Source organism: Malus domestica, chromosome 07, assembly GCF_042453785.1.
Source record: "Malus domestica chromosome 07, GDT2T_hap1".
In the NCBI taxonomy this organism is placed as follows: Eukaryota; Viridiplantae; Streptophyta; class Magnoliopsida; order Rosales; family Rosaceae; genus Malus; species Malus domestica.
Window position 1 is genome coordinate 12364184 of NC_091667.1, and position 143363 is coordinate 12507546.

Below are 143363 nucleotides of genomic sequence, written 5' to 3' on the forward strand. Positions count from 1 at the left end.
TCTTATCCCCTACTGGTCTTCTTACCGTTAGGGACTCTGTGATGAAGAATGATATGACCGCTGCGGTGGTGGCCAGGAACCTTCTCACTCCCAAAGATAAAAGACTACTTTCCAAACGGTCTGATGAGTTGGCTATTAAGGATTCTCTGGCTCTCATTGTTTAGTGTGCAGGTTCTGTGTCTAATATGGCCCAACGCCTATTTGCTCGAACCCGCCAAGTTGAACCATTAGCGGCTGAAGTGATAAGTCTCAAGCAAGAGATCAAAGGGCTCAAGCATGAGAATAAACAGTTGCATAGGCTCGCACATGACTATGCTACAAACATGAAGAGGAAGCTCGACCAGCTGCATGAATCTGATGGTCAGATTTTACTTGATCATCAGAGGTTTGTGGGTTTGTTCCAAAGGCATTTATTGTCTTCGTCTTATAGGGTTGTACCGCGTAATGAAACTCCAAATGATCAACCTTCGGTGCCTCCTCCTTCTGGGGTTCTGCCTAGTACTGAAGCTCCGAATAATCACCCTTTGGTGCCTCCTCTTTCTGGGGCTTTGCCGACTGTTGAGACTTCTCCTGAGCAACCTTTGTGAAGGCTCCCTTTTGTTTGTTTATTTTGATTCATGTATATGTACATATTTGTAACTTATCGGAGATATCAATAAACAAGCTTTGCTTCATTTCAACGTATTGTGTTAAATACACCAAGGCCTTCTTCACTAAGTTCTTTGAATTTTTCCTTTTGTTGAAGTTTGTATGTTGAAGCTTTGTGAGTGAAGCATGTAGGTTGAGGTAGTGCTCCCTTAATTTCCCGAGTGAGGAAAACTTCTCGTTTGGAGACTTGAAAAATCCAATTCACTGAGTGGTCGTGAGATTTCTGAGTATCAAGGTGCAGTAGCATATGGTAGAAGTCTCCCAAGTCTCCGATCGAGGGAGTTGACGAATGAGGCATTTCCTTTCTAAGTGGTAGCCCAAAACTCCTTCTTCATATATATTTGTTATGAAATTTGTTAGGCCGAAAGAAGAGGATGCCTAGGCAATTTTTTTTTTCAAATTTTTTTTATTTTTATTTTATTTTTTTCGAATTTTTGAATTTTTGAATTTTCAAAATTCCGAAAATATATATATATATTTAAAGCTTTGGTGTTGAAGCTTTGTAGGTGAAGCTTTGATGTTGAAGCTTTGTTAGGCACCATGAATTGATTTTGCTTCACACTATCTTGATCAAGATAGTGTGAAGCTTTTGTAGGTGAAGCTTTTGTGTTGAAGCTTTGTGGGTGAAGTTTTTGTGGGTGAAGCTTTTGTGGGTGAAGCTTTTGTGGGTCAAGCTTTTGTGGGTCAAGCTTTTGTGGGTGAAGTTTTTGTAGGTGAAGCTTTTGTGGGTGAAGCTTTTGCGGGTGAAGCTTTTGTGGGTGAAACTTTTGTGGGTGAAGCTTTTGTGGGTGAAGCTTTTACGGGTGAAGCTTTTACGGGTGAAGCTTTTGTGGGTGAAGCTTTTGTGGGTGAAGCTTTTATAGGTCAAGCTTTTACGGGTGAAGCTTTTATGGGTGAAGCTTTTGTAGGTGAAGCTTTTGTGGGTGAAGCTTTTGTGGGTGAAGCTTTTGTGTTGAAGCTTTGGAGTTGAAGCTTTGGAGTTGAAGCTTTTGTGGGTGAAGCTTTTGTGTTGAAGCTTTTGTGGGTGAAGCTTTTGTGTTGAAGCTTTAGTAGGTGAAACTTTGGAGTTGAAGCTTTGTAGGTGAAGCTTTGGAGTTGAAGCTTTTGTTGGGTACCATGAATTGATTTTGCTTCACACTATCTTGATCAAGATAGTGTGAAGCTTTTGAGAATTTGTAGTTATCCTCCATTGATGAAGCTTTTGTTGGTGAAGCTTTGGAGTTGAAGCTTTGTAGGTGAAGCTTTGGAGTTGAAGCTTTTGTTGGCACCATAAATTGGTTTTGCTTCACACTGTCTTGATCAAGAGTGTGTGAAGCTTTTGAGAATTGTGGTTGCCCTCCATTGATGAAGCTTTTGTTGGCACCATAAATTGGTTTTGCTTCACACTATCTTGATCAAGAGTGTGTGAAGCTTTTGAGAATTGTGGTTGCCCTCTATTGATGAAGCTCTTGTTGGCACCATAAATTGGTTTTGCTTCACACTGTCTTGATCAAGAGTGTGTGAAGCTTTTGAGAATTGTGGTTGAACTCCTTTGATGAAGCTCTTGTTGGCACCAGAAATTGGTTTTGCTTCACACTGTCTTGATCAAGAGTGTGTGAAGCTTTTGAGAATTGTGGTTGCCCTCTATTGATGAAGCTCTTGTTGGCACCATAAATTGGTTTTGCTTCACACTGTCTTGATCAAGAGTGTGTGAAGCTGTTGAAAATTGTGGTTGCTCTCCATTGATGAAGCTCTTGTTGGCACCATAAATTGGTTTTGCTTCACACTGTTTTGATCAAGAGTGTGTGAAGCTTTTAAGAATTGTGGTTGAACTCCTTTGATGAAGCTCTTGTTGGCACCATAAATTGGTTTTGCTTCACACTGTCTTGATCAAGAGTATATGAAGCTTTAGAGAATTGTGGTTGCCCTCCATTGATGAAGCTCTTGTTGGCACCATAAATTGGTTTTGCTTCACACTGGCTTAATCAAGAGTGTGTGAAACTTTCTATGAGTTGTAGTGTTTGCATTGTTACAGAGGGGAAATGTTTGAAGCAGATGCAAGAGAGCTGAATAGTTTGATCTTCGTATGCCATGCACTGAAGTTGTTGTTGGCTTGCAATAAGACTTTGTTGGTGACTATAACTTTTGTTGGGCATAAGTGCTCCCTTAGTTGAGTTGTCAAGCTTGAGGGTTTTTGATTATTTGTGAATGCTAGAAGTTCACATGTACAAGTTGTACCACTCGTCTTCTAGTAGGTGGACTGAATGGTGAGTTGCTTTCATCACTTGGTTGGTGGTACGAAGGTAAGTTCATTCTTCCCCTGGTTGGTGGCATGAATGGTAAGTTGCCAAATGATATTAGAGTACGGGTTGTACATTTAATCACCTGGTTGGTGGCATGAAGGAGAGTACAGGTTGTACATTTCATCACCTGGTTGGTGGCATAAAGGTGAGTTCCTTCTTCACCTGGTTGGTGGCATGAGTGGCAAGTTGCCAAATGATATTAGGGTACGGGTTGTACATTTCATCACCTGGTTGGTGGCATGAAAGAGAGTACGGGTTGTACATTTCATCACATGGTTGGTGGCATGAAGATGAGTTCATTCTTCACCTGGTTGGTGGCATGAGTGGCAAGTTGCCAAATAATATTAGAGTACGGGTTGTACATTTCATCACCTAGTTAGTGGCATGAAGGAGAGTACGGGTTGTACATTTCATCACCTGGTTGGTGGCATGAAGATAAGTTCCTTCTTCACATTTCATCACATGGTTAGTGAGAGTCAGGGCAAGGTGTCTAGGCACATTGTAGCAAGTGTCGAATGACACAAAATATGTTGAACCCTTTCAAAGCACATTTGACTTATGTATGAATGTGTTGGAATGTATGATTGAACGAATATACTGTGAAGCTGTTCGTTTATTTGTATAGCCTTGTTAACATATACTTAGACTTTGTTTCATGTTGGAAGCATTCATGTTGAAGCTTTGAACCCGAGTGTTTCATTGCTAGGAATGTAAGAGGATTATGATCAAGTTGTCTAAATCACCTCTTTATTGAATTCATGCCAAATAGTCTTCGTTACATAGGATGCCGAACAGCTGAAGCTTAACACTTGTACAATGTGAGTTTACTTGTAATAGTACTTCAAGTGATCAGCGTTCCATGGATGGCCAATGGTCTTGCCATCGGAGCTTCTAAGCTTGTAGGAGCCAGGGCGACTAATGCCAACAACTTCAAACGGTTCATCCTAGTTTGGACTAAGTGTTCATTCACTCGGGACTCTGTCGCAGAGTAATCTTTTCTTCAATACCCAGTCCCTCACTTTGAAAGAACGAGGTTTGACCCTTGAGTCATAGTAGTTGGAGATGCGCTGCTTGTGGGCGACATTCCTCAAGTGAGCCTGGTTTCTGTGTTCCTTGACTAGATCTAAGTTGAGGGTAAGTTATTTGTCATTTTCGCTTTGCATGTAGTTCTGGACTCGAAACGTTGCTTGCTCAAGCTCAATTGGGACAATTGACTCTGTACCAAAGGCAAGTGAGAATGGGTTTTCTCTTGTTGATGTCCGATACGAAGTACAGTATGACCATATAACTTGGGGTATAAATTCTGGCCAACAACCTTTAGCCTTGTCCAAGCTGGTTTTCAAATATCGCTTGATTATTTTGTTGATGGCTTCAACTTGTCCATTAGACTGGGGATGAGCTGGGGAGGCAAAACATAAGTTGATGTTGAACTTAGAGCAGAACATCCTGAACTTATTGTTGTCAAACTATCGCCCGTTGTCAGTGACTATCGCATTGGGAATGCCGAATCTGCAAATGATGTTCTTCCATACGAATTCTTCTATTTTTACCTCATTAATGGTTACCAAGGGTTCTATTTCGGCCCACTTTGTGAAGTAGTCAACTGCAACGATTGCATAGCGAACCTTGCCCTTCCTTGTAGGCATTGGGTCGATCAAATCAAGTCCCCATTGGGCGAAGGGTCAAGGGTTGATCATAAGAGTGAGCGGCTCGGGAGGGGAGTGAGGAATAGTTGCGTAGCGTTGACACTTATCACATGAGCGGGATATTCTAATGGCATCTTGGTGGAGTGTTGGCCAATAATATCCTTAGCAAAAAGCCTTGTGTGCTAAGGATCAAGATCCAAATTGATCTCCGCATACTCCTTCATGTATTTCCCAAAGGACAGTTTCTGCCTCTACGGGCGTAAGACATCTTAGGTATAGTAGGTTAAAACCCCGTTTGTAGAGTTAGTCATTAATGATCAAGTAACGGGTAACCTTGTATCGAATTTGCTTAGCTTGGACTTTGTCATTTGGAAGGGTGCCATGAGCAAGGAATCTATAAATCGGGGTAATCCAACTATCTCCTTGTTGTAAGTTGCACACTTCCGCAGCCATGGTGCTTGGTGCTGCCAATAATTCGATCTGAATTTTTCTCCCAATCTTGTCTTCCACCGCTGAGGTGAGGCGAGCCAAATCATCTGCATGACTGTTTTCCGCTCTAGGAATTTGAGTGATTTGGTAGTGGAAGTGCTTGAGCAACAATTGTGTTTATGCCAGATATGCTGCCATGAAGCTATCCTTAACATCAAAGTTGTTGGTGACTTGGTTAACCACCAATAGGGAGTCACTGAAGATATCAATTCGTTTAACCCCAAAGTGTTTGGCCAAACGTAAGCCGGCTAGGAGGGCTTCATATTCGGCCTCATTGTTCGACGCCTTAAATTTGAAACGAAGAGCATACTCCATCGCCACTTTGTCAGGGGTCGTAAGGACTAGTCCTGCTTCATAACCCTGTTGGTTGGACGAGCCATCAACATATAGACTCCGTGTTGGGGCTGTTGGTTCTATTTTCTGAGCTTCCAAGGGTAATGAAACCACTTCTTTAGGCGTAGAAACAATGTCAACAGGATATGTGAAGTCGACGATGAAGTCTGCCACTGTTTGGCCCTTCTTAGCTGGCTTTGGTTGGTAGGAGATGTCAAACTCACCCAATGCTATCGCCTATTTGATCATTCGCCCGAAAGTGTTAGAACTTTGAAGTATCTGTCGAAGAGGATGATTGGTAAACACGATGATGGAGTGTGCTTGGAAGTAAGGGCGAAGTTTTCGAGCAGACATGACCAATGCTAGAGCCAATTTCTCAATGTTGGAGTATCGTGTTTCCGCATCTTGTAAGGCCTTGCTAGCGTAGTAGACAGGCCATTCAACATTACCATCATTTCGAATAAGAACGGAACTTACTGCTGAAGCCGATACCGACAGATAGATAATGAGAGTGTTACCAACCTCAGGTTTGGAGAGCAAATGGGTTTTGCTCATGTAGTCTTTGAGGTTCTTGAATGCCTCAGTATATTCATCAGTCTATGTAATGTACTTCTTACTTCCCTTAAGTGCTTTGAAGAAAGGAGCACATCTGTCGGTGGCCTTAGAGATGAACCTAGTTAAGGCTGCCACCTTACCAGTAAGGCTCTGGATGTCTTTTGAAGTTACCGGTTCCTTCATGTCGAGGATTGCTTTGATATTCTCAGGATGAGCCTCAATGCCTCGTTGGCTTATCATGAAGCCTAAGAATTTGCTAGAGCCTACACCGAAGGTACATTTGTTGGGGTTCAACCTCATTCGATACCTATTCAGAATGGTGAAAGTTTCAGATAGGTTGGTGATATGTTGGTCAGCATGTTTGCTCTTGACTAACATATCATCAACGTAAACTTCCATGCTCTTCCCAATCCGTTCGGCGAACATTGAATTGACCAGTCTCTCATAAGTCGCTCCTGCATTCTTTAGGCCGAAGGGCATAACTTTATAGCAATATAGTCCCCTGTTAGTAGTGAAGGCTGTGTGTTCTTGGTCCGAAGGGTTTATGAGGATTTGGTTGTATCCTGAGTAAGTATCCATGAAGTTCAGGAGTTCAAACCCTGCCGTAGAGTCTATAAGTATGTCTATGAGAGGAAGAGGAAAACTATCATTCGGGCATCATTTGTTTATGTTGGTGTAATCGACACACATTCTCCATAAGACCTTTTGGAGCAGGAGACTTTCCTTGGTCGGATTCTTCTTAACAAGGATAACATTTGCTACCCACGTTGGATAATTGACTTCATGGACGAAGCCTATGCCTTTGAGTTTTTCAACTTCTGCCTTCATTGCCTCGTACCGTTCAACGTCATAAGATCTTCACTTCTGTCTCACTGGCTTGGTCTTAGGGTCAATACTTAAGCGATGACAGATTATATCGGGAGAGATGCCTGACATGTCCTCGTATGACCAGGCGAAGACCTCAATGTTCTCTTGCAAAAAAGAGATCAATGCCAACCGAATGGGTGGTGACAAAGTGGTACCAATTTTCACCATGCGATACGGATAATCTTTTGAGATAGAGACCTTTTCCAACTCTTCTCTTCAGCGGGTTGTGCTTGCTGGGTGAAAGAGTCATCTCGAGGATTGTCGGGTTGATTGTTGCCACTGTGAAGATCCAAGTTGGCTTCGTCTGGGCTGGTCTTTATAACTTGGTCATGTATAGAAAGGGTTTCATTGGGCACATGCAGGTGTTGTTGCTTGACCAAAGTGTTGTAACATGATCGTGCACTAAGTTGATCTCCTCTGATGTAACAATTGCCATAGGGGGTTGGAAATTTCGTCAACAACATATGTGTGGATACCATGGCCTTGAGATCATTGATGCCTGTGCGTTCGAAGATGACATTGTATGCAGGTTGGGCAATCAACCACCAAGAAGTTAGTGGTAATGGTAGCTGTGTAAGGGTCTGTACCAATGGTGAAAGGTAAGTGTATGCTCCCCAATGGTTGCACGATATCACCGGAGAAGCTTATCAGAGGGGAAATCGAGCAGTCGAGCAAGTGTTCAGCTACATTAAGTGCCCTGAAAGCTTCAGCAAACATGATATTGACCGAAGCCCTCGTGTCTACCAGGATTCGTCATACTTCAAAGTTGGCTATGTGAGCTTCCACAATCAGTGGGTCGTTGTGAGGGTAGATGATACCTCTTTCTTCCTCAGGGTAGAAACATATTGGATCCCAGTTAGGCTTTTGATACTTACCTTCCCTGATGTCTTCCACGTGAAACACTTGGTAACCAGACCTTAAAGCTCGTTCACTATTTTTCATGGCCTTGTTGGAAGATTTAGATATGGGTGTGCCACCATTTATGGAATATATCGCATTTACTTAGCGTTGGTTACGGTTACCCCTTAGAAGGTGAAGGAGGAATTGATCAATTTTTCCTTCATATGCCAAAGCTTCAATATGATCACGAAGGGTGATACACTTCTCGCCGTCATGGCCGTTATGCTCGTGGTAGCAGCAAAACGTGCCCGTGTTCTTCGTAGGCTTGTAATCCGGGTGCCTCGGCTTTGGCTTCGGTATCAACTGTGCTATGCTGGGGTAAATGGCCACACATGTGGTGTTCAAAGGTGTGTATGCCTCATACATCGGGGTAAGGGTTGTCCTGACACGTGTTTGACCCACTGTGTTGACTGTCTGGGGTCGGGGATTATCATGGCGATACCCTTGGTTATCGCGGTAGTGTTCTTTACTCATTTTACTAAAATGAGATTGGTGAACATGAAAATCTTTCCTTTTGCCCTAAGATTGATATGTCTGTTGACTTGGCAAAGTATTAAGTAAGGCAGGGGGAGGCACCACTGCCGTTTAGAGTCGAGGTCTTCTCATTTGGTTGGATTTGGCTTCTACTCCCTACTTTCTGATAAAGGGTGGTTATGGGGGGTTTCCCTTGATATGTCCTTGCCTCGGCAGAGGCATGGTTGTAAGCCTATGCCATCACCTCAGAGTAAGTCTTCCAAGTGTTGGCATTGATCATGTACTTGAAGAAACAATCACGTAGGCCTGCCATGAAGGCCTTGAGAGCGGTTTTGTCATCTGCCTCAGCATAGCGAGAATACTCATGGCTGAAACGACCAGCATACTCTCGTAGTGACTTGTCCGGCTTCTGATGAATAGTGTACAAGTCATCTGCAGAATGCAAGCGATCGGTCTGGAAGATGTGTTGAGAGACAAACCGTTTCCTCAGTTCCTCAAATGAGTCTACTATCTCAGGTGGAAGACGACAATACCAGTTTAGAGCTCCGCCAAAGAGGGTGAAGGGGAAGAGAAGACATCGCTCTTCGTCGGTGTGCATCCGATATGTCATGGTGGACTCAAAGAGGTTAAGGTGTTCAATTGGATCCTCCATTCCAGTATAGAGTTGTAAACCAAGCTTTTGCTTTATCTTCGCTTGAAGGGGGTTGATCGGATCATATTTATATATATTTTTACTTCGAATTCACTCGTCTTTTCTTAGTTAGTTCCTTATATTTTTGAGCTATTTACGTTATTTTTGTATTTATAGGATTTGTTATGCAAAGAAAATAAAAATAGAACAAGTGAAATTTTATGTAATAAATTCGTCAAAAGCAAATTTAAATTACAATATTGCTAACCCATTGTGACGCTAAATGATAAACCAATATTTAAACTATATATTTCATCCTTTTTCTTTTCTTGTCTAATTTAGTTGGAAGCTTTAAGTATTTATGATACTTTTGATATTTTGTGTTTGTAAGAGTAACATGATCGAAAGAACTTATTTTTCTGCTATGTGGGGCTGCTAGAAAATAAATGAAAATAAAAGGAAAGACAGCGAGAATCCAAGGGAAAGAAGTGTGGAAGCTGTGTTGCAGCTGGAGGTGAAGAAAAGAATAAAGAAAGAGAGCAGTGGGGGTCAGCCGAGAAGATAAGCAGAAGAGGCTGGCAGCGAGAGAAGAATGGAATAAAAAGATAGGTGGAAGGCTGAACGAGGAGGTGCGGATGGAACAAGAAATATATAAAAGAAATGGGCAGGAAAGGAGGGAACGTGAAAGGTGCGGAAGAACAGCTGCTTGGCAGCGTGGAAGAAAATAAAGAAAAGGAAAGCTGCCTCTTGCAGCAAGGCAGAGAGTAGCAGGTGAAAAGGAAGCTGCTTTGCAGCTGGACAAGGCGGGCAGAGGAGCTGCTTTGGCAGCTGGATAGGTCAGAAACAAGAAGAAAAAGAAAAGTCAAAAAGCTAGGGGGAGGGCTGCCTTTGGACAGCGTGATATAGAGGAGAGAGTGCAGAGGGAGAATGGACTGACGGGGAGAGCAGCACGGAGGAGGTCACAAGCTGCCTTTGGCAGCGTGACTGGCAGAACACGGAGACTTGCGGGGAGACTAGCGAGGAGCTGCTTTGCGCGAGAGGACAGAGAGAGAAGGCGGGAGCAGCGTGAGCCTCGGCAGGGGTTCAAAGAGCACGGACAGAAACAGAAGCAGCAAGCTTCTCCTCTTTCGGTTAAAACTTTCCAGCTTATGTTTTACTTTTGGTTAAATGTTATAATAATGTGTAACTAAATTAATTTTGGCTAGAGGTTAATTCAAAGCCATGAATATATTTGTAATATGAATTGATTACCTTCAGTTGTGATTTCTGAGTTGTGATTTAATTTGCTTAACTGCTTGATTGATAACTAATTTGTGTATGTCGATTAAGAGTGCACGCTTAATTTTCATGCATGAATTCGATGCTAGAATATAAGGGAGTTTCACCTAATCGTTATGAACTTATATTCACAAGTAGTGAAGGTTGCTAGTCACAATCACGTTAAGTAAATTCTTGGCATAAGTTTCATGCAAATCATAGTAACGAGTGCCTCGTCAATGCTTATGTTTTTCATAGAAGTTAATGATTCTTGCTTGTATCTCTATTATGCAATTCATGTAGGGAACTTGTAGGGAATGTTTTGGGTTGTTGTATGCAATCATCCAACCCAATAACTTGTGGAAAAACTGAGGGTTAATTAGTGCAATTCACGGTTAATTTGGGGCGTTGAGATTTACAATTTATTGAAAGAACAACTGAAAATCAATTTAGGTTGCATATGTGTCATGTGTGGAGAAGAACCCTCTAGCTAGTCTGTCACCTATTCTTTCACCTTAATTTCATGCTTTTGTCAATTCTGTAATTTATTTAAGTTTAATTTACTTTTCATCAAAACCAAACACCCCCCATTATTAAATTATATTATTTAGTTAGTTTTCATTGTTGTTAGTCTTTTAATTCAATTTCCGTCCATTTTAGTTCCCAGTGTCTAATTTGATTGTTTTCATTATTTTGAGTCATTCTAAGTGTGTTTCGAGTTATTAAGAGTTTTTAGCCTAGTTTTGTGTCCTTGAGTCTTGTTTAATATTTTTAAATTAATTTAGAATAGATTAGCAATCCCTCCTAATCCCCGGCCTAGAACGATACCCTACTTACATCTATACTACAATTGTCAAAAAGAGGGTTTAATTTGTGTGTTAACTTATTTTTCACATCAAATTTTGGCGCCGTTGCCGGGGATTAGCAACTTTGCTAATCCCTTTATTTTTGTTTTAATTTATATTTATATTGGTGTTTGTGTATTTTACTTTTGATATTTGATTTATTTTTCTTTCTTTGATTTTAGGTACAAATGGAGCGAGACATGGCACTTGCGACCATTCAAGCTCAATTGGCACAGCTCACTGCTCAATTGACTCATAATGCCGAACGGACCACAATGCCAAGTGTCCCTACATTTGATGTGCCCTATGGGCAAGGTTATCAAAGTCCTCAATTTTATGCAAATGAAGATGTTTGGGGATATCAAGGCCATAACCAATCGAGGGGCAACATTTTTTCCAACGCTTACAATTCAGATTGGAGAGGTAATTCAGATTATATGTGGGATGAACCTCAACAATTTCAACAAGGTGGATATTGGCAGCAAGACGAGTTCTATTCAAGACCTATGCAGCCACCACAGCATCCCCCACAACAATTCCAATCAAATCAAAGTATGCCCGTGAATTATAATGAAATTCTTGAAGGACTAATTTCTGTGATGCAGGGTTTACGAAAAGAAGAACAATTGCCGCCATCGGAAGAGTTTTATCAGTGGCCATATGAACAGTCACAGCCACCACAACAATCAACCCAATTCCATTCAGGTACATCCTTGGATAATGATACACTTAATAAATTACTCACCTCTTTGAATCAGGGAGTAGAAAATCAAAACCAGGAGATGCAAGATCGAGTCAAAAGAGTGGACGAATTGGAAATGCAAGTTGGGCAGATTGTGGAATTCATGGCACAGATTCGAGATCAAAGTGAACTTTCCAACTCAAACATTGCAAATTCAAAGGCAGAAAGTGAAATCGATGAAGCCATCACTTTGGAAGGTGACATGAAGGATGAAGCTGTCCCAGAACCATCCAAACACAGCCCGAACATGGATGAATTGCTGCTGCAAGCAGAAGAGGAGGAGGACGACCTGGGCAGTTTAGAAGAATTCTTGCTGCAAGCTCCTCAAATCCCTATGTCATCCAACTCAGGTGAGGAAGTTCTAAATTCACTTCATTCTAACATTAGTCCACCAAATGTCCTTTTTCCTTGCAGGTTTTTGATTCCAAATATCAAAGAGAGTGAAAAAGACATTGTGGAAGCTCTTCCAAAGGTGCAAAGTGATATCCTAATTCTTGGTGCACCAAAACAAGTTCCCGATATTATTGAAATGTTCAAAGAACCTTGCACACCAAGAAAAAGGATTCAAGAGAATGAAGTGGTTGAAGCATATCAAGAATACATCCAAGAGGCTGTGCATGAGACAATCAAGCCCAAAGCAGTTGAGTTTGATGACACGGGACAAGCCACAACCATCATAGTAAACCTGACCAAGTTCAAAGTCCCGGAAATGTTCACAGATGTGGTGTTTGTCATTGAGTTTGTGTCGGAAAAAGAAAATAAGCCATCTTCTCCAATTTTAATTTTAATTTATACTAACATGTTTCTTATTTTGATGATTCAGGCACCCACTCTTGAATTTAAACCATTTCCGAATCATTTCAAGTATCACCTCCCATTAAAAGATAAATTCCATGCTTTGGAGCCGAGGGGAGGTTAAAGGAAAGATTCGTCCGGCTAAAGACGTTAAATCAAGCGCTTCTTGGGAGGCAACCCAAGCATTCAACGAAGGGAGACTTTGGAATCGCTAACCAAATCAGATTTGAATTCTTACACCCTTATCTTTACTGCTTTCATTTTGTTTTGTTTAGTTAGTTGTGTTATTTGGTTGATTTCTGTGAGTTTGTGTTATTTAGTTTAAGTGTGGGGGAAGGTTAACCAAAGTCTTTTTACATTGATTTACATATTTTACATTGATTTAAAAAAAAAAATTAATTAAAAAAAATTAAAAAAAAAAACAAAAAAAAAAAAAAAAAAAACAAAACAAAACAAAACAAAACAAAACACACTTAAAAAAAAAAAATAGAAATAAACATTTTTTACAATGATGTGTAAACTAATAGCATTCATTGGTCAGGTGGTGCTTCAGTAGTCGGCGGAGCTTCAGCAGTCGGCGGGGCCACGGAAGGAGGAGGTATCGGAGGTTGATCAGTTGGAGCTTCACTACGCGGTACCGCCCCAGAAGACGAAGGAAGATGCGGTTGGAACAAACCCACAAACCTCCGATGATCAAGTAAAATTTGACCATCAGTGTCTTGCAGCTGGTCAATTTTCCTCTTCATGTTTGTGGCATAGTTGTGTGCAAGCTTGTGCAATTGTTTATTTTCATGCTTGAGTCCTCTAATCTCCTCTTTGAGACTCTGTATTTCAGCCACCAACGATTCAACGTGACGGGTTCGAGCAAATAGGCGTTGGGCCATGTTGGACACAGACCCCGCACACTGCACGCTAAGAGCCAGAGACTCCTTAACCGCCAATTCATCAGACCGTCTAGCGAGCAGTCTGTTATCTCTGGGGGTGACAAGGTTCCGGGCCACCACCGCAGCGGTCATGTCATTTTTCATCACCGAATCCCCAACGGTAAGGGGACCGGTAGGGGATATGAAGGATGGGCGCCATATGTTGTCTGTGAAGGCGGAGCTGCCTCTTCACCAATGTTCAAGTCAAAACGACGATCGGAAGGGCCAGACATTTTTCAGAGGTGGTGAAGAAAGAAGAGAGTCGGACTGATTAAGATTTTGGGAGTGCAAGAGGGAGTGTTTACAGGAGGGAGCTCAAATGTGTTGTGGAACAAAATTAACGCCTCTATAAAAAGAAGAAATCAAAGAGGCGTTCCTCAGAAATTGAAGAGGCGTCCTCTCGCAAATCGAAGAGTCGGGGCTCCGTTCTCAAACGCCTGATTCTTTTCTCAAAAGAGGAGTTTCCTTTCTCAAAAGCCGGATTCTTTTCTCAAAAGAGGCGTTTCATTTCTAAAAAAATGGGCTTGCTCAGAAACCACGAGCCGAACCCCGGAATTCAAAAAAAAAATCAATTTGTCCAGACGTGTCGTCACTCGTCACATGCAACGTGCAGCTTTGCGAAAATTACGGGCAGCTTTGTCAGAAAGCGCGTAATTTGTACTATTCATCCATCCACCGGCTGCCGACAATGAGTGAGAGAATAGTTCCGGTTGTGAAGAAAAGTCCCATAAGTATCTACCTTCGCCTTCCACAGCAAAGGCATACCCTCTCAGCACTTCTTCATCTCCGAGAATGCATTCCCAAAGAACCCTCTCGAGTCACTCTGTATTCCTCGTTCCCTGGGATACCCCTGCAAACAACCCATCCAGAGCAAAAGTATTTCATATCATAAAGGTTGAAAGCAAGAGTATCTCATATCATGCATTCTCCATGTCCTTTTCCTTGTCTTTGTTCTAACCTGCAGGACATGGAGAAATTGCTCTCGAGTACTCGTCTTCCACTGCTGATGTACTTCCAAAGAAGCTGCCACATCTACCTGAAGAACATATAAGGCAAGCGAAAATGATACCAGCAGCATGTGGAGACAACGTACAGAAGAAACAAGCAGAGAAGAATGCAGCTTGCACAATCATCCCAGCGGAAGGAGTCTGAGATGAAGAACAAGAGAAGCTGCCACATCTGCTTGGAGAACAAATAAGGAACTGCAACATTCCCAAAGAGCAAAGTTTCGCCGTACAATATCATCAAATCATCACTTGCAAGTAAAAAGCTAAGTGTCACCCAGTTCAAGAGGAAAGCTGTGGAAAGTCAACAAGCACGACCAATGATCACTTATTAGTTCTTTTCATTGTCTTTTATCGTGATTTTCAATTTTTCGTTTTCAATTTCTTAATTTACATTTTGCGTTACTTAACTAAATTATTTCTTTTCTTTGCAGGAACTTTTGGTTATTTCCACCCTTGAAGTTGATTGCAGACTTTTAGCTTGGGGGGGTCATCGCTTGGTTTTACTGCAAACTAGGGAAGTTTTCAGTCCAATTGCTTTATTTTGTTTCTTATTATTTATTTATTTTATTTTTATTTGCATTATAGTGTTTTCTGACATTAGGGACAATGTCCGGTTCAAGTTTGGGGGTAAAGGGTATAAAAAATGACCAAATTGAAATTTTTTGTACCTTCAACTATGAACGAGTTTTCATTTGTTTCCATGTTGTTGCTTTTTGTTTTCTTAATTAGTTTTGTTTTCTTTAAAAAATAAAAAATAAAAAATAAAAATAAAAAAAAATTAAAAAAAAAAAAAAAATCGGAAAATTTAAAAATCCAAAAATATTGTCTTGTTTCCCTTATTGTTTTGAATTAGATTTTTGTTAGTTTCCCGACCCAATGATATAATTGGATCAAATTTGAACCATGATCATCAAGAACTTAGTTAACATGTGTTTTGTGAAATTCCTAATTCTCTTGTTAGTTTTGTACATGTTTGATCATCTTTGAAAAACTAAATGCACATAGCCTTGTTAATGTGAAACTAAAGTATGACTTAAAGCTTCATATGTGAATTTAGTGACCATATACATCCTATGTGAGTTTTTGAGCCGATTGAAAGTGTGTGCATTTTTTTTCATACACTCCTATTATTTCATGTGTGATAAACTTATGTGAGATACATCTCTAGAACTTGCGTAACGATCTTTCGAAATGTTTGTCATTGATTGCATGAATTTGGAAATGATAGAGGCATTAGGTTTACCACTATGGCCCAAATAACCATGTTTCCCAAAGAAAAAATGATATCATTAGATTGCCAATTTGAGCCGTGTATGTTGAGCCTTTTATTTCTTATCACCAGATATGTCTACCCTTATACCTGAAACATTTTTCCTTACCCTTTCCAAGCAAGCTAGTGAGCAATGTGAGATTGTCTTATGAGAAATGTTTGTGAAGTACTTTGAAGGTGTTTGGCAAAAGAATAAGTGTGGGGGTATTTCATGTTTGTATTTAAGAAAAAAAAAAAAAAAAAAAGAGAAAAGAGAAGAAAAGAAAAAGAAAAAGAAAGATTGTATACAAATGAAATAAAAAGTTTTTAAAGTTTCAGTTTAAGGGTGTGGTTGGAGGTGCTAGAAGAATCGCTGGAAAGATTGAGTTCTTATAAATCTAAACAAAAGAATTGCTTGCAATGTAGCTTGGAACTTGTGTTTTCCTATTCTTTCATTTCAATAACCCTATCCCTAAGCCTCATTACATCCAATAAAAGTCCTCTTGATTTAAGTTTTGCAATTATGACTGTGGAGAAGTGATCTTTATGCAAGCTTATGGTAGAAATTTCACATTTGATTCTTTGAGCGAAACACATTAAAACTAAACACATGTGTGATTGAGTGCATATCTAGTGAGAAGGTCGCTAGTTTGCATATGATGATTTTAAAAATAAAAACTTGAAATTGCATTAGCATGGCTATCTCACACACTACACTTCAAGGATGATTCAAAGATTACTGCTAATATTTGAATAAGGAAGATGAACTTGGATTAGTTTGTTTGGTGCTAGCTATGGTTCTTGACGATTTGTTTTCTCGAATGAAATTCTATGAGGGTCACATAGGGGGAAACTAATGTTTTTCATGTTAGTACTTTTTCATGTTTTCTTTGTTTTGCTCGAGGACTAGCAAAAGCTAAGTATGGGGGTATTTGATCGGATCATATTTATATATATTTTTACTTCGAATTCACTCGTCTTTTCTTAGTTAGTTCCTTATATTTTTGAGCTATTTACGTTATTTTTGTATTTATAGGATTTGTTATGCAAAGAAAATAAAAATAGAACAAGTGAAATTTTATGTAATAAATTCGTCAAAAGCAAATTTAAATTACAATATTGCTAACCCATTGTGACGCTAAATGATAAACCAATATTTAAACTATATATTTCATCCTTTTTCTTTTCTTGTCTAATTTAGTTGGAAGCTTTAAGTATTTATGATACTTTTGATATTTTGTGTTTGTAAGAGTAACATGATCGAAAGAACTTATTTTTCTGCTATGTGGGGCTGCTAGAAAATAAATGAAAATAAAAGGAAAGACAGCGAGAATCCAAGGGAAAGAAGTGTGGAAGCTGTGTTGCAGCTGGAGGTGAAGAAAAGAATAAAGAAAGAGAGCAGTGGGGGTCAGCCGAGAAGATAAGCAGAAGAGGCTGGCAGCGAGAGAAGAATGGAATAAAAAGATAGGTGGAAGGCTGAACGAGGAGGTGCGGATGGAACAAGAAATATATAAAAGAAATGGGCAGGAAAGGAGGGAACGTGAAAGGTGCGGAAGAACAGCTGCTTGGCAGCGTGGAAGAAAATAAAGAAAAGGAAAGCTGCCTCTTGCAGCAAGGCAGAGAGTAGCAGGTGAAAAGGAAGCTGCTTTGCAGCTGGACAAGGCGGGCAGAGGAGCTGCTTTGGCAGCTGGATAGGTCAGAAACAAGAAGAAAAAGAAAAGTCAAAAAGCTAGGGGGAGGGCTGCCTTTGGACAGCGTGATATAGAGGAGAGAGTGCAGAGGGAGAATGGACTGACGGGGAGAGCAGCACGGAGGAGGTCACAAGCTGCCTTTGGCAGCGTGACTGGCAGAACACGGAGACTTGCGGGGAGACTAGCGAGGAGCTGCTTTGCGCGAGAGGACAGAGAGAGAAGGCGGGAGCAGCGTGAGCCTCGGCAGGGGTTCAAAGAGCACGGACAGAAACAGAAGCAGCAAGCTTCTCCTCTTTCGGTTAAAACTTTCCAGCTTATGTTTTACTTTTGGTTAAATGTTATAATAATGTGTAACTAAATTAATTTTGGCTAGAGGTTAATTCAAAGCCATGAATATATTTGTAATATGAATTGATTACCTTCAGTTGTGATTTCTGAGTTGTGATTTAATTTGCTTAACTGCTTGATTGATAACTAATTTGTGTATGTCGATTAAGAGTGCACGCTTAATTTTCATGCATGAATTCGATGCTAGAATATAAGGGAGTTTCACCTAATCGTTATGAACTTATATTCACAAGTAGTGAAGGTTGCTAGTCACAATCACGTTAAGTAAATTCTTGGCATAAGTTTCATGCAAATCATAGTAACGAGTGCCTCGTCAATGCTTATGTTTTTCATAGAAGTTAATGATTCTTGCTTGTATCTCTATTATGCAATTCATGTAGGGAACTTGTAGGGAATGTTTTGGGTTGTTGTATGCAATCATCCAACCCAATAACTTGTGGAAAAACTGAGGGTTAATTAGTGCAATTCACGGTTAATTTGGGGCGTTGAGATTTACAATTTATTGAAAGAACAACTGAAAATCAATTTAGGTTGCATATGTGTCATGTGTGGAGAAGAACCCTCTAGCTAGTCTGTCACCTATTCTTTCACCTTAATTTCATGCTTTTGTCAATTCTGTAATTTATTTAAGTTTAATTTACTTTTCATCAAAACCAAACACCCCCCATTATTAAATTATATTATTTAGTTAGTTTTCATTGTTGTTAGTCTTTTAATTCAATTTCCGTCCATTTTAGTTCCCAGTGTCTAATTTGATTGTTTTCATTATTTTGAGTCATTCTAAGTGTGTTTCGAGTTATTAAGAGTTTTTAGCCTAGTTTTGTGTCCTTGAGTCTTGTTTAATATTTTTAAATTAATTTAGAATAGATTAGCAATCCCTCCTAATCCCCGGCCTAGAACGATACCCTACTTACATCTATACTACAATTGTCAAAAAGAGGGTTTAATTTGTGTGTTAACTTATTTTTCACATCAGGGGTGTCAAGGATCCTCCTTGTGAGAAGGCCAGGCCTGGGTTGGTTCCAGTCAGGTATCTCGGCTTGACGTTCGGCTTTCAGCTTTTGAGAATTGTGGTGCCAACAAGAGCTTCATCAAAGGAGGGCAACCACAATTCTCAAAAGCTTCACACACTTTTGCTCAACAGTGTGGAAACAAAATTTGTATATGTTGTCTCTCCCACATTTTCAAATTTCTAGTTTCCCAAAAAAAAAAAAAAAAAAAAGGGAAATTCAACAAAAGCTTCAACTTCAAAGCATCACCAATAAAAGCTTCATCAATGGAGGAAAACTACAAATTCTCAAAAGCTTCACACTATCTTGATCAAGATAGTGTGAAGCAAAATCAATTCATGGTACCCAACAAAAGCTTTAACTTCAAAGCTTGACCCACAAAAGCTTGACCTACAAAGCTTCAACACAAAAGCTTCACCTACAAAAGCTTCACCTACAAAGCTTCAACTCCAAAGCTTCACCTACAAAAGCTTCAACACAAAAGCTTCACCTACAAAAGCTTGACCCACAAAAGCTTGACCTACAAAAGCTTCACCCACAAAAGCTTCACCTACAAAAGCTTGACTCACAAAAGCTTAACCCACAAAAGCTTGACTTACAAAAGCTTCACCCACAAAAGACAAAAGCATCACCTACAAAAGCTTGACCCACAAAAGCTTCACCTAAAAAAGCTTGACCCACAAAAGCTTCAACACAAAAGCTTCACCTACAAAAGCTTCACACTATTTGGATAAAGATAGTGTGAAGCAAAATCAATTCATGGTGCCCAACAAAGCTTCAACCTCAAAGCTTCACCTACAAAGCTTCAACACCAAAGCTTCATCTACAAAGCTTTAAAAATATATATATTTATTTTTTCGGAATTCAAAAATTCAAAAATTCAAAAAATCGAAAAATAAAATAAAATTTCGAAAAAAAGGCCTTATCTTCTTTGGGCCTAACAACTTTCATAACAAATATATATGAAGAAGGAGTTTTGGGCTACCACTTAGAAAGGAAATGCCTCATTTGTCAACTCTCTCGACCAGAGACTTGGGGGACTCCTACCATATGCTACTGCACCTTGATACTCGGAAGTCTCATGACCACTCAGTGACTTGGATTTTTCAAGTCTCCAAACGAGAAGTTTTTCTCACTCGGGAAATTAAGGGAGCACTACCTCAACCTACATGCTTCACTCACAAAGCTTCAACATATAAGCTTCAACAAAAGGAAAAATTCAAAGAACTTACTGAAGAAGGCCTTGGTGTATTTAACACAATACGTTGAAATGAAACAAAGACCTACTATAGGGTTTTGTATCGCACTTGACCAAGCCCGAAACCACAAGTAAGCTTCAAGTGAAATTGAGACATTACCTTGTGCATCTTCATCGGTTAAAGATACCACCCTTGGATGAAGGAAAAGTACTTTCAAAGAAGATGCCACATCTACGTATGAGACAGATAAGGAAAGTGAAAATGATACCACACTTCGATACTTAGAAGTTTCGTGATTACTCAATGGCTTGGATCTTGCAAGTCCCCAACCAAGGAGCTTCCCTCACTCAAGAACTTAGGGGAGCACTGTTTGTACCATACTTGACCAATCCCGAAACTATTGAGCACCGGTTAATGTTATACCGTCAAGGACCCAGAAGAGTTTCCCTCCAACCAGGAGGCCAATCACAGTGCGACACGTATCGACATCAGAAGCCAATTATAGTACGACACGTGTCAACATCAGAAGCCAATCACAACTCGATACGTGTTAATATCAGAATGAAACTAGAAACTCTCTTCTATAAATAGAGATCATTCTCTCACAATATTTCCTAATGTCATTTGTACTAAATCATTCACTTGTACTCACTAAAGGAAAGCTTGAACCTATGTACTTGTGTAAACCCTTCACAATTAATAAGAAGTCCTCTACTCCGTGGACGTAGCCAATCTGGGTGAACCACGTACATCTTGTGTTTGCTTCCCTATCTCTATCCATTTACATACTTATCCATACTAGTGACCCGAGCAATCTAGCGAAGGTCACAAATTTAATACCTTCTGTTGTACCAAAGTCCTCATTGATTTTGTGCATCAACAGACTTGTTTCAGACAAAAAGAAAGGGATGAAAATGCAACGTGTCATGTGCAAAAGCAATATGAAAACATTTAGGGATGAAAAACGCTCTTGGGGAAAACGCTGTTAGAAAGCCTATATGGGTTATCTTAAAGTGTCTGCCCAGGTTGTGTGAAAGCAATGAGAAGTTTTGACTAGACAGAACCACTAGACATAATGAACTGAAAATAATGTCATAAATTGCATATGTATGAACAAACCTTTGATGTAAGAAGTTAAACTCTTGAAGTGATATTTCCAGCAACATGATCCTAGAAAAGTAATTACACCATAAATCTAACTGAAGCTTGTGTGGTACAATTTACAACATTTGACAAGGGAAGCCAAACAATAACAACTAAACTTCACACTATGTTTTATGGGATTTTGTGAGATTTAATGGCTATCCAAATGGGGAAATAGGTTGGTATCATAACCTAGTTGAAATTTGTAGACATTAGAAGAAAATTCAGGTTTTTTAAAGGGACGACTCAACAACATGGACTAAATATGCGTTCAATCTTTAGGACGGTTTCTGGGCCATGTCTGTGTTGAGAGGGATTGGGTCAAGTATGGGTTAGGATGGTGGGGTTAGGGTGGGGCAGCGACCATGAGGTACTTGGGAAGGGATGATGTGCTGGAGTTTTGGGGAAGAACGGAGTATGCGGCACACATGAGGCCAAAGAAGATGGAGCAGGGTTAGACTCGAAATACTTAAGTTTCTGGGTAGCCGTCTTGGTAGCCAGAGCTCGAACGAGAAACCATGGCCAGACTTATCAACTCAACCTCGAGCTTGTCATGTTTGGCTGGATGATTCCTGTGGACTTTGCGATGGTAGGGAAGTGGACTTGGAATAACAAGGATAAATCTCCCAACATGGAGGATAAACGCATGGTGGAGAGGGATAAGGTTTAGTCGGGGAAGATGTGTTTTTTCTTTTCGTTTTAGGTCGATTGAAATTTCTAGGGAAAATAAGGTTTGGCTGAGGAAGATGGTGAAATTTTTAAAATAATTTACAATTTTTTATTTGCATTGTATTTATATAACAAATTTGATAGCCATGTCAGCAAATATATGCCATATACTTTTGCGTTATCATCACTTGTTCTCTCCCTTTTTCATTTTCACGCTACAACAACATCTAAGTCGTAGCTCTGCATCAACGATAATGCCACTCCAATCATTTTTGGGGTGTGGGTTTTTTTTTTCTGCCAACTCTAGGTCCAAGTGTGACGCTGAGGAACTGAAATACTCGATTATGTCGTGAAGAACTTGTAAAGTCTATTCTTAAGTGTTTGGCTTTCCTTGTCAAATATTGTATTTGTGTACCACATGTTCAATTTAGTTTTAGACTACATTATCTGATTATAGGTTACTGCTGATGGGATTAAACTTTCAAGGATGTGGCTTACTTTACTTCAAAAGGTTTGGTCATGTATGTGCATTTTCACGTCTATGTTCTAGGTGTATTCTGTTTAGTGTTGTTGTATAGTCAAAATTACTCATTGCTTTTCAGCTGGCTGTGCACGTAAATTAAGATCTGCCCACATAGGCTTCCTGACAGCTTTCTGCTGATGGTCAGATCTCAGCCCTTAATCTTTTCTGATCAATTTATAGTACAACAAATGTCATTGGTAGGTGAAAAACAAATTGATGTTTTTGGGATTAAGATCCCCTAGCTAGGGTTCTTGGTTTTTGGGTGTTCATAATTTATTTTAAAGATAGAGTGTGCCTTCAAAGCTTTAAGCTTGCCTCTTCTTCATTTATGGAACCCTAGCTACAAAACTAACTTCATGCTTTAAACACCCAATCATTGTATATTAGGGTTGCATTATTTTAAGGTTTTGCATTATGTTCTTGGTATGGTTTTAAACTTTAAATCCATTTTTAGACCAAGCTTTTGAATTCAAGTTAGATTCTTCCTTCAACTGTTTGACTGGAGAATCTGACTAATAGTTTGAATCCAGATTTTATATGCATATAATAACATCGTATCATTTTGTGATTTGAGTTGATCACAATGTCACAAGGTGATTAGCTCAAGAGGAGCTGCCACTTCGTGAAGATCGAAAGAGTCCATCTCGTGTAAGGTAAGGTTGCATAAAAGTAAAGTTGCTTCGTAGATAGGGATTTAGGAATTGAGCTTGTGTGATATTTGTATGAACCTTTGTTTACACTAGTGGATTTGACTCAGTGGAGAGTCCCCGATTTTTTAACCCAGAGGTGGGTTTTTCAGGCCAAAAACATCTCATGCAATTTATCATTTTTCAAGTTTACTTATCTTACTCTTTGTTTATGATATATATTCATCATTATTAACAAATAGATAAGTCTATGCAACTAAGATTATCAAAGTCAAAATGTGCACGGAACTGGATCTTAGTTAACTAGGAACACTTTAGCAAACTGAGCCTTGAATTGACTACTTCCACTGTGAGTAAACTAACATATCTGATCTTAGTTGATGAGTGTTTTTTACTAGTCAGACAAGCAGGTATATAGATTTTAAATTACAGGTTATTTCACCTGGTACCAATTTCAATTGGTATAAGAGTTTTGCTCTAGATATACATAGAGTGATCTCTGGGAGCTATTGGTAGTGGGTGGAATCTCACCATGGATCGTGATCGTGTTGTAGGATCTTGCAACTCTCCTCCATTCTTTGATGGTACAATTTATGCTACTTGGAACGAGAAGTTTCAAATCTTTCTTTGGGACTCAAGATCTTATTGCTATTGATTATCTCACCCTTGAGTGGAAAGCTCCATCAAGGTTAGTCAATGGAGAGTCTATGATAAAGCTAAAAGGTGAATGGACTCAAGGAGAAATTGCTTCGGCCATGGCTAATAGGAAAGCAAAGAATGCTATTGTTTCTACCATGTCGTCTAATCAGTTTGCTCATGTTACATATTGCACAGCTGCCAAGCAAGCTTGGGACAAACTCCGAATTCTTCATGAGGGTGATAAATGAGTGAGAGAACTAAAGCTCCATATGACTCTTTCAAAATTTGAGGATTTGAAAATGCTAAAGTCTGAAACCTTCTCCGCCTTCTATGAGAAAGTTGAAATGTTGACAAGCGAAGACTTGGGGTAAGGGAAACCTATTGATGAAACAACAGTGGTGATGATTTCGTGTTGAATGACAATGAGGAGATGACTTATGATGAGTTATGCTTTAAGTATGATACTTTCTTTGATGAGACTTGTGCTACAAAAGTGGAGGATTGAGCTGACCAAGAAAGTTGCTGAGCTGCAAAAAGAAAACAAGTCTCTTTGTCTAGTCATAACTAAACTGGATGAAAAGATTGTTTATCTTGAGGCACATATCGAGGAGCTGAATGAGAATGATTTTCATTACAATGACAAAAAAAGAAAAAGATGATACTATTGCTGCTCTTGAAGCTCAAGTTCAAAAATTGCTGGAATTTTAAAAAAACTTGATGAATCAAATTCATGTGTTGAAAGCAAATAATATTTTGTATTATAAGGCTAATCAGAAACAATTACTTGAGCTAAATGCGGCAAATGACAAGGTTATTCGTTTTACCATCAGGGTTGAAAAAATTGACAAAATGCTGAGTCTTGGGAAACTTCATGGTGGAAAAAGTGGCCTTGACTACTTACGGTTCAAGCTCAACGGGTACCAAATCAAGATTTGTGAGAGAATATTTTCCTATGGCACCTAAAGTCTATCCTAGCTCGAAGTCTAGATTTATTCCCACATGTCATCACTGTGGTGAATTGGGCCACATTCGTCCTAAGTGTAGGAAACTTCACTTTAGGAAGAATGATACTTTGAAGAATCAGGTAGATCGACTAGTCAATGAAGTCAACAGAATTGCTCAACTTGTGTAGTCATCCAATATGGAAAGTGTGAAGCCTCGTTCCAAATGGATTCAGAAAGTTTCCAACAGATGCCTTGTCGCTCAACGCTCTCTATGCCACCAAACCAAATGTATGGTATCTTGACAATGGGTGCTCTCGTCACATGTCTGGGGATAAAAATGTCTTCCTATCTCTTTCACCTTTCAATGGCGGTGACGTTGTTCCTGGTTTTCCTCAGCTCAAGAATGTTAGTTATGTAGAAAGGTTAAAGTCAAGTCTCACTAGCATTAGCCAATTATGTGATGAAGTGGCGGATGAAGTTTACTTCTCTAAGAAATGTTGTCAAATTATGGACGAACACAGAAAGAATATTCTGGTTCTTCCTAGATTTGGAGACAATTCTTACATTCTTGATGCTTCAAATGTTGGTGATTCCCCAAAATGCAACAATTGATGATGTTAATGTGTTGTGGCATAAAAGACTTGGTCATGTTAACTTAAAAAATCTTCAAATATTGTCTAATCGTGAGGCTGTTATATGCTTAGCTCATATTTCAGTTTCTGACTCCTATGTTTGTGGATCTTGTCAACTGGGAAAGCATACCAAAATGGCTCACAGAAGACTAAATGATATTGCTACTACCAAGCTTATACAATTAGTGCATATAGATATTGTTGGTCCAATTCAAACATTGTCTATTGAAAGGAATAAGTATATTCTAGTAATTATGGATGACTACTCCATATATACCTGGATGTGTTACTTAAGGGAAAATTTATATACTTTTCTACAATTCCTCAGCGTGTACAAAGTACTGCTAAATGAATCTCTGACCAATCGACCTTCTCTTGTCAGAATCAGAATTGATCATGGCATTGAATTTGAGAATGCTTTGTTTGATGAATTCACCTCAACCAATGGCATCAAACATGAATTTTCAGCTCCTACCATTCCTCAACAAAATGGGGTTATTGAAATGATATCGTGTTCTGATTGAGATGACTAGGGTGATGTTAAATTGCAAGAATCTGGCAAAATACTTTTGGGCCGAAGCCATGAATATTGCATGCTACATTTCAAATCGTGTGTTTCTCAGGCCAGGCACTAATGTGACTCCTTATGAACTCTAAAGAGGTAAAAAGACAATATTTAAGTATTTCCGAGTGTTTGCTATATTCTGAGAGATCGAGAACACCTAGCCACGTTTGATACTAACTGTGATGAAGGAATCTTCTTAGGGTACTCCAACAACAACAGGGCATATAAGGTCTATAACCTACGAATGAAAACCATCATAGAGTCCATGTTAAAGTTGATGAACTCTATTATTCCTCTTGCTCCTGATGCTGAAAATGTAAATTTCTTCTCTCCTCACACGAACTATAATAGTGGTACTTCTGGTCAGTTAGAAGAGCAGTAAAAAAGTGACATAGAAAGTCAATCTAGCTCAAATCAAGATTCTTGTATCATGTTTAAGGATAAGCCAAAGTGGGCCTAGGGTCATTGAGTTTAGGAAATTGTAGGTCCCGTTGACCAAGGCATTAGATCTCGAAGACAACTAGTTGAATAAGTTACAAATGTTTGCTTTGTCTCCCAGATTGTGCCTAAGAATTTTGAAGATGCCAATTGGGCTGGATGCATTGATGATCGAAATAGTACTTCTGGATGAGCTTTCTTTGTTGTGAACAATTTGGTTGCTTCACACAACAAAAAACAAAATTGTGTGTTGTTATCTACTGCCAAGGCAGAGTATGTGGCTACCGGGAGCTGTTGCACTCAATTAATGTGGATGATGCAAATGCTTAATGACTATGGTATCTCTCAATCCACATTTCTTATTTATTGTGACAATATGAGAGCTATTTGTACCATACTTGACCAATCCCGAAACTACTGAGCACTGGTCAACGCTATACCGTCAAGGACCCAGAAGAGTTTCCTTCCAACCAGGAGGCCAATCACAGCGCGACACGTGTCGACATCAGAAACCAATCAAGCGCGACACGTGTCAACATCAGAAGCCAATCACAACACGACACGTGTCAATGTTAGAATGAAACTAGAAACTCTCTTATATAAATAAAGATCATTCTCTCACAATATTTCTTAATGTCATTTGTACTAAATCATTCACTAGTACTCACAAAATGAGAGCTTGAACTTACGTACTTATGTAAACCCTTCACAATTAATGAGAACTCCTCTACTCCGTGGACGTAGCCAATCTGGGTAAACCACGTACATCTTGTGTTTGCTTCCCTGTCTCTATCCATTTACATACTTATCCACACTAGTGACCGGAGCAATCTAGCGAAGGTTACAAACTTAACACTTTCTGTTATACCAAAGTCCTCACTGATTTTGTGCATCAATATTTGGCGCCGTCTGTGGGAACGACACTTATTCCTACTCTCTTCAGCTTTACCAAGCTAGTTTCCACCATTCGTACACTCTTTTTTTACCAGGCATCCCTCTCCAACATAGGGAGCGAAGGAAGCCACATCACACAGAATGACACCCCTTTTGCACCTAGTGCGAAGCAACAAAAGAATGAAGGAAAGAAAGTTGCTCTTTAAGCTAAAGTCGATGAGCTAGAAGCTCAGAACAACAAGATAGCAATGAATAATGAGGTCTTCCAGGAGCAGTATGAGAAGCTCTTTGAGAAGTTCCACGAAACTAGGTGTACTCAAACACGCGAGCTCGTTGCCCTTGTGGACATTAACCATCATCTGGGTGCCCCCCAACACGGAGGGTCACCTCCCTTCGACATGGGTATCCCTGATGAGGAGCGAGTTAATCATCAAAACATTGATCAACATGAGACTTCTCTCAACCCAGATGCTTCGACCCGAAGTAGAAGAAGTGGAAGAAGACACCTCCTTGCATAAGGGTTGGAAGGATTGAAAGCCGTTTATCGTGACTGCCGAGATTTTCAGATCAATGACCCAATGGTTTCTGAAAGATTTGGTCCCCTTCCACGACCTAGGCCAGCTGCCAATCTAGGGAAAGAACGACAGGTCCCAGAGGAACATGAAGGTACAGGGGACTTTGAGGTATTCTGATAGACTTACCCTAGAAGTCAGTACGGCGAGTCCAAGAAAAAACCACACGCCTTTGCTCAAACTTTCCTACTTCCAAGAGGCGATGGAGACTTACGAAACAAAATTCCAATGGTACATGACTCCACTCAGGACCCCCTTATCCTACAGCTCATTGAGGAAGTAAACAAGTTGAAGGCCGAACGTCAGGCCGAGATACCTGACTGAAACCAACCCAGGCCTGGCTCTCTCACAAGAAGGATCCTCGACACCCCCTTCAAGCAAAGACAAAACAAAAGCTTGGTTTACAACTTTATACTGAAATAGAGGACCCAATTGACCACCTTAACCTCTTTGAGTCCACCATGGCATATCAGATGCACACCGACGAAGAGCGATGTCTTCTCTTCCCCTCCACCCTCTCTGGCGGAGCTCTAAACTGGTATTGCCGTCTTCCACTTGAGACAGTAGACTTATTTGAGGAATTGAGGAAACTGTTTGTCTCTCAACACATCTTCCAGACCGATCACTTGCATTCTGTAGATGACTTGTAAACTATTCGCCAGAAGCCGGACGAGTCACTACGAGAGTATGCCGGTCGCTTCAGTCATGAGTATTCTCGCTGCGCTGAGGCAGATGACAAGACTGCCCTCAAGGCCTTCACGGCAGGCCTACGTGATTGTTTCTTCAAGTACATGATCAATGCCAACACTTGGAAGACTTACTCTGAGGTGATGGCACAAGCTTACAACCACGCCTCCGCTGAAGCAAGGACATACCAAGGGAACCCCCATATGGTTAACCCCTATCAACAAATGGGAAGTGGAAGTCAAGTTCTACCAAGTAAGGAGATATTGGCCATTCAGACACCCATTGCATCATCTCATGCCTCATTTAGCTACTCGCTAAGTCACTAAACGTATCTGTCTCTTGGTAAGAGGAAAGATTTTTACTCTCAGCAAGCCCATTACAATAAGAGGGATAAAAGTTCGTATCAAGACAACCAGGGGTGAACGTACCATCGACTATTATGACTATGAGGCAAAGTTTCACTTTTTCAAAGTGGAGGACTAGGTACTGAAGGAAATGCTATTATAAGAAGGCATACACATTACAAATGTTTTGACTTTCAATCGCTTGAGATCTTTTGTCACATAAGCCATTCGGCAAATATTTAAAGAAGAGGGAATTCAGACAACTTCTTCTAAGTCTTTTGCGTTCCTAGCACTGGAACACTTAGTCTACGATGACCTACCCTTATACTCTAACTCAGAGCTTCAACATGCGTACTTTGACACAAAGTATATGATACTAAGTGTTACAACTAACATGGTTCACATATCAAAAGCATAGATCCCTTCATGCATAGCAAAACATTCATAAGCATCACTCATATCAATCAACATAAGCATTATACATTCCAACACATTCATCTATAAACATCATACATTCCAACACATTCATACATAAACATCATACATTCCAACACATCTATACATAAGCCAACTGTGCTTCGAAAGGGTTCAACATACTTTGTGTCTTCGACACTTGCTACAATGTGCCTCGACACCTTGCCCTTATTCTCACCAACCAGGTGATGAAATGTGAAGAATGAACTTATCTTCATGCCACCAACCAGGTGATGAAATGTACAACCCGTACTCTCCTTCATGCCACCAACCAGGTGATGAAATGTACAACCCGTATTTTAATATCATTTGGCAACTTGCCACTTATGCCACCAACCAGGTGAAGAAAAAACTCATCTTCATGCCACCGACTAGGTGATGAAATGTACAACTCGTACTTTCATTCATGCCACCAACCAGGTGATGAACTGCACAACCCATACTCTAATATCATTTGACAACTTGCCACTCATGCCACCAACCAGGTGAAGAAGGAACTCATCTTCGTGCTACCAACCAGGTGATGAAATGTACAACCCGTACTCTAATATCATTTGGCAACTTTCCACTCATGCCACCAACCAGGTGATGAAATGTACAACCAGTACTCTAATATCATTTGGCAACTTGCCACTCATGCTACCAACCAAGTGAAGAAGGAACTCATCTTCATGCCACCAACCAGGTGATGAAATGTACAATTCGTACTTTCCTTCATGCCACCAACTAGGTGATGAAATGTACAACCTATACTCTAATATCATTTGGCAACTTGCCATTCATGTCACCAACCAGGTGAAGAAGGAACTCATCATCGTGTCACCAACCAGGTAATGAAATGTGATGAAAGGTGATGAAGGAACTCACATTCGTACCACCAACCAAGTGATGAAAGTAACTCACCATTCATTCCACCTACCAGAAGACGAGTGGTACAACTTGTACATGTGAACTCCTAGCATTCACAAATAATAAAAAACCCTCAAGCTTGACAACTCAACTAGGGGAGCACTTATGCCCAACAAGAGTCATAGTTACCAACAAAGTCTTATTGCAAGCCAACAACAACTTCAATGCATGGCATACGAAGATCAAGCTATTTAGCCCTCTTGCATCTGCTTCAAATATTTCCCCTCTGTAACAATGCAAACACTACAACTCGTAGAAAGCTTCACACTCTTGATCAAGACAGTGTGAAGCAAAACCAATTTATGGTACCAACAAGAGCTTCATTAAAGAAGTTCAACCACAATTCTCAAAAGCTTCACACACTCTTGATCAAGATAGTGTGAAGCAAAACCAATTTATAGTGCCAACAAGAGGTTCATCAATGGAGGGCAACCACAATTCTCAAAAGCTTCACACACTCTTGATCAAGACAGTGTGAAGCAAAACCAATTTATGGTGCTAACAAGAGCTTCATCAATGGAGGGCAACCACAATTCTCAAAAGCTTCACACACTCTTGATCAAGACAGTGTGAAACAAAACCAATTTATGGTGCCAACAAAAGCTTCATCAAAGGAGTTCAACCACAATTCTCAAAAGCTTCACACACTCTTGATCAAGACAGTGTGAAGCAAAACCAATTTATGGTGCCAACAAGAGCTTCATCAATGGAGGGCAACCATAATTCTCATAAGCTTCACACATTTTTTATCAAGACAGTGTGAAGCAAAACCAATTTATGGTGCCAACAAAAGCTTCATCAAAGGAGTTCAACCACAATTCTCAAAAACTTCACACACTCTTGATCAAGACAGTGTGAAGCAAAACCAATTTATAGTGCCAACAAGAGCTTCATCAATGGAGAGCAACCACAATTCTCAAAAGCTTCACACACTCTTGATCAAGACAGTGTGAAGCAAAACCAATTTATGGTGCCAACAAAAGCTTTATCAATGCAGGGCAATTACAATTCTCAAACCTTCGAGGCAAATTCAAGATTGTTCGAAGCAAATTCAATTTATATGGTTCATCCAAACCTTCGACTACTACAAGTTGTGGCTTGCATCACAATCTCTTGCTCAACAGTGTGGAAGCAAAATTTGTATACGTTGTCTCTCCCACATTTTCAAATTTCTAGTTTCCCAAAAAAAAAAAAAAAAAAAAAAGGAAATTCAACAAAGCTTCATCAATGGAGGACAATTACAAATTCTCAAAAGCTTCACACTATCTTGATCAAGATAGTGTGAAGCAAAATTAATTCGTGGTACCCAACAAAGCTTCACCAACAAAAGCTTCATCAATAGAGGACAACTACAAATTCTCAAAAGCTTCACATTATCTTGATCAAGATAGTGTAAAGCAAAATGAATTCATGGTACCCAACAAAAACTTCAACTCCAAAGCTTCACCTACAAAGCTTCAACTCCAAAGCTTCACCTACAAAAGCTTCACCCACAATAGCTTCACCTACAAAAGCTTCACACACAATAGCTTCACCCACAATAGCTTCACCTACAAAAGCTTCACCCACAATAGCTTCACCAACAAAAGCTTCACCCATAAAAGCTTCACCCACCACAAAAGCTTCACCTACAAAAGCTTCACCCATAAAAGCTTCACCAACAAAAGCTTCACCTACCACAAAAGTTTCACCCACCACAAAAGCTTCACCCATAAAAGCTTCACTAACAAAAGCTTCACCCACAAAAACTTCCCCCACCATAAAAGCTTCACCCACAAAAGCTTCCCTCACCACAAAAGTTTCACCAACAAAAGCTTCACCCACCACAAAAGCTTCACCCACAAAAACTTCACCTACAAAGCTTTAACATAAAAGCTTCACCTACAAAAGCTTCACACTATCTTGATCAAGATAGTGTGAAGCAAAATCAATTCATGGTACCCAACAAAGTTTCAACCTCAAAGCTTCACCTACAAAACTTCACCTATAAAGCTTAATATATATATATATATATATATATATTTTTTGGAAATTCGAAAATTCAAAAATTTGAAAATTTGAAAATTAAAAAAAAAAATTGCCTAGGCCTTCTCTTCTTTGGGCCTAACAACTTTCATAACAAATATATATGAAAGAGGAGTTTTGGGCTACCACTTAGAAAGGAAAATGGTGAAGTTTTGTTACTTTGGAAACTTGGCTACTAACAAGACACCTCATTCGTCAACTCCCTTGACCGGAGACTTGGGGACTCCTACCATATGCTACTGCACCTTGATACTCGGAAGTCTCACGACCACTTGGATTTTTTTAAGTCTCCAATCGAGAAGTTTTCCTCACTCGGGAAATTAAGAGAGCACTACCTCAACCTACATGCTTCACTCACAAAGCTTCAACATACAAGATTCAACAAAAGGAAAAATTCAAAGAACTTAGTGAAGAAGGCCTTGGTGTATTTAACACAATACGTTGAAATGAAGCAAAGCTTGTTTATTGATATCTCCGATAAGTTACAAATATGTACATATACATGAATCAAAATAAACAAACAAGAGGGAGCATTCACAAAGGTTGCTCAGGAGAAGTTTTAGCAGTCGGCAGAGCCCCAGAAAGATAAGGCACCAGAGGGTGATTATTCGAAGCCTCAGTACTAGGCAGAACCCCAGAAGGAGAAGGCACCGAAGGTTGATCATTTGGAGCTTTATTATGCGGTACAGCCTCAGAAGACGAAGGCAATAAATGTCTTTGGAACAAACCCACAAACCTCTGATAATCAAGTAAAATCTGACCATCGGATTCCTGCAGCTGGTCGAGCTTCATCTTCATGTTTGTAGCATAGTCACGTGCTAGCCTGTGCAACTATTTATTCTCATGCTTGAGCCCTCTGATATTCTGTTTGAGACTTATCACTTCAACCGCCAATGATTCAACTTGGCGGGTTTGAGCAAATAGGCATTAGGCCATATTAGACACAGAACCTGCACACTGAACACTGAGAGCCAGAGAATCCTTAACAGCCAACTCATCAGACCGTTTGGAAAGTAGTCTGTTATCTTTGGGAGTGAGAAGGTTCCTAGCCACCACTGCAGCGGTTATATCATTCTTCATCACAGAGTCCCCAATGGTAAGAATACCAGTAGGGAATAAGAAGGATGGGCGCCATATATTGTCTTGAGAAGGCATAGCTACCTCTTCACCAAATTCAAGTCAAAATGACGGTCGGATGGGCCAGACATTCTCAGAAATGATGAAGGAGAAATGAGGTGCAATAAATCTCTGAAGTAAGGGGAAAATTCCTACAAGCAATAACTCTCTGAATGTACTTCTTGCACACAATTGGTGCCCTTATAAAAGAAAAGGCAACATGACCGTTGGTTCAAAAATCGAAGAGGCACCACTCTCCGGTTTCCGAAGAGGCACCACTTTCCACACACAATATCAGCTTCTCGGGTACCACAGATAACTTTGCCAAAGATATCTGACAAAGTTTAGACACATAAATTTTGAAGGTCCAGTTACCCTACTATTACCCACAAGGGTAAAGGAACAACACCACTACTTGATAACTAGAAAGTCCCAATGTGTGTCAACCTTTGTGCTCCGTGGCAAGGCAGACTGGCAAAAATGCCCAACCTTTACTCACATTCGAGAAAACACTCCCAACAAGATTGCTTGCTCAAAAATCGAAGAGGCACCGCTCTTCGAATTTTGAGAGCCAGATTCCCAACAGGATTACTTTCTCAAAAATCGAAGAAATGCTGCTCTCCGAATCTCAAGAATCAGACTCCCAACAGGATTGCTTTCTCAAAAATCGAAGAGGCACCGCTCTCCAAATCTCGAGAGCTAGACTCCCAATAGGAATACGTGCTCAAAAATCGAAGAGGCACCACCCTCCGAATCTTGAGAACCAGACTCCCAATAGGATTATTTTTTCAAAAATCGAAGAGACACTGCTCTCCGAATCTCAAGAGTTAGACTCCCAACAGGATTGCTTTCTCAAAAATCGAAGAGGCACCATTCTCTGAATCTCAAAAGCTAGATCCCCGACAGGATTGCTTGTTCGAAAACCGAAGAGGCATCACTCTCCGAACTTTGAGAGCCACATTTCCTTGGATAAAGCTTGTCTGCAATCTTCACACGCAACATCAGCTTTCCAGATACCACATACCACTTTTTCAAAGTGCTATGACAAAGTTAAAACACGTGAAGCTTGTAGCTCCCACTACATTGCTATGACCAAGAAGGGTAAATGAATAACACTACTACTTGTTGTTAGGGAGACTCCTATATATGTCGACCTCCATCCTCCACAGCCAGGCAGACCTACAAATAAAAAAAAATGCTCAACTTTTCTTCACATCCGAGATGGCACTCTCAGCAGAGTCTATCAAAATACTCAGCTTCTTTTCCTCCTGATAATACCTCTGCAAACAAGCCACACCAGAGCAAGAATATCTCATATCATCAGGGTTAAAGGCAAAAGTATCCCATATCATGTTTTTTCCCTATCTTTTCCTTTGGCCTTGTTCTTACCTGTAAGACAAGGAGAAAGTGAGCAATTAGTTAGTACTTGGAATCAAGCTTCTAGTCAGGAACTGACTGCCTGAAACCCCTTGCCTGATTACTTACCTGGCATTGCTCTCGAGTACTCATCTTCAACATCTTATGCTTCCAGAGAAGATACCACATCTGCCTGAGGAACAGATAGGGCAAGTGAGAAGGATACAAGAAAGCATGTGGAGACAAGCGTAACAGAACACGTGCCGATACATTCACTACTTTATCAATAGCAAAAGTATCTCATATCATCAGGGTCGAACGTACTCTAGATTTGATGGACTTGTTTTGACCCTTAAATTCTTGAGTCAGCCTTATACTCTGGAGGAAACCAGAAAACCCTCAAGCCTAGTTCAAGAATAAACCTGTGGAAAGTTACTTCTTCAAAAGAAAAAGTATCTCATATCATCTCTTTTCCATTTGCTTCTCTTTATCCTTGTTGCTATTTACGACATAAGGAGAAAGAGAACAATCAACCGGAAGCCGAAGTCAAACCTCCAATCCAGGTTGCTTGCTTGGAAGTTTGATTGCTTACCTTGTTTGTTACCTCCTTCGGCAAATCTCCAAGCTCGGCAACTTGGGGGACTCCTACTATAGGGTTTGTATCGCACTTGATCAAGCCTGAAACTACAAGTAAGTTTCAAGTGAAATTGATACATTACCTTGTGCATCTTCATCGGTTAAAGATACCACCCCTGGATGAAGGAAAAGTACTTCTAGAGAAGATGCCACATCTAGATATGAGACAGATAAGGCAAGTGAAAATGATACCACACTTCAGTACTCAGAAGTTTCATGATTACTCAATGGCTTGGATCTTGCAAGTCCCCAACTGAGGAGCTTCCCTCACTCGGGAACTTAGGGGAGCACTGTTTGTACCATACTTGACCAATCCCGAAACTACTGAGCACCGGTCAACGTTATACTGTCAAGGACCCAGAAGATTTTCCCTCTAACTGGAAGGCCAATCACAGCGCAACACGTGTCGACATCAGAAGCCAATCATAGCGCGACACGTGTCAACATCAGAAGCCAATCACAACATGACATGTTCAATGTCAGAATGAAACTAGAAACTCTCTTCTATAAATAGAGATCATTTCTTCATAATATTTCCTAATGTCATTTGTACTAAATCATTCACTAGTACTTACAAAAGGAGAGCTTAAACCTATGTACTTATGTAAACCCTTCACAATTAATGAGAACTCCTCTACTCTGTGGACGTAGCCAATCTGGGTGAACCACGTACATCTTGTGTTTGCTTTCCTGTCTCTATCTATTTACATACTTATCCACACTAGTGACAAGAGCAATCTAGCGAAGGTCACAAACATAACACTTTCTGTTGTACCAAAGTCCTCACTGATTTTGTGCATCAACAAGAGCTATTGATATTTCCAAGAACCCTGTCCAACATCCAAGAACCAAACATATTGATATAAGGCATCATTTCATTAGAGATCTTGTGGAAGGTAAAATTCTTACCTTAACCTTTGTGCCAACTAAAAAACAGATAGCTAACATATTTACTAAAGCCCTAGATAATCGAAGGTACGAGGATCTTCGATGGTTTATTGGTCTTTGTGATATGATTTGAATAGGTTGTATAGCCTTACTTCCAAGAGTTGAATATTTTGTCTAGTCTTTGTGCATGTTTTGTATAGACAATTATCTCATCAGATAACCTCTCGTTGCTCTTTGTATACATCTCTTATATGTCATGCATTGTTAGTAATATATGGATTAGCCTTGGATAATCTTTCATTGTGATGTCAAAGGTTCTCCCAATTCTCTCTTATGGCCCCTGAAAAATCATTTTTTTCAATCATCCAAATCTAGTGGTGTTTTGAATTTAATGTTGCTTTGGTCCTAATTGAGTGGTAGTGACTTTACTTACTCTACTTACTCTATAATCTGGACCATATGCCAATTCTCTTCTTTTTGTCCTCTCCCCAAATAAAAAAAATATATTATTTGATTTACTAGCATTTAAAAAATTTATTTAGAACAAGAGCTTAATGAATTTTATATTCTTTTTTTCTCCTCAATTTAAATACTACCTCCAAATAATACTCATAATCTGAATCCAATTCATTATTTAGTGAACGCAATAAAATTCATAATTATAATCCAATTCATTATTATAATTCTAATTATCTTTATTAATTAATGAAGCCTTCTTTGTCAATCAAAAGAGGATGAAAAGACAACTTAGTCTTCTATCACACAAAAAAAAGTGATGGGTAATAATGTAATTTTACATGTCCAAATTTTACTATTTTTTTATTGAAGCCTCACCTATAGATGATGTTAAAATATCTCTAATATTAAAAAAAAAAAAAAAACTTCCACTACCCCCATGTTCTCTCTCTCTCTCTCTCTCCTTCTCATTTTCTAAAAAAATGTGTTCATACACACAAAGTGTGTAGGCAAATACTAGTTATTTATTAACAACAGAGTCATCAATTTTATGTCGTGTATACTCGTAATCGAAATGGAAACTGAAAGCTTGATCTCGATTATGAATTATTATTGTATTTACTAATATATGTAGGAATAAACAGTGCATCATTTAAATTCCGTAGAGTTGAGAGCAAATTAGAAATGTAGCTAATATAACATCTAATATAATAAAATCTATCGTTTAATTAAAAAAAAAAAAAAAGGAGAAAAAGAAATGCATGTTTTTTTACCCATTATGGTTGAAGGCCCAGCCCACTCCTATGGAAGCCATTGACAAGCAAAAAACGAAAAGAGAAGGCTCTGGAATGCGTTAACCAAAAACCCCAAAATTTGAAAAACCTCTCAATCACATAGAGCAGCAGCACCACCAGAAGAGAGAGAAGAGAAGAAGAGGGAAAACAATGTCGGGATTTTCATCCGGATCCTCCGCCTCCTCCTCTTCCGCCCAATCCACTTCCCCTTTCTCTTTCTCCAACCCTCCTTCCTCCTTCTCATTCGGCCCTTCCGCCTCCCCATTCGGATCCTCTACACCTGCCACCACGTCCACCACCGGCTTCTCCATTGGATCCTCGGCCTTCGGCGCCTCCACTCCCTCTAACCCTTCCTCCTCCCCATCTCCATTCTCCTTCTCCCTCAACTCCACTTCCACTCCCTCCTCCTCCCTATTCGGATCCTCAAACCCTAGCTCCGCCACTACCCCTTCCTTCGGTTTCGCACCCACCACCACCACAACAACGTCTTCGGCTTCCGCCCCTTCTTTCGGATTCATACCCTCCTCTACCAACACCACAACCTCATCTGCCTCCGCTTCGTTTGGATTCTCATCCGCCGCCTCCGCTGCCGCCACCACCACAACCTCCTCTGCTTCCACTCCTTCTTTTGGATTCTCATCAGCCGCATCCTCTGGCCTTTCCCTGTTTGGCTCCTCGGCCTCAACGGCTTCAACTCCTCTGTTTGGTTCAACTCCGTCCCAATCCCTGTTTGGCTCGTCCTCATCGGCTCCCACCTCCACCGCCTCCGTCTCCCCTCTATTCGGAGCTCCTTCTTCCGCCACTTCATCCCCATTTGGAGCAACCTCATTTGCACCCAGCGCACCCACACCCCTGTTTGGAACCTCCTCCACTTCCGCTTCGCAGCTGTTTGGCACAGCGTCCTCTGCACCCAGCGCACCCTCGCCGCTGTTTGGCACAGCTTCCTCGTCCCAACCTTCATCCTCTGTAGCTCCAACGACCCAATCGTTCCAAAGCTTCTCCACTTCCTCTTCAGCCTTCACATTACCAACATCCTCCCCTCTTTTGAAACCCACAACCTCCACTCCTACCACCGCTGCTCCTCCATCAACAACCGCTTCCAGCTTCTCCTCCTTCGGAACGCCGGCTTCCTCCGCTTCACAATCCTCTTTCGGTTTCTCCACCAGTTTCTCCAATGCCGCCTCAAAACCAACCTCACAATCCTTCCCAACTCCCTCCGCTCCGTTTCTTTCTGCTCTCACGACCACAACCCCTTCTTCGACTCCAGCAACTAGCACTACAACCCAAGCCTCTTTCACTATGCCGTCTTTTGCTGTGAATCCTGCTACTTCTCAGGCTCCTAGCACCGCTGCAACAACGGCTCCAATGGCGGCCCCTGCGAGCTCGGCGGCCCCTGCGAGCTCAGCAGCTTCTTCCGGGGGCTCGCTTGTAAGCTCGTTCTCCTTCCAAACTGCTTCAGGAGCTACTGCTTCTTCTTCTGCTGGCTTTTTGTCTTTGACAAAAGGGTCTACACCAGCTCCATCGTCTCAAGCACAACCAAGCACTACCGTGCCTGCATTGGGTGAGTTTTCTCAACCTTCTTTTGTCACTTTTCAATTAATGTTGTATCAGAGCTTCTATTGTGGTTATTTGTCTTTAAATTGGCTAAGCATTTCGAATCAATATTAGGAGTATGGGTAGAACTTAGAAGAACACTGAATTGCTTTGCGGGATTATGTTGCAAATGGCTTTGAACTTTTGAGTTCATTGTTGTAGAGCATTTTGAGTTGTGATTGGTGCTTGAAATTGTAACTCCGTAGACAAGGCACGTGAAAAAGTGATTTTGAGAACCTCATTCTTGCTGAACCACAACTCATGTATGCTTAGCGCTCAAAAGCTTTAGTTACTTAGAAGGGTCCCGATAAATTGTAACCGTGCAAAAGTGCTATTCTGTAGGTGTCGGTACTTCAGCCCCTGTAACTGCTACGACAACCACTACAAGTACTGCTGCAACTCAGACATCAACATCACTTGTTGCAGCTTCTACTAGTGGGTATGCGTACTTGGCCTTGTTTTTAACTTTCATTTATTGTTTTTTAGTACATCTAAACTTTCTTGTACCGTATTTTCCCCGTACAACAAAGTTCAACTTCTTGGCGCATTATGCTTTACCTCCTTTGCTTTAACATTAATCTATTGTAATAGTTCATCTTATAAACAGTTTTTCTTTCCGCCCAACCACAAATTGGAAATAGAAAAAGGTTTTATGCAATATGCTCGGATCTTTAGAAATTATGGAGTTCTATCTGACTTGTGCTTTTCTGCCCTGCTTGTACTATAGGACAACTTCAAATGTCAACACTACAGTATCTACTGCACCAAAATTACCGTCTGAAATCACAGGGAAGACTGTGGAGGAGGTACTTTAAATGTTTGCCTTTTGTTTATAAGTAGTGTTGTTTATAACATGGCTATCTGACTGAGTTCCCACTTTAGTTATTTGCATATGTTTAGTTTTATGACTGAAAAATCTGGAAGATTCTACCAGTGCGGTGAAGGCAAATATTATGCCACACATGCATCATCTCACACTACAAACTCCTACTAGCTTAAACAAAGGGCAAGCTTTTCCTTGAATGGCTAGTCCTGATATTGAAAAGATATTAAGGAAAATCCTTTGTTTATGCAAAAAAAAATTTGAACCAACCCCGAACATATGCAATTGAATTTATCCTCCTCTGCATGTCGTGTTCATCATTATTATAATCATTCTTCAAATCCACTTTTGGGAGCAGCCTCTCCATAAATGGGGGTAAGGCTAGCCGACATTCACCTCTCCCAGACCCTGCGTAAAGCGGGAGCCTTGTGCACTGGGTACGACCTTTTTATTCTTCAAATCCACTTAAAAAGTGAGACATCTCTTTAAGGAAATACTTTTCAGAAGACCAGTTTCTCTACCCTACTCTATTATCAGTGTAACTCTATACTTTACAGGGTTAAATTCTTTCTGTTCTCTGAGATAATCTATTACATATGAAGTAAATTTTTTTTTTTCTTTTGGTTGAAGATCATCAAGGAGTGGAATGCTGAGCTTCAAGAGCGTACTGGAAAATTCCGAAAGCAGGCTAATGCAATAGCAGATTGGGACAAAAGGATTTTGCACAACCGTGATGTTCTTCTTAGGCTCGAGGTGATCTGTTTCCCAATATATTAGAAAATTTGGGTAGACTGGTTAACAGCTATATGATTTTCAGTTATGATACAATAGTAACTTCATTTAGTTGATATCCTTCAGTGAGCAGTATTTTTACTCATTGTGTTATTACTATTATCCTTATATGTAACATTGCACAATCAGAGTCTCATTTCCTTCTTTTTTTGTTTGAAGATAAAAAGACTACTTAGTTGTGTATCCCTTGGTTGGTTTCCCCATTTCTTCTTGTTCTACTATGGAGCTGTTTGATAATCATTTCATTTTTAGTTTTTAGTTCACTTTTTTGAAAACTGAATGTTGAAATCTTGTTTGGTAACTATTAAAAACTGAAAACCAAAAGATGAAAAATCAAGGCCAAATTTGAAAGCTCAGGGAATTAATTTTCAGCTTTCATTTTTTTTGAAAGTTGAAAATTGAAAGTAGTTACCAAACAAGATTTCAGTTTTCAAAAAAGTGAAAAGTAAAAACTGAAAGCAAAATGGTAATCAAACGGCCCCTATGCCTTTCTCTTTTGCTTTCTCTGCTGGTATTTTCATTGTTTAGTAACACTGTTCACATGAACTAATATGAATTTGTTCAATAGTTGCAATGATTAATAATAATGTTTGATTTGCATGTTAAAATTATTTAGATTGAAGTGGCGAAAGTGGTTGAAACCCAAGCTAACTTGGAGCGGCAACTAGAGTTAATTGAGACTCATCAGCAAGAGGTACTTTTGAATAGTGCACTAATTGGAATAGTCTTCAATATGTCAGTCATTGTATATAGCATATACTGATGCATCATAATTAATGTTTCCTTAATATATGAAGCTACTCTTTTATTCTTCTTCTAGGACCACTAGGCAATTGATCCCATAGATGTACACAACCAGGACTATATAAAACAATATTACACATTAACTAGATATCTTTGGGTTTGGGGTCGTCATTATTTTTAATTAAATATTCTCTTTTTAGTGTTTGAAGCCCTAAAGCGGATACTTAGAAACTTATTAGTTCAAACTAGTAGCAATGTTTTAAAAGGCGAAGGCGAAGTCAAGGCATCTCATGGATAGCCTCGCCTAGGTGATAGGCTTGAGGTGTGAGGCGATAGTCTCACGGTACCTAAATTTATTATAATACTTATAATATATAAAATATAATACTTTGTAAAACAATCAAGCAAGCATGCCAAGCAATCAAATATTTAGCTATTATCATTATTTCTCTAATTCACATAAAAAAAGTCATAATAAACTAATAGAACCTAAATTAGAAACATAAAATTAGCATGAATTTTATAAAAACCCTGCCCAAAACGGGCTTTTTTATTAAAGAAAAAAAATCAAACGCCCAGGTTGCCTTTGCGCCTGAGGCGATGGCCTAGGTGCCCGAGGTGAAGGCCTAGGCATTTAGGCTAGTGTATAGCCACTCCCACATGCCTCACCCCAAAAAGGGCCTAGGCGAGTTTTAAAACTAGTTTTTTAAAACACTGACTAGTAGTTTTAAAGAAATTTGTAGATGGTCCTTGTGACCTAAAGGTATTATGTTCCCCCCTTTATCCCCAAGAATAAACCCAGCTGTCAATGGATTACAGCAAATGAAAGCATATATGTATGGTAATGTTCCTTCCTTATTTTGTCTTGTTAGGTTGATAAGGCTTTGCAAAGCATGGAAGAAGAAGCTGAGCGTATATACAAGGATGAACGTGGATTGCTCCGTGATGATGAGGCTGCATCCACAAGAGATGCAATGTGAGTTTTTGTAATGTTGCTTTTGTTTTATTTTATCTGATGGAAAATTTTTAGGCTGCTTTATGCTATCTGTATTGGACCAGTTGTATATGTGCTTCTCTGTTCCAGTACTACTTTTGTCTGTTGCATTAGGCAATCTGTACATTTTGCTGTTACCATTCTTGGAATCAAGTTGCGAAGTATGCTCCTGCTCGAGTAAGTTTAGCGGCCTGATATGGACATAGGAAATAGATTGTTTGGGTGTGAACTAGCCAATTATTGTTTCTTTACTGGGATTAATCCGTTTATTGACAATCCTGTAAGAGGTTTTGTCTAGTCCTATTGGCATTATGGTGAAAAGTTAGTAGGATAACCATTTTGGCATGTTGATTGCTCTGTCACATAAGTGTATGCACATAGTACATACGCACGCAGACTACATTCTTTCTTCCTGTTTTCCTCCCTTTTGGGTCTTGCTCGCTTTTTGTAGTTTATAAGCATGCCACTGGTCCTGAATTTTTTTTTCTGTATGCACATATAAGGGTCCTCGGCTATTATTGTTATGGTTTCAATCACAGGTATGAGCAAGCTGAGTTTGTAGAGAGGGAACTAGAGCAGGTGACAGAACAGATCAAATCAATTATTCAGACCTTAAATGCCAACCAGGTAACTATTTCAGTTTAGTGTTATACTTATTAAGAATCTTTGACCGCATACGTTGATGATTATAATAATGTTTTCGTTTTGTTTAGGGAGGGGAACTTGATACAAATGATGGTATGGCTCCGTTAGATGTGGTTGTCCGAATCTTAAACAATCAGCTTAGCTCTTTAATGTGGATTGATGAAAAGGTTAGTATCTTTGTGCATGACTTTTTATAAGTTATTGTTGTTAGTATCTAAAGAGGGTGCACTGTGTCCTCGGTTTTATTAGTAACTAGGAGTAAGATACACGGTATGAAGAGTTTAAGATTATCCGACTCCCCTTTTTGTATGCATGGTCTTAATTTATGAGAATGCCCTTGGGATCCACAGTATACTTCGGTTTTATTAGTACCAATAGTAGATTCAACGTTTTCATCAAAATCTTTTGTACTGTTTGCTTGAAAAAAAATCCCCGTAATTTCTCTCATTATTTGATATTTCATCAGTATTTTGGTCCTGTGGGAGAAAACAACGTAATGATTACAACAATTGAAGTGTGCAGATAAATGTTTTTTTTTTAAAATATGTGTACTGTTTCATCTACATGCTTGAGATCCGGTTTCATTTTTAATGGCAACACTGACCTTCATCCAATCCATCAGGCCGAAGAATTCTCCTCGCGAATTCAGAAGCTCGCCAATGAAGGTCCTGCTGCAGATCGCGAATTAATGGCTCCAAAATACTGGATGTCGTGATCATTGGAATTGTAAACCACCTTCAATTCCCCCACACATCAGTTTCTAAGTTTAGTGTATGTTAAATACTCTTCGTGATAACCATTTGTGGTGCATAAATGTTCAGATATACAAATTTCTATCGACATTTTTGTGATGTTTACTTCTGTGTAATTGACTGCTCTATGAATCCACCATCGCACGGAAAAATCGTACGTGGCGGAAGCACCACCCCTGGGTGTTACCGATCACAAATATTAACACATGATGGCGATCGGTTTATTTTCTCCCTCAAAAGATAGTTTGCGACTTTATTCTCACAAAACAGTGTCTGAAGTAATGCATGTGCACGAATGAGAGCGAGTTATGATCGATGTGATTTGTACAAACATGTTTCCGGAGCAGATCCGGCGATCAAGCTCTGCGCAATCGTGTGACGACCACAATTAAGAGGATAACAACGGTGAGAAGCAACGAGGATCGAACTTTTTCTTCAAACTGATCCTTGTCGTTGGCCGTCGGGTTCTTTTCCTGCAGAGTCTCCGGCGGCAGAAATATATCAGTCACAAGTGACTGAAACTGCTCAATGAGCTCCATAACTTTTGCTCTTGTGATGTCCATAATCCACCTTATAACACGTTTAGCGAATTCTGGCTCTTGGTTTGAACTCTGAGGCAGCAGCCCTTCATTCCCACACACAGATAAATCTGTACAAATGTATATAAATTGGTAAAACTAAATTAGAAAGTTAAGCTAAATTTCAACTTAATTATCCTAAAACATGGTTAAGATGCTAACACACCAGGTAAATTGAGTTTAAGGTTGCCAGAAACGCATACCGGAGGAGGGAGGCTGTCGGAGCTTCTTAACCAACTCATTGTTGGTAACCGCATCCCATAGGGCTCTATCAGACGACAGGGAAAGCACCATCCTCTACACTCGAGTTCGATTTTTCAAGTAACATTGAAGGAAGAAAAATAACCCGAAAGTTAAAAATAAATAAATAAACCCTTAAAAAAGCAGAGTCGAATCACTTTTGGGATAAGCATTTAGTGGCAAAAACAAGGCAGCACCTTAACAGAAGGATCAGTTTGCAACGATTGGAAAGCATCGTAAACTTTTCTGTGTCCATAAGATAGCAACTTTCTTGTAACACAAGAATCTAATATCGGCTGAAGCCACTGCAACTCTGACTGAGACGAACTAGTTATTCCCTGCAGAAAACTGCTCAACAAGAAAACATGATCAGAAATATTCAATCGCTTACGCCTCGGTTTTTACATCCATTTCTTCATTCAACATTCGTTGAATTTAGCGAGTTATTGGTTCCAACGCAAATCCTTAACACCAAAAGAGACCATAGTATTAGTTCGTTTTGATATAATTAATAAGATAGTTCCTGAACCCAATTTGCTCTCCCATCTTTTTCATTAACAAGAAATTTCCCTAAAAGCTTCATCGGTTTACCAAAACATGAAGTTAAAATATGGTTAGACAAATTATATCATTAGAAAACTACCTAAACCAATAAGTAAATCAAGCTAATTAGCCTGGTTATTTTCAAATTTAACGTTTACGAAGAAAGTTGAAGTTCCAATTATTTATAAGCACATGCAAGGTACCTTGATTTTCCGACGTGGGATTCAAGTCCCATGAATTTGAAATTGTTTCATGAATACCACATTCTTAATTAATATAGGTCTAGTAAAATTGTGTTTGACAGCCTAGAAAACATAGTATTTCTGTAAAATTAATAGTACTCGTCACCTGAGAAGAGCAAGGATTGCATTTTCGACTTCGAATCGGGACGGAACTGGACCAAAAACGGAGCTCGGCAACGACGTCCGGCTTGCTCTCTTGTCTTGTTCATGTTTTCTGCAGGTCTCACTCCCAGAGTCACAGAAGCAGTATGAACCAGTGCACGAGGGTTTGATGGGTCTCACTTGAACACTGCTACTGGATGGAACTGGAAGATTGTTGGAGGAGGAGGAGGAGGAGGAAGAAGAAGAATGTCTGACGTGGATGATAGGCATGGTTCCTCCTCCCATGGCTAATTGGCTTATTGGCTAATTGGCTATGGCTTCCTTTTTCCTTTTTCTTAATTTCTTCACTATCTAGTTTCTTGTTAGTGTTGGTTTTCATATCTACACGTCAACGATTCAACACCTTTCTCTTGTAATACAATATAACCCATCTACAAGCCCATGCTCATAGCTTTTGGGCTGGGGACAAGGACATTTCTGATTTTGTTGTAAATGTGGGTCCATGCCTACAAGTGAAATAGCGGAATTCTCCCCAACGCATTATTTTTCACGAGTGAGCGGTTAAGATTTAAGATAATAAGATTTGGTTAAATCTGGATGTTTGCTTTTTGTGTCTTGATGCGCAGGAGAGCATCACTTAGGGAAACAGTTGCATCTTATTTGGAAGTGCTTCTGGAAAGGCTAAAAGTGTTTTCTAACAACCAAAACGTTTTTTAAGTAAGTTTGATCAAAAAACTTATAAGCATTTATGGGTAGACGCTCTTCTATAAAATATGCTTTATTAGGAAACACTTTGATAATTGATTCAATAAAAATATCAGCATGTTTATAATAAAAATACATCTAGCAAAAATCCTTATGAGCACATAAGCTTATAGAGAATCAATTCCAAACGGGTTGGAAATAGTGTTGTGGTCGATGGATTTTGCTTCATGTACATAGGAAGATGATTTTCACACATCAGTTTTAACTTCTTAACTACCGTACCTTTTTTTTTATGTGGCCGTCAAATTCAATAAACCAAACGGTAACAAGACATAATTAAATAAGAATATTTGAGAAGTTAAAACAGGTGTGTGCTTATCATTTCTGTCATGTGATACAAAGATGAATACTGAGTTGTAAGTGGACGGTTAAAAGAGTGAAATAAAATTTTGGAGTAATTTAGTTTCCCTTGGGGAACAAAGGACACGTGGAGTGTTACGAACATGGCCCATGGCGTTCGAGAGTGAATGAAGAGCCGAAGACGACGCCTTGCGTTCAGAAACAGATTTGGACACAATTCCTAAAAAAAATCCTCCACATTTTGGAGTAATTTTTCCGTTTCTTCAATCTCAAGGTACATTTTCCCTCTCTAATTTCCATCTTATTTGATCAAATAATGTGTGTGTGTGTGTGTGTGGATATATATGTATATGTATATGTATATTTGTATATATGCGTGTGTTTATATAGATTGATATGAATGTAGAAGAAGGAGATGGCAGAAGGGAATCCGCAATCGAGGTACGTGAAGCTAACGAGGGAACAAGAAGCGCCATCCGAGGATATCACCCCTGGAGAGCTCAACCAGCCCATTCAAATTCCTCAGGTCCTTATTCTAATTTTATTTTTTGGGTGCAGATTTTGTGAAAAAAATGATAAATCTGGATGTTGGTTTTCGAATTCTTAGAGATTTCGTGAGCATGCGTTCTCATAGCTCATCGGTTTGGTTATAATCAACACTCATGCAGACGTTTTCTTGTTGTTCTTTTGACAGTTAGGTGTCGAGAAGTGCTTGGAATGTGGGCAACCCCTACCAGAAAGATACCAACCCCCAGCTGATGAAGATTGGACAACCGGGATATTTGGTTGTGCTCAAGATCCTGAGAGTTGTAAGAGTTCATTTGCTCTTATCACTTTTTCACTTTCATTGATTACCTTAATCACACAAGATGAACAATGTTATATGTGACCCGATGTTTTAGAAAAGTAGGAAGTTCATTGCTTGCAAGATGCAACCTTTTCTCACCTCATCAGGTCATAAGGCTTTGCTTAGCAAACAAGGAGGAGTGTTTTATTGTTCTAGCTGAGATGATAATTTGTTTATATTTTGGATGAAAAAAGAAAAATTTCTTAGATTTCAGAATATGTGGTCGAGTGGGATGAGATAGAAGTCACTACCTTCATGGATTATCTCCTGTTACTTACACTTCCATGGTCATTAGTTAATAATTCGTTACTTTTTGTGTTTGTGCTGCAGGCTGGACTGGACTTTTCTGTCCATGCGTGTTGTTCGGGCGTAATGTAGAAACCATACGAGAAGAAATTCCTTGGAACAATGCTTGTGTTTGCCATGCCATGTGCGTTGAAGGAGGAATTGCAGTTGCAGCAGCAACAGCATTTTTTCACGGTGTTGATCCTAAGACCTCAGTTCTCATCTGCGAGACATTGCTATTTGCCTGGTGGATGTGTGCAATCTACACAGGTCTGTTTAGGCAGTCGTTGCAAAAGAAATATCATCTCAAGGTGAATTTCAGTTCCTACATATTTTTTTCTTCTTCAAATTACATGCAAAATAAATCCGAAAATGGGAACAAATAGGATGGAAAATCAGATATATTTCCTTTATCGTCTACTTTTATAAGGCGAAATTTATGTTTTCTGACATTTAATGTACAGCTCATGATGGAGAATTGATGTCTTAGGATGAAATGTTGATTTGGGACTCTCCAAATGATAGCCGGAATTAATATGCAGACGTGCATTGGGCGGGCATGTGTGTGTGTGTTTGTGCCTCCGGTTCAAGCTGGACTTAAATTGCCTTTTCAATATTCTCAATCAATAATCTATATCGTCTGCTACGAATCTTGCTCGCTGGTTTTACATAGAAGATTATCGTTTCTTAATCGGTGTTTACTTTGACATCATGTACTTTCATATATTTGCTTGACGTTTCAGATAAAGCAAAACTTTCAATTATCGACGAGTTTCCCTACATACCATGAGAAAAAGAAGGATTTCGAGCCCTTAGAGCTTTTTTCGTAAGTAACTTTTTACCTATCTGCAGGATTCACCGTGTGATCCATGCATGGTGCACTGCTGCATGCACTGGTGTGCTCTATGTCAAGAGCACAGGGAGATGAGGAACCACTTATCTGATAACACAACCACAACAATGACCGTTGTTTCCCCTCCACCGGTTCAAGAGATGGACTCCGGCGAGAAGAAGGATGCTGAAGCTTCGTCTTCAGAGTCTCCTGGTCATCCAAACACCAATATGGAGTTGGCTCTGCAGCCTGTGTAGCATTCCCTTTCGATATAAAACGAGTCAATAGAAGATCAACCGGTGCAGAATTTTGATGACCCGGATTTCGTTGTTAGGATGCGAAATCTGCAGGTTTTTGAGAAATTTTTTTTGCCAATGAGGATTGTTATTGGCGTCAATTTGAATATCAATTTCATTGCACCCATGATTTTGCCTTATATTTTGTCACATCTTTGCAATATTAACAAATTTTAATTCAAAAAGTAAGCTAGAAAATTCAAGGATTTTTTCTTGTATTATCAACCTCTTTTGATGGTTGTTGATGCTGGAATCTCTAGGCCTCGTTATGTCTTATTGTAGTTTCTCTTTGTTAGAGTTCATCACTATTGTTTTTTTACACAAGTGATAGAGCGGAGGGAGGAAATCAAACCAAAGACTTCAAGTACGTGAGTAAAGGCAATCACTGTGCGTTCTTTATTCTTTTAAAAAAATGGACTAATTGGTGGTTTCGTCGTGTCAGTCTACCCTTTCGGGAGCTAGGTTGGAAAGATTTACAAATGCATTTTAACTTCTCCCTGATTATCACCGTGTAAATTATCAATGTCAAAATTCAAACTCAAGACTTGCCGTGTGAAATACAATATAAAATTTGTTCCCAATCAATGCCACCACCGGATCTCAAGTCCGAAATTCCGACCCGAACCGACATAACTTTTCTACTTTTGCCACCTCCTTCCCCGAGGCCCTCTTAAGCATTTTCGCCCCCAAAACCAGGAGCAGCAAGACCGCTAAAGGGTTCAGGGTTTTACCTCAAACCCCCCCATAAACCCTAAAACCAGAGACCCCCACAACCATGACGCGCTTCCCTCCACCCTCCACGCCACGCCTCCTTTACACCCTCTACAGATCTAGAACGGTGCCGTCTCCTCCTTCCCCGTCCCCATCGGCAGCCTCTTCCCTCCTCATCGGCTCCTTCCACTTCCGTCAATTCTCCTCCGGCAACCTCGCGCGCGCCAAGGAGGACAAGGAGCCATGGTGGAAGGACTCCATGGACAAGCTTCGGAACATCGGAATCTCGGCCCACATCGACTCCGGCAAGACCACTCTCACCGAGAGAGTTCTGTTTTACACCGGGAAGATCCACGAGATTCACGAGGTTCGAGGCAGAGACGGCGTGGGTGCGAAAATGGATTCCATGGATTTGGAGAGGGAGAAGGGGATCACCATTCAGTCTGCTGCCACTTACTGTACTTGGAATGGCTATCAGGTGATTGCAATTGGGTTTTTCCTTTTCGCTGCCCTGAAAAGTAATGGAATTTGAATGAAATGGGACTTATTTTAATGATTGGCAATGGTTTTTAATAAGTTGGGTTGTTCAGTTTTATGAATTTGTTGAAAATGGAGAGGTGATCGCTTTGATATGCTGCCAGAATCAGTGTGGGTATCAATTACGAAGTTCTTTTCCTTGTTGGTTTCATTTAATTAAGAAGTACTAAAATTATGAGTCGAAAGAAAGATAAATATATGTTCTGAATCAGTGAAAAATTTACTATACAAGAAGATTGAGTTGCAATTCTGTTTGTTGCTTCTGTCTACTATACTTTGAATGCGTAAGAGGCTTGAGTGAGTTTGATTTCATGCAAGACAGGCTGTGGAAGTTGGACCTGGGTTTTAGATTTCGGTTAAGACCTGGGAATAACAAAAGGAGTAAAGAGCAAAATAAAATGTTACATTAGTTTGGCATTAGTTGGAACAACCGGTATTAAGTACTGTATGCTGCTAGAAAAGGAAATAAATTGTTGGAAATTAGCAAGTAAGATTGAGATCATGATTTCGTTTCTTGCCTTCTCTTCAGTAAAACTATTTATTGTCGAATATTGTCGAAAAGTTAAGTGAGGTTAGGAGTCTTACTTTTCATTCCAGAATGAAATAATCTCTCTCTTTTTTTTTTCATCATTTGCATGTTCTTATGTATCTTATAGAACCTGTATTTTGGTATTGCAGATTAACATAATTGACACCCCAGGTCACGTTGATTTCACCATCGAGGTTGAGAGAGCTCTGCGTGTCCTTGATGGTGCCATTCTTGTCCTTTGTAGTGTTGGTGGAGTGCAAAGTCAGTCAATTACTGTTGATCGGCAAATGAAAAGATACGAGGTTCCAAGAATTGCATTTATAAACAAACTTGACCGAATGGGAGCAGATCCCTGGAAAGTTCTGAATCAGGTACATTTTGAAATCAACTAATCATGGAAATATCACAAAATTTGGGGTTTATTCGTCGTTTTTCTGCAAGCGAACATAGAGCATTCAGTACTGTTTCCTTTGTCATATTGAACATAAACCAGTAATTAATGTCTCAGGATACTGGCCATCTTATTATGCCCTGAGCTTTTCAGTTATGTAGTACACCCTGCAGAAGGAATTGATTTTGATGGTTACGTGTTTTGATATCTCTATTTCTAGGGATGTAAAAGTCTTTGGTTGATATAATTGTTGTTTGCCAGATTTAGGTGATTAAATTAAGTAGGAATTATGAATAGTCTTTAGTTGGATTGATTGGCATCAGCTTCATTTTCAGTAGGTTGCCGAATGCATGGTTGTAAATTTGTGCAACAACCTGATACAGAGGCGTAGGTTTTCTTTTTGTTTTAAACATTTAAAGTAGCAAGCTAAATGCCACAAGTTTCAGCTAAGAATACTTAACAAGCTAGATTCCCTTGATGATTGAGTTATGAAATTTGATAGGATAGTTGTACATGATACATAAATTATTTTTATTTTTGAACCTTAAAACTGTTGTGGTAATGAAATTGATTCTCCTGCAGGCACGGGCTAAGCTCCGCCATCACAGTGCTGCCATGCAAGTTCCAATTGGGTTGGAAGAAGATTTTAAGGGTCTTATTGATCTTGTGCAGATGAAAGCTTACTATTTTCATGGTCCCAATGGGTCTGTTTTTAATACTATTGTGTTTTCATTGTTCCTTTTGAATGTGTATTGCCATTTCTAATTTTTTCCTATTGTCTTGTTGCATCTTTTAGTGAAAACATTGTTACTGAAGAAGTTCCTGCTGATATGGAGGAGTTCGTCACAGAAAAGAGGCGCGAGCTAATTGAAGTTGTATCTGAAGTTGATGACAAACTAGCTGAAGCATTCCTTGATGATGAGCCCATATCACCTACTGATCTTGAGGTACTTTGGATCAAATTCAAAAGAAAAATTGTGAAAAATGAAATGTGTTATGGAGTATTTTGTCTCGATTTATGTTGGTTTTGGTGTTTGGTTATTTTTTACCATGGTGATGGTTTGGTATATTTTTCTAAGAAATTCTAAGTGGTGATATTTCTACTGTTTGTTTTTGTTCAATGGAAATTCGTTGTCCATCTATATCTTTCTTTCTGTGCTCTTGAAGTTTGAAAACTTCTGTTCTCTTTTGAGTAGGAAGCTGTGCGGAGGGCTACTGTAGCAAGGAAATTTATCCCTGTGTTCATGGGTAGTGCATTTAAAAACAAGGTACTGTCTTTTGATCTTTAATTCTTATTTTAAATATCTATTCCTTTTGATTGATATGTGCATAAGTGGTTACATTATCTTGCCATTCCCCATAACTCAAATTCAAACTGCCCTTGGGTTAACGTCTTCAAATAATTTTGATTGCTGAAGATTACACTGCATTATATTTTATACAGTAGTGGCTCCTAGATTAAATAATATGTTGTTTCTGAACAGATAATTTGGTGATTGCCCAGTGGGTATGGATATCTAATCTGTCTGTATTTACTGTTTAGGGACTTTTCGCTCCTCTTATAAATAGTATATATCCTTTTTCACCAGTTGCAAATGATTCTGTATATGCTAATTGCTTGTGCCTCTGAATAATTTTCTTCATCTTCTGCCATTTATGGATTACAGGGTGTACAGCCACTTTTGAATGCTGTTCTTAATTATTTGCCTTGTCCGACTGAAGTCAGTAACTATGCTCTTGACCAGACTAAGGATGAAGAGAAGGTATTAAGTTGATGGAAATTAGTTCTGATATCTTTTTTCATTCTCCAAACCTGCCTGGGTAATAAAAGAACTTCCACAATGATGTAGGTTACATTGGGTGGAACTCCGGATGGGCCTCTTGTAGCATTGGCTTTCAAATTGGAGGAAGGGCGTTTTGGTCAGTTAACATATCTAAGGTATCCCCCCAGATGTGCTGTAACGGTAGCATAGCTTTTCTTATTTTTGTATTTATGTATCTAACAATTATTTTGTTGATGTAGAATCTATGAAGGTGTCATTCGGAAGGGTGATTTTATTTTTAACATTAATACCGGTAAAAGGATTAAGGTGAGTTCAAGGAATATTCTGTTGCGTCTCATAGTTCTCATTTCAAATTAAGCCTTTGTGCCTTGTGGATCTTAATTTGCAATATTTGTATCGTGCTACCATTTTTTTTTCATCTATCTTCTGGAATTGATTTTTCATATCAATTATGTCTTGCTGAGTTTGATTTTCGCGAAACAGGTTCCTCGCTTGGTTCGGATGCATTCCAATGAGATGGAGGTTAGTTTTATGTTTAAAGTTATTGCAATTTAGACTTTAAATAGCCATTTCACTGATGTCATCATTTTTTGTGGTGCATTTCATCTTCAGGATATTCAAGAGGCACATGCTGGGCAAATCGTTGCTGTTTTTGGGGTGGACTGTGCATCAGGTTTGACTTCTTTTCAAGGGCAGGAATCACAGTTTTTCTCTTTTAAAATGGATAAAGGAAAGATATACATTTACTCGATTTACACTAGCTGCATTTTCCTCGTATGAGATTAAGAGGAAGGAGTAGTCTCGTTTAATTTAAGAGAGGGATATGTCAAAATGGAAGTTAAATAGAGTCATAAAAAAACTAAATTTTCTGAGTCAAAGTTAAGTCATAACTCTCTAATTGTGTGCATGACAACTAATTTGGGCGAAGCCTTATGACCTGGATATTAACATTCTATTTGTCTTTATTTATTGTTTTTTAATTTACATTAATATCTTCTGAGACATGTTTTCTTGTATCTTCAGGAGATACCTTTACTGATGGGTTGGTTAAATATACAATGACTTCTATGAGTGTCCCTGAGCCAGTGATGTCGTTAGCTGTTCAACCAGTTTCAAAAGATTCTGGAGGACAAGTGAGCAGATTTCTTTCGATTTTGTGTGTTGATGAGTTGTTTGTGTGTATTATTATTCAGTGGTGCTTACATCAGTCTATTTCTTTCTTTTTTGCTAGTTTTCAAAGGCTTTGAATCGTTTTCAGAAAGAGGATCCAACATTTCGTGTTGGCTTGGATCCTGAGAGCGGACAGGTCTGATATTTGAATGTTTAATATGATCCTATTTTACAATCTGGTCTACAAAGTATATTTTCTCCACTTCAAGAAACAATTGTTGTGCCTAACCATTACTGTTCCTTGAGTAGACAATCATCTCTGGGATGGGAGAGCTGCATTTGGACATTTACGTTGAACGCATTCGGAGGGAATATAAGGTACCTGGCTTGTTCTCATTTTGCAATATATATTGTCAGATATATTGATTCTTATTCTCATACGTGTTAAACAGGTTGATGCCACTGTTGGAAAGCCTCGTGTTAACTTCAGAGAGACTGTTACTCAGCGGGCTGAGTTTGATTATTTACATAAGAAGCAATCTGGAGGACAAGGTCAATATGGGCGGGTATGTGGGTAAGTCCAATGATGCCTTTATATGCACGATAATTGGATCTGATCGTAGTTATGCAACACTTACATGAATTTTTACTTGTACTCAGGTTTGTAAATCTGATTTGGTGTTTTCTCACCTGTTTGTAATATTACTTCTTCTATTGGTATGTTGCAGGTATATTGAACCACTCCCTGCTGACTCACAGACCAAGTTTGAATTTGAAAACATTATTGTGGGACAAGCTATACCATCAAATTTTATTCCAGCTATTGAGAAGGGTTTCAAAGAAGCAGCCAATTCGTGAGTCCCCCCCCCGCCTGTTCTTAAGAGTTGATTATACAAGGAAAGATACTCCGATAGCTCTTCAGGAATGTTTACCCTGTAAAATTTACTAGATTGGTACAATGCCTTTGTCTAAATGTGTGTCCCTTGCTATTGGTTTGCTCATAATGCTATCCCTTGTGCAGCGGTTCATTAATTGGACATCCAGTTGAGCATGTTCGTATTGTATTAACCGATGGCGCTTCCCATGCCGTGGACTCCAGTGAACTTGCCTTTAAATTAGCTGCAATATATGCATTTAGAAAGGTCCTTGCCATATCCTTTCATTGGAGTGATTCTTTAAATAATTGATTTAGCCCATGCTCTCTTTGCCTTTATGATATTTTACTGGCAACAAAACTTTCTCCACTCCGGTTACTATTTATATTGAGATCTGAAATATTTAAACAGTGCTATACGGCGGCAAGACCAGTGATATTGGAGCCTGTTATGTTGGTGGAATTGAAAGTACCTATAGAGTTTCAGGGTACTGTTGCTGGCGATCTTAACAAGTGAGTGTTTTCGACTACTTTCATGAAATACGCTATTTTTTCTTTGATAATCGAAATGTATGGGTTAATCACCAACTTATTAACATGTATGGGTTAATCACCGACTTATTAACTGAACATATTGGCACTGTCATTCGATAGGAGAAAAGGTATCATTATTGGAAATGACCAGGAAGGAGATGACTCTGTTATTACTGCCCAAGTAAGTATTGCTTTCGGTCGTGTAGTTTGCACAGCTTGATTTTAATGCCACTAAGAAAATTTGAGGAAAAGAAAATGTTGCAGTTGGAGTTAGTGTCCCCAAGCTTCTTAACAATTTTATGATCTGATTTTTGTCAAGACATTTGGCAGATGTGATATTTCTTGCTATTATCATTATCATTAGCATTTAAATTTTAATTTGGCATTCGTCTGTTTCGAAGAATTGCTTACGTAAATAAACATAATAAATGTTGTAAATTACCTCGTTAAATTTGATTCTAGCATTGTTTGCATTACGTTAAATTAATGGCTCTTTTTTATGAGTGTCATTAAACAAAATCGCGTAATTGGCTCTTTAGGTCCCTCTGAACAACATGTTTGGGTATTCGACTTCTCTTCGGTCAATGACTCAGGTAATGAAGAACATTCTCTTTCTGGTCCAAAAATTTTCATTTTCCCAAATTCCCACTCGAAAAAATATCACGCAAGATTAAAAAATATTTGTGTGTGCAGGGAAAAGGCGAATTCACAATGGAGTACAAAGAGCACTCGCCGGTTTCTAATGATGTGCAGGCGCAACTGGTCAAGAACTACAAGGGCACCACTGCTGCTGAATAGCTTACGACGTGCAGATGGAATTGATAAACAACTACAAGAGCACCACTGCTGCTAAACAGCAAGTGTTTCGACCGATACGTTTACTCCTGCCGGAGGCCGCTGTTTTTTGTACAACGCTGTTTTTCGACCTTCAATTTTGTTAAATTTTTTAGGAAGAAAGAGTCAGGTAATTTGCATGATCCATAATTTTGAAAGACCAGAACAACCCTAAATTGCTTATAGGCTGATATTCTGCATCAACTGTGTATCATATAGTTTACACTTTTCCATTATTTTTGGTTGAATAATTTTACTATTTACCATTAAATAATATTAAAAGTTCGCCCCTCATAGATGTATGGAATATCCATATCCTTCTTTTTCTCCATTTTTGATGCATTTTGTAATGTGCTTCAACTCTATTTATCCATTGAAACAAGGAAAATCTCCCTAAAATTTGTTTAGTTATTAGTAAAATAAAGGGCAAAGGTCAGGTGGTGGACGCTGAAATTTGGGGGCTATATTCTGGACCGAAATTTGCAGTTGACAAAATTATTTCAAGATTATGTGTAGAGATGTATTCTGGACTGAAATTTGCAGTTGACAAGATTATTTCAAGATCATGTGTAGAGATGGATTCGGTTTGTGGTTAATTTAATCAATAATTTGATTGATACCAGTTTTCATCTCTTGCTATTGAGACAACTTATGATACCATAGTCGAATGTGAGTGGGTGCATGTTTATTTGGAGAATAACATGGTGGTGGTTGGTACTGTCAAAATTGGAGCTATAATATGAATCTTAGGTAACATTATCTTGAGAAATCCTATTGATTGGATTAGAACTCGATTATTTGAAATGATGGGAGTCCTTAGGACTCGAATTATTTGTAATAACTATTTGAGCTAGTTTTTGGAGTGATCCACCCCCTTATTTTACCAAAAAAATAAATAAATATGAAATGGGAAATGAGTTCCACCACATTTTTCTTTCATGCACACTTCTGTTTATTTCTAGCATTTTGATCGAATAATGTAAAGGAGAATTAGCGTATGGAAGGAGAAAAGACGTGTGTAGAAATCATTCTCTTTGTAATTCCAAATTTTTAATAGACCTCCTTCCGATATTAACCGCAAGCTTGCCCATTTTGAATAAGCAAAACAAAGAGTGTTATAATATCTAAAGCAAAATTAATTGAGAGATAACTGCATTCTATGTTTTGTGTTCAATTCTTCTCTCCTTGATATCGCTCGAAAATCCAAAATCCAGCAAAATCCGAATGAGAATTCTGATAAACAATTTTAAACTGGCAACAAAATACTAATTTGGATTCGACGTATTTGAAGGGTGGATTGTGGTGGTTGGTTATAAAAAATAATCAACGTGGCAAAAGAAACTGCTGCTACGTCGTTTTGTAAGAAAAAGATGACCCAAAGTAGCGTTACGTTGTTGGAATGTAAATACAATACCAACAAAATACAGGCAAAATCAAGAGGCCAAATTGGTAAATATGAAATTGCTATATATATACACACACACACACACCACCCTCAAATGCTCCATACGAATCAAGCATCTCACACCAGTATAACAAAGAGAAGAGAAACATAGAGAAAATGAAGAGCTCAACAATTTTCTCAATCATTTTCCTTTTAACAATTTGCTTGGCCACTGAAGCTCAGCAGTGTCGTCCGAGCGGCCGAATTCGAGGCAAGAAGGCCCCTTCTGGACAATGCAACACGGAAAACGACTCCGACTGTTGTGTCAAAGGAAAAATGTACACAACCTACACCTGTTCACCGCCTTTGTCCGGACACACCAAGGCCTATCTCACTCTCAACAGCTTTGAGGCGGGCGGCGATGGAGGCAGTCCATCGGAATGCGACAACAAATACCACAACGACAGCACCCCGGTTGTGGCGCTGTCTACTGGATGGTATAGCGGCGGAGGAAGGTGCCATAACAACATCACGATTAGTGCGAATGGACGGAGTGTGGTGGCGATGGTGGTGGATGAGTGTGACTCTACTATGGGATGTGATGCAGAGCATGACTACCAACCTCCATGCCCTAACAACATTGTTGATGCCTCAAAGGCGGTCTGGGAAGCCTTGGGCGTGCGCAAGGAGGACTGGGGTGGCCTCGATATCACATGGTCTGATGCTTAGCTACATGTTCATATTCTTGCTCTTGCTTTTATCGCTTTTATGTGTGTATGTACGTGGATTGTGTTTTGTAATATGTTGCTATTATGACTGTGTTTATGTGAACATAGTTTTCTTATGTGATACATAAAACATCCCGTTTTGTTTCTCGGTTTGGTTTTGATACAACGATATATTTACACTAAGAGGGCAAGTAGAGGAAATAAATTGATATCAAACTCGCTATTCATTCGAATTTAAGACATTTTACTTACAAGTGAAAAGAAATATTATTGGACTGTAGTGCTAAGTGGGTCGTTTAGTTTTAATTAGGAGAATGGGTGACAAGCCTTCAATTGAAATACAATAAGAAATGATGACTGGTGTATTTTCAATTAAGAATTTGAGAGATTTTAATAGATTTATAAATTCATTGAGTTTAAGGGAGTTTAATTGATTTGTGAATGGTTAAATTCCATTGCAAAATCTCTAAAATTCTCTAAAATTCCTCAACTTTTTAAGATTCTTTAAAATAAATTCCTAACTGAATACACCAGGAATATTATAGACTTATTTGAGATCCTAATTGAATACATCTGGATTTCTAAGAATTTTAATAAAATATTTTAAAATCTTGATTGAATACATCTTGAATTTCAAAGAATCACTTAAAATCCGGATTGAATACCCCCTAAATTCATTAAAAGAATTAAAATCCCTCAAATTCTCAATTGAATACGCCGACGAGTTTCACATGTCAAGTTTTTTAACCGTATGATTTTGTCACTGAGTATTGAGTATTGTCACGTAGGTTAACTGAACCATTATCTCTTGAATAAGAAGAAACAAAGGGAAGCATATTCTCAAATCACTCTTACAAAATGAAGTAGCCGCCTCTAACAATCAGTAATCACCTCAACATTCTTGTCCTAAAATTTCCGAAGTACAGATTCTACAACCAAATTGTTGAGGTAAGTCAATTCATAGGGGGCGGTGGCAGAGGGTTATTGAGAGGCGGAGGTGGGGGCATTGACGCATGTTGCATGTTGGGTGGCCTCATCTGAGGGGGAGGGGGCGGTCGCCACATAGGTTGTTGGTTTCCCATTGCCATAGGTGGCGGAAGCGACCTTGGAGGAGCTGGAGCGGACTGTGGAGGAGGTGGCGGCATGTTTGGCGGCGGTCTGAATTGCTGCATTTGAGGTGGAGGCATTTGACCTGGTTGCTGTGGCTGACCTTGCCAGGTTGGTTGTACAGCCATCTGCATGGGTGGGAAACCCATGCCTTGCGGGGGTGGTGGGCGAAGAGGAGGAATACCGAGACCACCATTTGCGAAAGGTCGTGGAGGCACAGGAGCACCCATGGTACCATTGGACTGAGGACCGTTGGCAAGTGTTGGAGGACCACTAGCAAACAGTGTATGAGGCCGGCTTTTTGAAGTAGGATTGCTTGCAGCCAAAACTCTCTCTGCAAAGTAATAGCGGTAATTTAGTACTGTCCAGCAATAATGAAGTTTACCTATTAAAATCTATAATTTTTGTCTTCCCTGAAGGCTAACCCAACTACAAACAGTTTTCGCTTGATTTTGTTTTTCCCTTTGTTTGATTTTAAATTAAGTTAACCCCGAGTAAAAACTTAACGCATTGCATTTTTCACATCATGGTAAAAACAAGTTGTACGGGTCTCACTATTTATTCATTTAACTACCATGGTCTAACGCCTCCGTGTTATTAAAGTAGAAGCTTTCATGTAACCGAGACAAATTACAAACACTAAAGCAGTGGCTAAGTAAACAAGAGGCCTCACCTGCTGGAGTACCATGACGCTCTCCTCTAGTATCCTTCTTATAGGCATATGACACTGTTATTTGACGATTGCACAGATACTGGCCATTCATTGCCTACACACCAAAAAAAAAAAAAAAAAAAAAGGGAAACCAAATTCAACACATGACAAAGACCATTTCGACAAAGCATTGCCACAACAAAGAAAGACCATTAGATACATGTACAATGCAACCAAAATAACATCCTTCAGACTTTAGGCTACAAAACCAAAGAAAACATTTCCACAAGCCTTTGTATTTCCGTAAGGATAACAGCACAGAACCCTGAACAGTCCTCAGCAGATATTAAGCTATTACTTACAAGTAGAGCCCTACCTTAGATGCTTCAAATATTATCAAATTTTATGAGGAGTTGATAAATGAGAGACAAGCACTTGCTTATCCAAATATTGTTGGTTTCCAGCTTGCTTACAAAAAATAAACAAAATAGAGAACAGTAAAAGAAACATACCTCAATAGCTGCATCAGATGCCTCAAAAGAATCATAACTAATGAAGCCAAATCCACGGGAATTTCCAGTATCAGGGTCTCTCATTATCTAGAAAAGAAAATTACCAACATTACAGTCCACATAAGAATCACAGTTAACACAGAAAATGAATACCTGATAATGACTTATTGCATGAATATACCCTCCAAATACAGTCACAAACATAATACTGTATCACTTCACGATAACAGCCAAGCATTTTCTTTAATATAAAAGGAACCATGAAACAAGAAAAACTTAAAAACATGATAAAAATACTTTCCAAGAAGTTATTTTATGAAAAACTGTTGAACATAAAATGTTAGCCGATGAAAAGACATGCTGATACAGTACCTTTGGATTTGTAACTATGACTCCAAATGCACTGAATGTATCGTAGAGAAGCTTCTCATCCACATCCTACAAGAAATATTGGGTAAGAATGCAAAACATTAGAACAGATGTCATAGAGTATCTATTAACAATACAGATTTTGAGAATGACAAAACAACTTACAGGATCGAGATTTCCAACGAAAAGGTTTGCCCCTACATCCAAGCTCTTTTTGTCTTGGGATGCCTGAAACCAAGAAAACACAATCCATCAAAATTCCAATACATACATGATCAGCGGCATACAGTGACTGAACGGTCAACATAATGATTTTTCCCCTGTTAAATGAGTTCTCGTAATACTAGCTTCTGTAGGGCACAAAACACACCAAATGCAGAAATGTGATAACTAGAAAAAAGATAGTTCAATACCTTATTTACACGTATTGGTTTGCCGTAAAGTTTGATCATATTAAGCACCTTGATTGCCTGCATAGCAGTAAAATTTCAACAAATCAATAACCAGAATTAGAGAAGTTCAACACAAAAAGAGGAGCTAAAGAGTAACTAAAGAACAGGAGCACATCGTGGCTCATTGCCAACACTTACATAATCAGCATCCTCTTCACTACGGAATTCAACAAATCCATATCCTTGATGAAGGTTTGTCACTCTATCCTTGGGAACATACACATTCACTGAAAGATGAAGAAGCACAAACATTAACACAATATCAATTGGATCGAGTTCATATTTTTCTTTTCATTAGCAAGTTTCAACACGCATACAAGCCTACAAATACCACCACAAAAGGAAATTTGATTAAAGTCAATATATAATTTCATGTTTCGGCATAGGTCAATAGTCATTTTATTTTCTAACATAGATCAATTGAAACAATTCTCTTCTTCAATTAAGGTCAATAACAACAACTTTCCACTCACTAAGGTAAATACCGCTTGCTAAACTTTCTTACGTCTACTTAAAAGCGCAAATTGTTGTTGAAATCAATCCTAATATCGAAAATATTTTGTGACCTTAAACAAATTACCCCATAATACAACCATCTAAATCTACAAAAGCAGGATCTGATAGATACATACCAACAGGGCCAGCTTGAACAAACAACTCCCACAGCAATTCTTCGGAAACCTGAAATCAATCAAAAGAAATTAGAAGAAATCAAACAAAAGTAAAACCCTAGCTGCTCAAATTCCTCAACTTTGCCACGAAAACTAGGAAAATGGAAAAGCCCAAGTCAGAAAAATGCAAGTAGAAGGAAAGGGAAGGAGAACCTGAGGGTCCAGATTGCCGACGTACGCAGTGGCGTCTTGGTTTCTCTCGGCGGAATGTTGGCCGAGCAAGTTGGCTCCTACTCCCGGAGCTATTCGAGTCGTCATTCTCTGCAGAGTAGAATTAGAATACCGCCCCGAATGTTTGGGAAGGCGAAAGAGGAATTGGGGGGCCTGATGTATGGAAGCGCTGCCGGAGAGTGGATATGGCGGAGTTGCAGCTGCCGGAGGGAGGAGGAAGACGATGAGAATTGGTTTAGGGTTTTGGGGTTTATTTCTCGTACCCTCTAATATAGGTCTTGCACCCAAAGACAAACCTTCTCGTTAGTTATACGCCTTACATTACAACAACGAAGAAAAATAAAAATATTCATTTAGTGTTTTTTTTTTTTTTTTTTCAAACTATAGAAATTTCGATTAAATTCGAATCGAAACGTTTACATCAGATACCAAAGTGTTGAACAACCACTTTGGTTCAAATCATTCCAACTATGAAGGTCACCTTCCTTAAACACAAAAGATGTCACTAGATACGCTACCATATTACAAACATGAGGAGCAAAACAAAATTGTACTGACGGCTATATTTGAATTTTAACATTTGTTTATACAACGACATATTTATATTAATATAAATTTACTTTGAATAAAAACTAAGTTAGATTGAGTTTTCAAGTATAAATACTTGGTTTACGAGAAACTTATAATTGAACGATTTATAGCTTTCAAAACTAAAAATATCTATAAATAAAAATATTCATTTAGTTTTGTTTTTTCAAACTATAGAAATTTTGATTAAATTCGAATCAAAATATTTACATCAGATGCTAGAGTGTTGAACAACCACTTCGGTTCAAATCATTCCAACTATGAAAGCCACCTTCCTTAAACACAAAAGATGTCACTAGATGTGCTACCCTATTACAAACATGGGGAACAAAACAAAATTATACTGACCGCTTCATATTTGAATTTTAACATTTGTTTATACAACGACATATTTATATTAATATAAATTTGCTTTGAATAAAAACTAAGTTAGATTGAGTTTTCAAGTATAAATACCTAGTTTACGAGAAACTTATAATTGAACGATTTATAGCTTTCAAAACTAAATTGACAAAGAATTGGATGAAATAGATCTAACACAAAACAAAGAAAATTGAAGTTTTTATTGAGTTTAAGGACAGTTCTTCAAAATATAAAATAGAAACTTAATTTTTAATCGGTAATAATTCAAAAACTAAATCAACAACTTATTTTTTATTTTCTCAAGCGTATTCGAGATAAAATTTGTAGTAAATTAACTCAGCTAAGCACTAAACAATGGATAGTGAGAGCCTGTTATTTAAAGTTTGGTTGATTAGAGCTTGTTTGTGGTGGGAAAAAGTCGAAAGCATTTGAGAACACCCAAAAGAATTAAGAAGAAAAATCCCAATGTCTTAATCTCAATACAAATTTATTATTTATTAACAAGGGGCTGGTACAATTTCAAGAAGTAGCTAACATGAAAGAATACTAGTTCACCCAAATGCTTTGAATCAAGCCAGCTTCAATAACATAAAACTAGAGACTTGGGAGGAGGATCTAGGACTGGGTGAACGCTTCTCGCAACTCCGTCGGTAGCTCTAGGTCGGGCTCGAACTCGCTAAGAGGGGAGAAATATTGATCCACCATGTCTTTGGATACATTTTCAACACTTGGAGGATCCCACTGCATATTTCAGAAACATGATCCTGTTACGATTATATGAATCGACAATATGAAATAAAGATAAAAGAGTTGGGGTTACAGTATGGCCAATCAATATCTTGGTTATCAAAAGCTGCAAACTTTCGTTAGACGGTAAAAGAATAAATATACCTTTGGTGCAAAGTCCTTTTCCACTACTCGTGCCCGAACCCCCTAATGACCACAACAACTGAGATATAGTTACCAAATCATTACTGTATATTATATCAGAAAAAACGGAAGGAATTTATACCTCGCAAAAGTCATTGGAAATCTGCTTAGTGATTCCCTGTAGGGACATTCGGTACTCACGAACCAAGCACTGATCAAGGGTCTGAAATCTACCTTCTCTTATCTGCGCCAATTAATAACGAAGGGACAGGTCTCATATATAATTATATATATGTATATATAATGCAACAGGTTTAAACAAATGTCAACTCAAACATGTTTCCAAGAGAGAGGGAGAGACTCACAGATCTCAAGCAAACCTTTAAGCTCAATGGTGAGACTTCTTTAAGTCTCTTTAGAGTAGAAATGCACCATGCATCCTTTGTTCTACCTGCCTCACATTCCTGCGTATTAGTTTTTTAATCCACACAATTAGATGCCGTCCAAGAACGTATTCACTGATAGTGATTATTAAAAGCACCCGTCAGTGTTGGAACTTACGATCTTCCAAAAGAACTTGAGCCAACCATAATATGGAACGCAAAAGAAAACCTAAAGATTCTACAGACACGGTGCAACAAATGAATCCCTTAACTCCTTTAAGTAGTGTTCAATTCTAGCAGAACCAGATTAGCAATTTGATTTTCGCAGACATGGGAAATGCTTTAATGCAAACAAAACAAAACAAAACAAGAAGAAATTTTAAAACGAGAGCACTATCTCAAGGCACTGCAGTAACCATTTTAAGGTGGAAACAAAACATTTTGAATGACAATAAACCTAAATATTTTAATCAATCAGAGCGCTGAAGAACTCATTTATCATTAAAATATTATATTCGTTTAACAGTTCTGAACTAAAGAGAAGTTAATAAAATCGATATATGCTTACCACAGAATCGATAATTTCTTCAACTGTGTCATGGCTGAAACATTTATCGAGCAACTCAATCCTATAAAAACAAGACATAGAAGAATTAAAGCCATTATATAGATTAAAGGAGTACATAATGACAGTTCGAAATGTTTTTAACCTAAACTTTAAAGTTTATGCATTTAAATTTGTTTGAAATGAGATTCCAGGGACGAGTTTACACATTCTAGAATTTCCTTAGAACTTAAATTTCTATCTAAGTCCTTTCGTCCAATTATAACAAACCTTTGAAGCACGCTTGTCTCAATGGGATAAACAACTTCACCATACTTGTCTAAAGAAGCTTCAACGACAGAGGGATCATCAGTGACAATTTTCCCAAGTTCTTCTTCAATTAATGGAAGCCTCTAGGATAAAAGGAAACAAAACACAAAGGTTATATAACAAAGCTAGACCAATCTAAAACTTCAAAAAATGTGGAAAAGGTTCCTGGAATTAACTGAACTATGCAAATAATGTGTTGCAAGTCCAGAAGCCATCATCTCCGACCCATTGAGCCTGTCTCCTGTAAGAGCCAAGAACTCCCCTACAAAGAGCAAACGACATAAGTGTTGGGTTTTTTCCAGCCCATGATAAGTTGTCCTAAGTCTATTGGGAATTAATAGTCTTAGAGGATTAAATTTGTTTTCCCAATTGGAGTTAGTTTCTCAATTGGAGTAGGATTCATAGCTAGATGCAAATTAGGATTAATAATCCTTATTGAAGAAGACCTTTTTTATGTCTATATAAAGGGGCTATTGTACTAGTTTTGAGGGAGAGAGCAAAACAATAAATTGTATACCACTCAAGGGATTAGGGTGAGAGAATATTTATAAAGTGTGTGCGAGAGAAAAAAAAGAGATAGTGTATTTCTTGTTCTTGTTCTTTCAGGTTTTCATCAAGTCCTAGTTCTCTATTTGGCAAGATTATTGGTTGTACTCATTATTGATATAGTGAAAGATTGTTGTTGCTGTCCCATGGACGTAGGCACATATTGCTGAACCACGTAAATTCTTGGTGTTATTTATCTTTGTTATTGGTTTTTCGATTTCTAGAGTTTGTTCTTGTTTTTTCCATTCTTAAATGCAATATTCTCAACAATAAGCACGCTAAATTTGGAAAAGTAATGAGGGATCACAATCTTGTTAGATTTTTCCAGCCCATGATAAGTTGTCCTAAGTCTATAAGGAATTATAGTCTTAGAGGATTAAATTATTTTCCCAATTGGAGTTGTTTTCCCAATTGGAGTTGTTTACCCAATTGGAGTTAGTTTCTCAATTGGAGTAGGATTCATAACTACATTCCAATTAGGATTAATAATCCTTATTGAAGAAGACCTTTATTATGTCTATATAAAGGGGCTATTGTACTAGTTTTGAAAGAAGGGAGCAAAACAATAAATTGTATACCACTCTAAGTGAGAGAATATTGTAAAGTGTGTGCGAGAGAAAAGAAAAGAGATAGTGTATTTCTTGTTCTTGTTCTTTCAGGTTTTTCGTCAAGTCCTAGTCCTAGAGATTTAGCAAGATTATTTATTGTACTCATTATTGATATAGTGAAAGATTGTTGTTGCTGTTATTTATCTTGGTTATTTGTTTTGATTTCCGGAGTTTGTTCTATTTTCCACATTCTTAAACACGATATTCTCAACAAATCTCCAATGTACAAATTTATAACTTACACAATTTGTCAAAAATGACCTAAATAGCAACATTTAGAACCTTGAAGTACATTACAAATGCAGAAGCAAATGATATCAATTTTAACAGCTGCTCGACATCATTCTTTGCCTAAATAACTCAGATGCTTCCTCAACCTCATACGAAGAAAGAAGATAATTGAGTCATTTTTTCCTTCTGAGGATGATATCAAATCCTTTTGGGAATCTCTCAAGAAATTGTCTGTATGTAACATAATTATTTTTGGACTCGCACATAATAAACTGAAGAATTCCCATGAATTATTTTTATTAAAATATGTATCCTCTCCCAGACCCTGCGTAAAGCAGGAGCCTTGTGCACTGGGTACGACCTTTATGTATTCTCTGTCAGTTGGAAAGAAATCTGCAGACTTATCTTGACTGTTTCCCCCCTTTTACTACGAATTGAATAATCTATGAACAAGTTAAACATGCATGAATAACCACGAAAGCATACCTAAGTGACCCGGTAGATGTGAGAGGTAAAAAGATGCCCCCGCATCTGTATGGAAACCAATTAGAGTTTCAGGAGTAGCAAAAACCTGCAAATCGCAAGTATACAATAGTAAAGCTTCTACCAGCAGACAAATGTAAAGAAAACACAATTTTTTTTTTCTTTTGATAAAAGACACAGAAGTAATATCAAATGCTTATCTGACTCATCTCTCTACGGTGAATATAAAATGAAGATCTTACTGCTTCAGTTTAGAAATTGTTATATTGAGCAAGGAAAAACCTTCTGAATCATGCAAATAAAAGAAGCAATGTACAAAATTGCTGTATCATTCATCACACGTCCGCAGCATGAATTACAAGCAAATATGAACAGTACAGTGACTGGTGAGGGTTCCTTGTTTCCCAAATGAGTTTCAAATAAGCATATCAATAAGGTTTGAATTGACTCCACCTAACTTATTCGCAGAAATATGGACATCTATGAGTTTTGTTTTTTTTTTTTTTTTTTTTTTGTTTGGATTCCACATGCCTTGTACTGATTCTACTGAACATAATATTTCCACAGGTTGAGTTAGTTTCATCTCACAGATAGGGAGGGGAGAGGAGATGAGTTACAGAGTTAGGAACACAAGTCACTTGTTGTTTGGTACATGATTTTACTTTTATACTAATAAAGGTGAACTCATTTCAAGAGGCCAAACCAGTTTGACACACAAATTTGACATATACACAGATTATAGAGAAAGGGTAGCTTTATATATCAAATCAGGTGCTAAAAAAACCCTTATATAGCATAAGCCCTGACCAGGCAGTGAAAAACAGTTATCTATTTGGTAAAGACAATAATCAATACTGCACTGAAACACCTATTCATAGCTTGTAACGAGTATTATTAAAGGGGCAAGGGATGACACAACACAAGACGTGTATACACTGGGTTGCATACACCTTTTTGAGGCTAAGCTAAGATGATATATGCTCATAATCACCTTCAATTCCCTTGTTATTGATGTATATTCAGATTAGATTCAACATTATTATCAATTTTATTGAAGACTTCTTAGAGGGACTTGAAGGTTTTTGTGTGTTACATTATCCCCAAAACACCTCAACCAATTTTCAGTTCTAAAGAAGCTTCAGCAAAGTCATTGATGGTTTCCTCATTCAAAAAGAACAATGGGATATGAACCAATCGTCAAGCCAGCAAATTTGTGGAAAAGAAACAAAGAATAATGTCTACAAGTATCCCTGTCCGTACAGTTTTGTCAGTTGCAATGCGGAATGTCCCAGGGATTGAGACTCCAGCACCACCACCCATGGTAATGCCATTCAAGATAGCCACCTGCATGGACATCAATCATCAACTAATAAATAAACAGAAATTAACCTCAAGTTGCTCTTGACCGTAAGACAGCATTCAATATTACCCAAGTATCACAAATAGATACCATTCAAAATTCTATATCTCGAGGAATAATTACCGAGGCAAGATGAATCTCACAAGATTTTCTTATTAAGAAGGATACACGATGAAGAACCTAAAATGCACGTTCCCCCAATTTCAAGTATGATGAGTACTTACATGTGGTTTCAAACAGGTACCAAGCAGGTATATAAAAGTATAGCACGCCCTAAAAAAATCTTTACAATCGTCTATTTTCCCTGCACAATCAGGACCGTTATAAATACAATTGTCTGACATTAAGCAGAAAAAGAAGAATTAAAACCGGCTACAAAAAGCTGAAGTCATCATATTTGACATAAAATATAGACATGTAAGCTATACAAATTTGTTCACAAACTTATCGAAGGGGCTAATTTAGTTATCTGGGTCATGGCAAAATCAGATTGGAGGCGCTAACCTCTGTTTATCATATGATAAAGAGAAACTATATCTCCACCGGCACAAAATGCCTTGCCACTGCCCTTCAAAAATTCAAAACAATTTGTAAGCTGCCACTTGAGTGATCACGAGTTCACAACTAAGCAAATATCTTTTGAGAAAAATTAGTAACTTATGTTTCATTTTATTCGAGCAACATTCTAATATAATCTAAACTACAGAGAGCGACATTTGAGAACCGAAATAAGTGGCAACATAATAAAAAAAACATAAAGCAATCACCTTCAAAACAATAAAGCCAACATCAGGATCATCTTCCCAGCTTTTGTACAATTTCTGCAATCTTGCCCCCTGTACAATTCAATCACCGATTTCTCAGCAATGGGTTCCACCCAAAACCCCAAACAAAATCAAGGGTCTCCAAAAACCCAACAAAAAGGATCAAATTTACGAAACAAAACCCCACCATTGCAGTCGTGAAAGCATTGAGCACCGCTGGTCTGTTGAGAACTGCCGTTCGGGACCACGCTTTTCCTTCGACCAACACCTGAGAGACGCTCACAGAGATACCGGTTTCACGTCTCCGAGCTTGAATTTGAAGGAGTGGAAATATAGGTAATGGAGGAGAAGAAGAAAGAGACTCACTTGGTGATCGAGATTATCAGCTGGGGTGAGAGCGGCGTCCGGGAGAGAGCATACGCCTCTGCAATGGCGGACGAAACGACGGAGGTGGACGCCGTTTCCGGCCGATAAAGCTGCCTTAAACCTCTGCATCGTTTTTCTTCCCAAATCCTACTCCTCCAACGCACTGCCGAGTAATACTGCCAACGTTTGACAGGGAAACAGATGGGGGGTATTTCGGGTAAATTACCTAAATTACCCTTGTAAATATTTGCAATTTCCATCGCGTATCCTCAATCACAAATGAATCGCACCGTTTTCCAATTTTGTATTGTTCTTCCCCTTTTTAAATTCTAGGGTTTAACACCTCTTCTCATCTACCCACACTAATACTCCCAACAAATCGTCTGATCGTCTCCATTCTTTGATCAGGTATTTCTCTGATTTTTTTATGTTTTATTTTTGGGTATTCAATACATTTGCTAATTTTTCTTCTGATTTTTGGATTTACATTATTATTTGTGCATTATTAATTCGGATTTTTGAGATTAAGAGTGTGGATGGTTGATTATTTTGTGTTATTTGTATGATTATTTGTGTTGAATATTAGGCTAAGTAGGTGTTGAATTCAAGATATGGCCAGTTTTCAGTCAGATGATAATGTTTTTCTGTCTAAGCAAGAAAATTTTGATGGGAGATGTCTAAATTGCTCGGGAAGTTGATGAGATTCTTATGTTTCTGTCCCCTTCACTCGTTTTCAGATTTTCTTTGTATATTATCACATTTGCTCGTCTTTGTGTTTGTTCTTGGGATGACCGGGTTTTAAAGCGGCGGGCATGTTTCTTTTTAGACTACTCTTCTGGTTTCTATTCCGTGACAAATTTTTCATTTAGAGACTAAGAATAGCATGTAATGGCTTATGTTTCAGAATACAATTAGGTGGATACTTATTGAGGAGAAAAGAATGGATGAGACCATGAAGCAGTTCCAGAAGAGCTTAATTGAGCTCGAGACTGAAGCTGAGCATCTCCTTCTAGCTCGAAACCAGGTAAGTTTATACCTCTACCTCCTTCTTTGCAGACTTGTATGTTTTACCGTTAACAAAGATAATTTTTTGAGATGTAGCTGTGAAGTTGGAAAGTTTGAACTCAAGCATGGCAGTGTATTTCTTAAGTTTCAATAACTAATGATTAGATTAAAGGACTGGAAAGTTTCGATAACAAATTATTTGATTAAATGATTGGAACCAGAAGGTTATTAATTTAGATATTGCAGGCTGTATGAAACTGTTAACGCAAAATTATCTATTAAAATTTTGTTACTTGTTGACATTAAAAAAAAATATCTAGTTACCTGGCTTAATTTTTCGAAATTCCCTTGGTCGCTTGGTCCCTTTCTAACTGATATATTATATTGGGTTTGTTAAACCATCATTCCCTGTAGTGTATTTTGTTTTTGGTCAACAATCCCAGTGCAGTTGAGTTGCTTTATTATGTGAAGTAATTCAGTTTTATTAAAGTTAATGTATTCTATTGTGTCTTGTTAGTAACACAGTGGAGGATTGTGTTTGTTATATGAAAACGCAGATGGTTGAAAATGACAGGGTGAGGAATGGGAACAGAGAAGCACTTACATCTCTGAGGAAGATAGCTCGGACAACCAAAACTAGCGTTCCATCTCCTTTTGAGTCAATAATGAAGGAGATTGGGGGCCCTCAATCAAGACCTCTGGTGAAGGAGGTATGCCCTACCTGTGGCAACCATGACTCAAATGACCGTACTTGGATGATGTTCCCAGGAACTGATGTCTTTGCAAGGATTCCATTTCATGCTGCCCATACCATCTTGGAGACAGGTTTTCTCTCAAGCCGCTTTTTATTTTTCATTTTATGCAACTATTTGGGACATATACCAACTGTATCAGTAAGAAGTATAACGCTTTCACATATCAATATGTCCATGTAACCATATCCCGATGGATTAATGAATAATCTTGAATGTCCACTGTAGTAGCCCTTGTGAGCAAAAATGGTTAAATAAACCATTTAGGATCTTTTAATAAATTGGTTGAGCTATTTATGAATTCTTAAACTCTTGAAGCTCTAGTGTTTTGTTTAAAAGGCCTATAGATGTTCATGAAGGTGCCATCTTCTGAATGCAACTTCCATTAAGCTTACAAAAGGAAGATATGCTTCAGATTACATTGGCAAATTTGAAATAAGATCAGAGGGATTTGTCCAGCAAACTTTTAATTTGTCAGACTTCATAGTGTTCCTGCTTGTCAATCATAATTTCCCAAACTTAACCCTTGACGCTTCTTAGAGGAATTCATTCGAGTTTTTAGATATGTATTGCTGCGTTGCTGTCCAGGCTCTTATTACCGCCAAAGTAGGGAGTATGGCTCGTGAACTCTCAGAATTCATGAGTTTTCATGTGTGCTTTCTTTTTCTATGTTTTATAGATGTATTATTTTATAAGTTGAATGCTTTGTAGCTTCATTATTTATTTTTCAGAAAGAAGATTCTGAACTTTTTGTTGTTGCCTTTGGGATGCAGAACAAGAACAACTTGATTTAGACTCTAGAAGGTTGCAAGGCATTGTGAAGGAGAAATCCCTTGTGATTTCGGGCAAAGGTGCCCTTGCTGATAAGATCTGTCCGGGTGTGCTGAAGTCCTTGGTAACCCTGACAGACAAACCAAAGTGAATTGTGCTTGATGGATTAATATTCAATTCTGTTGTAACCTCACATCCACGCCCAACTAAGGAGAAAAGGAATGAATGTTAATCACTCTGGCTACCATCACAGACAGAGCTCCGTGTAGACTAGCGTTCGTAATTTTTCCATTGTAGCTCTGGTGCTGTTAACATCAGAAGTTTCGCCAAAACGGGGATTGATTGGAATCGAAAAGCTAGCAATTGTCACATACTTGCAGGATAGGAAAAGTGTGATGTATCATATTGAAGGGATTCATAATTGTTGTTAAACGCAATATTTTTGTGCGCTATTCCATGAGTCCCCAGAATTTATGTTGTTATTTCTTTCGAAGTGCTCATTTTCCTACTTGAATTCAATGAGCAAGACAGGTTCTCAAAGTACTTGAATTCATATGCATGTTCGTCAGGAAGCCCCCACATCGGTGCTTCGTGCTATATTTTTCGGCTTTCTGTGTCCTCTTGTGTAAAGTTAGTTCCTCCTTGCCGAATGAGATTGGTGTCAGGTTTGAGGACCATTTATCTTAGTTCTTGAGGGACCATTTTGTTTTAGGTGCGTGGAAGTTTCGTGTGCCCAGCTAGTAGAATTGAACACAAATGAGCTTGTCTTGTATATTTTTGGTTGTCAAGGCCAAGGTTTCACATTGCCACCGGCGTCGCGGTGTTGTAGGTTTCACATTGTATGGATTTTTTTATAAGAAATTTCCTTATTTAGGTTTCACCTTCCTCTTGTGTTAATTATGAATCCACATCCATTGAAAGTCTAAATTTAGTGCCATTTTGTTTCGTGCGAGTTGTCATTGACAGATCCTTAGCCCGTCTATTTGAGAGTTTATCAAGTATGGACCAGCCCATAGCATGAGCGAGATGATCGTTGGAATATCCATTGGATTCTTGGTGTATTAGTCATTGAATTCTTAACTAAGGGTCAACAACTATGAATCATTGAATCTTAGTCATAATTTGAACCTTAGATCCATGATCATTGAAGTAATCATTGAATTTTTTTCTAGGAATCCATAAAATTTTGCACTTAGAAAGTGGAACATAGTTAACAAGGATTTATTTTTTTATTTTTATTTTTTTGGAAACTAGCTAACAAGGTATTTGGTTTGCAATAATTAATAGAGAGGCTAGAGGGATATGGGCTATTTGCGAAATTTAACCCTTTAAATTGACACACTATTCCCAATTTTTTTGTTACTTAGGTTTTTTGTGACATCCGCACTAATTAACCGTGATCAATTATTCATGCTATATGGGTGATTAATGCTAACCTTATTCATAATCATATATAATACACATAATCAACTATACTTTCTTTCGCCACTTAGTACTACGGTCTAATTGCATTTTTCTTCACTTGTAAGTGAGAGATTTTTTGTTCGATTCTCGCCAAAGACGAATTTTAATAAACGAGAGAGCTTTGAATTCCCTGTCTGTCGAAAGAGCTTTGAGAATTGGAAGTCTTTCAGGCGCCATAGTTAATCGACAATGCCATTGTTGGAACTTTTATTTCCTACTCTAGTTACGGTGAGGGGATTCGAACCTGATGAAAGGAGACGACACACTGTTCTAGCCAATTTACTTAATCCACGTCTGTTACCATTACTAGGAACTTAAGTGGGCCAAGAAATGGAGACTGAAATTTGGGTTGAATTAAAAGCCCAAGAAGATTCAGAATTGTGGGTTTGTTTAGAGGCCCATTTGGGTTTATGGGCCAAAACATTTAAAAAAAAAAGTTCTTTTACCTTGATTAAGATGAATATTGGACCAACCAATTCAAGGGATGCTTAGCGACTGCCTATGTAGAAGTACTTTTGTTCATAAGCGGTTCGGCATACATGTTTCAAATTTCAATTAGAAGCACGTTGAAATTTTTATTAAAAGTAATGTTTCAAAAAAAAAATACTTGAAGTTAGCACAATCTCTAGAAAGCGCAATTGAAACCGTCCAGAACAAGCGTTAGCCGATGATTAAGTAGATCCAACTACGGTTTGGACCTTTTTTTTTTTTTTTTTTTTTTTGGGTGAAAACTAGGTTTTGGACAATACAATATTTTTCGCTTCGATTATACGTAAGAATTTCTCGTTTATTACAATATTATTGCTAGCTCACCCCTTTCTTTTAGTGTAGATATTATCGTTTGTTAAAAAAAAAACATAAAAAAAGAAGAGTAGGTGGCTAGTTTTGCTCTAAATTGACCCCTTGAGGAGTCTTGGGCAAGAGTTGGGGCTAAGACCAAACTCAATCCTGGGCTAAATGCTATTTTTTAGGTTTTATTCCCTCCCCTCCCCTCCCCCAAAACCCAACCCAACCCAACCCATGTTAAATGTGTGGGCAAAATGCTAAAAGCCAAACAAAAGACAAATTCCCCCCAGGATTTGGCCTAGAAAATGGTGTAGACACCATTAGCGGAACCCCATCCACATGGACATGTTTTCCAAGATTTATTGAATCCAACAGCTGAGATCGAAAATAATCAAATCTAACGGTACAAAAAAAGATCTAACGGTCCAAATTTAAATCCAACGGCTAAAAAAATTAGTTAACTCAAAATTCACCCAAATTAGTATTTATCAAAATTTAAATATTTTTGGGTTAAAATATTCATAAAATTAAATTATGATAGTTATAATTTTTTTTAAATGACTTTAAAAGAAAAACATTAGCCTAAATTTATTCTTTAATAATCTTAGGCTAAAAATTTTAGGCCAGAAAGGTTGGAGCAAAAAAATTGTTTCTGAGCTAAAACCTAAATTTTATGGGCTAAAAATTTTAAATTTTACCGCAAGGGTTGGAGATGTATTTGTGTCAAAGTAAGATATGTCTCATTAGAATTTAATTTTATGAATATCATTAAAGATTAGTGGGTTGTAGATGCGGGTTATATAAACTCCATTTCGCTTTCTTTCAGGTTCAAATTCTTGTACTATTAAAATAAGATAGCAACCTACAAGATAGTTTTCTGGAAATAACTTACAAGATGGCATTGACTGTTTGTTTGTACAGTAATGAAGATGAAGGGGTGTAAATTTTACATAATTCACCATCACCACCAACCCTCTCCTTAATTTGGCAGTCACTGCACTGCAGTGAGTTTAAGACATGGTTACATTATTTATATAGCACTCGTAGCCTTGTAGTGTTCTAGTGTTGGCAAAAAGTATCGTGTTGTTGTACTCATGTTATATAAGTCTGTATCATTAAAAAAGATGAAAACTAATGAAAATGGTTTGAAAACTTTGAGTTTTAATGATAAAGACAAAATAAAAGGTAAAGTGAATAGTACCATGATTGACTTTTTAGTGTAAAAATGTAGTTTTTCGTTAAAGTAAACGGTACCGGGTGCTTTTCGTTAAAATTCCTTTAAAAAAAGTAGTAATAATAAAAAAGTAATGCTATTTATACATTAATTTTTACTTTTTCATATATTTTTCTTAATTTTCAGTGATGAAACAGAATAAATTAAAAAAAAACAACAGCAAAAAATTAACAAAATTATACGAAAACTAAAAATGAATGTGTGAATACCATTTTCGTAATAAAATATCGAATCACTGATAAATTCAAGTTCCTTGTGAAGTAGACAATCCGTACACAAGAGTCAACTTCGGTGTCAGCCTTTTTCACAAATGCCACCAGACTGTGTACTATTCTGCACTCTCTCTCTCTCTCTCTCTCTCTTCCCCCTCCTTTCTCTTTTCTCCCTTAGGTTATAACTTATAAGTTTGATAACGAATTGTCACGTAAAGAAAAACTTAGGTATATTAATATATAACTTGATAAAAAATGTTACGGTAAATCCGGTTCAAGTAAGTACTCCTTCCTGACCTGGTCATCTGCTAATCTCACCCGCCAGCTCTGCACCGGACCCACTTAACTTGTCTGGTTGCCCAACTGAAAACCATTTCTGTAATTTTGAGCTACTTCAAGGGCAATCGTTTTAGAGTTATTTGAACAAGTGTCGCGATAAGGGAGCGAGTATACCGTAGATTGAATCGTAGTGCGAGTGAGCTGATGCAGTGGAGAGATGTGGACAAACTAGTTGCAGCACCGAATAATACATAGTACGATTGAAGATACGATAATCTGTCGTTTGGTTCTTTTACCCTTATGACCTCCTCTCTCACTTTATATTACACAAAAAAAGTCCATAACTTTTCTTAAATTCTTTGTATTGGTCTGGTCGAACCGTAATTTCAAAAGTATACATGGGACCTCAAAAACATGGAACACACTCTATAACCCATTTGTGACTATCATGAACAAACATTGCGTCTTAAAGAAGAACAAGTTATCAGAAAAATTCAAGTCATGACAAAATAAAATAAAATAAAGATTAATTTCAGTTAATTATTATGAATTTTTTTTGTTTTTCAACATTTTATGTCAAGTATTTTTTGTTCGAGTCTAGTATCTAAAATTATAATTCATAAACAACTTCATATATTTGTGAAATTTTTCGTTAAAATTTCTGTTAAATGATGATGTGACATCTATTTAGACAATGACAGAGCAACAAGTGCCAATATGAACTATTGAATATTAAAAAAGGTTTTAAAAATAAAAAATAAATTAAAAAAAAAATTATTTTGGCCTCGCCCTCCCGCTTCCCTGCACCCTCTTTCCCCTCCCTCTTCAATATCCTCCCTTTTCCCTTCCTTCCCCAGAGCATCAAGCTTCAAATCCAATGCATTTCTACTGAAATTCAACCAGTTTTTGACCGAACTAGGATTACCAGAACTCGAATTCGACACACTTGTATTCGAATTCGAACCCACACCATCAAATTTCAAATCAAAACCATTCGAACCCAATTTCAAACCACAAAATTTCCCATTTCCTTGCTGAACCAGAGCGTCAAACTTCAAATCCATCCCATTGGCAATGAAATTCAACCCGTTTTTGGTCGAATTAGGACCGCCGGAACCCAAATTCAATTCTGACCCATTCCGATTGGAGCGCATGACCCGGGCATTGATCTGGCTCGATCTGTCGGAGATTAAGTCGCCCCAATCGTCGTCCGAGAAGGTCAAATCTCGTCTGTTGATCTTAGGATTGGGATCAACGGCGATGATGAACATGAAGTCTCCAAAGCCCTCGGCGTCGCTGACCTCCGCCACTGCTGTAGGGCTTTGAAGCTCTGTGTGTGGCCTTCTGTCTCTCTCTCTCTTTCTCTTTCTGTGTCTATGAGGGATGTTGTTTCTGTTTCAGTTAAGGTGTTGTTCCGACGGCTCACGGGGCTGGGTCTGTGAGAAAGTTTGATGGCTGCTGGGTTTTCTCGTAGAAGAGGGTGGGAGAGAGAGATAGAGAAAGAGGAAGAAAGGAACTGAAACAAACTTTTAATTTTTAATTTTTTTAAGGACAAAAGACTGTTTACTACCTCATGTTTCGTGGTTTTCAACATTTAGTACATCAATTTTTTTTCGTCCCAGAGTCATACCTAAAGTGTAAATTTTGGGACAGTCTCATACATCCATTAGTCAAACTATTAAGTCTTCCGTTAACTGTGACGTGGCGCCCATGTGGACAATAACTCGGCGCCAAGTGGGTCGCCACGTGGGTCCACGTGGATTTTGTTTTTTTTTTTTAGATAAGGGATTTTTGTAGTATTAAAATTTTTTTTCCCGCCAAAAACTTTTGAAAAAAAATCTTTTTTTTTTCTATTCCTTCTTCCTCGGGGGGCCGAACTGGTTCCTCATTTTTTTTTTCTTCTTCCTCCTCCTCCTCCTCCTTCTTCTTCTTCTGGGTTTTGGGGATTGGGTTTTACTTCTTCTTCTTCCTCCGAATCTGGGTTGCAGATTCGGTTATTTTTATTTATTTTTTCCTCGGGGGAACGAACTGGGTTCCTCATTTTTTTTTTTTTTTCTTCTTCTTCCTCCTCCTTCTTCTTCTTCTTCTAGGTTGCAGATTCAGTTTTTTTTTTCTTCTTCTTCTTCTTCTGGGTTATTGTTTTTGTTCTTCTTCTGGGTTGCGCTGGGAGGTCGAGGGAGCGGACGACGGGGGAAGAGGAGGGAGGGAGAGGTTGGCGTTGTCGGACTCAAACACCGGAGGGTTCAGGTGCGCGTGGTGAGATTGGTGTCGGAAATGGCAGAGCTTGATAAAATTGGGTGGTGGGTGTCTTGATAAAATTGGGGGATGAAATGGGTTCTGCTGTGTGGGTATCAGGGAAAGGAAGGGTGTCGGTGGGTAAGGGGTAGAGGGTGGGGGTGGGGAAGACGAAGGGGAACTGGGAGGGTGGGATTTGGGGAAGACGAAGGGGTGGATGAGGGGAGGGTGGGCACAGGTAGGATTTGGGGAAGAAGGGATTTTTTATTTATTTATTTATTTTTATTTATAAATTATTTAAATTAATTAAATTTATTTTATAAATAATTTATTTTTAATTTCCATGTGGATGACATGTGGCGCCCAATCATTATCCACATGGGCGCCACGTCATCACTTAACTGGAAACTTAACAGTTTGACTAACAGATGTATGAGACTGTTCCAAAATTTACACTTTAAGTATGACTTTGGGATGAAAAAAAATTGATGTAATAAATGTTGAAAACCACCAAACATGAGGGTAGTAAACAGTCTTTTGCCCTTTTTTTAATATTCACGTGGGTTCCGTATTGACACTTAATATTCGGTCATTGTCCACGCAATCATCATGTCATCAGTGGAAAGCTAAGGAATGTATGAAAATGTCTAGAATTATAGATTAAGGTACCACGAAAAAAACTTGATGCTTAAAATGTTGAAAATTAAAAAAATGTATTAAACTGTGATTTTAACCAAAAAAAATAAAAAATACAACAAACATCATCAACCTATCTGTAAAATAAAATGTCATCCAAACAAACATCCTCAATTATATCACATTAATTAGTTAAATGTAAATTAGACACATGCAGACTCTACGGATTGTGTGATTTTTAAGTATTTTAACATTTTAGTTAATTAGAGCAATGATCTCAGAACTTTAGTCTAATTGGAGTTTTGGTCCATGACCTATAAGTTGTGTATTAGTCCTTGAAGTTATTACAATGTGTATAAATGGTTCTTTTGAGCTACTCAGTTAGAATTTCTATTCATTTGTTTCCCTTTAAACTCTTTACTTTGGATGAAATTTCCACTGTGTTACTCAAAATGACCATTACTCTACATTGTGACAGTTCAAGGACTAATACTCATGAACTTTAGCTTAGAAACCAAAGTTTCAACTAAGCCAAAGTTCAACAATCAATACCGTTAGAGTAAAAAGTAGAAATATAGAGAATAATCCGAATGACGATTTTGAGGTATGACTTGAATAGTTTATGCCCCCACTCGAATGAGTTTGCTAAAGGGTTCTTGGCAAGTCACTTCCAGGATACAACAAAGTATGGAATATTCGATTAGAAAAAACGAATTGTATTCCCTTGGAATTAACTAGAAAGAAATTGTATGAATGTGATGGAGAGAAAAGAGAGCAAGGAATGTAGAAAAAAATTCTGAAAATTGTGTGTGAAATATTATGTCACAATAGGTATTTATAGACATTAAAGCACCCGTTCATCGAGTCCTTTCATTTTAGTTGAAGATATATAACTCTTCTTAAAAGTGTTGATCCAAAAGACATGTCTTCTATTTAGAATTTTCAGAAAATAAATATTAACTAATTATATCTTTTAATTTTACTCATACAATTTGAGTAAGCATCATATATTTTAACCAAAACTTGCAACCATTCAAAAGATATACAACCCTAAAATGTTGAATAAAACACAACCTTTTGTAAGGTTGTTGCCCTTTCTGCGCGCACACACACATGCTGCACAAACGCATCCAAGTCATATATATATATAATTTATATATTTATTCCATATTTTGTTGTACCCTGAAAGTGACTCGCCAAGAATTTTTTAGCAAACTCATTCGAGTAAGGCAAATAACACTTTAAGAAAACGATTCAAGTCGTACCTCAAAGTCAACATTCAGATTATTTTCTATATTTCTACTTTTTACTCTAACAAATACTCCATACATGAATTAAAGTCGTCTAAATTTAACTTATTTCCATTCACCTTATATTACCAATCCACCCGTGTTTACATTTTCAAATTGCTCATGTTTTACATCCTCTTTCAAGAAAAATATGACCTTTAACACGAGTTCGAACTCCCTTAGAGACATTGGCACTAGCTTTGATTTCACGTACCATTTGATTAAAGTACGTTATTACCTTATGCGTTATCGGGATTAAATGAGAAAGAAGATTTTGTCACCAATGTATTATGGGATACCTCCTATATTAAAAAAAAATGTGATATCTATGTTTTTATTTTTTTTCAAATAGATGTGATATATATTTATGTTGGGGCATATGTCAAAAACTCAATTACATTTAAATCTTATATGATACTTGTGTATGGAACATGGAAAATTTTACTTCATTTTTTGGGAGAAGAATTAATTTTTTAGGTCGTACCCAGTGCACAAAGCTCCCGCTTTACGCAGGATCTGAGAGAGGTGAATGTCGGCTAGCCTTACCCCCATTTATGGAGAGGCTGCTCCCAAGTCTCGAACCCGAGAACTACCGCTCATGGACGAAGACACTTGCCATCGCACAAAATGCGACCTCTTCTCAATAATTAGTTTTCAATAATGAAGAAAAAGACCATTCTCCCCTTCGAATGCAGACAAAATTTTATGGTAAACGTCACACATATAACTACTAAATTATAATATGGATTAGGTAAGTTTGGGTGTCTTCATTTAAAGTTCTTTCAAAGTATTGTCGCTATCACCGTAGTTTAGTAATATTTTATTTATTTGTAAGTGAAATGTCTTAAGTTCAACTATCAAAGATGGTAAATTCAATACCAAATTATTATGGTGGCCCAATCTGTAGTTTAACCTCAACCCCTAACCCCTTAATGTAAATATATATAATTGAATTAACAGTCTGTTTGGACAATAAAATTTAAGATTACTAAGAAATTTTAACTTGACGAAAATTAAAATTACGTAATTTTATTTTCTAAAATTTGTGAGTTTTCTTGTTTGATTAACCTAACATAACAATGAAATTTGAATACGAAATTTGTTATTTTTAAACTCTCACTCAAAGAAATTTAGAAATGATCCCTACGAAATTTAAACTTAGGAATTGGAGTCCCAAATTCTAAGTTTTTTTTTTTCACGTGAAACTTTATGAATCCAAACAAAGAAATTGATGCATATCAATTTATAAACTCTAACCTTTGTCAAATCCCATGTTTATTTCCCTCATCCAAACATAGTGTAATTTTTTTTCAAATGACTAATACAATTTAAAAATTGAAAATCTTATGTCTAACTTGACTAAAAGAATAGTGGATAGAGTTTTTCTCTTCATACATAGCATTGCAAATTTGATAAAATTAAAAAAATTAAAAAAGATAAAAAAACTTCATTTAGTGGATAGTTTAAAGTAAAAGTATCGTTTCTAAGCTAGTAAGTTTTGACTGCAAACATCTGTTATATTGAAATGAAACCATCAAATTTGTAAAACCCATTTGTATGGATTATGAGTGCTACTTTCATAAAGATGTATATAAAGATGAAATCATATAATAAACGTATGACCTTGTAAGAGTGTATACCTTTCTAGTTTTGATATTTGCTACGTGAAATATGCGATTGAAGCAGCACAAAGTTAAACGATTACAAACGTAATTCTTTGAAGAACCAAAAGTCTGGAATCCACCAATTTATTAAAGAAATACCATAGGGTTTATTTGATTAATGATTGAAAGATGATTACTATAGGAAGGAGCCAATGACTTAAATAACCTGATTACGTACAACATCCTTGAGACAACTCAAAGGTCGTAGGAAATTAAATGAAAGCAAAAGACATTAATCAGACGACAAATGAAAAATATGATTTTTATTACAAAGTTTAAACACAGGTTTGGATGCCTAAATAGCTTCGGATGGCCAAAATCAATCATGAATCACAGTATCGTAGTGAGTTTAAACCGCAGCACCGTTCTCGTTCCGAAAATGTACGATAGGCCCAAACTTGAGCTCGGACACCAAATTTACAAATTCCCTCTACATCCCTTCGTCTTTCGTCGGTCTGTTTCCTTTTCAATCCACAAGGTAATTTGTTCTAAAACATCGATTCGATTTATTTCGACCTACCAACCAATTTATCCCTTCGCTCCGTTTTAAATAAACTATTTTTCAACCACGTTTCAATTCCTTGTAATTTTAATTTTTAGCTCATGTTTCGTATTCGAGTTAGGAATTTTTCTACCGACTCCAGTTTCGAGACGTGACAGATACTGCCTCTTGCAATCAAGTCATCATTGTTGTTTGATGAAAGTAGGTTCTCTGCCGCATAAGCTTATCGTTTGATTTTTGTTTCTTTTGTAGCCGTGCATTGATGGTACGTACCATTGTATATGTAAAATTATGAAAATGAATGATGAGTATTTTTCTTCTTTTTGTTTGCATTTAGACATGATGGACTTTGCCATCATTTCATCGTTCCAACAAAAAATTCATACATTATATATGGAACTCCTCCTCTAAATAAAAATCTCAAATGATTAAAACTTTATATGAGTCTGTTCGATTCCTTCCTCCTCAAGTTTCGTCTGTATCAAAAAAGAATATATTCATATATAATTTCAACAGTAATTCAATCACTATTTGCCTAATTAATCTAACCCTCATTTTATTGCAGGAGTAGGAACAGTGTTTGTAGTCTTGTTAAAAAAATAGAGTAAACTGCCGATTGTTCTCCTGAATTTTTACTTAATTTTTTATTTATCCTCTAAACTTTTAAATTGGAAAATCAAGGACTTAATCTAATTTTTTTTTGCCGATTCCTCCCCTACCATTAGTTTTCCATAGATTTTATCCAAATTAACATTAACTCTTATAACGTGCACACCACGTGACTCTACTTTGGGAACAAAAATGTCACTTTGCTAGATCTTCAGACACAAAAGCTATAAAACCATACAGATTTGCACAAGTCAAAATTTTAGAAATGTAGGGCTTTTAATTATTTCAAAGAACAAAGCGACCGAATTACCTTCACATGTTGTGCATATGTTTTCATTTAACAGAAATTTGGATGGAATGAATGAAAAACTAATAGTAGGGGGGAAATCGGCCAAAAAAAAAAAGAAGTTTAAGTGCTTGATTTCCAATTAAAAAATTTAGGGGGATAAATAAAAAGTTAGGTGAAAGTTCAAATAAAAAAAATCAGCCGTTTACTTTTTAAAAAATCATATGGTGGATGATATATGGACCTATGGTTGTAGGATTTTCATGCAATATACAATTAACTACAAAGATAATTGTTTTCTTTGGTACAAAAATCTGTTGTCTCCATCGTTTTTGTTGTAAACATTGCCGTTGCAACAAAATATCGAGACATGTTTTTGTAGACGTCGCTTTCTCTCCTTCTGAAGTGATGAAACATTTATAGGTGGATGGGGATAAACCGAGATAAAGGTATATACGTGTAGCTAGACACCTAGTTCGGAGAAGGGAGTTTTCAACTTGGTGAACCATTCTTTCATGTCCCTTGATTTTCAATTCGATATATTTACCTACATATTTTAGGTAACTTTTAACTCATTCGAGGTTCTAGGGCTGATTGCAAACTACTGCACAATCTTTGGTTAGTAGTATTTTTCTTCACTTGTAAATGTGAGATCTTAGGTTCGGTTCTCGCCAAAAGTGAAGTTGAACTACATTATTATTAGCCTATTGTGAGGTTAAGCTCATTCCACTTTCCCTTACTGTAGATAATATCGTTTGTTCAAAAAATATAAAAATAAAAATACCTCACATGAGGAGCAAATGGAAAAGGATCAAAACGGTTCATTTTCGAGGTCACTTTATACATCATTTTGTAATTAGTTTACTGTTTAGTCAAACAATTTTGGTTTTAGTTTTTCTTTTGCTTAGTCTTTTTTAGAGGCTAGAAGGTAAATGGCTCTCATCGTTACAGATAGAAACTAAAATATTAGCAAACTACATGGAAATATTTATGTATTTTTATCTATCATTTTCACTAGAACTCCTGAAAGCTAAAGGACCGTTCAATAACCAGTATGTTTCCAAGCATTTGTCTTCACTTTTCTTGAAAATTGAAAATTGATTTTTTTTTTAGTATTTTAAAATCTGAAAACCAAAATTTGAAAGATATTTTTTTTGAGTTTTCAAATTCTGAGTTGATTTTGGTTAAAAACTGAAAGCTACATCTACCCAAAAAAGTCATGAAAACTAAAAGAGTAATGCTAGAGAGACTAAATTTGCAAACTAAATGATGTGTCACCAATAGGAATAAACACGTTTATCAACATTTAAGTAATAAATCAATTATCAACTTCCATGTCCTTTAGTTTCTAAAACTGTCTATAAATTTAGTCTCCCTAACATTGCCCAAACTAAAATGATATCAAACGGGCCCAAGGAAAATGTTATGGACTGCCTTATAATGAACAATTTATAAATTATGCTATAACAGTAAGGGACCGTTTGGTAGGATAATAATTGATAACCATTTGGTTTTAATTTTTAATTTTTTAATTTTATTGAAAACTTAAAAAAAAAAATTTGAACAATCTATATTATCTACCTCTTAAGAGGGTGGGCTTAACCTCACAATATGTTAGCAATAATATGGTTCAAATTTGTCTTTGGCGAGAATCGAACCTAAAACCTCATACTTACAAATGAAGAATACTACTAGACCGTAATACTAAATGATAAAAGAAAAAAAACTTAAAAGTTTAAACTCGTAGGTAATTGAAGGAAATTATTAATGATAGATGAGAGAGAAAGAAAACCATAATTGTATAGTTTATTTTCAATATGTATTTTATAAAAATAAAAATTAAATTAACTATCATGTCAGATTACATCTCAACCATTAAAAGTAGACTAATCTAAAAGCCCAAACTTGTGTAAAAAATAAGGAAAACTAATGAAATGGCTTGAAAACTTTGAGTTTTAATAATAAGAACAAAATAAAGGGTAAAAATGAATAGTATCATGATTGACTTTTTAGTGTAAAAATATGATTTTTCGTTAAAATAAACCGTACCGGAAGTTTTTCGTTAAAGTTCCCTAAAAAATATGGTACTACATATGCGCCCCCACATATATATATATATATATATATATATATATATATTTTGTTTTGTTTAAATTGTGTTTTATATTAGGGAATTAGCACTCAAAAAATCTCATTCTACACTCCAAACTTTCTATATTAGGAAAAAAGAATACACTTATGAAGAGTGTATAATAAGATTTTTGAAGTACCAATAACACTTCTCTTATATTATATAGAGAACTTCTACTTCTCTTGTCCTCTTATAGTTCAAGCATAGTGTGCTATAATGCATGGTGCATTTGATGCTATAGCCTTCTCTCAAAAGACAGCCACCCTAGCTATGTGACCTTGATCAGCAAATCAATACCTACAGATCCTTGACGCAAATAGTAAATAAGCTTTTACTGCAAGTCTGCAACCGTGGGTAAAACAAAATTATATAAAAAAGTAGTCTCTTTTGTGTGTTTTGGGCCTTTTGGCTACAAGATCGTACATTTACTTTTGTTCAGTCTGAACGTCAATTATAAAGATTATCAAAAATCGGTATTTACCGTAATCGATCTTGTATGTTGTACGATCAAATGGCCATTTTAATTAGGGCTTAGAAATATTTCTTCTTTGAGCGCTACAACTAATAAGCTCTTTAGCAAGGAATCGTTCCCTTACTATACCGCTTATCCTTTGTAGGGGGCGGCAAGATGAAGAAGCTCTCAAGTGTACGTTTAACTTCAAAGAAGCTTAATTTCAAATAGTGATTAAGAATACTTCATTAAGGGATATGGTTTTAATTTTAATCCTTATATATGTATCTGCCACTCAGTCTAACACACTGAAGGTCTTTGGTTCGAACCCGGGCGAAGCCACTATTATTTTGCTTCAACAAAAGAAAAATTCAAAGAACTTAGTGAAGAAGGCTTTGGTGTATTTAACACAATACGTTGAAATGAAACAAATCTTATTTATTGATATCTCTAAGAAGTTACAAATATGTACATATACACGAGTCAAAATAAACAAACAAGAGGGAGCCTTCACAAAGGTTGCTTAGGAGAAGTCTCAGCAGTCGGCAGAGCCCTAGAAAGAGAAGGCACCGGAGGGGGATCATTCGGAGCCTTAGTACTGGACAGCACCCTAGAAGGAGGAGGCATCGGAGGTTGATCATTTGGAGCTTCATTACGCGGTACAACCTCAGAAGACGAAGGCAATAAATGCCTTTGGAACAAACCCACAAACCTCTGATGATCATGTAAAATCTGACTATCAGATTCCTTCATCTGGTCAAGCTTCATCTTCATGTTTGTAGCATAGTCATGTGCGAGCCGGTGCAACTCTTTATTCTCATGCTTGAGCCCTCTAATCTCCTGTTTGAGACTCATCACTTCAGCCGCCAATGATTCAACTTGGCGGGTTCAAGCAAATAGGCGTTGGGCCATATTAGACACAGAACTTGCACACTGAACACTGAGAGCCAGAGAATCCTTAACAGCCAACTCATCAGACCGTTTGGAAAGTAGTATGTTATCTTTGGGAGTGAGAAGGTTCCTAGCCACCACCGCAGCGGTCATATCATTCTTCATCACGGAATCCCCAACGGTAAGAGAACCAGTAAGGGATAAGAAGGATGGGCGCCATATGTTGTCTGGAGAAGGCGTGGCTGCCTCTTCAACAAGGTTCAGGTCAAAACGACGGTCGGAGGGGCCAGACATTTTCAAAGGTGTTGAAGAGAAAAGATGTCGAACAAATCAAGATCTTAGAAATGCAAGAATGGAGCTTCTACTGGTGGAGATTCAAGTGTGCTTTGGAACTTAATACCATCCTCTATAAAAATCTGCACTCGATGGAGCTTCAGAAATCGAAGAGGCGCCTGCTCAGAAATCGAAAAGGCGTTTGCTTTCTCAAAAGCTGGGCTGCTCAGAGACCACGAGGGCCGATCTCAGGAATCGAAGAGGAGTTTGCTTTCTCAAAAGCTGGGCTGCTCAGAGACCACGAGGGCTGATCTCAGAAATCGAAGAGGCACCTGCTTTTTCAGCCTTGTCAGCACCTGTCACATGCACACTCAACTTTGCGGAAATTACGGGCATTCTGTCGAAGATTTCTGGTGAAGTAGAAAGCACGTGAATGTTACTGTTCAATCATCCACTTTCCACACGCAACATCAGCTCACGGGTACCACAGATAACTTTGCCAAAAATCTCTGACAAAGTTTAGACACGTGAAGCTTGCAGCTCCCATTACATCGCTATGACCAAGAAGGGTAAAAGAATAGCAAAGAAACAGCACTAACAAAGTTTAGACACATAAATTTTGAAGGTCTAGCTACCATATTATTACCCACAAGGGTAAAGGAACAGGACCACTGCTGGATAATTGGAAAGTCCCTATGTGTCAACCTCTGTGCTCCGTGGCAAGATAGACTAGCAAACATGCCTAACCTTTATTCACATTCGAGAAAACACTCCCAACAAGATTGCTTGCTTCAAGATCGAAGAGGCACCGTCCTCCGAATCTCAAGAGCCCGACTCCCAACATGATTACTTTCTCAAAAAGCGACGAGACACCGCTCTCCGAATCTCGAGAGCCAGACTCCTAGCAGGATTGCTTTCTCAAAAATCGAAGAGGCACCGTTCTCCGAATCTCGAGAGACAGATCCCTGACAGGATTGCTTGTTCGAAAACCGAAGAGGCACCGCTTTCTCAACTCCGAGAGCCTCTTAGATAAAGCTTGTCTGTAATCCTCACACCGCTTTCTCAACTTCGAGAGCCAGATCTCCTTGGATAAAGCTTGTCTGTAATTTTCACACGTAACATCAGCTTTCCAGATACCACAGACCACTTTTTCAAAGTGCTCTGACAGAATTAAAACACGTGAAGCTGGCAGCTCCCACTACCGTGCTATGACCAAGCAGGGTAAAAGAATAGTATTACTCCTTCTTGTTAGGGAGACTCCTATATATGTCGACCTCCATTCTCAACGGACAGGCAGACCTGCAAAAATGCTCAACCCTTCCTCATATCTGAGAGGGCACTCCCAACGAAGCCTCTCAAAATACTCAGCTTTCTTTCCCCCCTAGAATACCTCTGCAAACAAGCTACACCAGAGCAAGAATATCTCATATCATCAGGGTTAAAAGCAAGAGTATCCCATATCATGCTTTTTCCCTGTCTTTTCCTTTGGTCTTGTTCTTACCTGCAAGACAAGGAGAAAGAGAGCAATCAGTCAGCACTTGGAATCAAGCTTCCAGTCCGGAACTGACTGCCTGGAACCCCATTGCTCTCGAGTACTCATCTTCAACATCTTATGCTTCCCGAGAAGATACCACATCTGCCTGAGGAACAAATAGGGCAAGTGAGAAGGATACAAGGAAGCATGTGAAGACAAGCGCAATAGAACACGTGCTGATACATCCACTACTTTGTCAACAGCAAAAGTATCCCATATCAGCAGGGTCGAACGTACTCTAGATTTGATGGACTTGTTTTGACCCTCAAATTCTTCAGTCAGCCTTATACTCTGGCGGAAACAAGAAAACCCTCCAGCCCAGTTCAAGAATAAGCCTGTGGAAAGTTACTTCTTCAAAAGCAAAAGTATCTCATATCACCTTTTCTCCTTTTCTTCTATTTATCCTTCATGCTACCTGCAAGATAAGGAGAATGATAACAATCAGCCGGAACTCGAAATCAAACTTCTGATTTGGGACTGATTGCTTGGAGCTCTGATTGCTTACCTTGTCTGTCACCTATTTCAGCAAATCCCCTAGCTCGGCGACTTGGGGGACTCCTACTACATGGTTTGTATCGCGCTTGACCAAGCCTGAAACTACCAGTAAGCGTCAAGTGAAATTGATACATTACCTTGTGCATCTCCACCAGTTAAAGATACCACCCCTGGAGGGAGGAAGAGTACTTTCAAAGAAGATGCCACATCTACCTATGAGACAAATAAGGTAAGTGAAGACGATACCACACTTCGGTACTTAAAAGTTTTGTGATTACGAGATCATTCTTCCATAATATTTGTACTAAATCATTCACTTGTACTCACTAAAGGAGAGCTTGAACCTATATACTGTGTAAACCTTTCACAATTAATGAGAACTCCTTTACTCCGTGGACGTAGCCAATCTGGGTGAACCACGTACATCTTGTGTTTGCTTCCTGTCTCTATCCATTTACATACTTATCCACACTAATGATCGGAACAATCTAGCGAAGATCACAAACTTAATATTTAAGATGATATTCTTTGGTGTATGCTTTTCGCAAACGATATAGTGTTGATAGATGAAACGCAGGAAGGGGTAAACGCGAAGCTTAACCTTTGGAGAGAAGTGTTGGAATCTAAAGGTCTTCACCTACGCCGATCAAAGACAGAATATATGGAGTGTAAATTCAGTGCAAACGGAGGCCAAAATGAATTAGGGGTGAGGATCGGAGATCAGGAAATACCAAAGAGCGACCGTTTTCGCTACCTAGGATCTATCTTGCAAAAGAACGGAGAATTTGATGGAGATCTCACCCATAGAATACAAGCTGGATGGATGAAGTGGAAGAGTGCATCCGGCGCGTTGTGTGACAGTCGTAGGCCACTGAAGCTCAAGGGAAAATTTTATAGGACGGCAATAAGGCCGGCAATGCTGTATGGCATAGAATGTTGAGCGGTGAAGCATCAACACGTAGGTGTAGTGGAGATGAGGATGCTTCATTGGATGTGTGGGCACACGAGAAAAGATAAGATTAGGAATGAGGATATCCAAGGTAAAGTAGGAGTAGCCGAAATTGAAGGAAAGAGGAGAGAAAATCGGTTACGGTGGTTTGGACATGTGCAAAGAAGGCCTACTGGCGCTCCGGTTCGAAGATGTGACCACGGGACAGAGGTTCAGGGCCGAAGGGGTCGAGGAAGACCTAGGAAAACTTTGGAAGAGACCCTAAGAAAAGACTTAGAGTACTTGGATCTAACGGAGGACATGACACAAAACCGAGCGCAATGGCGTTCTAGGATTCATATAGCCGACCCCACTTAGTAGGAAAATGCTTTGTTGTTGTTGTTGTATGTGTATCTGCCACTCAGGTTGGACTGAATCAACGATTAAGATTATTGATAACAAATATGATGCTTTTTCAGCGTATTTTAGGAGAGAATATTTGTGTTTGTACATAATAAAAAGAAAGTTAGTAACATAATTAGGTATTAGTTTTGTGAATGTGTTATGATTTAGAGGCACATGTTAGGTTTGTTTAAGTGATGCACAAGGCATGCTAAGTAACATCACCAATGTTTAATCAATACGCAAAGAAAAAGAATGAAAAGAAAAGACTTATCCAACATCTATCTAAATACATGAAGAAGAAGATATTTAGTCTTTATCAACGCAAATTCATCCATATCAGTTTCAGCATACATGCATGCATATCCAGAAACGGACGATGTTCCTCTTCGGATCCTCTTTGTCAGGATCTTTAGGATATTCATATTCTATTCGTTTATTGTACATTGTGCGACAAAAAATCTTTAAATACTGTTTGTGTTTAATTTTAAATAAAATAATTCAAAATGATTTCTGAACACATAATGTACGATAATGAACGAATAAAATATTAGGATTCTTAAAATCCTCACAAAAAGGATCCAGATGGAATCTAAATCCTCACCAGAAACACAATTTTCTTTTTTAAATTGTTAAATTAATGTATGTGTACAATTTTAAGATTTGATTTGTTCTTCTTCCAAGAATTGAGAAACAAAAATCAAAGCCTCATCAAAACGAAACAAGAAAAAAAAACAAATAAAAAATAAAAAAGAAAGTAAAAACAAAGGATAAAGGGGTGGAGAGGAAATCCCGCAGATAAAAGGCGATGATGATCCTCTGCGCCAAACTGATGAAAACTCGACAAGGCAAAACAGATAGTGGGTCCCCTCACTGACTTTATTACCACAACCGCGTTACAGAGAGAGAGAGAGGGAGAGAGACTGACTTATTGCCCACGAGTCCACACAAGTACTCACTCACTTACAAGCAAGCACTGTTTGAGGCAAGGGTTCAAACCAAAGTCCAAACAAGTCCTCTCGTCCGCCTATCTAACTCGGAACTGGTTGGGACTTGGACACAGAATTCCATTGCATTTTGCAACCATATTTGCCAAAAAATTTATAGGCGTTTCAGAGCATAGAATATTTCGAGATGTATTTCATACTTTAGAGCACCGTAAAAAAAAAGTCAACATTTTCAACGACTTTCAGTTAAATTACAGCTAAAATTTCAAAAACAATTTAACAGCTTAGTACTAATCAAAATGGATATGTGAGCAGCCAAATATGTGTGTCAAAAAAATCCTGAAGCAATTAGTGAATGAAACGAATCAATATAAGAGGAATTTAACTAGACAAGATTTTGGACGTGGGACATACTTGAGAAAATAAATAGGAAGGGGACAAAATGGTAATTTAGGAGAGGAGAGCTGTGTGCAAGTGTAATATATTAATCTCACACTGTTGACTTACCCACCAATCAAAGTCTGCTGCAGCAAGCCGCCTCATAACTCTCCTTCTTCACTCCCCCTTTCCTCCCCTCCCCTCCCCTCAATTCAATTCCCCTTGCTTTGTTTATTTTTACCTTTTAGGTACCCTAGCTAGCCTTTAACCAAACTGGGAATTCAACTCAAATCCCACCCATGAATCCATGAATCCATGATTCCCATTCCCATCAGTAATGTCACGATTCCAGACCAAAGAGTAAGTGGAGGCGGAGGATATCGACAGCCACCGGAGATATCGACAGCCCCCGGAGAATAGTAAGGTAGCTACTGGTACGTACTACCATTCTCTCTCACTTTCATTCATTCATATGCTCAAAATTCAAGAGAGAGTGTGGATGTGGGTGTTTATGTTTGATCAACTGACGCGTCTTCTACCTTTTTGTTGCAGGTTTGTATTTTTCGAAACCACGTCCAACAACAGGATCATCAGCAACCCTTACGAAATGCTGGACTACGAATGGGGAAACCCCAACAACGTCGTCATGCTCTCGCCCGACACCGACTCCGATTCCATCCACGGATCCGACCCTACCAGACACCACCACCACCACAATCACGCCAGCACTTTTCTCGACCACTATGCGTCCTCGCAAGCCTCCGCCTTCAACAACCTCGTCCCCGCTCCTCCTCCTCCCCCGCCGCAGCCTCACCACCAAACCTCCACCTTCGCCAACCATTTTAACCCTACCCACCATCAGGCCCAACAGCTCCACTCCATCTACGACCCCCACGCCTACGCCAGCGCGTCCACCTACGCGCCTCCCCACCACCACCACCAGCACCACTCCATGCTCGGGCTCGACCCAGTCCACGGCGGCGCAGCCAATGGGCTTATGCTGATCCCCAAGTCAGAGGACATGTGCCCGCCCGTAGACTTCGCCTCCAGGATCGGCCTCAACCTTGGCGGCCGGACCTACTTTGCGTCCGAGGACGACTTCATGAACCGGCTTTACCGCCGGTCCAGGCCAGGCTCCGAGATCACCTCGACCCACTCGCCCCGCTGCCAGGCCGAGGGCTGCGCCGCCGACCTCTCCCACTCCAAGCACTACCACCGGCGCCACAAGGTCTGCGAGTTCCACTCCAAGGCCTCCACCGTCATCGCCAACGGGTTGACTCAGCGATTCTGCCAGCAGTGCAGCAGGTCCAACAATTACCCCTCCCTCCAATGGCAACGGCTATATTTGAAATGACGAAAGTGCTCCTTGGTTTTGCGCTATTTGTTCTCCCCATCCCCGCCAATTATTGGCGGTTCGTACCCCGTACACGGGGTCTATCCCGAGGGCATTTGCGTCCTACACTATTCCGTTTCCGTTTAAATTTTGCTCGTGACTGGCGAGCGGGGTTTTCTTTGGTCCGAAAGGACAAGAATGCCCCGGTCCTTCTGTAGTTTGACGATAATGGCCATGGGGGCGAATCATGTTGGGGTGCATGACCAATGATTGGGGGGGTCCGTACGTGTGGAAATCCCGAGGGCATTTGTGTCCGTGCGAAAATATTTGACTCTTCTTGATAATTGCACTTTCCATTTATGGACTCTGTGGTTTACTAATTACGTACAAAACTATTATTTAATTAGACAGTTAACCAACAACTAATTAAACAATTATTATAATTAGATGCTGTATTTTGATTATGTTATGTGATAAATGTTGTTGTTCTTGCAGATTCCATCTTCTCTCCGAGTTTGACAACGGCAAGCGCAGCTGCCGGAAGAGGTTGGCCGATCACAATCGCCGACGGCGAAAAACTCAGCAAACGATTCAAGAACATCACAACTCACAGCATCAACAACAACCACCGCTGGAAAAGGCCCGGAATTCATCCTCAGATAATGTTGCAAGTAATGTACCATTCAATCTGAATTATTCACTAATTAATCCGTGCATGCATTCTTTGATTTGGTTTGTTGGGATCTGATTTTGTAGGTTCTCCACCGGAGTCGGCTGCTCTTTCTGTATCCTCGGTGACCGTGGCAGTGTCGCCGCCGCGAATGACGTTGGATTGTTTTAGGCAAAGAGCACCGTACCAAAATGCTGCCGCTACAACATCTTCAGGCTCTTCAGCTCACTTTTTTTCTCAAGTTGGTCAAATTTGAATAGTATGAGCTAGCTAGCCAGGAAGGAATAATCAAGACTTAATTTTCAGTTAATTAACTAGTTACATACGGAATTAATTAGTTAATCTCGACGTTATCTATTTTAAATCTTTCCCTAAAATTTCAGTCTTAGTCTGGATGAGTTTTAGTCACATTATATTATTATTACTTGCACTGTTGGAGCATGAATTGGCCTATATCAATATATATGTTATTTGGAAAATGATAATTATACACATCATTTTTAGCATCTTATCCACCTCTGTTTATGCATATATGTTGTTTCCGTTTAATTTATTTAATTCGATGACCATAAATAAAGAGAAATGTGTAAGATGCTAAAAATGATGTTTGTTAGGATAGCATTCCTTTTACTTTCTATGCATATAGAGTTTTTAGTTATGTTTTTAATACAAGCGATGTTGTATGCTAAATTCTTCAAAAGGAGATTCGTAATTGAGTGTAGAAGACGAAGCACACTGCTCTAGTATCCTTAGTTACTGAGGTTTGTGTATGACTTTTTACTTTTTATTATTATTTTTAATGGAAAATGTCAATAAACAAATGCTTACCATACACCTAATTTATTTTCCATGTGTCACACATTAGATGTTGTACTTTTTCAATTTTGAAAAAAATTAACCAAAGTTAATTGAAAGGATACGTGTTAGATGATTAGATGTATGGTAATCATACACCAAAGTTTAGGGTGGTGAACAAAAATGCTCTCCGTAAATTTAGGGAAAGCAAGGTTGGTGGAAATGAAAATGGAAGATTCCAATACATGGGTGGTTCTGTTTGGCCACAGAGAAAGCTGTGGAATTTCCACAAGGGTACTAGTGGGTTTTGAGTGTGGGATTTTGTCACGGTGCTGGAATTTTCCGGGAAAATGCGGGAAAGGTAGAAAGGAAAATGACTGGTCGATCAGTTGTACTAAGATATATACGGTTTAAACTGAGGAATATGATGAAGGGATCGGAAGGGAACGTGAAGGCGTTAAGCTGTCTCCCAAATGGAAGCTGTAAAAACCAACTTAATTATTTGTGACCTAGCAACTTAAATTGATCAAAATCAATCCAATCAAATGGTCCCAATTACAATTTAATATCTCTCTCTCTCTCTCTCTCTCTCTCTCTCTCTCTCTCTCTCTCTCTCTCTCTCTCTCTCTCTCTCTCTCTCTCGGATTAGGATCCCATCCGGATCCTTTTGTGAGGATCCTAACATCCTATCTATTTATCGTACATTATGCGGTTATACATTATTTTGAATTTTTTTTAATTAAACACAATCATTACCTAAGAATTTCTGGCCGCACAATGTATTATGAACAAATAGAATATGAGGATCTTAAGAGAATCATCATCCCTCTCTATAGGGCTTGGGACCTACTTAAGCAAGGGTCACGTTGCAAATTTTGAATGATGTCGTGCAATTATTTACCATAATATGATATATCTCCTCCGACATAAGGACATTTACGACAGTTTTTACTGCATTAACAGCTGTTTATTTCAAGTAAGTTTTCTAGAACCCTCTGCTCCAATATAGAAATATATTGAAACAAACCCTACATGACTAGTTAACATACACGTGAAAAATTAAAATTTGCTAGTTTCAGAGTTCAATAGGTTGACACGACGATATCTTGAAAGTTCATGTTAAAGGTGTGTGACTTACATTTTGCATTTGCACCGTCTTGAATTGTTTATTTGAATAGAGCAGTGTCGGCTATTGATGCAAATGAGTTTTAGATCACATCAACGGTCCATAATCACGTACACATGCTTAAGTGATTGATGCTAGCATTTGAAGATAATTGACGCTCTACAATGAAACCAATTAACAAAATGGAGAGTAAAGCGATTATTTTAAGCACATGCAAGACCCCTCTCGTCAAAGTAAAATTTGACACACTCGGATCCGGATATCTAGGTGGATGCCAAAATCCAAGCATGCTGGTCGACATCTGGAAGCTGATGAAACCATGATATGCACTACAAAACTAAGAAGAAGTAGAGGCATTAGTTTTGCATCTATTAGATGATATTAGGGGCAAAAAATGAAAAAACTCTGCATCTAATAGTAAAGAGGAGTGGATTATTTAATTGCACTTAAAACTAGTGTTGCTAATAATAAATAGGGGCAAAAAGGTATGTATATCAACCCCTAATACTCTCATTACCAAGTCCGCCCCAAACATGTTTTCTGCATTCAATACTATTTATTTATTTATTTTTTTAAAAGGGACAACTGGTGGCAAGTCATAACTATCCATCATTTCCAAAACCTAGTTATGAGGGAAAATTATGCCACAATGCATCGGCATCAAAAGTTCCAAAGCCTACTAAATCCTGAAGAGGTGCAAAACAAAAGGTGAGAGTGGGCAAAAATAAAGATTTCTAAAAATCATTTATCTTTTTTTAACATACTTGCTGAAAAAATTTGTATAATAAACAAATTCGTACCACACCATAAGTACGAAAACCAAGGCAATAGTGGAACATTATTTAATCGAAGTAGACGGGTAAATCATGTAAATTCTCAATATAAATTCATTCGGAAGAAACCTACAGTTGTAAATCACGAATTTTAAAAACTTGTCTAAACCGTAATAACTATGAAATACCATGGCATCAGTGAAAAACTAATATTCTAAGTAAGCAGGTAATCACAAATCATCAATAAAACTGATATGGTTTGGTCATCAGATAATGCAAACACATGAGCTTATGCAGAGATATCTTGACATGAACAGGCTAAGTGTATTTACACTCTAGTACTACATATGCGTGCAATTGGCGTTTAGCGCTTCAGATACAAGTCTTAGTTGCCTAATGCAGACTAGTACAGGTTACCACCTACAATGGATTTAATGTGAGTGTAACGATGCATGTGAACATACATGTGAAGTTAGTCATCGCCCAAATATTACTATAAACAGGTTATATATGATGGTCGGATAAATCATATGAAAACATGTCATGCATAATCTCTCAAATCAATAGTGTCACACATCATAACATCGCATAAAGAATTGCAATTCCAAAAGTAATGCACAGTAGAAAAATGTTTCCCAAGAAAGGTTCTCAAGCTCATAAATCACATCGTCGTCATCGGATTTTAACACTTGCATATTCTAAGTAAATGCAAAGCATGATATAAAAGCATCACATAAAACTAGTTTCGATTACACACACACACACATTATATAGTTTAAAGCAAAAGTCTACTCACAGATACTTTGTATGGTCGTAATAGCCTTACCTTGCATGCTCTTTGTAAACTACGAGATATTTCTTCTAAAGTAAAACAATATTTACTTAGTAAACTCATCGAATACTATGAAGATTACTGAAAAATGATGATCGAACTACCATTTTCGGTGTCCAAAACCCATCGGCATTGTAGTATACCTCCATGCGCCGGCACATGGCTTCACACACAGGCTGGAGGTCGGCATGCGTCTCTACGCGCTGATACACGTCCAAAAGGAGAGGGTAGGCCTTAAATTAAATTACATGTCCGTCTCAAGGAGTCCTCATATGTCTCTACATCCATGGCATATAAATGGTGTATCCTAAGTAAGCATAAGATCACTCAATTTGAGGGTAACTTCAAATCACAAGTCCATGAATTATGTTTCAAGGTTCACAGTCATGTTCTTCATCAAGCTCGTGGAGGATCACCAAGCACAACAAATACACATGCCGGTTCATCCACATTAAAGCCAAAGGTCAATCGCCACATGAAACTCCTCGTGGTCCCATTTCATTCAAGATCAAGCATCGACGACCCTTGAAGAAATCACAAGTTTGATTCAAGATCAAGTGTCTTCCACCCTTGGATCAATTTTGACTCCAGAGAAATGAAGCAAGGCAAAACCTTTGGAGGAAAACAGAAAGCTCTCTGGCCAAAGCAAACACTAGTGTTCTTCATCAAACTCATGGAGAGTCAACAAGCACAACAAATGCGTGCCGATTCATCAACTACCAAAGTTGAAGCTCACTAACCACAACCACGTGAAACTCCTCGTGGTCCTGTTTCGTTCAAGACTAAGCTTCGACCACCTTTGAAGAAACTTCCAACCCAATTCAAGATCAAGTCTCGACGACCTTGAATAAACATCTATGTTGAGGGACTTCAAAGCATAGTGGTCAAAGTACAATCCCTATGCGGAGGGACTTCAAAATGCACCTTCTACACATGACAAGCACATGTATATGCCACGCCTTGAAGTGGGGGCATTTGTAGACATTGAAATTTCGGTGAAATAAATGTTTACCAACACATTAAATTTTGACATGCCAAGCTTATGTAGCATGTGCCGTGTGTCTCACAAATTGTACACATGGCATGTGACTCATCAAAACCGAACAAGTCTAAGGGCGTCACTCGACGACATTTAGCGGAAAATAATTAAAGAATTATCTTTACTAATTCTTTAATTAATTTTAATTTAAATAAAACAAATTAATTGATTTAAATTAATTGATGGAGTCAAATCATGAACCAAGCCTCAAATTAAGTCCTGGTTCTTTCGTCAATTAATTAAGGCCAAATCCATCCGTAGGCAAAACTTAGAGAGTTTATAAATACAAGGCTCCAAGACAAACAAAAGGGTCCATAAAATCATTCTCACACCTCAACTCTGAAGCTCTAAAGCTCCCAAAAACCTAAATCCCCAAACACTTAAAAGACTTAGAAAACTCTCTGCGTTCTTCGTTAAACATGTGAAGAATTGTCAAGCACCACTACACGCGCCGATTCTTCCATCGCCACAAGTCAAACCCTTGAGGCATCCGTTCATCCAAGATCCAGTCATTGTGTTCCTTGGATCAACAACACACACACTTTACATCTTCGGAGATCGAATAAGAGGATTCAAGTTTTGTAAACAGAATTGTAACCCCTAAACCTACAAATTTATTAATACAAATATTATTTTGTACACATGTTCTTACCTCATTTGTCACATAAATTTAGTGTTTACACAAATACTACAAGAGTATGCTAAATTAATAAGTCATATGTGTCACAAGCCTAAAAAGTCCATTGAGGTCAACACTTTTTCTCTAAAAGCATTTTGATCATTTCAAACTCTTAGAAAATAAAATAAATAAAATTAGAAACGGCCGTAACAAAATTCATGCTCAACAGTACTTACGTGAAAGAGTTTCGACAACTTTATATAAGCATGCATGTCATGCAACGATCGACATCCTCGTTGTCCTTTTCCGGAATATGCATGCAATTGTGTGGGGGATGATGATATTGATTTGAAAGTTGCGAATAAGTCACATGACATTCTAAGATAATAATGTAATACTCCTCTTTGTCCCAATTGATGATAACAAAGCTGCTTGATGTTGAAATTTAATATTAATTATTAGCTAGGTTTCTTCCATCCTTGTTTCTTTTAGGAAAATGCGATGGAGTGAGTGATGATGGGTAATGGAGTTTCCTTTTTATTATTTGATGTGGAAGTGGAAGCCTCCTTGCACTTTCCTGGAAATCTATTGTAGGGTTTTTCTTATGTGTCTTTATTCATCCTACTTTTCATATATATAGCTTCAATTAAATTCATGCAATTTTTTGTTCTAAATTAAGACAAGCAATTGATCTCACTCCATTATTTAAAGATTTTTTGTCTTCATATTCTCTTTTATTTCTGACTTTTGAATTGAGTAAATCAAAAGAAAATTGAATGACAAAAATAACAAAAAATGTGTAGAATAAGAAAAATGATATATGAAAATGATATCCTTTATTTATGTGCAAAATTACAATTTATTTGGTTGAGACCTGATGGTGAACGATCACCTCAATAAGCATACAAATAGGACTGTAAACGAGTGAAGTTGAATGTGTTCAAGTTTGGCTCGTGTAATTTCTTCCGAGCTCGAGCTAAGGTTTGCTTGCTTCTTACATGAGCTGAGCTCAAGCGAGCTTAAAAAGTTTGAGGCCGATACCAAGCTCGAGTTGTTTTGAGCTAACACTAGTAGGAAAAACAACTTGCGCAATGAAATAATTTTTGTCTCATAAGAGGTACTTGTGCGACGAAAAAACATTATCATCGCGCAAAAAAGGCAGGAAAGAATTTTATTTTATTTTTTGAGCGACTAAGGAATTAGTCGCGCATGAATACTTCACGTGATGAACATTTATTGTCATCACGCAAAGTCAGTAAGAAAAACGCAGGATACTTTTTTTGGCGTGAAAAACATGAGCGACGAAGCAGGGGACCTTTTTGTGACAAAGGATTCGTCATGCCAGTTATTGTCAGTTTTCAGTCAAACCATTCATTGCATGTGAATATGAGGAATCAATACTGTATTTATTACAAAAGTTTGCACGACAAAGACATTCGTCGCACAAAGGCCCTAACTTTCCTATAAATATGCACTTATGCTCTCCTTATTCTTCACAATTCTTCTGTTTGTGCTAGGATGAATGATAAAAGTTTGTGTTGGGATGGATGATAAAAACCGGGGTCAGAGCATGCTCGCCAACCAGTACGATTTGAGGCAACGTGTGGAGTGATCGCATGCAATAGGTGTAGCCATGCGGAATAATTGTCCTACTGTGGAGTAGCGTTCTTGGAAATATGTGCCCAAGAATGTGAAGAAGGCGGTGATGGATCAATTATTAGTTCGCGCATGCAATAGGTGTAGCCATGCGGAATAATTGTCCTACTGTGGAGTAGCGTTCTTGGAAATATGTGCCCAAGAATGTGAAGAAGGCGGTGATGGATCAATTATTAGTAAGTATATTGTTGATGGATGAATAATTAATTTTGTGACATTTTTTTGTTATATGTTGGAATTAATTATTTGCATATATGTGTAACATTGTAAGTATACTCTTGATGATGATACAAATGAAGAGTTGATGGAGGCGGCATTGAAGGGAGGTTACAAGCGATGGCGTGAAGATGTGGAGCAGAATGGATGACCATCAAAATTGTAGCTTTAAATTTATGTTTTTGAGGAAAATATTTAAATTTAAGGTTTTGTATAAGTTATGTATTTGGAATTAATTAGGCTTTAATTCCTGTTTGGTTTTTTAAATAATTGAATGAATTAATTCAATTTATTTAAGGTATTAATTATTTTTAGAATAAATATTTAACTGAATATTTATTTATAATTATAAAGTTTACGTAAACATAAATATCTATGTTTACGTAAATTTCATAATTACAATCATTCACGTTCGTCGCTAAAGTGATTGCACAATGACAATATTCGTCGCGCAAGAGTGCTTCGCGCAATGCAACACTAGTGTCGTCGCGCAAGGGCGCTTCGCGCGACGAAAAACCAGTGTCATCACGCAAAGTTTCACTAAAATGGTCAGATTACGTTCAATGCTCCCATTATTGTGCAGTTATGACGCATTTTGCACGACGAAAGGTCCAGTTTGCGCGACGAATGGGTTCGTCGCGTAAAGTGTTCCTAGTTCTATATAAACATAGTTTAAGAACCCTAGTTTTCAAAAAAAATTTGTTTCAAAAGCAATGGCTGATTATGGAGAAGGCTCTCGCGATAGGAAAGTTGTACTGCGCTAAAGAGGTACCGACGTAAGCAAGTGCCCTACTTTGAAGACAAAAGTATGGCTAATACGTACGCCGAACTTAGGTGTGATATTCGGGGTTTGGTGTGGAGGAAATGTTTTGCCGAGTTTGAGTCATAGAAAAGGTCCCTGAGGAGTTGAAGAAGTTCATGCTAGGGGAGTTATCGGTAAGTTTGTATTAAATAATGTATAATTATTTTTGTTAAAAAGTAGTATTTTTTAAATTACTAATTTATTGTTATTGGCATTAATGTAGGTTCATTGGCATTATATTTATATTATGTTGTTAAATTTGTACATGACGTACAAATATGTGTTGTGATGTACGGAGTTAATTGTAATTAACTTCATACTTGTTTTTTTTTAGTAAAACTTAGTTTCCCATTTGAGGATTAGTAGGATTACACGCATGGATGCGAAAGCATGACTGTGGTCCAATTGATTCTTGAATTGTTCCATTATTTGGATAGTTTGGGAATGTACAGTTATGGCACGTAGTTTGTGGTTAAATGATTAGGTTTCAGTTGTGGAGATTTGGTGTCATCTCTGTACGTTCTTTAGGTGGCACATAGGTATTTCATATCTACGTCGTTCATCTGAAAAACTGTACCGAGATGCTGTCGAAATTTATCCATGTCTAAATCTAATATGATGTAGCAGTAAATTACGTGACATAACTATACATTCTCGAATGAGATAGGGCCTTTACCGGAGGCATAAAGTAACACTATCATTTGTATGAAGTTGTTGTGATTGTTGTATTGTTATTGTGGTTGCAGAAATTATCGACAAAACTTGGATACCGAACCCGAATAGATGCGGATACAGATACTTAGATGTAATCAAGGATTTTATTGACTTTGCACGTTTACACAACCCGGGTGCAACTAGAATCCGGTGTCCTTGTAGGAGGTGTAACAACACGTTAAGGGACACAATTGAAAATGTTCAATTTCATTTAGTAAGGAATAGAATGGTTGAGACCTATAATACTTGGAACCATCATGGGGAACAATGAGACAATGCTTCGTCTTCAAATGCCACAAGAGTTGACAATGTTGAACCTATTGTGGATCTTAATGAACAAGTCATGGATATTATAAATGATGCTTTTCCATTTGCATCAACAAACACCAATTAGGAAAGGGAAGATGACATTCCTACACCAATGGACAATGCAGAATTTGAACAATATGAAAAACTATTAAAAAAATTTCAACCAAGAGTTATACCCTGGGTGCTAGAGCTTTTTGGTTCTCATAGCCATTGTGGAACTAATGCACGAAAAAATAAAGTATCATATGTCGAACCAGTGTTTCGATTACTTTTTGGGGGTTTTCAAGAGAATGCTTCTAAATGACAATTGTTTGCCGAAAGATCATAGACATGCGTAAAAGGTGTTGAATGGTCTTGGATTTGGTTATGAAAAAATTCACGCTTGTAAAAACAATTGTATTTTATTCTACAAAGAGAATAAAACATTGGATAAATACCTTGTATGTAATGAGTCGAGGTTCAAAATGACATCTTAGAATAGAACGACTAAGATCCCACAAAAGTCATGCGTTATCTGCCTTTGAAACCTAGGTTACAACGATCGTATATGTCAATACGGGTAGACGACACTGTGATGAGGCATCCTACAGATGATGAGGCATGGAAAGAGTTTGATCGAATGTTCCCCAAGTTTGCTGTTGATCCCCGGAATGTTAGATTAGGACTTGCCACTAACGGATTTAATCCATTTAGGGTTCTAAACAAACACCACAACACTTGGCCGATTTTCGTATTTCCATATAATTTGCCCCCTTGGAAATGCATGAAAAAAGAATACATGATGATGACTCTTTTGATAACTGAGGATCCTGGTAGGTTAATCGATGTTTACTTAAGGCTGTTGGTTGATAAGATAAAGGATTTATGGACAAAGGATGTGCGCACGTACGATAAGTGCAATGGGAAGATGTTCACTTTGCGGGCAGTAGTTATGTGGACTGTGAATAGGGATGGGCAACGATTATGGCGGGCGGGTAACCGCGGTTATTTTACCTATAACCGTTTATGCTCATATCAGCATAACCATTTACCCGTTGGGTAACTGCCTAAACGGTTATACCCATACCCCTACACATAACCGCATACCCATTTAACCGTAACCGTTTAATACCCGTTTACCCATTTACCCTTTTTAATCCGTTTATCATATTTTTTTTTTACCATTACCCATTTTTCACCCATCTACATGTTTTTTAACAACTTGAAAACTAAAAAAAAATTTGTCATAATTTTTTTTTGACAATTAAACACCGTTATAGGTACATTCATCATACATTTTTCTATTTTAATTTTTTAAATCCTTATATCATTCCAATAATTGAAATAATAGTTTACGGATGATATTTTTAATTGATATAGAATGAAAAAGCAAGAAAATTAGTTTTAAAAAACAAAATTGGAATATAGGATATATAAATTATAGTAACAATGCTAACAAAAGTGAGGGATTAGCTGAAATGGCAAGTCGCAACATGTTTGAGGAACATGTCTTGGGTTGAATTAAGTGAGTGGGGTTGAGGGGAATTGTTATTTATTTTCCTAATCTTTTGGGAAAACTTTTACTACTAATCCATGTTACCAATGAAAGTAATATAATATTTGTTAAGTATTATTGGGTTACAAAAACTGCTTAGAAGACAATATTTCTGGGTTATTTAACCCATAATGTAAAGTATTAACATAATATATAACGAGCTACATTATATAATAATTAGCTATATAAACCATGCACTATAGTCAATAGCATTGATCTAAATTTTGTTTGATAGAGAACATGGTTTGTGTTAATTTTACATATATAAAATAAATAGGTAAACAATTACCCGTTTATAACCACGGTTAGTACCCATAACCACCCATTTAAATTTTACGGGTTAATAGTTATACCGTTTATTTATCTAAACGGTTACTCATAACCGAAACCGTGAAAGTTAAATGAACGGGTAACCGCGGTTACCCATAACCACTGGTATTTAATGATTACTAAACTGAAGCCATCATGCGATAAAAATTCTTATGAATGTGCATGAAGAACATGTAATTCTTTTCTTTTCTTTTCTTATCAATACGTAATAGAGAAAATTGAATCGTGGTAATAATTAGTTCGTTTTATTTTTATTTTTTTAAAAATGAAATCGCATATTATTTTTAGTTTTCTGAAAATTGAAAAATCTAAAATCAAGAACTAGACGCTACTTCTTTTGAGCTTTCAAAAACTACTCGACATGGTTTCAAACTCGCACTAGGTTTAGCTCATGTTTAGCTAATCGAAGCTCAGCTCAAAGCCAAGCCTAGTTCGGCTTGATTAAAAAACAAGTCAAGCTTGAACATTAGTATGTTTGGCTCGAAAAGCCTGTGAACATCTCAAAATTGTTTACGAGACAGCTCGGAGTAGGTTTGAGCTCAACTCGGTCATTGAAGCTTGACACGTAGTAATATTAAAATAAAAAAATAAAAAAGAAAAAAGAAAAACATGTCATCAACTCTTGATTAAATATGTTGTAAGAATTTTTTTTATTTTTTTATTTCTTGTCTAATGCGTATTTTGGAGGCGCAAATCCAACTAATTCATTAAAAAAAACATAAAGATAAACGTAGATATGATAATTTGATAAAATTTCTTCTTTTTTGTAGGATGTGGTAGAAATGGCCAAATAAGACTTCAAGTTGTCGCATAGAACTCTAGAACTCTAAAACATATTACAAAATTTGAAAAGCCAAAGTCTTATTGCCGAATTGTTCCTTGTTCCCAGTGCTAGTATCTACCTCAAAACTTTTTAGAGGTAAGAAATTGCTGTAAAGTTTTTCTTCTACATGTTGATGAATATTTTTTGCAGGATGTTTACTTGTATGAAGATGAAGTGTTGAAATATTGCTTTTGAATCATTGTATCCTTCCTTTTCTTTTTGCTTCTAAAGAAACTACAAGTAAAGTTTTATGTTTGGGTAAATTACACAAAACTACCTCAACTATGGATCAAATGACACTATTATACCTTATCTTTTAAAAACGACAATGTCATACCTCATCTTACGAATTTGTGCCAAGGTCAGACCTCCGTCAATTTTTCTGTTAAGTGCTGACGTGACTAGAGACAGGGCCTACTCATTAATCCAACTGGATTTAAAAATAATTAAATATTAAAAAATTCAAAATAAATTATTTTTTTATATAAAATTGTGGGATCCACCTCTACAAATCCTTCCCACCCGTCCCCCCCCAACCTACCTCCACCACCCTCTCTCTCATCTCTCTCTCTCTCTCTCTCGCCTCTCTTTCTTCTCTCTCCCTACAACCTACATCCCTAAAATCCCAAAACCCTTCCCACCCGTCCCTCCCCCCAACCTTCCTCCACCCATCCTTTTTGATGCCAAGGAGGTCGACGATGGCTTCACCGACAGCTCCTCGAGCTAGTCCCTATTCATGTACCCAAAAAAAAAAAACCCAGTTCGTTTTCCCCACCCGAGCCCACTCCTAAATCAGACACACCCCTTCTCCCCACCCGAGCCCACCCTCAAATCAAAGAAACTCTTCTCTCTCTAATCCCTAGCCCCCAATCAGAGACACTCCATCTCTCTCTCTAATAGAAAGTGGGCTCTGAATCAAGCCACGTCAGCATTTAACTGAGAAATTCACGGCCAAGCTAACGGAAGATATAACATTGGACCAAATTCTAAAGATGAGATATGACATTGTTAATTTTAAAATATGAGGTATGATAGTGTTGTGATACCCATAGTTGAGGTAGTTTTTTGTCATTTACCCTTTATGTTTTGTAGTTGAATTGTTTATACCTGTTCAGGGGTAAAATTTTTAAGCAATCAAATCAAAATGTAAAATTACACTACTTCGTTTAACTATTAGCGTGGCGAACACAAGTTGGTCACGCAACGTGTATTTCCGTCGCACAAACGTCTGAGCGACAGAAACTTTGTCGTGTAGAATCCGTCGCACAAAGATCGTGAAGCAAGACTTTGCGCGACGAACAATAGCATTGGTCGGAAAGAACACGACACGACGGTTTGGACTTCGTCGCACAAAATTTTTAAGAACAAATGTATTCATCACACAAAATGTCAGGATACATACATGGGACGACTAATATTCGTCTCTAAAAACTTTGTAGGACAATAGTTTGTTCTTGTGCGACGAAATCTTGTGAGTCGCAACAATTATGCACGACGAATATATTCGTCGTGTAAAAAGAAAAATATTTTTTTAAATATATTTTTTTGTTCTATTTTTTATTTTGTAATAAAATTAAATTGCAATTAAAAAATGCAATGAAGAGAAAAATAATTTATTTAAATAAATATAAAATGTATGTACAAGGAAAATGTTTAAAAAGTAAGGGAGTAAAAAAACTAAGAAAATAATGCAGAGTAATCTACGGGGTCATCATTCACAGGCGGCTAGATGTCTTGGGGCAATAAGGTCTTGGGGTTGGGGACGGGCTCAGAGGTCGAAGGGGCAGAGTTCTGGGCATGCTCGGGTTGGAGGGGCTCGAACGTCGATAGGGGATGAATATCCGGGAGACGAACGCCGGATTGACTGAGGGTATGTACGATCAGTGAGATCTGGCTCTTATACGAGGCGAGCTCAGTCTTGAGGCCGACTACCTCTGCTGTCAAAGTTGTCACCTTGCCCTTCGACTGCGATGAGGAAGGGGCTCTAAGGTCCCGTCGCCGGGCATTCCCCATCCCCCTACAATACGTCCTCGGCCTCCACCCAAGAGTTTGATCCAATGTGTCTGTAACGATCTGAAACTCCGCATCCTCGGGGGATCCATAGACTCCTGAAGAACCAACTGCCTTTTCTACATCATCGTCGATTGTGTAATATAACATGAAATATTAATAATAACATTCAAATAATAACCATGATGCTTGAATGCATAAGATACTAATTACAATTGAAGAATACTTACATGAAGGTGTTGGAAATGTGCCCTAAAACCAATCATATGATGATACTTTACGGACATTTCACATGTTAAACTAATCTAGTTTAATATCAAGGGCATAGATTATTGTTTGAAGCCGTCTCATATAAATGTTATATGCTTAAACGATGAGTCCAAGGAATATGTAATTAGGAGAATGTAATTTAAAGAAGTTAGATTCATGAGACCATTCTCTTTCGTATACATATCCTAAACGTTCCTGATCATAGGATTGCCAATTAGGCATTGACAATCCGTTAAGATCAGTATGTGCTATGTCTTCTCTTAGTGAGAGTGACTGGTCTCGAGTCATTGGTGTGACTGACACCAAGACAAGTACGTAGGTGCTCAATAAGGAATGAGTTCACTGAACACGATCAACGAAGAGTTCTCATACTCATGTCACATGAGAACTCATGGTTGGGATAATGCAAAGTAGTCATTTGACGTGAGACATCATAGTTGTCTTGTGGTTAGGTCCTTGATCTTTGATTATGTCAAAGTCAATCCATTCGCGAGTGTCTACGGCATAGTTGGGGTTAAGCCACTTAGCCATGGAAGCAAGTGAATTCGCAACAAGGGATCTCTAACCTTCAAACCGTTTGAGGGAGAATACTCTATGATATGATTAAGAATCTCTGGCCAGAGTATGAATGAGATTTAGGAAGTTGTTCCAAATCACATTCAAAGTAATCATATAAGTAAATGAATCACATTGGATAGTAGACATGAATAAACTATCAAACCAAACAATGTGGTCAAGAGTATTGTATTAGAGAAAGACCGTATTGCATTGTAATCCTAAACTGAATAGGTTCTCCACCTCTTTTGATTAGCTTGGGCAACCATGACATACTGCTAGGTGTCACTCATGGTTTGTGGAAGCCCTAAACGTGTATAATCACTAAAGGGAGAATTGAAAGTAAGTTTCAATTCACAATCGATTTGAAAGAGTTCTAATCGCCCACTGCCTCACTAAAAGGAACCTAATGGATCGTACACCGTGTAAGGTAGAGATTGAAGAAACAACGGAGATGAGTAAGGATAATTAAATGGTTTAATTATTTATTTATGGCTAGAATTGATTAATATGTTAATTAATCAAACGAATAAGTTCGTTATAGCCTAGGGTTAGTTTTGGGCCACAAGGCCCCATGAGATTTGAATGTCAAACCCATTAACTCAAGTTGTATGACAACTTGAATAAACAAAGGGCTTGAAAGCCCAATAAACCCTTAAGGCCGGCCATTTAGAGGAGGGTAGTGAACTTGCTTTAATTACAAGTTTGCCACTCCAATGAAGGAAGGTATAAATATGACTTTATAGTCAAAATTCATTTAGGGTTTTTTTTTTGGGGAAAGGATGAGAACACAAGCTCTCTTTTCTCTCTAAAGAGGCCGGCCACCCTAGAGGAAAAAAGCTTGCAATCTTACTTCCTCTAGGTCACTCATTTCTTCTTAAAATCTTACCTTGGTGTGGAGACTTAGAGGTTCTCAATTTTGAGAACTTGGAGACACCTATTCTTCCATCCAAATCCATGGATCTAAGAAGCAAGGAATGAATGCCCTATCTCTTGGGTGATTATCCTTTACTTTTGCAAAGAGGAATCTACAAAGGTATAAATTTCTCAACTCACTTTCTTTTGAGTTGAGTCTTGGTTCACCTAACTACTAGGCTTTGAATTTCATGGGTAATGTTTTGTTTTGAGTGCATGCAAGCATGATTCCGCCTTTAATTGTTAATTGCATGCTATAGATGTTGCTCAAATGAACATGTTTTTCACAAAATTTCCTTCAGAAGGGACTCAGCTAACTCATCCCCAGGTTGAACATAAATGTCTCCAAAGACAACGATCTTCGGGAATTTTGAACCCCCCTGAATAGAACAAGATAAGAAAAATGTTAGTACAAAAAAAAAAATATTATTGACATATTAAAAATTGAATATGAAAAGCTTTATTATTACTTGTCGCCACGCCTCCATCCTATATAAGAAGAGCCTCAAACCCGAATGGTGGAGAAGAGTCTTCTTCCCCCGATTGATCTTATTGGCTTTCGCCTTCTTCTGTTATACAAAAAATAAATGTATTAGTTCTAATTTAAATGAAATATAAAAAAAAATCAATAAACATTAGTAAGAAATGTATAATACTTATAGACTTAATATAAAAAAAGGTATCGCATAGTCGGGCTCCTGAAAATGACTATAGAGCCACACCCAATTATATTCTAGGTCCTCAAACTCCTTCGGACAACTCTTCTCAAGAGCGACCTGCAGATCATTAAATGTCTCAAAATATTGGTGTCGGTCGCTCTTCCACTGCTTGTACCGTTCAATGAAGAGACTGTTGACGTACGCCAACATATCGTCGTTGATGTCGTCGAAATTGTAGTTCGTCTGCAATGTAACAAATTAATTACATACATTAAGTAATATAAATATAAAAAAATTAAAGGAAAAGCAATAAAAAGGCAGGATACTTACCGACAAATATGAGCCCACATTCATCCTCACCTCGTCTGGCATCGCCTTCCAAGACTTCCATTGCATAGGGTAATAGGTCTGAATGACATGACCAATGTCGTGTGCCAATGCGCTATGCTGCTCGGCCGTTGGTGCAGCCCGATACCGATCGTCGCATCCGATCGTGATACGTCCGTTGGTCACCCGAGTGACCTTCGCCGTTTTCAACTGGCGAAAAGGTCCTCGGGTATTTTTCTCTGCTGCAAAAAATAAAAAATAGTCAAACAAGCACAACAAATTATACCGAAATTTCAGCAAAACCTCCCCCAAAGTTATAACAATTCCCAAACCATGGACATTGTAATAAATAATATAAAATATCCAACAACAATCACAACAGTTGAATGCTTCAGTAGTGAATGCCAAGTGAAATATTACATAGTAGAGCTTGAGAATTTAAGCAGCAAATTGAAATGCTATTATGAATTGCTTCAACACTTGAAGACTAACGGCCTTACGCCTACCATGATCATTCAGATGACAATCCTTTATATAAATGACATGCAGAGATCAAACTTAAAGTAGCTCCAGCTCAAATTTTGAACAAAATTAAACTAGTAAAACTCGGAATTAAGCAGAAAAATTGAACAAACATTTTCAGAGACACGTTGTTCCCTACAAAGAACTAATGACTACCCTCCTAGCATCATTAGGCAATCCAATATCACATAGAACAATCTATATGGAGAAATCGCCAAGGCACTATAGAAAAAAATAGTTATCAACATGCAGGGCGTTGTTTAACTTTACCTTGTTATGGCCCCGAGGCATCAATAGTGGATGTTGATGTTGTGTCAAGCGTGGGGGGGCAGTGATGACCACGCCTGGCGCTAATAGGTAGCGCCACTAATGAGGTTGATGACGTTGGTGCCTAGGAGACCCGAGGACCAACCGGATCAACCGGCCTGTAGTCCATTTCTGCTAGAGCATAAATTCTGAAGTAGGAGACAGGGGAATTGAACGAGGTGCAGTCATCACCGCCTGCCAACTTCTAATAAGGTCTGACATCTGCACAATTAGAAAGAAAAAAATTCATTAAGTATACATAAATCCCATCACATGCCTAATTATGTGGCATATCACTCACACCAACCCCACGCATAACTAAATCAAGCATTTGAACTATATATATACCGTTAAACATTAACTAAAATAATCCCTAAATCCCTAATCTGAAATCAAGCATAAAATCAACAATTAAACCACAAAGGCATATTGACCTATATGCATTTCATTAAAGGAGAAACAAAAAATCAATCCACTTACCTATATGCATTTCCCTATTCAATTAAACAAAAAGAAAACAAAAATAGATACGGTACTTAAAGTCAATTGGCTTGGGCAGCAGCTGCCTTATGTAGGCCTCCAAACATATACACAAACATATCCTTCACTAGTTTTTCTCAAATTCATATGAGTTCCCCTCCTTTCAACTGAGATTAAAAAAATAATAATAAAAAAAATTAAAAAAAAAAAAAAACTACGAATCTCTCTCACATGTGTGGAGAAACTGCACTTTCAGAAAAAAGGGGAATGCTAAGGACTTTTTCAAAAGGAAATTTTTTTTTATAGACTATTCATCATCTTATAGTTTAACGCTAAATTTATATTATTGTGTCATGAGAAGTCAGATGAAAATTTTGACTTTTGAGAGAGTCACACTACCATTTCTCTTAATAGAGATCAATGTTCAAGAAATCACCCTAACTTTATTATTTACTGCCTAATGGTAATGCTATCTACATTATTTATACCTAAAGGTTATATTGTCTCTCTATGTCCAAGAAGCCTGAAAGGAGGGGAAATGTATAAACTATTTGAAATGCTTTTCTATTTTTAAAGTGAATATATCAAAATGTCACAGTGGCGACGAACTAGTTCTATGTAAATCCTACTCCTAATTGAGGGGAAACAAGCACATATAGCATTAGTAGGAGGGTAGGAGCGCACGACCTCGTCATTAGTTAGGCACCTATACCTATGCAATTCCACTCGTGTCAATTCGCACCTAAGTGACTTACAATTAAATACCACAATAATGTAAACACATTTGATACTTTGACATAAAGTACTATAAACAAATATTGGCAACCACCAAATTATGATAGTATTGTCTGCCATTTGACCCCTTAAGTTTAAATATACACAGCTAATGATCATCCTAAATGCTTGTAACATTGCCTCTACATTATTTATTATCAACGTTTCTGCAAGGGAAATTTTCCTTGCCAAGAAGGTGTGGAAGGAAAACCAAAAGTTGGAGTGGGCTAGCAACTTGTGTTTGTAGTTCTTATGGTTGCTGGCTAGGCTCTTTAAATACTCGAAATATCTAGTCCAAAAGGAATACCAAAAGTCAGAATGGCAAGTAAACTAGTAAAGCATTCACATAAGGAACAATCTTTCGGACTAGATAGTTCGAGTATTTAGAGAGTCTGGTCAGCAACCATAAGAACTACAAACACAAGTTGCTAGCCCAATATAGCACAGTAAATGACTATTACTAAATGACAACACATTTCCTAATTAAAACACCACTTAAAAAAAATCAAGTTACTAGGAATATTAAATCAAATTTGAAGCATATTTCCTATTTTTCCTACTAGGATGAAAACTGAACCTAAAAGCAGCCTCTATTACTTGAAGGCCTCTATTACTTGAAGGCATAGAGGGAGATTAACAAAAAAAAGAAACGGAGGAGCTCTGCTATAACTTATTCCTGTAATTATTCAATCTCATCTCTGATATAATATATATATGTACCTTTCTCTCTCTCTCCTTTCTACACCCTGAGAATTTTTTATATGAACAGATGCATATGAAAGAGCTCAACTAACAGCTGAGATATGCGGAATAACATTTTACAACCCCCTTTATGCTATCAATAAAAGAAACAAATGCCAATGTAGACAATCAGACACATTTGCTTGCCATTCTTTCTCCCATCAAGTAAAAAGAGAAAATAAGTATAACACAGTGTACACAATTCACTGCCTATATGTGTGTTCATACGAGGGGGAAAATAACCATTGCGGAAAAGCAATAACCTTAAGCCTGTGCGCAAAAGCAATAACCTTAATCAATAGAACTAATATCGTATAGCTACATTGTACCACATGTTAAGAGATCCAACAAGCATTATGCACACGTATAGAAGAATACCATAAGCCTGTGCACACAAAGTACCAGCCTTCCAATCCTAAATAAACTTGAAGTGCAGATTAATCCTGGTGAACAATGCCAGTACAAAACCAAACGAAGACTTCAATAAACACCAATTAAACTAATTCGAAGTCAAAAAGTGTCAAACATTCAAATTTCAAACTATCAACTAGAGGGTATAGAGTACAAACTAAGAGATTCACTAACTAGCGTGCAACCACCATTTGTTCACCTGAATTAAACTAAACTCACCACATCCACAAATACCCAATTACTGAAATCAATAAAATAACAAGAAATATTTCTGAAAAAAGTTCGGAAACTACAACTCAGACCCAAAAACAAAAATATCCAAGAATTTGCAAACAACTAACAAGCAATGAATTTGTATTACTACCCTATTTCAGAATTTGAACTTGACAGATTAGAACCCTAATTATAAAGAATTTGCAAATAATCCTAAAATTACCTTAGAGAGAGGGTTGTTGAAGAAGGAAGATAGAGGGTTGTCGAATGAGGAAGAGAGAGTGCGAAGGGGCGAGAGGGCGAGAGGGTGAAATGCCGAGAAGGAGGGTGACAGAGATTTAGTGAGAGAGAGGGTTGTCGGAGGGAGAGAGTTTACAGAGAGGAAGATATGAGGGGAAAGTGTTTGCGATTTCAGTTTAATCCCGAGGTTCTTGTGCAACAAAGAGAAGATATTCGTTGTGGCAAAAATTCAAATTTTCACGAAATTATTTTTGTGCCCACCCAGAAAGTCAAATTTTCAACTCATTGTGCGACGAAGAGTAATTAATCGTCGCGCAAATAGCATTCGTGCGACAAATAATATCATTTACTATGCGCAATGAGCTAAAAATTTAATTTATTTACCAGGGTAAATTAAATTTTCAGCTCATTGTGTGACGAAGAGTAATTAATCGTCGCACAAATGCTATTTGCGCGATGAATACTATCATGTTCGTCGTGCATTGAGCTGAAAATTTAATTTATCCGAGTCAAGTTTTTTTAAATTTATATTTATTCAAATAAAAATAATTTATTTATAACATAAGATAAATAATTACACAAAAATTCTTTTAATATGTTTTACATAGCAAGTCACAAATAAATTGCATTACCCATCATTTGAACTAGAATAACTTTCGCTATCATCACTTTCGGTATCCCGATCATCTTCCTCGATAGGTACATCACCGTCATCATTTGGGCCCACTGCATCATCGTATCATGGAAGATTACTGAGGTCAATTGTAATTGACTGAATCAGTATTTCGATTGAAGTCACTTTTTGTATCTGAAACGGTATCTTAGATAAGATTTGAATCTCGAAGTGTTTCCGCATCATTTTCCATTGAAGATTTTAAACGTTGGTCAGCGACGTCGTCGTCAGTAGGGTCTTGTTTTGGGATAGCATCCACATTCCTCTTATCCATCTTTTGAACAACTTTCCAATCTCTCCCGGCTTTAGGGTCATATAGATACACAATCTGTTTTGCCATGTTTGCCAAAATGTAAGGGTCATCATCGTACCAAGTTATGTTAGTGTTTATAGATAGTAAGCCATGGTTGATTTTAACACTTCCTTGCCTATTTGGGTTTGTATCAAACGATTGACACTTAAACATGATCACTTGGCATCGGTCTTTGTAAAGCAATTGCACGACAGTTGTTAGTTTGTCATAGAAATCAATGTCCGTACTTTCGCCTCCACCTGGGACATGGACACCGCTGTTTTGCGTACGCAACTTGTCATCTCATGCATCCCCCAAAAACTTGACGCCGTTAACATGGCAACCTGAGAACAATACAACGCGAATCAGGCCGAATGTCAAGTTATATAACTCTTCACTGTAAGTGGGGGAATTCGATGCTTTCAATTTATTCACATAACATTATAAAAAAAACATACACCTATTAGTTTGAGAAAATTAAATACTACAATATATATGTCAAACACAATACACTTATAACTTACATATTTGAGAAACCACTGTGGAAACAATTCTCGGTGTTTCTTGGCATACAAATGTGATGGATGTTCTCGCTTCATCGTCTCTTCATGCTCATCTAGGTATGCCATTATCTCATCATAATTTTTCAATACGAACCAATGTGCTACCTCCATGTCATTTTTGGAAAATGACTCGCCTCGTACAGGATCTCCAAAGGGTTGTGCGCATTGGGCAAAAACATAAAGTTTCTCATTTCTCACATCCCTGTCATTACTGCTCTGAGAACGATTGAAAGACGTCTCCACATCTTTTAAATATATTCCATAAAATGTAAGCGACTTATATTGAACCCAAGCTTCTATAATTGATCTTTCAGGCCTTGCCTTATTACGTACACTTTTTTTCATCTCCCCAAGAAGCCTACCAAAATAAAACGATACGATACAAATTAGTAAGCATGGGTTAATGATGAACAAACAAATGATGAGGATTATATACCTTTCTATTGGATACATCCAGCAATAGTTGACAGGACCAGCAAGCAATGCCTTTTCGGGCAAGTGAACCATCACGTGGATCATACTTGTGAAGAAAGCTAGAGGGAATATCATCTCAAACTTGCATAGGACTTGGACAATGTCATGGTGCAACTAATTAACGTCCATCTTTCGCAACGTTCTTGCTGTCAATTGGGAAAAAAATCTGGACAATAACATGATTGGCTTCACAACATTTTCTGGCAATAGGTGTCAAATACCTATAGGAAGTTGGCGTTGCATAACCACATGGTAGTCATGGCTCTTTAGTCCAACAAATTTACTCCCGTCAACATTCACGCAACGCGCGATATTAGAAGCATACCCATCAGGAAACTTTACAGACAATACAAATTTTAAAAACTCTTTTTTGTCATTTAGTTTCATGGAGAAAAAAATGCAAGATCCCTTATGGCTTTATCACTGTCCTTATTCATCCATAAACCCCTCCATATGCCCATTTTTTTCCAAATCAAGACGAGCTTTGATCGTATCCTTTGTCTTGCCCTTGATACCTATAATGGTGCCCACCAATGTGTCAAATACATTTTTCTCAACATGCATAACGTCGAGGTTGTATCTCAATTTTAGTTTTGACCAATACGAGAGCTCAAAAAACATAGGCTTATGCGTCCAGTTCATATGTGTAAAAGGTCTGGTCCTACTCACTGTTTTCCCAAATGAAGCAAAATCCAGATGGTTAAGTTGTTCCAATATTTGATCACCAGACCATTCTCTAGGTCTGAGCATGCCCTGTTTTCCCGTTGAACTCTTTATTCTTTTCTCGCCACTCGTAGTCCCATGGCAACCATCTCTGATGATCAAGGTAACAAACTTTTCAGATGTACCAACCAGATGTTACATTATCCTTGCATACAGGGCATGCCATATAACACTTAGTACTCCACCCAAATTTCCGTCGTCTCTTCCTAGACGAAAATGCACATACAAAATAATAACACCTAAGATTAAGGTCAAAAGCCTCACACACCCACGATGAATGGGGGTGTCTTTGGCCGAAGAATATCCGATGCCAAATTTTGAATTCTGAAAAGAATGTATTTAGGTGTTTGTGGGTAGCAAATAACTTAGCCTTTTAGTGGGATGAGTTGGGTATTTATAAGAGGGTGGCCGGCCCTTTGGGTGGAGAGTGGCTGGCCATATATGGTGGTAATTGGAAAATAATTGCAAAAAAGATATTATGTGAAATAATATCTTGCAATTAACATGACAATTACTCCTAATTTAAATAGGAAGTTTTGGGAGTTACCTTTTGAATAAAATCAATAAGGGATTGATAATGAGTGATGAGAGGGATTTGAATAAATACCATATTGATCACCTTTGATTCTTCCTTGATTGAGCCGTTATTGCCCGTTGCATGCGCTTGGAAATACCAATGTGCCTAGAGAGTAATCTTGTCTTTTTGACCAAAAAGTCCACATGTCACCTCCATGATTTTTTTGGATTATTTTTGGCTTCACAAATGCCCCTACACCTGCTGGGTTGCTGGCAGGAAATAGTAGTAGGTGTAGAGATCTTCCCTTGCTTTTAGGAAACATAAGATTGTTTCTTATTTTGATGTAGATTCCCACTTTGATTGGAAATTAAATCCTTCTAGGAAATGGAAATTAGATCCTTCTAGGAGAGGGAAATAAATTACCTCCAAAGTCTATTTAAGTCTACCTAAAGTATATGATTAAATCAACTTCCGAGAGCAATTATTTAACCCTACAAGAAAGAGAAAGATAGAGGATATGTGTTCCCCCTCCCTTAGTAATCTTCTTCACTTACCTGTGCAATGTCTTTTGTTGTTTTCTTAGTCTTCAGGCCGCACCAAGGTAAGGAAAATTAATTTTCCTTGTCTTCTTAATTTTTTGGAACCTCGGGGCTTGAAATTTGACTCGACGGGGGTCAAAGGTGTGTCAAAAGTATGGCTAGGAGGCCACGATGCTGTTGTTGTGGGGCAGCTGTTATCGGCTCGATGCATCTACTGGCTTAGCACAGGCCGATGATTGGCTGCAACGGCCTAGGCCAAGGATTGGTTGCAGCGGCGTGGGCTGCGAAGGCGAGCTAGGGCTCGGTTTAGGTCATCAATGGGATGCATTGAGCTTGGGCTCGTACGAGATAGATACGAGAGTGAGAGAGAGGCGTAGGGGCGCCAACCCCCTTATTTTAGACTGGATCGCGAGGCCTATGGGCCGAAAGAAAGAAAGCAACGGCCTATGGCTTGGGTTTGGTGCACTGGGTCTGTGGGGTAGCCAGCTGGGCTTCGTCCTAGCATACTGTTCCATGCATTTTTTTTTGTGCAACCGTCTTACAATTCTTTCTTACGTCTTTGTAGAATTTCTTCGAGCATGTCTTCTTCTAGCCACAAGAGTAATGATGGTGTGCCGCCGTTGTATTGTCAAAGTAAGTCTTTGAGTAAAGTGGGCTACTTCAAAGCTGCTTACATCAAAATTAATTTCGATGACTTGTTTAGAGATTTCCTTGAGGCCTACCGGTAAGCCATTCCAACTAGAGTACGTGTGAAGTGTGTCAATGAGGGTAGTCGCCGTAAGTTATATAGTGGGGCTCGAAGAGCTATGAAGTGTGGTCCGCGTGATGGTGGGATTTCTCAATTTGAGCCAATTCTTTGACTTGTATCTAACTATCAACGAATTATGGTACTTCTTCGATATAGGCCATATTGATGGAGTTGGGCAGCTGCGATCCTGGCATAGGCTCTTTGATCATTCGAGCAAGGGAGATCATGACTGGGCCAAGGAGACTTTGGAGATAAGTGGAGAGTGAGAGTCTGATTCTTCCCCTAAGCTTCGCGTTCCAATGATTTTCATCACCGGTAAGTAAATTGCTTGATCTTTAAGCTACTTTGTACTTTTGCTTAGCTGTTCTCTGATTTACTGATTATCCTTCTCTGTCTATGTAGATTCAGAATTTAGCTCAACTCCCACGACTTCTCCAGATATGAAGAAAGTGCACATTGATTTAGGTATCTTATTGAATACCGTGAATAGCGTTGGCTACTTAGTCCTATTCGCCAGGAAAAATGTGGGCTGCCCTAAGATATGAGATAAAGTGGATCAAGGCAGAGTCATTGGCTCATCTGACCGTTGTCATAAAGCCTGTTGCAAATGAAGGTGGAAAAAAGAGACATTCCCATCATGTTCAAGAGATGCTGATTGAGAAAAAATTGAAGACTTTCTTTGCTGCTTGTGAGGGTCCACCTACTGCCGATAAGCTTGTGATTGACCTGACTTCTTCCAAATGGAAGAAAGATGAGGCTGCTAAATTTGAGCATGTAAGGCATGCCATGCCGAAGATGGCTAGTACGATTGTTGATAAGATTGCTCAGCGTGTAAGTTCCATCGTGCCCCTAGTGCTGAAGTTTATACCAATACGTCTATTGGGAGCTGAGTTTGGTTTACCTTTGGAGATGCTTACTACTATGAAGAGTGATAAGGTGGACTCTACTGCTAAAGTGGCGCCAAGGCCTATTCCTTTTGCTGCTGAGACTGGTTCGCCTACTGAGAAAGATAAGACTGCTTGTATGGGCAGTTGTGAGAAATCCACCAAGCCTGTTTCTAGAAAGTCTGTTGAGATATGTGCACTTTTAAAGCCTGATTTGCTTGAAGACATGGACACGTATGCTAGACTTATTGATGGCATCAGAGTGGTTGTTTGCCCAAGTTCCTTTGTGAAGCATACGACCCAATATAGGATGACTACTCTGGTTGCCATGATGTAGAAAACGGTAATTTTGGTTGTCGAGTCTATGTTCCTTAACCAAGAGAATACCAAGGCTGCCAAGGAGATGTCAACAACTATGGCAGCTGAGGCTTATTCTTCTGCCAAAAAGATCAAAAAGTTGAAGTATGAGCTCGTCGCTTTGAAGAGGTCCAATATCTTTGCCCCTACTTTTCTGCAGCTTGAGACCGTTCACAAAGAGATCGTTGAGTTGAAGACTAGGCTTGATGCGATCCAAGTGAAGTATGATAGTGTAGAGAAGGAGATTGGTCATTACATACCTCAGATTCAAGACCTTGAGCGTGCCATTTCAGGGTTTTATTTTGTTGCCTTCGCAAAGGATGAAAAGTTGATTGTTACTTATAATCAAGTAATCCATTTCAAGAATATCGCAGATAAGCTTGAACACCAAGTGTTGGAACTCCAAGGTGTGCAAAAGATTAACAAAAGTCCGAAGAAAGAAGTGGATGAGTTGCAGCGTGTCTGTGTTGGTTTGCTTGAGAAGAAAGAGCAGCTGAAGTGTTACAAGGTTGGACTCGAGGCTTTGCTTGTTTAGTGTTAGGCCGATTTCTACAAGTTGGGTTATGTAGATCAACTCTTTAGTAGGCCGTTTGACTTTGAGTTTGCTAGGAAAGACTTCAAGACCTTCTCTATTTCTCCGAAAGCCTTGTTTACCTTTACTTTCAAGGCTTCAATTGGTGAAGTAGTTGGAGAAGTCGGTGCCTAGACTGGGGCAGCCAGGGGTGAAGAGCTGGACGATGCCGCTATTGAGAGTGTGGCGGCTGCTGAAAATATGGCGACCGAGTAGTTGTGCGATGTCCAAGTTGCTAAAGAGTAGTATTCTAAGTAGCCTTTAGGATTTTCTTTGGTTTCCTTGTTGCCTTTTGCTTTGTTTGAACGTCATCGACCTTTATTATTTGTTTATCAATTTTGCTAGAAAATTTAATAAACTTGTTTCCTTTGCTTTTCTTCATCTTCACTTCTTTTGTTTACGCCCAACCTTTGACCTTTAGACCAGCAACAGTCGTGCTGTTTTTTTTATTAAGCAAACATGCCCACATAGCCTATGTAGCCTTAGGTTTTGGTATAGAACCTTTGGAAAGCTGTTAGCCATAGGGTTAGGCAGCTAGACGCCTTACTTATAGAAATAGGTGAGTCCGCATGACTACTTGGCTTTTAACTTTGGCTTTCTTCAATCCTTTGAGCTGTGTCGCCTACATCACAACATACTAAAGATTTATGGTGCATAAAATTTGCTAACCTTTCATACCAAAAGTATGTGGTTGTATGGAATTTCGTGGGCAAAAATCTGAAAAGAACATTTTGCACTTTATGTAACTAATTTCGTGGGTTGCGTAGCAAGTATCACAACACTTTAGGAATTAGTGTAGATCTAAATGATCATTCCGCGCTTGGTAGAGATGAAGCTTATCGACTGTGTAGCATGTCGATAGTGGATAGAGCTTCGTATATGCATGCTAACTATTAACCTTTCACAAAAATGTGCAGTTGTATAAGTTTGGCTCAACTTATTGCTCGAAGGGCAAGTTGTAGGCAGTTTTTTGGAAACCCAAGGCTACCTTAGTGCACTCGGTAGCAACTTTAGGGTTTTAGGGTAGCTGTCCATATGGAGTATTGCGTAATGTGCCTCCTCCGCCTTTGAGGCCTAGTTCCCTGTGGATTAGGCTAATGACAAAAAATCTTTCAATTAGCTAAGCCTTTAAAAAGACCATTGTGGTTGATTCTAAAAATCCCGATATAGGCTATCGTGCACATAGTTACACCAGGGCAGTCCGACCCATTTAGAAATTTGAAGTGTATAGTTTAACCTTTCACATTGAAGAGCATGGTTGGTCCCCAAGGGTTGCAATTCCCGCGATAGGTCCCAGAAAGAGCGCGATCTTCATTGAAGTGTAAAAATGATAAGTTGTTGTAAACATCCAGCTGAGCCAAGTTGTGAATAACTTTTGAATTTCTCATAAAAAACAAGTGAAATGAATGGAAACTTAGCTATAATATAAGAGTTGCATAACAAATGGATAGCCCTCGGCTTGTGAGGTGGTGCCCGTCAAGCTGCTTTGAGTCTTCGAGCTTTAATGTAGTGGGAGGTCATGTAAGGTACTTCATCATATTTTAGGCATTTCACTAATTTTTTGATCTCTTTGTCATTCATGGTGGCAAGGGTGGATCCATCTTTTTGGAGCCTTTTCTACGGGCAGTGGTGAAGGCTTTTCTCAAGACTAGATCTCTGGGCTGGAATTGCTAGATTTTCACCCTTTTGTTGTAACTGGAGATGAGATGCTGGTAGGCTACGATGCGAGTGATGACTTTCTCATGTTCATCATCTGTCAGATCTAAATTTGTGGCCATCTCCTTTTTGTTTTACTCGATACTTGGCAGTAGAGTGCTGATACTTGGCATAATGACATTGGGATGAATGATTGCTTCTGAACCAAATGCCAAAGAGAAAGGAGTCTCACTGATTGCTTGTCGTTTGGTAATGCAATACACCCATAAACATCCGAGAAGTTCGTTTGGCTGTTTTCCATTCTTGTCTGAAAGGGATTTCTTAAGGCAATCGAGAATCGTCTCGTTGGATGCTTTTGCTTGCCCATTACCTTGAGGATACCTTGGTGTTGACATGTGTTGCTTGATGTCATATTTTTTAGATAACTTCGCCAAATCTTTGCCTCCGAATTGCAGGGCGTTGTCTATGACGATGGATTAAGGGATGCGAAATCGGCATATGATGTTCCTCCATATGAAGCGCTTTATGTCCATTTGAGTTATGGTTGTCATGAGCTCTGTTTCCACCCACTTGGTGAAGTAGTTAGTTGCCACGATCATCATGCCTCTACCCATAGTAGTAAGTGACATTGGCTCTACCAGGTTGATTGTCCACTGCATGAACGGACAAAGACTCGTCTGAGGGTGTAGTTTGCTAGCAAGCAGTACTGGTACCGGCTTGTAGCGTAGGCAGCTGTCGCACTTTTGTACTAACTTCTTAGCATCTTGTTGCATAGCAAGCTAGTAGTAGTCTGCGTTAAGAGCCTTTTGTGCTAATGATCGACTTCCAGGGTGATTTCCATAAAAGCCTTCGTGGATTGAATTTAGAACCTTCAGGTCGTCGAGAGGCACTAGGCAGCAGAGATGTGGTTCGGGGTAGAATCTTCGAACGAGAATGTCATTCCACATGTAGAAGCGTGTTGCCATCATTTGGAGTTTTCTAGACTCTAATCTTTCTACAGGGAGTGTACAATTGACCATGCAGTCTGTAATGAAATTTTGCCAGTTCGGAGTTGTACTAACCTATGCTTAGTTTTTCCAAATACTCCATTGGAATAGAACGTTTGAGTTGATAGTCAAGGGCAAAGCTTAGGGCAGTTAGCACGTTTGCATGTGCGTTGTTTGCCTGTAAAACTTGACTGAAGGTATAAGTCTGAAACGCTTCAAGCTGCTTTTGTACCTTCTCTAGGTATTGCGTCATTCTTGGATGATTTGTTATGTACTCCCCGGTTGTCTGGTTGGTGATTAGCTGAGAATCAGAATGAATTGCAAGCTTTTTCACCACAAAATCTTTTGCCATTCGAAGGCCTGCTTGTAGGGCTTTGTACTATTCTTCGTTATTAGATGCCTTGAAGCCTAGAATGATCGCATGCTCGAGCATAAAAAATTCTAAGGTGATGAGAACCACACCAGCTCATGAGCCTTTGTAGTTAGATGCGCCATCAAAGTGCAAATGCCAGAAGTCTTTGTTGGGCAGGCAAGCTGTTGCATCGCCTAGGCTCGGTATGAATTTTGATATGAAATATGCCAAGGCTTGGGCCTTTATCGCTGTGCGGGGTCAGTAAACTAAGCCGTACCGGCTAAGTTCCAACACTCATTTCATTACTCGTTGAAAAGCGTCATGACCATGTAGGATTGATTGTAGATGATATTAAGTTATGATGATGGCTGTATGAGCTTGAAAATATGGTTTGAGCTTCCGAGTTGCAACAACTAGCTCCAAAATCAAGTTCTCGATCTTCGGATATCTAGTTTCCACATCGAGAAGAGCTTTAGAAATGTAGAATACCAACATTTTAGCCCCTATCTCTTCTCGTATGAAGGTATAGCTCACTGTTACTTCTGAAACTGCCAAGTAGATGTAAAAGTTCTCCGTTACTTTCGGCTTGGATAGTAAGGGAGGTGATGTGATATACTTCTTCAATTCTTGGAAAGTTTTTTCGCACTCATCATCCCATTTGTCTTACTATGCCCTTTCGGTTGTTTTGAAAAAAGTTGCATCGAATAATGAATCGCGAAAAGAAGCAGTTGAGCACGACTGCTTTTCCAGTCAAGCTTTGGATCTCCTTTAAGGTCATTGGAGACTTCATCTCTAAGGTTGTTCAGATCTGCTTAGGATATGCTTTGATTCCTTGTTGGGTTACAAGGTACCCTACGAATCTGCCTGAAGATACTCCGAATGTGTATTTGGCGGGATTGAGCTTCATCTTGTACTTTCTAAGAATCTTGAAAGTTTTCACCAAGTTTTTGATATGGTCTGATCGTTGTTTTCTTTTCACCATGATGTCGTCAATGTAGACTTCCATGGTTACTCCAATTTGCTTCTTGAACATTATGTTTACTAGTCGTTGGTAAGTAACTCTGATGTTCATGAGGCTAAAAGGCATGACTTTGTAGCAGTATGTGTCTCATATGCGGTTTTCTCATTGTCAAGCTCGTGCATGGCTATTTGGTTGTAGCCAGAGTACACATCCAAGAAATTGAGCAGCGGGTTTGTAAAGGCTGAATCTACTAGCAAATCGATTTAGAGAACTGTATAAGGATCATTCACACATGCTTTGTTGAGGTCGGTGTAGTCTAGCAAGCTCTCTATTTGCTATTCTCTTTCTTCATTACTAACACTACATTGGCAAGCCATGCTAAGTGTGATACCTCTTATATGAACCTGACCACCAGTAGCTTGCCGATTTCCGCTTCAATAATCGCTACTCATTCGAGTACCAACTGTCTTCTCTTTTGGATCACCAGTTTGACAGCGAGGTCGACGTGCAGCTTGCTACAAGCTACCTTGGGGTCAATACTGGACATGTCAGAAGGTGACCATGTGAAGATGTCACGATTTTCCCTAAGGAAATCCGTGAGCTCCTCATTTTTCTTCGGGCTCAGACTTGAGCCGATTCTAGCCATCTTCTTTGGCTGCTTGGGATTAAGAATGCTCGACATCATCTTCGGGTTTCCATCTCGTCTCGTTTGCTTGTGTGTTGATTTGGACACCATCTTTTTGATCCGTCTACTGTATTTGGTATTTGGTAGCTTTGTCAGCCCTTTAAAATTCGGTTGTCTCTACGAGGGTAAATGACTTCTTCTTTGACTTGTTTGGTACTTGAATAGTGTATCGTCGAAAAGTGGCCTAGTCAGACTTGATTTCTCTGACTCCTCATCTCGGGATTCAAAATCAGATCTTTTGATACTTGATAGAGGTTATTGCATCCATCTTTATTAGCCAAGGTCACCCTAGAGTCCCATTGTAGGGAGACGAGTCGCTACTATTGTGAATGTCTGCTTTAAGACAATTGGCGGTGTTCTCACACCAAGTGTAATTTTGTCGATAACAATCGAGGTGTGTCTGTTGAATCTGGTGAGTATTTGACGTACGATTATGCTTTCAAGGCCTATCTTTTAAATTACTGAGAGCTGAAGTAAGTTAACCACATTTTCGTTGTTAACCATCATTCTGTCGACTATAGCATACGCTAGTTGGACATATATCATTAACGGGGTCGTCGTGTGGGAAGTCGATGCCTTCGGCATCCTACTCGGTGAATCCAATGATGGGACCAGGTCAGGATTCGACTGCCTTGATTTGAGAGACCAATAGAGCCTATTAGATCTTTCTCTTCTTGGAGTTGCTGGTAAGCCTCAAGTGCTCGGATTTGGCGAAGATGTCATTGATCCAAATTGTCTTGGTTGGTGGTTTTTCGTCTGCGTCTGTGTTTCTTTTAGGCTATGCATCTGGCTTGTCCAAGTATCTGTCGACCTTGCATTCTTTCACCAACTTCTCCAGGCAATACTTCCAAGTGTAGCAGTTATCAATTATGTGACCAGGATCTCGACGGAATGCCTAGTACTTGGTGTGATCCAACTAGGAGGTGTTTCCATTCGATTGCTTCGGTAGCTTGAACCATGGTTCACTCTTGATGTCATGGAGGATTTGGTGGATCGAGATCAAGAACTTAGTGTAATTCTTAGGCGTCAGGCCTCCTTTAGTCGGGGATTAGTCCCTGTACTTAGCCTCCTGCTTGATTTTGTTGTGGTACTGCTTTTTATCATTCTTCTTTTAAGCTATTGCCGATTCTTTTCGAGATTGCTCAAGTGCCTTGTCTGCTCACTGTACCTCGTCCCAATGTGCAAGCTTTTCTGCCAAAGTGAATAAGTTTGCCAAAGTTAGATCTTCTCCTATGATCAATTCTCCGAATATGAGGTGGTGTACTGGGAGTCTTTTTGGGAAGTTGCACTAGTTATCGAGTCGTTGCATCTGACTATGTTTGCCTTCTTTGCTTTGAACCTCTTCACATAGTCGCATAACGACTTTTTTAGGTTTTTATTGATGTTGAATAAGTGGTTGGACTTCTTCTTGATCGAGTGATAGAATGAATATTCTTTGGTGAAAGCCAAAGAAAGCTCATTGAAACTCCGGATGAATTGTAGCGGCAAGGTGTGGAACCAATCTTGCTCATCGCCTTGCAAAGTTGTGGTAAATATCTTGCACATGATGGCGTTCTTGTTCTGATAAAGGATCATTGTGTTGCGATAGTGCTTTAGGTGCCTCTCTGGGTCTCCATCTCCCTTGAAAGATGTGAAATGTGGCATGTTGAAGTCGCGTGGAGGCTTAGCCTGCTTGATCTTGTTCGTGAAAGGTGACCCACTTATGTTGGTCATGTCTCATCAGAGCGCCTCGTTAATGACTTCATTGCACTGGAAGTCGCGCTATCGTTCGATCAGAAACCTCTCTGCTTTTTCATGAATTTTCCTTTGCTAGGGTAACGAAGCTTGCGGCTGCCCCCTGTCGTGACCTGCTGATCTAGGTTGCCCTTTCCTATGCTCTGCTCATCTATGTCTTGGCTACGGTGCATGCGGTACGTTCCTAGCAGATGAGTAGGTTACTAGGAGGCTGCTGGTTGAACTTGAGCCGGATTAAGTGACTGTTTCTCTCTGTTCGTAGTGTTGCCTACTTTGATGTGAAGTGGATGATGCTCTTTGTAGGCCTAACCACGAATGAACACTTTGCTTGGAAGGTTGTCTATGTTGATTATCGAAGTGTGGCCCCAACCGTGAATGTATGCTCGTCCGTGGGCTTAATCGGGAGTGCACGCTCCTCCGCGTACTAAGATAAAAATATACGCTATCTCGAGGGCCCAGACGAAAGTGTACATTGCCAGAACACTCGATTTGTGGCTAGTCGAGGGCTGCTTGCCGAGATGCTGCTAGAGAGGTTCATCATCTGCCCTTATGCTGTTTCGAGACACATCGTCTGGGGCACGCTGCATCTCGGTATGATGCAAAAGCTGATTCACCAAGGTTATCTGCTGCGCGAGGGTGGTCGTCAATTCTACTACTTGTCGGGACAAGTGTTGTTCGCCATGTGGGATGAAAGAACTTGGATGGTTGGTTTCTCCATGGGTGGTAAAAGTGTAGTGGACCCCAGACACGAGATTTGAACCAGGATGGATCAAATCTGTGAAAAAAAGGGTGAAAATATCCCCGGTTCAATCATCGATCTATAAATCAAAAGCCGGGACAGTTGAACCGGTCTTGGACAGATTTAGGCTGCTAGGTGGGCCACGTGCGTGGGCTGCCACGTATGCGGTGCGCATGGGTGATAGGCATGGGCTCAGCTTTGGAGCACGTTAGCCTTGGGCCTACGAGTGCTAAGTAGCTCCATTTGCCATAGCTGCTTAGGCTTTGACAACTTGGGCCTGCACTACTGGGGCAACGGCTTGGGCTGCTTTTTGGGCCTAAGCCTGCTGCTGTTAAGTGGCATGAGCCTGGGCTTGTGGCTGCTTACTGCTCCCTGCTTATCGTGCCCTCGTTGCCATGGAGCTATCCCACTCCCCACTACCACGACAGTTGTCGTGGCTGCCATGGTGGTGGTGCTCCGTCGTGGCAAGGTTTCTCATTTTGCCATCGCGTTGAGCCTCATGGATCATTGTGCTAGGGCTACGTCTTGATCTCCATCACTTGGTCGAAATACTTGAACGTAGGAAGTTCCGTTCCTTGTGGTTTTCGAATTTCACGCCATTGTATTTTTCTCCTACATCTATTCATAGAATTAAAAAATTCTAGGAATAAGAACATACGAAAAAGTTTGTTAACGAACAAGAAATAAGAAACTTTGAATGCGAGAGTCTTTTTTGAGTGTGTGAATCAAACTCTCAATGAAAGCACCAATTTGTGGATGCAAATTTCCGTCGTCTCTTCCTTTGATGAAAATGCACATACAAAATAATAACACCTAATATTAAGGCTAAAAGCGTCATGCGCCCACAATGAATTTTTGGGGGGGGGGGGCTTTGGCCGAAAAACCTCCGATGCCAAAATTAGAATTTTGAAAAGAATGTTTTTAGGAGTTTGTGGAGAGCAAATTGCTTAGCCTTTTAATCGGATGATTAGAGTATTTATAGGAGGGTGGCTGGCCTTTTGGACGGAGAGTGGCTGGCCATATATAGTGGCAATTGGAGAATAATTGCAAGATATTATGTAAAATAATTTTTTGCAATTAACATGGCAATTATTCCTAATTTAAATAGGAAGCTTTGGGATATACCCTTTGAATAAAATCAACAAGGGATTATGAGGAATGATGAAAGGGATTTGAATAAATACCATATTGATCACTTTTGAATCTTTCTTGATTGAGCCGTTATTGTCTGTTGTATGTGCGTGGGAATCCCAGTGTCTCGAGGGTAATCTTGTCTTTTTCACCAAAAAATTCACATGTCACTTCCATAATTTTTTAGATTATTTTTGACTCCATACAAAACATCAGTGGTTTAAAAAAAACATATGAAATAATCCAAACATAGCTATAGTTATAAACCTCAAAAGTACTGGTAATTAACCTAGAAATTAATCCGGACACTACACTAATGAACCTCAAAATTATTCAAGCATAGGTAATTAATTAACTTCTAAGTTAATCTCTAATAATTAAAAGGTTTGTATAAAAAGTGGGGTGGTCCAACTCCAAACTTAGGTTAGTTGATATTTTCTGATTAGCTTTCAAGTATGAACATAGAGGATGGAGGAGTAGTAGTCGTCACCACTCACCAGTTAGCATTCAGTGGTCCAAACCGGCCCGCAAACAATCAAAATATTGCAACATCTTTATTAAAAGGGAAGTCAGAGAATAAATGGGGTACACATCTTGTTTCATTGTATAAGTGCAACCTCACCCTCAGCTCCCCAATCTCCAATGCTTCCAACTTTGTGGGTCGCAAAGTCCACATCTTTACTTTTGCCGTGTCACAAACAACTTACATAACATGAGTATAATATTGATGTATCTTATATTAATAATATCAAGATATGTGTACGTGTTTGTCTATATTAGATTGAATTATTGGCAAGGGGACACTAAAATAGTGTTGCACCTGTGATTTGTAGTTAGTTGCTCTCCTTGAAGTGACCCTTATATTATTGAAGAAATTTGACGTTTTTATTTTAAAAATTAATTCGCAACGAGAGAAGTGGCTCAACCTTTTTAAGCATATATAAGATTCATTGATATTTTTTTTTTATGTGAAACAACAATCAACAATTTTATCAAATGGATAATCTCATAAAAATAGATAATGTTGGTGTTCCCTTAGGAACTTATTTGTCCCCCAACTAATGATTAACGCATTTTTACTATACAGAAATCATAATTTTCACTATACATTCTCTTTATCATCACCTAAAAATTATATTTATTAAAAATCATTCAATTTGAAAATCTTTTAGTCACTGATATGCTTCAAACAAATTGACGGTTCATCGTAAGGATGTTATTTGTTATCAAAACCGTTGATTAGTTTGGCACGTATGGATAACTAAACAATCTCAAAATCGAATGATTTTTTTTTTGTAGATATAATCTTTAGATAATAATAAAGAAAATAAACAGTTTCAATTATAATGTTCGTACAATAAAAATACGTTAATTATAAATGAGAGATAAGTAAATTCTCATATAGGAGAACACAAGCATGATCTTTAAAAATAGAGAACAGAAGGCCTCAATAAATGAAAAAAAAAAAAACATAGCAAATCACTCGAAAAAATTTCAAAGCGAAAACAGAAGCATCAATTCCTAAAATTAAGCTCACTCAGTGTTTTTGTTCTTATAAATTTGTAAGGGTTGGTCTTAAAACTTGTGACAATGTAAAATTAAGTTGAAGGCTAAATTAACTCATTAGTTACCACTTTAACTAATCCACGTCTAGACCTAACTAACACTATGTCTTTTAATTTCTTGAGCACGTAATTTATAAACCAATCTTGCGTTCACAATGAATACTAAAAACAAAAATCTAACGACTAAAAAACTTGTGTTATTTCATATTGAAAAATATCATAAAAATATGCAATTAATTAACAATCATAACAAGTAAATGAATGATTGAAATTGAAATTGAAATTGAAAAGAAAAAGGAAACTTGTGATGGAGGGGATTTGAGGGACCCCACAATTTCACCGATCTTAATGCCACTGCCGCTGTGGCACAGAGCGAGCAAGAGCAAGCATACTTTTCAAACCCTGCACGTGGATACTTCTTTAGGCTCTAGTAGTTCTGCCACGTGGTGGGGTATGGTGGCAGGTTCATTCACGTGCCATGCACGTGATACGAGGAAAATGGCATTTCCTGTTCCTGGTAGATGTTGCCTTTTCCACCTGTCTTGCCCATTTGAAACAACAACAGCTGGAGAGAAGGGAAAGGTGTCTGCACATATTGTTACTTGTTGTGAAAGGCAAAATGGTTTATTTTTTATTTTTTATTTATTTATTGTTTTTAAGAGGTTGCACTTGGTGCGATGGCAAGTGCCTTCGCCCATGAGCAGTAGGTCTCGGGTTCGAGACTTGGGAGCAGCCTCTCCATAAATGGGGGTAAGGCTAGCCGACATTCACCTCTCCCAGACCCTGCGTAAAGCAGGAGCCTTGTGCACTGGGTATGACCTTTTTTTATTTATTTATTGTTTTTACTCATCCTCTTCCAATAAAGAGCTTTATATAGAGCCAAAAAAGTTATGGATATAGCCAATTTTAGAATTCCGATGAATCTCTAAGACTTTATAAAAGAATTTCTCTCCATAAAGTATATTTAATGGATTTTTTTTTGTTAAAAACCAATAAACGCGTTTAAGTCAGGAAAAATATATATGATGTGTTAAAGTTCCAAGGGAGAAATCTAAATTTTAGATTAATAAAAGTGAGCCTTTTTAGTAGAATAACTTATATCATTTTATGTCTTAAGCATTAAACATACAAACAAAATGTGGAAGGATTATTGGAACAAAAATATGTAAAAAAAAGAATTGATAAAAGAATAAAAGGAGAATATAAGTGTATTCGCAAGTGGAATGAGGGTGATAAAATTTGACTCACATGGGTTGCTACTCCTTTCGTGGGACCAACTATTTTTTGGAGTTAGATATAACCCAATTTTATGCTACCCAATAAAGGAAGTTGTTAACCCAAGTGGTTGATCTAACCTCATTTCCGGCTCATTGGGGATAAAATTTCTCACTAAAGCTTAAAATGTAGTATGCTCATAGAAAATAAAGCCTCCATTGAAGATGCTCTTATGATTATTTGACAACCTACTTCCTTCACATATGTAGATTGGAGTCAATCCATAACCCTTGACATATGTATAGGGTGATGATGTAGTTGGAAATCCCGTTTTGACAAAATAATATACAAATTATGATTACAGGGTTTTCTTGGTAATTACATCGAGGTCTTTTAGAATAAAATCTCACTTTTTAATATTAAAGTTTATTATAAAACTACTCAATAAACTTATTAGTATTAAAGTTTACTGAGTTTCTCTCTGTATGAGAGCTATTTTCACCACTGTGTGAGTGACTTCTTTCCCTTTTCATGGTTCTCTCAGATACTGTGTGGAGTTCCGACTCGGGTGTTTACACTACCTCCTTTCCTCAGGGCGCCTTTGATGGCACTGCTGCTCGTGGGCTTCTTCCCACTGGTTTCTTTCGTTGGGTGATGGTGAACGATGCTATGCTCTTTGGAAGAATTTGGAGTCTTCCTCTTTCATTTTTTTGGGACTTTGTATGGTTTGATTTCAAATGTTAGCAGGGGATTTTGGTTTCAGATGGGTATAGGCGTCCAACATCGGCGCTGGTTGGAAGTTACTAGGTTGTTTCGGTGGTTTTTTTTTTTTTTTTTTCTGTGTTGGCTCAAAAGTACGTTTTTTGGCTTCTTTTTGGTTTCTATTGGTGGTCTATATTTTGAATCTGTGTATATTGGGCCTCTTTCATTATAATTATTACTTTTTTCTCAAAAAAAAAAAAAAAAAAAAAACTTGTGGTCCAATTCATCAATAGCCTGCCAAGAGAATACTCAAACTAGGCAAAATTTCTGTTTTGGTCAATTTCGCATGGTACGTCAGTCTTTTTACTTTACTATTTTTTTAATTTTTTTGGGTAACATACAATTCTTTTATTGGAAGTACGCCATTCTATCAGAAATTTTAGCCTAAGAACAACTCTAGCGTTGCAAAGGTCTCATAGGGCAACTTACAATTGAATCCTCCAGTGAACAGTAACTGCCTTTAATGAACAGTAAATGTCTTTTGCATCTCCACCCCTAAACTGACTAGCTATGACAATAGGCAATAAAATATTAATATTTTTTATTTTATAAAATAATTTTATTTCAAATTTTGGATATGATTTTTAATCGGTCTCGTTGTACCACGCTTCATTAAATAAGAAATTACAATCCAAAGTATTTGAGAAAATATAAAATTGTGGTGTAAAGTGGAAGATAATGATAAGATATTTATAGAAAATTAAATTTTTTTTTTTAATTTTTAATTTTTTTTCGGATTTTTTTTAGTAATTGTTTACATTTTAAAAAAAAAAAATTTTTTTTTAAATTTTTTATATTTATTTTATAAAGTGGCTGACGTTAGCATTGCATCATGTGGCCTCAGGCTCTCGGGCCACCAATTCGAGCCGGGCCTTTCACTCAGGCCTTCCTTGACCCCATTGCCTGCATGGGCTGGAGCATATTGCTGGGGCTATTGTGTCATTTTTGTCACCGGTCCATCGGGCTCCTACTCCCGCTGGAGTTGCTTTAATAAGACTGTGAAATCCCCTATGTCGCTGACTCCTACTTGTGGCCTTAGGGTTGGCAACAACCCTTCTTAACAATCATTTTTGGTTTTTTTTTCTCTATTCCCTTGCTCTTATTTAGTTTTTGATAACGAATTGCTGTCGTGAAATGTTGGGATAATGTTCGTCTTTTGGCCCACGCACACAACCAACACAAGATTTTGGCTCTATCACTTTAATTGTTGAATTGCGTCAAGTTAAGGTTTAGCCAATATGGCACTATAGGTTTAGTTGGTAAGGCACTACACACTTTTGAATGTCGGGAGGATGTGGAGTGGCACTGTTTTCTGCTCTTAGTTTTGATTATGTTTAATAATTTCTAGAAACTCACTAGGAGTTTGATGGTTTTGATTTCTTTCATTATGAGAATTTCTTTATTTTTTTTTTCATGTTGGTCTATTGGTTCTCTTTCAAATTTATGTGCGAAGGGGTGGAGCTGTTTGATTTGTTGGATGATAGGAGCATATTTATGCTACTTAGTTAGCTTGTTTCTTGGCATTTACTTAGTTGAATTCTAGTTATTTTAGTACTTTAAGCTATTTTCGTGTGTTTGTAGGTTCAAATAACAAAGTTAGCGACAAAGTGCTATTTGAAGCATTTTGGAGCATTTTTGGGCCAAGATTGGATAGTGCAAGCATGGAGACATGAGGATGGACGTTTTTGAAGATTTGAAGGCTAGAAATCAGCATATTTGCGTGCAAGTGTGTTGACCTACAATTACCAAACATCCATCCACTATACCTATTACATCCACTCATTACCAAACACTCACCCACTACACCCATTACATCCACTCATTACCAAACATCCATCCACTACACCAATTACATCCACTCATTACCACAACACTCACCCACTACACCCATTACATCCATTCATTACAACTCCATACACTCATCTCCCTAGCCTATAAATACATCCACCATTCACCATAATTTGGAGGGGAGAAAAAGATCCATCAAAAGACACTACATTCACATCTCACAACTCCATACACTTACACTTTCATTCCTTGGCCGAGAGAACACAATCCACCCATCCACCCTTCACCATAACTCACCTATATCCATCCACCACCATAATTTACCACTCATCCATCAAACCACACCTTGTGCCGCAACAAAGAGAAGAAGAAGGACCCATTGGACGTGCTTGCCATTCAAGTTGGATTGTTGGAGCGTTTTTAGGTGTTTTCATTCTTTTGTTTTCAATGTCTAAATTTGTTTATCTTTGCTTTGTGAGTATGAGGAACTAAACCCCCCTTAGCTAGGGGGGAATTCGAAACCATGTTGATGCTTGCAATATGATTTGATTACCTTCAGTTGTGATTTCATAAGTTGTGAATTCAATTTGTTTAACTGCTTGATTGATAACTTATTCGTGTATGTTTATTAAGAGTGCACACTTAGTTTGCATGCATGAATATGATGCTAGAGTATAAGGGAGTTTCACCTAATAGTTACAAACTTATATTCACAAATAGTGGATGTCGCTTATAAACGATCGCGTTAAATAAATTCTTGGCAGGAGTTTCATGCTCATCATAGTAATGAATGCCTCGTCAATACTTATAGTTTTCATAATGCTTAATGATCTTTGATTGTATCTTTATTGTGTTGTTCACGTAAAGAACTTTTGAAGAATGCTTGAATTGTTGTATGCGTTTTCCCATCCAATTCAATAACTTAAGGAGAACTTGAAGGTTAATTTAAGCGGACTTAATTAACCTGGGGTGTTGAGTTTCATGATTGATCGAAAGAACAACTGAAAATTTGTTTATGTGCAAGTATGTCATGTGTGGAGAAGAACCTCCTAGCTAGCCTTACATCCATTCAATTTACTCAAATTCGTGCAGATTTCATTAGTTCTTTAATTTACTTGTTTTGTTTTCAAATTCATCAAAACCAAAACCCCATTTACTTTAAAGTGTTTTATTAGTCAAAATCTGTTTTGATTTGTGTTTTTAGGTGTCCCAAAAGTGTGTTAGAGTCCAAATCTGCCCAGTTTGTGTTTTTAGGCAAATTTAAGCGTTTTTAGCTTGTTTTGAGTCCTTTGAGTTTGTTTTAAGTTCTTTGAGTCTAGTTTAGTGTTTTTAACTTTGTTTATATGTTTTTAAGTCAGTTTAGAGGTTTTAGCAAGCCCTCATAATCCCCGGTTTAGAACGATCCCTACTTGCATTTATACTACAATTTGACAAGAAGAGGGTTTAATTTGTGTGTTAAGTTAATTTTCGCATCAAATTTTTGGCGCCGTTGCCGGGGATTAGCAACTTTGCTAATCCCCCGTTGTTTCTTTTTCATGTCTTTTGTTTTAGTCACTGACTTTGTTTATATTTGTGTCTTTTATTTTTACTTATGATATTTGATTTAGTTTTGTTTCCTTGATTTCAGGTCCTAGAGAAGTAAGACATGGATTTTGCTACCATTCAAGCTCAATTGGCGAAACTTACTTCTCAATTGTCACAATATGCCAAAAGGACCACAATGCAAAGTGTCCCTACAGAAGGTATGTCCTATGGGCAAGGATATCCAACTCATCAATGTTCTCAATTCGCTGCGAATGAAGATGCTTGAGGTTATCAAGGCCATAGCCAATATTGGGACAACATATTTTCCAATGCTTACAATTCGGATTGGAGAGATTATACAGATTACATGTGGGGAGAACCTCAACAATTCCAACAAGATGGGTATTGGCAGCAAGAAGAGGAATTCTATTCAAGACCTATGCAGCCACCATAACAATCTGCCCAATTCAATTCAGGTACGTCTTTGGATAATGATATGTTTAATAAGTTACTCACCTCTTTGAACTAGAAAATGGAAACAAAGAGATGCAAAATCAAGCCAATAAGACGGGAGAATTGGAAAAGCAAGTTGGGCAGATTATGGAGTTCATGGCACAAATTCAAGAGCAAAGTGAACTCTCCAACTCAACTATTGAAAATTTGAAGGAAGATTTTGAAATCCATGATGCTATCACTTTGGGAAGTGCTATGGAGGTTGGAGGTGAACCCAAGACATCCAAACCAAGCCAAAACATGGATGAACAGCTGCTGCTCGAAGAATAAGAGAATAACAAGGCCACGGCAAGGGAAGAACCACCCTTGCCGCAACCCCATATGCCATCTATGTCGTCCACTACAACCAAGGTAAACCTACATTCAATTTGTCCTCACCCCGTTTCACCAAATGTCCTTATTCCTTGCAGGATCATGCAATCCAAGGAAGAAAAAGGTGAGAAAGGCATATTCGAAACCTTTCCAAAGAATCAAGAGCAAGAAGCGGATGGGGAATGTCTAGAATTCATCAAAGAAAATACACTTGAGATGAAAATTCCCAAAGAAGTTGGATTTTATGACACGGGACAAGTCATAGCTCTCAAAACACCAAATCTGACCAAGTCCTATATCCTTGCAACCTTCAAAGATGTGGTGTTCGTAATTGAGTTTATGTTGGAGCAAGCAAGTAAGCCATCTTCTCCAATTTCGATTTTATTATATACTAACTTGCTGATTTTGATGATTCAGGCACCTACACTAGAATTTAAACCATTTCCAGATCACGTCAAGTATCGCCTTCCATTCAAGGATCAATTCCATGCTATAGGCCCTATCCAAGTTTAGAAGGAAGTTTCGTCCGGCTGGAAGACGTTAAAGCAAGCGCTTCTTGGGAGGCAACCCATGTATTCAAATAAGGAAGATTTTTGAATTGCTCCACAATCAGTTTTGCGTTTCTAAAAACCTTCCCTTTTCTGTAGTTTTATTTTGTCATGATTGTCATTTTTATTTGTTGCTTGTTTAATTGTTTTTGGTGTGGGTTTATTTTTGAAATACTGACAGTTATGCAAGGTATTTTTATATTCATAAAAAAAAAGGAACATTAAGCAAAAAAAAAGCTACAAGAGGGAGCCTTCACAAAGGCTGCTTAGGAGAAGTCTCAGTAGTCGGCGGAGCCTCAACAGTCGGCGGAGCCCCAGAAGAAGGAAGCATCAGAGGTTGATGGTACAACCCCAGAAGATGAAGGCAAATGTTGTTGGAACAAACCCACAAACCTCTGATGATCAAGTAAAATCTGACCATCAGATTCCTGCATCTGGTCAATCTTCCTCTTCATGTTTGTAACATAATTATGTGCAAGCCTGTGCAACTGTTTATTCTCATGCTTGAGCCCTCTAATCTCCTGTTTGAGACTCATCACTTCAGCCGCCAATGATTCAACTTGACGGGTTCGAGCAAATAGGCGTTGGGCCATATTAGACACATAACCTGCACACTGCACACTTAGAGCCAGAGAATCCTTAACAGCCAACTCATCAGACCGTTTGGCAAGTAGTCTGTTATCTTTGGGAGTGACAAGGTTCCTGGCCACCACCGCAGCTGTCAAATCATTCTTCATCACTGAATCCCCAACGGTAAGATGACCAGTAGGGAATATGAAGGATGGGCGCCATATGTTGTCTGGAGAAGGCAGGGCTACCTCTTCACCAAGGTTCAAGTCAAAACGACGGTCGAAGGGGCCAGACATTTTTAGAGGTGTTAAAGAAAGAAGAGGTCGGACAAGTCAAGATCGTAGAAGTGCAAGAATGGAGTTTCTACAGGCAGAAATTCAAGTGTGCTTTGAACGTCCTGCGTACCTCTATAAAAATCAGCACTCGACGGGATTTCAGAGATCGAAGAGGCGAGCTAAGAAATCGAAGAGGCCAACTCAAAAATCGAAAAGGTGCTAGCTTTCTCAAAAGTTGGGCTTGCTTAGAAACCACGGCCAATATTCTTTTCCAGATTTGTCCGCACTTGTCACATGCAACCTCTGCACTCGACGGGATTTCAGAGATCGAAGAGGCAAGCTCAGATATCGGAGAGGCATCTACTTTTCCAGACGTGTCAGCATCTGTTACATGCAGAGTCAGCTTTGCGAAAATCACGGGCAGTTTGTCGAAGCGCCAATTCCAAATATCGGAGAGGCATCTGCTTTTCCAGACATGTCAGCATCTGTCACATGCAGGGTCAGCTTTGCGGAAATCACGGGCAGTTTGTCGAAACGCCGATTCCAGATATCGAAGAGGCATTTGCTTTTCCAGACGTGTCAGCATTTCTCACATGCAGAGTCAGCTTTGCGAAAATCACGGGTAGCTTTTTGAAGCGCCGATTCCAGATATTGAAGAGGCACTTGCTTTTCCAGACGTGTCAGCGTTTGTCACATGCATACTCAGCCTTACGAAAATTACGGGCAATCTGTCGAAGATCTCTTGTGAAGTAGAAAGCACATGAAGTTTACTATTAAATCATCCAACGGTTGTTGACAAGAGTGAAAGAATAGTACCGGTTATTAATTCCTATAAATGTCACCCTTCACCCTCCATTGCAAGGCAGACATACATAACCCTTTTTCTTTTCCGAGAATGCCTTTCCAACAAACCATCTCGAGTCACTCAGTGTTCCTTATTCCTTAGGGTACCTCTGCAAACAACTCATCCAAAGCAAAAGTATTTCATATCATGAAAGTTGAAAGCAAGAGTATTTCATATCATGCTTTCTCCATGTCCTTCTCCTTGTCGTTGTTTTGGGACAAAGAGAAAGAGAGCAATCAGCCAGCACTTGGTATCAATCTTCCGATCTAGAACCGACTGCCTGGAACCCCTTCCTGATTGCTTACCTAGCCTTGCTTTCGAGTACTCATCTTCATCATCTTATGCTTCCTCTTCGTCTACCACATCTGCCTGAGGAACAGATAAGGGAAGTGAAAATGATACCTCGAAGCATGTGGAGACAATTTGCCAATTCATCATCAGCTAGGGACAAGGAGAAAGAAAGCAAGAGGTGGGCACCTGGAAAGATTGAAGAAAGAAACAGACCGACACCTCTACCTCTTGCCTGCCTGCAGTGCAGAAGAAACAAGCAGAGAAGAATGCAGACTGCACAATCAAATCAACCCAGCAGAAGGAGTCTGATTTGAAACCAAGGAACTCTCATATTCCTCGCTCAGAATTCCAAAGCAGTTCGAGATCAAAGCTGTGGAAAGTCGCCAAGATCATCTATCTTCAAAACCAGATTTGCGTTCTTAAACTCTACTCTGTCTGGGTTTTACTTTACCATACTTGTCATGTTTATTCGTTGTTTGTTTGTTTGCTTGTTTTGTGTGAGTTTATGCTTGAAACATTGAGGACAATGTTTGATTTAAGTGTTGGGGGGGGTAACCAAGTTGTTTTGCATGAAATTTGTAGGAGTTTATCACTCATTACTTCTAGTGTTGTTCCTTGCTGTTTTTAAGCTATTTAGGAGTGTTTTAGTGTGTTTTGACTTAAAAATCCGAAAATCTCATAAAAATTTGAAAAAAAAAATTGTTTTGAAAAACCCAAAAAGAGTTGTTTTTTTTGTGTTTATTTGTGTGTTAGGGTACCTTCCAACACAATGATGAGGATTTGGTTTTTAATTACATGATTTTTAAAAGAGAGTTATAAACATGGATGAAAATTGATTTACTCTTTGGTGTATGCTTGGTTGTGGTTATAATTTATGAATTCACATGCAATCATAAAGGAAAAATCAGTTTTTGTAACATGCTTGAAGGAAGGAACTCAAATGAACACTACAACCTTGTGAGACTTGAGCCTAAACATTTATTCGGAGAGTTAATAATCTGTGCATCATTGTTTTCTAAAGTCGTTGCATGATCTCATTATTCTTTGCTTGGTTGCTACTTAGAAGGCGTTTCATCATTTAGTTCCAAATGCTAGAACTCATGCCTATTTCATTCAAAGCATGCTATTGATTTGCATAACACATATTCAAGATGAAGTTGTGTAGTGACCACCAAAGCCAAATTGCTGTGCCCTTATTTCATTATGTGTTTAAGTTTAACCCCGTTGAGCCTTGTGTTGCCTATGTTCTTTGTTACCCACACTATCCTCACCTAGCCTAGATTAGGACCATCCATACCCTTGTTCTTGAAGCATAGTAAAGCATAATTTAGAAGGAATTCCTTTTGTTGAACTTTTGCAGAAAAACAAGTGTGGGGGAAGTGATTCTTGTGTGTGTGTGTGCCAAAGTCCTTCATAAGGCACGGGTAGAAAAGGAAAAGGAAAAGAAAAAGAGAAAGAAAAATTGGTGGAAAATAGAATGAAAAGAAGAAAAGTTGTGAAAAGAGTTGAAAAATTTATGAGAAAGAGCTCTAAAGTGTTGTTTGTTGAAGAAAGGGTCCAAAGCATTGAATTCGACCCTAAGTGTTGCATGAATCTTCCCTTTGTGTTTAAAAGTTGATTTTTGGATTCTAAAGTAAATTCCAAGTGTCGATTCCATTACTTTGCTTGCTATCACTTTAAGAACGTTTGTTATTCCTATCCTTTCTTTGTAAGCCATTACCCCCAAGCCTTGTTACAACCCTTGACTTCAATCTTGAGTGTTGTGTGTTTCAATTTATGGAGTTTGAAATTGATATGAGCATATGGTGTCACTGGTTCTCGCATCTAAGTAGTAGCATTCCATTCATGAGATCATATATATACATGAATTAATAATTCCAGAAATTGTTTCTTTGTTGAAAAACATATGTGAGTACTAGTTTTCATGTTTACATCAATCTTCTCACATATACCTAGTATAGGGAGTGTAGTCAGAAATTCTTATGTGAAAATAAGAGTGTATCTAGTAAGGAATTGAGGAAATTCTCTAAAGCATGTTACTATATTCAAAATGTTGTTTTAATTGATTAAATGTGAGCTAGTGAATGGTGACTATGATTAAGTATGCTTGAGGGTAAGGAATGCTTAAATCTATGTAAGTGGTGATCTTTGGCATGTCATGTTTCATTGAAAATCACTGAGGCAAATGTTGGAAGGTTAGGTTGTGTTTTGTTTGTTTTGTTTGTTTTGTTTCGTTTTGTTTCTTTTGTTTTGCTTGAGGACTAGCAAAAGCTAAGTGTGGGAGAATTTGATAGGAGCATATTTATGCAACTTAGTTAGCTTGTTTCTTGGCATTTACTTTAAGCTATTTTCGTGTGTTTGTAGGTTCAAATAACAAAGTTAGTGACAAAGTGCTATTTGGAGCATTTTTGGGCCAAGATTGGATAGTGCAAGCATGGAGACATGAGGATGGACGTTTTTGAAGATTTGAAGGCTAGAAATTAGCATGTTTGTGTGCAAGTGTGTTGACCTACAATTATCAAACATCCATCCACTACACCCATTACATCCACTCATTACCAAACACTCACCCACTACACACATTACATCCACTCATTACCAAATATTCACCCACTACACCCATTACATCCACTCATTACCAAACATTCATCCACTACACCTATTACATCCACTCATTACCAAACATTCATCCACTACACCCATTACATCCACTCATTACCAAACACTCACCCACTCATTACCAAACACTCACCCACTACACCCATTACATCCACTCATTACCAAACATCCACCCACTACACCCATTACATTCACTCATTACCACAACACTCACCCACTACACCCATTACATCCACTCATTACAACTCCATACACTTCTCTCCCTAGCCTATAAATACATCCATCCTTCACCATAATTTGGAGGGGAGAAAAAGATCCATCAAAAGACACTACATTCACATCTCACAACTCCATACACTTACACTTTCATTCCTTGGCCGAGAGAACACAATCCACCCATCCACCCTTCACCATAACTCACCTATATCCATCCACCACCATAATTTACCACTCATCCATCAAACCACACCTTGTGCCGCAACAAAGAGAAGAATGAGGACCCTTGGACGTGCTTGCCATTCAAGCTGGATTGTTGGAGCGTTTTTAGGTGTTTTCATTCTTTTGTTTTCAATGTCTAAATTTGTTTATCTTTACTTTGTGAGTATGAGGAACTAAACCCCCCTTAGCTAGGGGGGAATTCGAAACCGTGTTCATGCTTGCAATATGATTTGATTACCTTCAGTTGTGATTTCATAAGTTGTGAATTCAATTTGTTTAACTGCTTGATTGATAACTTATTCGTGTATGTTTATTAAGAGTGCACACTTAGTTTGCATGCATGAATATGATGCTAGAGTATAAGGGAGTTTCACCTAATAGTTACAAACTTATATTCATAAGTAGTGGAGGTCGCTTATAAACGATCGTGTTAAATAAATTCTTGGCAGGAGTTTCATGCTCATCATAGTAACGAATGCCTCGTCAATACTTATAGTTTTCATAATGCTTAATGATCTTTGATTGTATCTTTATTGTGCTGTTCACGTAAAGAACTTTTGAAGAATGCTTGAATTGTTGTATGCGCTTTCCCATCCAATTCAATAACTTAAGGAGAACTTGAAGGTTAATTTAAGCGGACTTAATTAACCTGGGGTGTTGAGTTTCATGATTGATCGAAAAAACAACTGAAAATTGGTTTATGTGCAAGTATGTCATGTGTGGAGAAGAACCTCCTAGCTAGCCTTCCATCCATTCAATTTACTCAAATTCGTGCAGATTTCATTAGTTCTTATTTACTTGTTTTGTTTTCAAATTCATCAAAACCAAAACCTCCTTTACTTTAAAGTGTTTTATTAGTCAAAATCTGTTTTGATTTGTGTTTTGAGGTGTCCCAAAAGTGTGTTAGAGTTCAAATCTGCCCAGTTTGTGTTTTTAGGCAGATTTGAGTGTTTTTAGCTTGTTTTGAGTCCTTTGAGTTTGTTTTAAGTTCTTTGAGTCTAGTTTAGTGTTTTTAACTTTGTTTATATGTTTTTAAGTCAGTTTAGAGGTTTTAGCAAGCCCTCATAATCCCCGGTTTAGAACGATCCCTACTTGCATTTATACTACAATTTGACAACAAGAGGGTTTAATTTGTGTGTTAAGTTAATTTTCGCACCATTGGATCTGCTTCACTTGGTGTTACAAAGTCATTACGGTGATTATGTGATGCAGTTAGACCCATGGACATTGTTTTCTTTGTCCCAATACAATTTAAGAGTTTTTATAATCTTGTGGTTCCTAGTGAGCTCAGCTTTCAACAAAGTGCTTGACATATACTTATTGCTTCGCAATAGGTCTACATTGTTATAATTTTTTGAGATCTAATTTGCAAAGACCCTTTTAGAGTTGAAATCTTCTTGAAAATGTCTCTATAATTGTCCTTATACAAACTGAAGAAAGTTGGTTTTCACCATAAAACCTATTGGTAATATGGGGAGTAACTTAACTACTTATAAGCACATGTAAGGTCCTTCCTTTCATCATTGTGGGATTCATTCTCAACATGCCTCCTCACGTTTGACGAATTTTCAAGTCTAATACGTGGAGCACGTGTGGCCGTAGGGCTTCACACATGGGACAACCTACTCTAATACCAAGAAGAAAGTTGAGGTTCCACCATAAAATCAATTGGCAATATGGGAAGTAGCCCAACTACTTATAAGCACATGCAAGGTCTCTCCTCTCATCAACGTGGGATTCATTCTCAACACAAACCTTATAGGCAAAATTTTAACTTTGTGTTTCCTTGTTTAATTATGGTTGGGTACTCATTTTAAAACCTTTTAGGATTTGTTTTTAACAAGCTTTTGATCTTCTTGTTATAGAGTTTCGGTTGCATGCTAATGTGGGGGAAAAAAGTTGGTGATTATACTACCCTTGCTAAGGAAAGTAGTTGGCTACGGATGCTATATTGAAGCACTGGCT

General features: G+C 38.3%; 9 protein-coding genes across 10 annotated transcripts; 6 read left to right on the forward strand and 3 right to left on the reverse strand.

The window, feature by feature from the left end:
- Positions 1-37258: 37258 nt before the first annotated feature.
- LOC103439016 (nuclear pore complex protein NUP62) lies at positions 37259-43690 on the forward strand. Its single transcript, XM_008377562.4, has 9 exons — positions 37259-38803; positions 39178-39274; positions 39563-39641; positions 40289-40411; positions 41067-41144; positions 42067-42170; positions 42728-42815; positions 42902-43000; positions 43456-43690. Exons 1-9 carry the CDS (start codon positions 37393-37395, stop codon positions 43546-43548), a joined length of 2172 nt encoding a protein of 723 aa, XP_008375784.1. The 5' UTR covers positions 37259-37392; the 3' UTR covers positions 43549-43690.
- A 94-nt stretch (positions 43691-43784) lies between these two features.
- On the reverse strand, positions 43785-45686 carry LOC103439017 (uncharacterized). Its single transcript, XM_008377563.3, has 4 exons — positions 45295-45686; positions 44601-44751; positions 44367-44460; positions 43785-44234 (listed from the first exon to the last, which is right to left on the reverse strand). Exons 1-4 carry the CDS (start codon positions 45573-45575, stop codon positions 43942-43944), a joined length of 819 nt encoding a protein of 272 aa, XP_008375785.3. The 5' UTR covers positions 45576-45686; the 3' UTR covers positions 43785-43941.
- An 817-nt stretch (positions 45687-46503) lies between these two features.
- On the forward strand, positions 46504-48742 carry LOC103439018 (cell number regulator 6). The gene is made up of 5 exons (XM_008377564.4): positions 46504-46629; positions 46762-46881; positions 47050-47164; positions 47533-47798; positions 48340-48742. The coding sequence occupies exons 2-5, from the start codon at positions 46771-46773 to the stop codon at positions 48574-48576; spliced, it is 729 nt and encodes a 242-aa protein (XP_008375786.1). The 5' UTR covers positions 46504-46629; positions 46762-46770; the 3' UTR covers positions 48577-48742.
- A 504-nt stretch (positions 48743-49246) lies between these two features.
- On the forward strand, positions 49247-56213 carry LOC103439019 (elongation factor G-2, mitochondrial). The gene is made up of 20 exons (XM_008377565.4): positions 49247-49804; positions 50542-50763; positions 51366-51487; positions 51580-51730; positions 51980-52051; positions 52451-52546; positions 52634-52722; positions 52807-52873; positions 53051-53089; positions 53180-53240; positions 53591-53700; positions 53799-53873; positions 53987-54055; positions 54130-54251; positions 54406-54531; positions 54699-54819; positions 54964-55064; positions 55206-55266; positions 55625-55678; positions 55779-56213. The coding sequence occupies exons 1-20, from the start codon at positions 49391-49393 to the stop codon at positions 55881-55883; spliced, it is 2277 nt and encodes a 758-aa protein (XP_008375787.3). The 5' UTR covers positions 49247-49390; the 3' UTR covers positions 55884-56213.
- A 1205-nt stretch (positions 56214-57418) lies between these two features.
- On the forward strand, positions 57419-58177 carry LOC103410114 (kiwellin-1-like). Its single transcript, XM_008348874.4, has one exon. It carries the CDS (start codon positions 57481-57483, stop codon positions 58030-58032), a length of 552 nt encoding a protein of 183 aa, XP_008347096.3. The 5' UTR covers positions 57419-57480; the 3' UTR covers positions 58033-58177.
- Positions 58178-58808: 631 nt separating this feature from the next.
- On the reverse strand, positions 58809-62298 carry LOC103439020 (uncharacterized). The gene is made up of 9 exons (XM_008377566.4): positions 61948-62298; positions 61756-61804; positions 61262-61350; positions 61085-61141; positions 60837-60899; positions 60675-60740; positions 60303-60389; positions 59812-59905; positions 58809-59472 (listed from the first exon to the last, which is right to left on the reverse strand). The coding sequence occupies exons 1-9, from the start codon at positions 62050-62052 to the stop codon at positions 58985-58987; spliced, it is 1098 nt and encodes a 365-aa protein (XP_008375788.1). The 5' UTR covers positions 62053-62298; the 3' UTR covers positions 58809-58984.
- Positions 62299-63386: 1088 nt separating this feature from the next.
- Positions 63387-69534, reverse strand: LOC103439021 (3-hydroxyisobutyryl-CoA hydrolase-like protein 1, mitochondrial). The gene is made up of 14 exons (XM_008377567.4): positions 69402-69534; positions 69223-69303; positions 69039-69107; positions 68776-68839; positions 68496-68575; positions 68172-68255; positions 66915-66999; positions 65220-65305; positions 65005-65126; positions 64738-64798; positions 64152-64250; positions 63929-64030; positions 63808-63849; positions 63387-63657 (listed from the first exon to the last, which is right to left on the reverse strand). Exons 1-14 carry the CDS (start codon positions 69528-69530, stop codon positions 63532-63534), a joined length of 1230 nt encoding a protein of 409 aa, XP_008375789.3. The 5' UTR covers positions 69531-69534; the 3' UTR covers positions 63387-63531.
- A 121-nt stretch (positions 69535-69655) lies between these two features.
- LOC103420629 (uncharacterized) lies at positions 69656-72469 on the forward strand. The gene is made up of 4 exons (XM_008358683.4): positions 69656-69809; positions 70306-70425; positions 70964-71231; positions 71932-72469. Exons 2-4 carry the CDS (start codon positions 70342-70344, stop codon positions 72078-72080), a joined length of 501 nt encoding a protein of 166 aa, XP_008356905.1. The 5' UTR covers positions 69656-69809; positions 70306-70341; the 3' UTR covers positions 72081-72469.
- A 19111-nt stretch (positions 72470-91580) lies between these two features.
- Positions 91581-94069, forward strand: LOC103439023 (squamosa promoter-binding-like protein 8). 2 transcript variants are annotated; one of them, XM_008377571.4, is made up of 4 exons: positions 91581-91979; positions 92108-92860; positions 93384-93559; positions 93645-94069. In XM_008377571.4, the coding sequence occupies exons 2-4, from the start codon at positions 92163-92165 to the stop codon at positions 93812-93814; spliced, it is 1044 nt and encodes a 347-aa protein (XP_008375793.3). In that variant the 5' UTR covers positions 91581-91979; positions 92108-92162; the 3' UTR covers positions 93815-94069. The 2 variants fall into 2 exon arrangements, with proteins under 2 accessions (XP_008375793.3, XP_008375792.3); XM_008377570.4 differs by having other exon boundaries at positions 91666-91989.
- Positions 94070-143363: the final 49294 nt, after the last annotated feature.

What these genes read in the sequence shown, in the direction of transcription:
- LOC103439017 (XM_008377563.3), bottom strand. Translation starts at nt 45,575, where the DNA reads ATGGGAGGAGGAACCATGCCTATCATCCACGTCAGACATTCTTCTTCT. An exon ending in GCAATCCTTGCTCTTCTCAG is followed by an intron (nt 44,752 to 45,294) that starts GTGACGAGTACT and finishes CTTGTTGAGCAG; the next exon opens with TTTTCTGCAGGGAATAACTA. An exon ending in CCGACAGCCTCCCTCCTCCG is followed by an intron (nt 44,235 to 44,366) that starts GTATGCGTTTCT and finishes ACATTTGTACAG; the next exon opens with ATTTATCTGTGTGTGGGAAT.
- LOC103439019 (XM_008377565.4), top strand. Translation starts at nt 49,391, where the DNA reads ATGACGCGCTTCCCTCCACCCTCCACGCCACGCCTCCTTTACACCCTC. An exon ending in GGTCAGTTAACATATCTAAG is followed by an intron (nt 52,723 to 52,806) that starts GTATCCCCCCAG and finishes TTGTTGATGTAG; the next exon opens with AATCTATGAAGGTGTCATTC. An exon ending in ATACCGGTAAAAGGATTAAG is followed by an intron (nt 52,874 to 53,050) that starts GTGAGTTCAAGG and finishes TTCGCGAAACAG; the next exon opens with GTTCCTCGCTTGGTTCGGAT.
- LOC103420629 (XM_008358683.4), top strand. Translation starts at nt 70,342, where the DNA reads ATGGATGAGACCATGAAGCAGTTCCAGAAGAGCTTAATTGAGCTCGAG. An exon ending in TCCTTCTAGCTCGAAACCAG is followed by an intron (nt 70,426 to 70,963) that starts GTAAGTTTATAC and finishes ATGAAAACGCAG; the next exon opens with ATGGTTGAAAATGACAGGGT. An exon ending in CCATACCATCTTGGAGACAG is followed by an intron (nt 71,232 to 71,931) that starts GTTTTCTCTCAA and finishes TTTGGGATGCAG; the next exon opens with AACAAGAACAACTTGATTTA.
- LOC103439016 (XM_008377562.4), top strand. Translation starts at nt 37,393, where the DNA reads ATGTCGGGATTTTCATCCGGATCCTCCGCCTCCTCCTCTTCCGCCCAA. An exon ending in ATGTTCTTCTTAGGCTCGAG is followed by an intron (nt 40,412 to 41,066) that starts GTGATCTGTTTC and finishes AAAATTATTTAG; the next exon opens with ATTGAAGTGGCGAAAGTGGT. An exon ending in GCATCCACAAGAGATGCAAT is followed by an intron (nt 42,171 to 42,727) that starts GTGAGTTTTTGT and finishes TTTCAATCACAG; the next exon opens with GTATGAGCAAGCTGAGTTTG.
- LOC103439020 (XM_008377566.4), bottom strand. Translation starts at nt 62,052, where the DNA reads ATGACGACTCGAATAGCTCCGGGAGTAGGAGCCAACTTGCTCGGCCAA. An exon ending in TGTTCAAGCTGGCCCTGTTG is followed by an intron (nt 61,351 to 61,755) that starts GTATGTATCTAT and finishes TTCATCTTTCAG; the next exon opens with TGAATGTGTATGTTCCCAAG. An exon ending in AACCAATACGTGTAAATAAG is followed by an intron (nt 60,900 to 61,084) that starts GTATTGAACTAT and finishes TCTTGGTTTCAG; the next exon opens with GCATCCCAAGACAAAAAGAG.
- LOC103439021 (XM_008377567.4), bottom strand. Translation starts at nt 69,530, where the DNA reads ATGCAGAGGTTTAAGGCAGCTTTATCGGCCGGAAACGGCGTCCACCTC. An exon ending in CTGATAATCTCGATCACCAA is followed by an intron (nt 69,304 to 69,401) that starts GTGAGTCTCTTT and finishes AGCGTCTCTCAG; the next exon opens with GTGTTGGTCGAAGGAAAAGC. An exon ending in TTATCATATGATAAACAGAG is followed by an intron (nt 68,576 to 68,775) that starts GTTAGCGCCTCC and finishes CTGATTGTGCAG; the next exon opens with GGAAAATAGACGATTGTAAA.
- LOC103439023 (XM_008377571.4), top strand. Translation starts at nt 92,163, where the DNA reads ATGCTGGACTACGAATGGGGAAACCCCAACAACGTCGTCATGCTCTCG. An exon ending in TTCTGCCAGCAGTGCAGCAG is followed by an intron (nt 92,861 to 93,383) that starts GTCCAACAATTA and finishes TTGTTCTTGCAG; the next exon opens with ATTCCATCTTCTCTCCGAGT. An exon ending in ATCCTCAGATAATGTTGCAA is followed by an intron (nt 93,560 to 93,644) that starts GTAATGTACCAT and finishes CTGATTTTGTAG; the next exon opens with GTTCTCCACCGGAGTCGGCT.
- LOC103439018 (XM_008377564.4), top strand. Translation starts at nt 46,771, where the DNA reads ATGGCAGAAGGGAATCCGCAATCGAGGTACGTGAAGCTAACGAGGGAA. An exon ending in TGCTCAAGATCCTGAGAGTT is followed by an intron (nt 47,165 to 47,532) that starts GTAAGAGTTCAT and finishes TTTGTGCTGCAG; the next exon opens with GCTGGACTGGACTTTTCTGT. An exon ending in AAAAGAAATATCATCTCAAG is followed by an intron (nt 47,799 to 48,339) that starts GTGAATTTCAGT and finishes ACCTATCTGCAG; the next exon opens with GATTCACCGTGTGATCCATG.
- LOC103410114 (XM_008348874.4), top strand. Translation starts at nt 57,481, where the DNA reads ATGAAGAGCTCAACAATTTTCTCAATCATTTTCCTTTTAACAATTTGC.